The sequence below is a fragment of the Nansenia antarctica genome (assembly GCF_963989245.1).
Source record: "Nansenia antarctica genome assembly, chromosome: 15".
Taxonomy (NCBI): Eukaryota; Metazoa; Chordata; class Actinopteri; order Argentiniformes; family Microstomatidae; genus Nansenia; species Nansenia antarctica.
In genome coordinates, this window is record NC_137685.1 from 30020121 (window position 1) to 30164299 (window position 144179).

The window sequence follows — 144179 nt, forward strand, 5'->3', positions numbered from 1 at the left end:
TATGAATAATCTCTGTTTAAGATCTGTATATCACAAGTTGTTGCTTACAATGTAAGATTGAGGAAATTGAGCAATGTCTGTCTGACCCGTCTGTGTCTAACCCACAGATTAGTGATGATCAGGATCTGAAGGTGCGTCTGGGTGCCAGTCAGGAGGAGTGTGAGAGACTCTCAGAGGAGCTCAAGGAAGCCCTCATATCCCTGGACACACTGAGCAGGTAACAGGTCTTTTCTGGTTCCTGCTGCGAACCAACTTTTCAGGCTCCGGAACAATTGAGTTTCGGTCTGAACGTGCCGGCCGGTTCCAGACTTGGTTCTTTGCCGGTGTGAACGCCCTATCAGTGATCTGGTTTCATCTGCCCCCCTCAGCAAGTACGCCAAGGAGTATTCAAAGCAGAAGACCAAACTAAAGCAAGTCAAGCAGACGTTTGTGCAGGAGACAGAGTGGCGCACTGACAAAATCAAGGACCTGGAGAGAGAGTTGGCCCTCGCCTTGGCCTCATTAGAAAAGGTAAAGACCATGTCTCACTCACACACACACACACACACACACACACACACACACACACAAACTAATCCCCATCTACCAATAAGCGGTTGGATACAACCGTTCCATTTACCTTAGTGACTGAACACTCAACTTGGAAAGAGAAGGGGGGGGGGGAGAGGATGCTGGTTTAACTCAGAACATCTCACTGTTTTCTCCAGGAGAGAGATATGGTCTTGACTGTGTGTGAGGCGAACAAGGAACTGCAAGAAGACAAGAGGGGCCTTCTCCAGCAGGTGATTAACGAGGAGGAGAAAACCTACGACAGTGTGTTGGCAGCTAAACTCTCTCGACAAAGGTACTGAACCCCTCAATAACCCTCTACATAACACTGAACCCCTCAATAACCCTCCACATAACACTGAACCCCTCAATAATCTCTCTCTCTCTCACTCTCTCTCTCTCTCTCTCTCTCTCTCTCTCTCTCTCTCTCTCTCTCTCTCTCTCTCTCTCTCTCTCTCTCTCTCTCTCTCCAGTAAGTCTGTGAATATAACCGTTCCATTTGCCTTAGTGACTTAATGATTTCTATTGGTTCATTCCCTAGGGGGGATTACCTGGAGGAGGAAAGCAGCCAGCAACATCACCGAATAATGACAATGTCCAATCAGATCGTAGCGCTGAAACGCACTCTGCGGGATCTCCACCCAATGTGCAGGCCTGAGGTATTAAATACATAGTAATATGTCGTCACACACACACACACACACACACACACACACACACACACACACACACAGGAACTAATCCCCATCTACCAATAAGCCCATGGATAAAACTGTTCCATTTTCCTTAGTGACTGAACATGGAAACCATGCTGGTTTAACTCAGGACATCTCACTGTTTTCTCCAGGAGGGTGATATGATCTTGACTGTGTGTGAGGCGAACAAGGAACTGCAAGAAGACAAGAGGGGCCTTCTCCAGCAGCTGATTAACGAGGAGGGTGATACGGCCATGGCTGTGTGACTGTGTGAGGAGAACAAGCACCTCCAACCCATCTGCTCCTAGTCCGGGAGCCATGGGGTTGAACCCATTTAGGAGATTTCATGCAAATAAAATATATTTTATTAAATTTGCTTTCTCCAATGTTTACTCATGAAGGGGGTCATGTATTATGTATTTTGTAGGTACTATTCATTAATTTGGAAGACTATTTATTTATTTTTTAAGGCAGTGGCTTGGTCGAGGACTTGCTGGAACGGTGCATCCACATTGCCAAAGGCTGATAGTTCGTACCCAGCTTTAAGGACTTTGATGACAGAGCCTTTTCCCAACACTACGGTGTCGCATCTCGATATGGCATGGGCTGATGAAAGGTTCTTGACAATTTCTGAATGCTTGGCCAGTGTCGACTTGATGTCCACTGTTGCCCTTTCCTTGCGGGGGGATTCCATGATGAGTGGTACATCCAGGCCTGCCTGAAGGTGAAGGTGAAGAAGGAGGACAAACACGTCTGTGTCGTCAGAAACCACAGAGATTTGATGGGCTTCTCCAGCTCACATCAGGACTTGTTGGACAATGATGGTAACAGATTCTTCCTGCTGATCTTCTTGATCATAGCGGTTCCTTCTTTCTTCCATCTTGATCTCCATGGGGCAAGAAGAAGCTGACACCATCATTGTCCAACAAGTCCTGATGTGTGCTGGAGAAGCCCATCAAATCTCACACACACACACACACACACGCGCACACACACACTTTGACTCTCAGTATCGCCCCTCCCCCCCCCCCACACACACACACCCTGGGATACTATGGCAAGGACAATGACAACAGTATGATGGCTGCACATCCCTGACTAACGTGATCACTGTACTGTATGTTGCCATTGCACATATCTCTTGATTTCGCTTCTTTTATACTTCTGCTACTTAGATACAGTACATAAACTACCACAATGTACAAGCTACCTAACTGTACATAGCTCATAACTGTATATAGCTCATAACTGTATATACCTCTAAACTAAATTGATGTTTACAATACTACCTCTGCACATACTGTATATTGCATAGTTATCTATCACTATCATTCTTGTTTTATATACTGTATATCATGTTCTTATATCACTATTTGCACTTTTGGTTGGATGCTAAACTGCATTTTGTTGTATAATGCTTGTACTCTGATATGACAATAAAGTTGAGTCTAATCTAATCTCAGCGGAGGTTCTGCTCTAGTTAGATGCCCACAAAGCAATTGATTGGATTGAGTATGAGCAGCTTTTCGCAGAGGTTCACTTTTGGACCTACACTTTTCGTTCTTGGACAAGGCTCTTATGTGCTACACCCCAGGCCTCGGTCTGTACCAATAGGATTATTTCTCATTATTTCCCTAGATGTAGAGGGACTAGGCAAAGCTGTCTGCTGAGCCCTCTCCTGTTTGACCTCGCCTTCGAGCCACTTGCGGTTGCCATAAGGGGTGCCGGGGACCTCATGGGTTAGGCGAGGTCAAACCCACAAACTATCTCATACTTTATCTGTCTGACCCTAGCAGCAATGTAGGCCTGTTTCAAACAGTGCCTAGTTTGCAAAGTCCTTTTTTAAGGAGCTAGTTGAGTCCATATCTGCCTTTATCTAGAATAAGACTATCCCTCAGATAAGGAAGGCATATGTGGCTAATATTCATAAATTCATATATTAGGTCTATGTGTCATATGGGGGGGTGGAATGGTGAGGGCTGAAATGACTTAGAAATATAGTAAATAGGGGGGACATAACAAATGTTATTTGCAGGGGGACCAGACAACCCTCCCAAGAACTGTAGGCTATATACTTGTAAAACAACACACAAACATCACTATATTATTATAAGTTACCTTTAATTAATACAATCAATTCTTTCAAATTGAAGCGCCTAATTAAGGTCACCATTCTTTTGTACTCTTCTAACTTAGTAGAACACAGTACACACAGTGGTCTCTTTTTTCTTATTATAATAATAATAATAATATTATACTTTATTGATCCCTGAGGGGAAATTATCTTTTTGCGCCCTCGCCCCTGTTAAGCGCCTTGCTCAAGGGTACAACTGCAGTGGTGGTAGGATACCTTAGATATGATTCCAGCGACCTTGCTGGCCGACCTCTGACCTCTAGGCAACCTGCTGCCCATAATGAGGCAAATTGCACTTCTTTGATTGGGCAAGAGCAGAAACGTTTGATTCATATGAAGTCATGGCAATTCTCAGGCAATGACGAAGGTGTTCATTTGTCACAAGGGTCGTATCAGCCACATGCAAGTCAAACGTTTGGTTCCCACACAAACAAGCACGACTAAATGTCTCCTCCAAACCCATCTACAGGTCCACAGCGTCCAGAAAACAGCAAAGCCTTCTCGAGGTCAGATTTCAGACATTTCATGGCATTAAGCTCAGAGTGCAGCAGGGTCTAGGCCAGCCAGGAAGCATCTGGATGTGTCTAGATCAGAATGATGCAGATCCTTTTTTGCTATCCAGGATCAGATCTAACAGATTTCAAGTAGTATTGGGGAAATCAGACAGCTCAATCTGATCCTGGATAGCAAAATAGAATCCGGATCATTCTGATCCAGATTAAAACATTTTGAAATACCGGGCCCTGGACATGCCTCAATCACCAAGTTAGACAAGTTTAACAGTAGTCCACAGCACAGACCTCCAAGCTCTAGTTAGCATTTCCCTAATCCTACCCTAAGCTTCTGTGAGTAATAGTATTGAGACTTTTTAACAGGCTCCCACTTAAGAGATAAGGTTGTTTTTAAAAGGTGTGGGCAGTAAATCCTCCTGGGGGAATAAGTAGTAGTAATAAATCATCGTGTTGACATTCTTTGGAGAGTAGTTATGGATGGACCCTGCCATGTAAAAACGACAAAAAAAATAGTTTGTATTGGTTTTGTAGCTTTATTAATTGAATTCAATATTTAATGCATTCATTTAATTGGGGGGGAAATTTCATTAGGACACACAAAAAATGTGTTGCTCAGCAGTGGATTTCATAGACCTACCTCAGGCTCAGACTACATGTACACATGACTAGACTGAACAACCTCGGATTTACCAAATGTGAGTCTGTGACAGGTGAGCACAAAGAAGAGGGCGAAGGCTACCCACCATGTAGAACCATTCAGATGATGCAGTCTGGTTGAAACAACACTCTACTTCATGCACACTATTGACCATTCTGAAAGAACTGTTTACACAAGGCCGAGTGAGTTCTGACATGCCTAATATTAGGTCATATTCTCCTATCAAACGCTATAACCCAGCCCTGCCATTCGTAAAAACCCTGTTTCTTTCGGAATGGTTACTATTCTGATTCTGAAGCGTTTACATGAAGGTTGTTTCATTCAGTGGTATTCAGACTACTACTATTCGGACGATTAACAGAATATCAGGCTGTATGTAAATGTTAGCTACTGATTCAAAGCCGTAGATGACTAGAGAGACGCAAGGTCCCATTCACCCTCTGTCACTCTGTCACTCTGTCACTCTGTCACTCTGTCACTCTCTCTCTCTGTCACTCTCTCTCTGTTACTCGGAGCTTGTCATATTGTTTCTCTGCCCAGAGCAGGCGCGTCACGTGTATATCCCTGCGGTAGCCGATGGCGTTATCCCAGCAGTACTCTGGGGACAACACCCTGCTGGGTTTACGGAGCCACAGGTACTTGTTGAGGTGACTCTCGTCCTGCCACAGTGCCTCCACCTGGTTCTCCTTGTCCTCCATGATGTTCCGGTAGCACGTCTCCGTCAGACGCTTCACGCTCTGCCATGACCCCCCGAACACGGCAGCGTGGTAGTAGAAGTCCCCCGTCTCCATGAAAGCCCTGGACTTGGGGTTGCGGTCGTAGGTGAACATGGTCTGCGGCCGGCGGTAGTAGTAGGCGTGGAGCGTGGCCACGGACTCTGAATGAATGAATGAATGAATGAATGAATGAATGAATGGTCTTTGTCATTTATATAGTACAGGTACCATACAACGAAATTTGGGAGGGGGGGGCTCCCCTGGTGCTAGGAAAAAAATTACTAAAAACAAGAAGGGAAAAAGAGCTGGTTTACATACATAAGGCTATATACACTATACTATAAACACTGTGCTGTACTCTATGCTATGCTATAAATATCCTAACTTTTCCTATCTCTGAACCTTGTACCCAAGGGTTGTCATATTGCACATAGTATTGTTGCACATTCATTTAAAGTGTCGCAGTTTGCAGGTTTGAAATGTTCACAGTTGTGTTTCAGTATTGCACTTGATTACCTCCCAGAGCTTCCGAACCGAAGCGGTCCGCAAACACCTGGTCCACGTCGAAGCAGAAGACGTAGCGGCTGGAGTGGCGGATGTGAGACTCGACGGCCTCGGCGATGCTCTTCATGCGCATCATGGAGATGTCCTGCCAGCTGGAGTGTCTTTTGACCCTCACGATCACCAGACTACGTCCGGGAGCGAGCTGGATGGCGGGCACCTTCTCGGGAAGGTCAGTGAAGACGTAATAGGTCACCGGTAAGGCCACCATGAAGTGACGCTCGGCAGAGAGAAGGAAGTCCTCCAGGTAAGCGTCTAGATACCTTGGATGGGAATGAGAAGAGAGAGAAATTATTATTTAATTTTTTTAAATCCACTTCGCTTTCTTAATTCCTTCAGACATTGATCAGAGTCAGGCTGGGGGATGTTAAATCACAATGGACTGTTCTTGTATATAACGTTTTCAGATTGTCTTTTCTTTTTCTATTGTCACTTCATTTTGTTGTTGTTGTTTTGATGTGAGCTGCTCTAACGCCTTAATTTCCCCTCGGGGCTCAATAAAGTACTTATCTATGTATAACACACAGAGAGAAACACACCTGCCAACAGCAAACACAGTGAGTGCTACAGTTGACTGGTTCCTACGGTGCTGCTGGTCGTAGTGACGTGGGTCGAACATCCCGTCCCACATGATAGGAGCCCCCCAGTCAGTACATGTCTGAACGTCACTTCTGGAGCTGGCAGGACAGACAGACAGACAGATGGGACAGTTTGTATTGTGCATCTACTAGGGTTGCAAAATTCCTGTTCGGGAAGTTCGGGATACTTTCTGTTAAGTTAAACAGTTTCCAAAAACAACAGGTGTTGTTTTTGATAATTGAAGGTTTGACACAGAGACCAAAGAGAAATTGTATAGAACTCAATAATAAATGTATATTCTGTTTATAGTGTGTGTGTGTGTGTGTGTGTGTGTGTGTGTGTGTGTGTGTGTGTGTGTGTGTGTGTGTGTGTGTGTGTGTGTGTGTGTGTGTGGGGGGGGGGGGGGTAAGATAAGTAAAAAAAAAAAAAAAAAACAGGACAGACACTTATTTTGTTTGGTGTAATAGTGTGAGTTTTTCATGTGTACTGTTTTGCAATAAATAATTGATAAAAAAAGTAATATATATTCATCTAACCATTTTTCAACTTGATTGCTAAATTGCTAAAGGGTGTCGCTGGGCATGTCTTTTGTGCTGCAGGTTTTGAGACAGTACTATAGCCTACATACCTGTACCTCAACGCACAACCACTGATCCTTATTAACTGACACTTATACACGTATGTATTCCAAGCAGGTTTAATAAGGATCGACAGTAGTCAAACAATAGAGTGAACTTAACTCATTACCATGTCTATTGATACAGTAAGAGATAGACAGTGGATGAGCTGTGTGCAGGCACAATAAACTGAAAAGGCAAAAATTAGGCTTCAAGTTTGTTCAAACTTTGCATATTGTCATGCCACTAATGCTCAATAATATTAAAAATGACATACCAAAAGTCAAGGGAGGCATCTATACTGTTCCCCAGCCTCAGCCTCTCTCCAGGGGCTAAATGGCATTTGTTCATGGGGATGTACCCCTCGAAATACCTGCAACACAACAAAAGTTAAGCGAAAGTTGTTGTTTTTAAAGCTTAAGCTTTAAACCCATGTTTAGCGTGTGCTTTGTCCCCTAAACAAGTTGTTATTCTATTTATTATTTGTTTTAATTGATTTTCATCTATGCTGTTGTATTTCTTAGTTCTTGCCATATTTATTTGTTCTTGTTTAAATGCTTCAAATGTAAAGCACTTTCAGCTGCATTTTATGTGGTGCTATACAACAAGTGTATTATTATTATTATTATTATTATTATTATTATTATTATTATTACTACCATCATCATCTTAATCTACCATGCCAAAATAAATAAGACAAATTCCCAAAAGATCTATCACTTTCCAGTTGCAATTAATGTATAGACTGAAAATGTGTGTTTATATGCTTTACTACATCTATAACTAGGAAAACATAGAGAAGATGAGTTGTGTTGAAGTTGACGATGTTGGGGACATGCTGACCTGACAGATGCAGGGGTGAAGTAGGCTAAGAAGATCAACATAGGGACGCAGTAAGTAAATGTTACAACAACATGCTTTGCCTTGTAAAAGTGTCTGATGGAGAAGACAAAATAAATTCATTAAGAAAGTGAAATGACGAATCACATCTTCTATGTGTCATGATCACTGTGATCATCATAGGCCTATAATGTACATATACTGTATGTCATAAGATTTCCTGTTATAGTATGTTTCTCCCATTGCTTCGATGCTAATGTCAGATCAACTTTTAAAACTCTTTACACAAAACTGAGTAACATAAAAAAAAAGTTTTCAACTGAATGTAAACAAAATGATGAGCTTTATATTTATGTAACCTACACAGTTTTGTGTAAACAGTTTTGGGGCGGCTTTGGCTCAGGAGGTAGAGTAGAGTCTAATGATCGCAAGGTCTGCGATTCAGCGGTTCGATCCCGACTGGCCACGTGTCGAGGTGTCCTTGGGCAAGATACTGAACAGCAAATTGCTCCCAATGAGCAGGCCGGCCCCTTGCATGGTAGCTTGCAGCCAGTGGTGTGTGAATGTGTGTGTGAATGGGTGAATGAGAGGCCGTTGTAAAGCGCTTTGGAATAAGGTGATAAGCACAGTCCATATGTAATGTGTAGTAGTGTAGTGTAGTGTGGCAAAGCTTAGAAAGATGTCAGTCTTCCAGTAACAATGTCTTGATGTTTATCATTGAAGTTAATAATATAGAAAGGAGTGTAATGTCTATCATGGGAGTGGAAGGAGTGGAATGTCAAAGTTGTTGAGCAAAGTGTGTTGTAGTGCTTTACCTGTGGGCTGTATTCAGTCAACTGAACAATGTATTGTAGTAACAATTTTCAGTTCAGTGTTGAGAATTGTGAAGGTTTAGCACATACAGTAGGTATATCTGATATTAGTATAAAAGCAATCAGGGCAAAAAAACTAACACAGGCACATAAAACATGGAAACATGATTATAGATAAGCAAACCAGGGTGTTTTTCTCTCCAATAATACAGCTTGTCATGTATTATTCCAAAGTTAAATCCAAGATGACTTCAAATGGAACTAACACTAAACTCAAGCGCGCACTACCATACAGTTTCACACATGGCTGAGTTTGATTGGTGTCTATTAGAAATATTCTCCCACAGCGTCCTGAGAGACACACACAACTTGGTTTGACTTAACCCCATTTAAACAGACCTTAGACTCTCGAATATAAAATGATTTCTAATTCATTCATAATAATTCAGAATAATTGTAATAATACCTCATTGTTTTCAATATCTTGATAGTGAACTTTTGTCTTCGAGTGAAACGAGGATGCTGAGAAAAATACAATGAATACGTTGAGGTTATTCCCTGAAGCAGCAAAGAGTCACACTTTAATTGATAATTCGGTTGGCAATGTAATAGCATAACAATGATAATGGAATTAATAATACATGTTTTCACTTTTGGGAATAACTTTACATTGACATTTTCCATTTTTGACATTTAGCAGAGGCTTTTATCCAAAGCGACTTACAACAAATATAATGAGTAATGAGAAACAGGCCTAGGCCTACTATATAGGCATTGTTGCATGCATTTTTCATACACTATTTCAATATTATGTAAATAAAAGGCTCTTTTTTTTGGGAGGTACAAAACAATTGAAAATGTGATCATGAGTTTGAAGGGTGTCGTGTAGATTTCAAATTCATCAAAACTGATTTTGAAGAGTAGCTATATGCCAAACCGGAGAGCATGTATTGAACAAAAACAACAATAAAAGCCTCTATGCGATATTAAAGTTATTACATACTTTTGTTATGGTTCAATTGCTTACCCAGGTGTAGAAGGAAACCCTGATGAAACCAAATGAAATCGTTATCCAATTAGAACTTCATATCATGAAGATTTAATAGACTGAACAACCTCGGATTTACCAAAGGTGAGTCTGTGACAGGTGAGCACAAAGAAGAGGGCGAAGGCTACCCACCATGGACAAAGGTCAACATGGTCAAATGATGCAGTCTGGTTGAAACAACACTACTTCATGCACAATATTGACCATTCTGAAAGAACTGTTTACACAAGGCCGAGTGAGTTCTGACATGCCTAATATTAGGTCATATTCTTCTATCAAACGCTATAACCCAGCCCTGCCATTCGTAAAAACCCTGTTTCATTCGGAATGGTTACTATTCTGATTCTGAAGCGTTTACATGAAGGTTGTTTCATTCAGTGTATTCAGACTACTACTATTTGGACGATTAACAGAATATCAGGCTGTATGTAAACGTTAGCTACTGATTCAAAGCCGTAGATGACTAGAGCGACACAAGGTCCCGTTCACCCTCTCTCTCTCTGTCACTCTGTCACTCTGTCACTCGTAGGGTGTCATATTGTTTCTCTGCCCAGAGCAGGCGCGTCACGTGTATGTCACTGCGGTAGCCGATGGCGTTATCCCAGCAGTACTCTGGGGACAACACCCTGCTGGGTTTACAGAGCCACAGGTACTTGTTGAGGTGACTCTCGTCCTGCCACAGTGCCTCCACCTGGTTCTCCTTGTCCTCCATGATGTTCCGGTAGCACGTCTCTGTCAGACGCTTCACGCTCTGCCATGACCCCCCGAACACGGCAGCGTGGTAGTAGAAGTCCCCCGTCTCCATGAAAGCCCTGGACTTGGGGTTGCGGTCGTAGGTGAACATGGTCTGCGGCCGGCGGTAGTAGTAGGCGTGGAGCGTGGCCACGGACTCTGAATGAATGAATGAATGAATAAATGAATGAATGAATGGTCTTTGTCATTGATACAGTACAGGTACCATACAACGAAATTTGGGAGGGGGGGGCTCCCCTGGTGCTAGGAAAAAAAAAAGAAAAAAAAAAGAAGGGAAAAGAGCTGGTTTACATAAATAAAGGCTATGTACACTATCCACTATACTATACTACTATACTATACAAATAAAACACTGTGCTGTACTCTATGCTATGCTATAAATATCCTAACATTTCCTATCTCTGAACCTTATGTACCCAAGGGTTGTCATATTGCACATGGTATTATTGCACATTCATTTAAAGTGTCGCAGTTTGCAGGTTTGAAATGTTCACAGTTGTGTTTCAGTATTGCACTTATGATTACCTCCCAGAGCTTCCGAACCGAAGCGGTCCGCGAACACCTGGTCCACGTCGAAGCAGAAGACGTAGCGGCTGGAGTGGCGGATGTGAGACTCGACGGCCTCGGCGATGCTCTTCATGCGCATCATGGAGATGTCCTGCCAGCTGGAGTGTCTTTTGACCCTCACGATCACCAGACTACGTCCGGGAGCGAGCTGGATGGCGGGCACCTTCTCGGGAAGGTCAGTGAAGACGTAATAGGTCACCGGTAAGGCCACCATGAAGTGACGCTCGGCAGAGAGAAGGAAGTCCTCCAGGTAAGCGTCTAGATACCTTGGATGGGAATGAGAAGAGAGAGAAATTATTTTTTTATTTTTTTAAATCCACTTCGCTTTCTTAATTCCTTCAGACATTGATCAGAGTCAGGCTGGGGGATGTTAAATCACAATGGACTGTTCTTGTATATAACGTTTTCAGATTGTCTTTTCTTTTTCTATTGTCACTTCATTTTGTTGTTGTTGTTTTGATGTGAGCTGCTCTAACGCCTTAATTTCCCCTCGGGGCTCAATAAAGTACTTATCTATGTATAACACACAGAGAGAAACACACCTGCCAACAGCAAACACAGTGAGTGCTACAGTTGACTGGTTCCTACGGTGCTGCTGGTCGTAGTGACGTGGGTCGAACATCCCGTCCCACATGATAGGAGCCCCCCAGTCAGTACATGTCTGAACGTCACTTCTGGGGCTGGCAGGACAGACAGACAGACAGATGGGACAGTTTGTATTGTGCATCTACTAGGGTTGCAAAATTCCTGTTCGGGAAGTTCGGGATACTTTCTGTTAAGTTAAACAGTTTCCAAAAACAACAGGTGTTGTTTTTGATAATTGAAGGTTTGACACAGAGACCAAAGAGAAATTGTATAGAACTCAATAATAAATGTATATTCTGTTTATAGTGTGTGTGTGTGTGTGTGTGTGTGTGTGTGTGTGTGTGTGTGTGTGTGTGTGTGTGTGTGTGTGTGTGTGTGTGTGTGTGTGTGTGTGTGTGTGGGGGGGGGGGGGGTAAGATAAGTAAAAAAAAAAACAGGACAGACACTTATTTTGTTTGGTGTAATAGTGTGAGTTTTTCATGTGTACTGTTTTGCAATAAATAATTGATAAAAAAAATTAATATATATTCATCTAACCATTTTTCAACTTGATTGCTAAATTGCTAAAGGGTGTCGCTGGGCATTTGTTTTGTGCTGCAGGTTTTGAGACAGTACTATAGCCTACATACCTGTACCTCAACGCACAACGACTGATCCTTATTAACTGACACTTATATACGTATGTATTCCAAGCAGGTTTAATAAGGATCGACAGTAGTCAATCAATAGAGTGAACTTAACCCATTACCATGTCTATTGATACAGTAAGAGAGAGACAGTGGATGAGCTGTGTGCAGGCACAATAAACTGAAAAGGCAAAAATTAGGCTTCAAGTTTGTTCAAACTTTGCATATTGTCATGCCACTAATGCTCAATAATATTAAAAATGACATACCAAAAGTCAAGAGAGGCATCTATACTGTTCCCCAGCCTCAGCCTCTCTCCAGGGGCTAAATGGCATTTGTTCATGGGGATGTACCCCTCGAAATACCTGCAACACAACAAAAGTTAAGCGAAAGTTGTTGTTTTTAAAGCTTAAGCTTTAAACCCATGTTTGGCGTGTGCTTAGTCCCCTAAACAAGTTTTTATTCTATTTATTATTTGTTTTAATTGATTTTCATCTATGCTGTTGTATTTCTTAGTTCTTGCCATATTTATTTGTTCTTGTTTAAATGCTTCAAATGTAAAGCACTTTCAGCTGCATTTTATGTGGTGCTATACAAAAAGTGTATTATTATTATTATTATTATTATTATTACTACCATCATCATCTTAATCTACTATGCCAAAATAAATAAGACAAATTCCCAAAAGATCTATCACTTTCCAGTTGCAATTAATGTATAGACTGAAAATGTGTGTTTATATGCTTTACTACATCTATAACTATGAAAACATAGAGAAGATGAGTTGTGTTGAAGTTGACGATGTTGGGGACATGCTGACCTGACAGATGCAGGGGTGAAGTAGGCTAAGAAGATCAACATAGGGACGCAGTAAGTAAATGTTACAACAACATGCTTTGCCTTGTAAAAGTGTCTGATGGAGAAGACAAAATAAATTCATTAAGAAAGTGAAATGACGAATCACATCTTCTATGTGTCATGATCACTGTGATCATCATAGGCCTATAATGTACATATACTGTATGTCATAAGATTTCCTGTTATAGTATGTTTCTCCCATTGCTTCGATGCTAATGTCAGATCAACTTTTAAAACTCTTTACACAAAACTGAGTAACATAAAAAAAAAGTTTTCAACTGAATGTAAACAAAATGATGAGCTTTATATTTATGTAACCTACACAGTTTTGTGTAAACAGTTTTGGGGCGGCTTTGGCTCAGGAGGTAGAGTAGAGTCTAATGATCGCAAGGTCTGCGATTCAGCGGTTCGATCCCGACTGGCCACGTGTCGAGGTGTCCTTGGGCAAGATACTGAACAGCAAATTGCTCCCAATGAGCAGGCCGGCCCCTTGCATGGTAGCTTGCAGCCAGTGGTGTGTGAATGTGTGTGTGAATGGGTGAATGAGAGGCCGTTGTAAAGCGCTTTGGAATAAGGTGATAAGCACAGTCCATATGTAATGTGTAGTAGTGTAGTGTAGTGTGGCAAAGCTTAGAAAGATGTCAGTCTTCCAGTAACAATGTCTTGATGTTTATCATTGAAGTTAATAATATAGAAAGGAGTGTAATGTCTATCATGGGAGTGGAAGGAGTGGAATGTCAAAGTTGTTGAGCAAAGTGTGTTGTAGTGCTTTACCTGTGGGCTGTATTCAGTCAACTGAACAATGTATTATAGTAACAATTTTCAGTTCAGTGTTGAGAATTGTGAAGGTTTAGCACATACAGTAGGTATATCTGATATTAGTATTAAAGCAATCAGGGCAAAAAAACTAACACAGGCACATAAAACATGGAAACATGATTATAGATAAGCAAACCAGGGTGTTTTTCTCTCCAATAATACAGCTTGTCATGTATTATTCCCAAGTTAAATCCAAGATGACTTCAAATGGAACTAACACTAAACTCAAGTGCGCACTTCCATACAGTTTCACACATGGCTGAGTTTGATTGGTGTCTATTAGAAATATTCTCCCACAGCGTCCTGAGAGACACACACAACTTGGTTTGACTTAACCCCATTTAAACAGACCTTAGACTCTTGAATATAAAATGATTTCTAATTCATTCATAATAATTCAGAATAATTGTAATAATACCTCATTGTTTTCAATATCTTGATAGTGAACTTTTGTCTTCGAGTGAAACGAGGATGCTGAGAAAAATACAATGAATACGTTGAGGTTAATTCCCTGAAGCAGCAAAGCGTCACACTTTAATTGATAATTCGGTTGGCAATGTAATAGCATAACAATGATAATGGAATTAATAATACATGTTTTCACTTTTGGGAATAACTTTACATTGACATTTTCCATTTTTGACATTTAGCAGAGGCTTTTATCCAAAGCGACTTACAACAAATATAATGAGTAATGAGAAACAGGCCTAGGCCTACTATATAGGCATTGTTGCATGCATTTTTCATACACTATTTCAATATTATGTAAATAAAAGGCTCTTTTTTTTTGGGAGGTACAAAACAATTGAAAATGTGATCATGAGTTTGAAGGGTGTCGTGTAGATTTCAAATTCATCAAAACTGATTTTGAAGAGTAGCTATATGCCAAACCGGAGAGCATGTATTGAACAAAAACAACAATAAAAGCCTCTATGCGATATTAAAGTTATTACATACTTTTGTTATGATTCAATTGCTTACCCAGGTGTAGAAGGAAACCCTGATGAAACCAAATGAAATCGTTATCCAATTAGAACTTCATATCATGAAGATTTAATAGACTGAACAACCTCGGATTTACCAAAGGTGAGTCTGTGACAGGTGAGCACAAAGAAGAGGGCGAAGGCTACCCACCATGGACAAAGGTCAACATGGTCAAATGATGCAGTCTGGTTGAAACAACACTACTTCATGCACAATATTGACCATTCTGAAAGAACTGTTTACACAAGGCCGAGTGAGTTCTGACATGCCTAATATTAGGTCATATTCTTCTATCAAACGCTATAACCCAGCCCTGCCATTCGTAAAAACCCTGTTTCATTCGGAATGGTTACTATTCTGATTCTGAAGCGTTTACATGAAGGTTGTTTCATTCAGTGTATTCAGACTACTACTATTTGGACGATTAACAGAATATCAGGCTGTATGTAAACGTTAGCTACTGATTCAAAGCCGTAGATGACTAGAGCGACACAAGGTCCCGTTCACCCTCTCTCTCTCTGTCACTCTGTCACTCTGTCACTCGTAGGGTGTCATATTGTTTCTCTGCCCAGAGCAGGCGCGTCACGTGTATGTCACTGCGGTAGCCGATGGCGTTATCCCAGCAGTACTCTGGGGACAACACCCTGCTGGGTTTACGGAGCCACAGGTACTTGTTGAGGTGACTCTCGTCCTGCCACAGTGCCTCCACCTGGTTCTCCTTGTCCTCCATGATGTTCCGGTAGCACGTCTCCGTCAGACGCTTCACGCTCTGCCATGACCCCCCGAACACGGCAGCGTGGTAGTAGAAGTCCCCCGTCTCCATGAAAGCCCTGGACTTGGGGTTGCGGTCGTAGGTGAACATGGTCTGCGGCCGGCGGTAGTAGTAGGCGTGGAGCGTGGCCACGGACTCTGAATGAATGAATGAATGAATGAATGGTCTTTGTCATTTATATAGTACAGGTACCATACAACGAAATTTGGGAGGGGGGGGCTCCCCTGGTGCTAGGAAAAAAATTACTAAAAACAAGAAGGGAAAAAGAGCTGGTTTACATAAATAAGGCTATATACACTATACTATAAACACTGTGCTGTACTCTATGCTATGCTATAAATATCCTAACTTTTCCTATCTCTGAACCTTATGTACCCAAGGGTTGTCATATTGCACATAGTATTGTTGCACATTCATTTAAAGTGTCGCAGTTTGCAGGTTTGAAATGTTCACAGTTGTGTTTCAGTATTGCACTTGATTACCTCCCAGAGCTTCCGAACCGAAGCGGTCCGCAAACACCTGGTCCACGTCGAAGCAGAAGACGTAGCGGCTGGAGTGGCGGATGTGAGACTCGACGGCCTCGGCGATGCTCTTCATGCGCATCATGGAGATGTCCTGCCAGCTGGAGTGTCTTTTGACCCTCACGATCACCAGACTACGTCCGGGAGCGAGCTGGATGGCGGGCACCTTCTCGGGAAGGTCAGTGAAGACGTAATAGGTCACCGGTAAGGCCACCATGAAGTGACGCTCGGCAGAGAGAAGGAAGTCCTCCAGGTAAGCGTCTAGATACCTTGGATGGGAATGAGAAGAGAGAGAAATTATTTTTTTATTTTTTTAAATCCACTTCGCTTTCTTAATTCCTTCAGACATTGATCAGAGTCAGGCTGGGGGATGTTAAATCACAATGGACTATTCTTGTATATAAAGTTTTCAGATTTAAAAAATAAATAAAAATCTATTGTCACTTCATTTTGTTGTTGTTGTTTTGATGTGAGCTGCTCTAACGCCTTAATTTCCCCTCGGGGCTCAATAAAGTACTTATCTATGTATAACACACAGAGAGAAACACACCTGCCAACAGCAAACACAGTGAGTGCTACAGTTGACTGGTTCCTACGGTGCTGCTGGTCGTAGTGACGTGGGTCGAACATCCCGTCCCACATGATAGGAGCCCCCCAGTCAGTACATGTCTGAACGTCCCTTCTGGAGCTGGCAGGACAGACAGACAGACAGATGGGACAGTTTGTATTGTGCATCTACTAGGGTTGCAAAATTCCTGTTCGGGAAGTTCGGGATACTTTCTGTTAAGTTAAACAGTTTCCAAAAACAACAGGTGTTGTTTTTGATAATTGAAGGTTTGACACAGAGACCAAAGAGAAATTGTATAGAACTCAATAATAAATGTATATTCTGTTTATAGTGTGTGTGTGTGTGTGTGTGTGTGTGTGTGTGTGTGTGTGTGTGTGTGTGTGTGTGTGTGTGTGTGTGTGCGTGTGTGTGTGTGTGGGGGGGGGGGGTAAGATAAGTAAAAAAAAAACAAAAAACAGGACAGACACTTATTTTGTTTGGTGTAATAGTGTGAGTTTTTCATGTGTACTGTTTTGCAATAAATAATTGATAAAAAAAATTAATATATATTCATCTAACCATTTTTCAACTTGATTGCTAAATTGCTAAAGGGTGTCGCTGGGCATTTGTTTAGTGCTGCAGGTTTTGAGACAGTACTATAGCCTACATACCTGTACCTCAACGCACAACCACTGATCCTTATTAACTGACACTTATATACGTATGTATTCCAAGCAGGTTTAATAAGGATCGACAGTAGTCAAACAATAGAGTGAACTTAACCCATTACCATGTCTATTGATACAGTAAGAGAGAGACAGTGGATGAGCTGTGTGCAGGCACAATAAACTGAAAAGGCAAAAATTAGGCTTCAAGTTTGTTCAAACTTTGCATATTGTCATGCCACTAATGCTCAATAATATTAAAAAATGACATACCAAAAGTCAAGGGAGGCATCTATACTGTTCCCCAGCCTCAGCCTCTCTCCAGGGGCTAAATGGCATTTGTTCATGGGGATGTACCCCTCGAAATACCTGCAACACAACAAAAGTTAAGCGAAAGTTGTTGTTTTTAAAGCTTAAGCTTTAAACCCATGTTTAGCGTGTGCTTAGTCCCCTAAACAAGTTTTTATTTTATTTATTATTTGTTTTAATTGATTTTCATCTATGCTGTTGTATTTCTTAGTTCTTGCCATATTTATTTGTTCTTGTTTAAATGCTTCAAATGTAAAGCACTTTCAGCTGCATTTTATGTGGTGCTATACAACAAGTGTATTATTATTATTATTATTATTATTATTATTATTATTATTATTATTACTACCATCATCATCTTAATCTACCATGCCAAAATAAATAAGACAAATTCCCAAAAGATCTATCACTTTCCAGTTGCAATTAATGTATAGACTGAAAATGTGTGTTTATATGCTTTACTAAGTCTATAACTATGAAAACATAGAGAAGATGAGTTGTGTTGAAGTTGACGATGTTGGGGACATGCTGACCTGACAGATGCAGGGGTGAAGTAGGCTAAGAAGATCACCATAGGGACACAGTAAGCAAATGTTACAACAACATGCTTTGCCTTGTAAATGTGTCTGATGGAGAAGACAAAATAAATACATTAAGAAAGTGAAATGACGAATCACATCTTCTATGGCAATACATGTCATGATCACTGTATCATAGGCCTATAATGTACATATACTGTATGTCATAAGATGTCCTGTTATAGTATGTTTCTCCCATTGCTTTGATGCTAATGTCAGATCAACTTTTAAAACTCTTTACACAAAACTGAGTAACATAAAAAAAAAGGTCTTCAACTGAATGTAAACAAAATGATGAGCTTTATATTTATGTAACCTACACAGTTTTGTGTAAACAGTTTTGGGGCGGCTTTGGCTCAGGAGGTAGAGCCGGCGTCTAATGATCGCAAGGTCTGCGATTCAGCGGTTCGATCCCGACTGGCCACGTGTCGAGGTGTCCTTGGGCAAGACACTGAACAGCAATTTGCTCCCAATGAGCAGGCCGGCCCCTTGCATGATAGCTTGCAGCCAGTGGTGTGCGAATGTGTGTGTGACTGGGTGAATGAGAGGCCGTTGTAAAGTGCTTTGGAATAAGGTGATAAGCACAGTCCATATGTAATGTGTAGTAGTGTAGTGTAGTGTAGTGTAGTGTGCCAAAGCTTAGAAAGATGTCAGTCTTCCAGTAACAATGTCTTTATGTTTATCATTGAAGTTAATAATGAAACCTTAAGGCAGCGGTTCCCAAACTTTTTCAATCAGGCCCCCCTTGGGTAATTGGAAATATTTTCGAGCCCCCCCTAACCCGGTCCCCACCTAGATTGATATAATTAATTGTATAAAGTTGTACAAACATTACATTTTCTCTTCTAATAATAACAAGACACATATATCCAACTATAGTTTTATATTTTATTATGGGTTGAAAAGGAACATAAGTGCTTGGCAAATGATCCTGTGCCACTGAAATATTCAACATATCAACATTAACTAATTTCTACTGCATCACTATTCTTACTCTACACATTCCTATCACAATTACGATCAATGACTGTGTGCTTGCTTTGCCTTGCAAATCTTCTCAAAGCGGGGTTGTTGTTTTGAGACTGCCACTCTCAGTTCATTCTCAATGTTCAACTTCGACCTGTATTTGCTTTTGATAGCAGCAACAGCAGAAAAGCCTATCTCACACAGGTACGATGTTGCAAAAGGCAGCAGTATTCCACAGTTTTTTATTTTTATTTTTATTTTATCTATTTTTTCTGCGCCCCCCCTGCAGTACCCCCGCGCCCCACCAGGGGGGCGCGCCCCACAGTTTGGGAAACGCTGCTTTAAGGTATAGAAAGGAGTGGAATGTCTATCAGCCTAAGTTGTCGAGCAAAGTGTGTTGTAGTGCTTTACCTGTGGGCTGTATTCAGTCAACTGAACAATGTATTGTAGTAACAATTTTCAGTTCAGTGTTGAGAATTGTGAAGGTTTAGCACATACAGTAGGTATATCTGATATTAGTATAAAAGCAATCAGGGCAAAACAACTAACCCAGGCACATAAAACATGGAAACATGATTATAGATAAGCAAACCAGGGTGTTTTTCTCTCCAATAATACAGTTTGCCATGTATTATTCCAAAGTTAAATCCAAAATGACTTCAAATGGAACTAACACTAAACTCAAGTGCGCACTTCCATACAGTTTGACAAATGGCTGAGTTTGATTGGTGTCTATTAGAAATATTCTCCCACAGCATCCTGGGAGACACACACAACTTGGTTTGACTTAACCCCATTTAAACAGACCTCAGACTCTTGAATATAAAATGATTTCTAATTCATTCATAATAGTTCCGAATAATTGTAATAATACCTCATTGTTTTCAATATCTTGATAGTGAACTTTTGTCTTCGAGTGAAACGAGGATGCTGAGAAAAATACAATGAATACGTTGAGGTTATTCCCTGAAGCAGCAAAGCGTCACACTTTAATTGATAATTCGGTTGGCAATGTAATAGCATAACAATGATAATGGAATTAATAATACATATTTTCACTTTTGGGAATAATTTTACATTGACATTTTTGACATTTAGCAGAGGCTTTTATCCAAAGCGACTTACAACAAATATAATGAGTAATGAGAAACAGGCGTAGGCCTACTATATAGGCATTGTTGCATGCATTTTTCATACACTATTTCAATATTATGTAAATAAAAGGCTCTTTTTTTTTTTAGGTACAAAACAATTGAAAAAGTGATCATGAGTTTGAAGGGTGTCATGTAGATTTCAAATTCATCGAAACTGATTTCGAAGAGTAGCTATATGCCAAACCGGAAAGCATGTATTGAACAAAAACAACAATAAAAGCCTCTATGCGATATTAACGTTATTAAATACTTTTGTTATGGTTCAATTGCTTACCCAGGTGTAGAAGGAAACCCTGATGAAACCAAATGAAATCGTTATCCAATTAGAACTTCATATCATGAAGATTTAATATAGCCCACTAGAACTTTATACGATTATTTAATATAGGCTAGCCCACATTGTAATACGAATTACAAATATATATCATCCACCCAAATTAAGAGAGAAGAAAAGAGGATCATCCCCACGCCCTGTCCCCAACAAATGACAATTAATTAATTAATTGATGTCTGTTGGTGTCAGATTATTGAAATAACCTCAGGACAGGGACCACTTAACCAATTAAGCAATGAATTGGCTAATTCCAAATAGGCCTAGAAGACTAGTTGTGAAGAGAATACACTGCATTCTCTTCACAAGTAGTCTTCAATATGTAACATCATTTTGATTGTGTACATAGCCTTTATTGATGTAAACCAGCTCCTTACCTTCTTGTGATTTTATGCATCTATGCTTTTTCTAAAATGTGTTTCTTTTTCCTTTCCTAAACACCAGGGGAGCCTCCCCTCCTAAATTTCGTTGTTTGGTACCTGTACTGTAGCAATGACAAATAAAGTCTATCTATCTATCAGTATTACAATATGTATTTATTTTAAAATCTATTGATCACGTGTTAATTGGGATGTATTCATTGTCACGCAAGGGGAAGCTCACCCGCCCCAGAGTGGTATATTAGAAATTCGAATATATTAGACATTTTAATATACCACTCTGACCTGCCCCGCATCATCCTCAAAGGAAATGTTCTCAAATAGAAACAGTTCCTATATATTATATAATATAATTGGGTTACCCAAAATATCTTGCGATGCGAGCAAAAGTCAGGCATTGAGGTGATAAAATATTAGATGCCTGGAACTTTTACAGACAGTAGATATCAAGGGGTGGAAACCCCCTTGAAATGAGTAACTCACATTAAACAATCAAACACACATTAAACCAATAGTCACACCTTGCTTGGGTTAGGTTTCCGGTTGCACGTGACAATGAATACATCACAATTAATATATTACACTATTGTTTTGGAACATATTCGTCAAGACAAAAACAGGTAAAACTATGAGAATATTTTCATTCTTTTATTTGTTTTGCTCATCTTTACACAAAGTCCATTCTCTCTGGGAGTCTTGACTGTGTGCAATGCCAAGTCAACATGGATGTAGGTGTCATGGTCCCACAATGCCAAACAAAGGAAACAAGGGGTTTGTAATAATAGCTAGACCTATATAATCATTTACTATAGAAAAAGAGGTTAACAGTTAATATAGTTTATTTACAGTATATTCCATGCTATGAAATAAAAATGTACTGAGTACAGAGAAGCATCAATATGGAACAAATAAAATATGATGATAAACATACAATGATAATAAAGTTAAGGCTTAAAATGCGTATTAAAAAAGAACAAAATGTTAATCATTAATATTTAGACATGAGACCAAAAAATGATTACAAGACATAAGTAGGCTGTTTGTACATACAGATATCAATACAAATTTTAATTGGACAATTCCCTAAACATGAATGAATTCATTTCCAAGTTAAAGTATCTGAGGGCGTCGGACATGACTGGAAAGGAAGAAAGAAAATAAGTTGTTGGCATAGTTCCACAAGTGTCAACCAATGAAAGTACACAAAGACCAGCAGGTGTTAGATTCCATTTCAGTCAGAGATGACTCTAATCTACTCACTGGTCGTTTAGCTCAGAGAACAGAAGGTTGTACGACACAGATAGACATACATAGTGTAACTAAACAGAAAGGGAGAAAGGAGGCAACACTTCCTGCACTGTTGTTCTTAGCATAGATTGGTTGGTTTCATAGTGTAAACCAATGAAAGTACACAAAGACCAGCAAGCATCACATGGTATGTGGTGTATTGTTTGTCAACAAAATACATCAGATGCCACACCATACTGTATCTATTAGTGAGCGACAGGGGGAAAGTCAACTGTAACCCTCTATGAGGAGACTCCCATAGCCTTAGAACCAGGGGAGGCTGGTGGAGGTAGAAATCGGAGGACAGGCTCATTGTGATGCATGTGTTTGATACGATTCCTCATTCCGTTCCATGCAGCCAAGTCCTCCGATTTCTACCTCCACCAGCCTCCCCTGCTTCTAACCTACGTCAGTAACGCACGTGCACATTTGAGGCAACTCTGTTACACACAGGCCGAGCTCACAGAACAGGACACTCTTAAGGATGAACGTGGATGAGATGTATGTTGTATAATGTAACAATAACGGAGGAATCCATAAGTCATACTGGGATGAACATACAATGGAATGTCTTTGAAGATTCCACCTCCTTTAGAGTTAACTGGAATGGCTAACACCTAGTTTTGTCAGCTCCGTTATGGACTTATTTTGTTGTGCTAAGATTCTTCAATACATGGCAGTGCTTATCAGTGAGCCCAAATACTTGACTAATTACTAATATTTAGATTCTACAAATACCAGCATTGGATTCAATTTTGGCACTCTTAAGGATTGCCTTGAGCAATGTCCTTTGTAATACAACGGACAAAACAATAATACAACACAAACACTAAAACAAAGGTATTGACCCGACCGTTGGAAGTGTTTTTGTGTGCAGTAATTATCTAAGACAAAAAGACTCAAATGTGATTAAGCTTACATGGAAACATTTTGTTTTTAAGTACCAAAATGCTGCAAACATTGACATAAAGATTGTGTGGCACAAAAATGCTTGAATATACATGAATTTAGGCATTCATCTTTATAGTCACTGGTGAGTTGACCTAGCCAAAAGGAAGACAATGTTTCTAATGCAAATACAATTTTGTAAAGAGTAAAGAGACGATATAAAAAAAAGCAAGTTAGAGTGGTCCTTTAATGCTTTATAACACCTATGGTTAACTTTTTTTTTTAGCTGCCTGGAGCAATGCCTTTATTGTCTTCATAGACTAAAAACCTTTTATGGCCAATACTACGAGGCCTGAAAGTGCTGTAAAATCATCTTTGGATTTCCCAAACAACGTTCTCCGATAATACCATCTAGTTGATAGGGAGGATCAAAAGGAAATACTTTTTTTTTTCTTTTTTCTTTTTAAAGAGTCTACCTCCTGATAAAGGTACGAATACAGTCTGGCACATTTTTGGAACCCATAGAGGGAGAAAAAAACAAAACAAATAAACAAACAAATAAACAAACAAAAGCAAGGTATCTGGGATTGATTACGCTAAAGTGGGGGGTTAACCTCACTGGGTCTCCCCTGAGTGGGGTGGGGGTGGGGGGGTCAGGGATCGTGGGTCAGGGTGGAAGTGCTCAGATGAGGGAGATCCGTATGGGGATGTTGGGAGACTCTGTCCTCTGCGGAGAGTGATGATGGGTCACCAGGTGCTCCACCACTGTGTGTTTAGACATGTGCTTCATTAGGTAGGTCTCCTGAGAGAGAGAGAGAGAGAGAGAGAGAGAGAGAGAGAGAGAGAGAGAGAGAGAGAGAGAGAGAGAGTGAGAGAGTGAGAGAGAGAGAGAGAGAGAGTGAGAGAGAGAGAGAGATTTAATCAATAGCAAGCATCATTCATAGGGTTTGTGGAAGCAAATGCACGAATATAAATCACTTTAATTTGCGTATCTAATCATGTGTATTTTACTTCCACGTTAACACACATATTTGTATTGATCCAAAATGGATCATACCTCACTAACTACTATGTGATTCCTTACATCAGTTATGTTCACTAACCATGTGACCTGGCCATGTCTAAAGTCAGCTGTATGTTATGTTGACTTAACTACCTGCTGTAGCTCATGGAGCAGAGAGCCTCTTGTCTGTGGTCGGGGGAATGTCTTTTTTCTTTTTAGCCATTTAGCTGACGCTTCTATACAAAGCGACTTACATTGCAGTGAGTGCATACATTTTTCAGTATATATGGTCCCAGAGAGAATCGAACCCCCAATCTAAGCATTGTTAGCGCCATGCTCTACCAACTGAGCCACAGAGGCTCAGAGTGATGTTAGGGACACGACAAACCAATAGTGAGTGAGTCAGGACTCACACCTGTCATTTGGTCCGATTCAGACTGGTCCGATTCATAATATGTTACAATGTTGCACTTGGACCTGGTCCGATTCATAATATGTTACAATGTTGCACTTGGACCTGGTTCGGTTCGTGTTCACACTGCAATCTTGACAGAGCAAACGATCTTCAGGTCTGCTGTGGTTCTGTATACGCCCTCAACACCACGCGCTTGCTAACAGTTTTGTGAATTTGCAGTGTGCCAATCAACTTTTGTTGATTCTCTATTCTCATTTTCTGTTCAAACAAAACAACATTATCATGACCAGGTTATCACAGAGTTTACCATCAGTGTCTAATGTTCACATGCTTTGTTAATGAGACGGATTATACAGCTACATCATGAGCGTAAACTCCTCGCAAGTCGATTTATCTTAACGTGAGGGCATGGTGAAATAGCATTTTTGGTATTTTTAACGGAATCTAGGATCCGATATGATTGATTGTCACACAGGGATGAGCAATGAAAGTATTGTCAATCATTATTAATCATGAAATGTCTTTTGGAGTCAGATATAACGGAATGTTAAGTTGTGTAAGTTGGTCATGTGACCACTTGTATGAGCATGTCCATGACTGTTAAATGAATTAACTGAAATAATCATTGGGAATAAATGTATGTTTTATGTTTGACCTGTCATCTATTTTCAGTGTTTTATTTTCATATTATATAGTGTGTTTGACAAGTTAATTGTGTAAAGTTTCGTCAGTACAGGGTACAGCAATTGAGTTTCAGTTTGTGGGTAACGTGCGTTCTCACTGCAAACAAATCGCTCCGTGGAACGATAGCAAGCTGACTGAGACCACCCTCTCTGACTGAGACCACCCTCTCTAGGCAGACTCGGTCTGGTAGATTTTTTTCTCCGGAATAGGGTGCAATTACTGTGTTCACATATGCCCAAACAAACCCAATTAGGGGGGAAACGCTCCCTGATTAGGACCAACGAGCTAGGTGTGAATCCACCTTCAAATTAAGGAGTTTGAAATGAAAATGTTCACATTTTATACAGGGATTTATTTCTATAAATATAATTATTATATTATTTATAGATTTATTTCCATGCCCACTGCAATTTTGAACTGACTGCTCCCAGGCTGTAATTGATGTGTACAGTATACGCAATACTGTATGTGTCCTGGGATACTGGGATGTCGGGTTGGGCACTTGAGCAAAATGTCCAACAATGATCAATGATTCATTGTTTAAAAAACAAACAATAAATATTGCAGGCCGGGTGTGTAAGTGGGGTAGCACACTAAGGGGCATGCCGTATCATCGCAGGGTCCCCGGTTCGATTCCGGCCGTCGACATATCCTGCATGTCATCCCTCCTCTCTCTCACCCATCCTTCCTGTCAAATCTCTACTGTCTCTATCCCAATAAAGCAGAAATGCTTTAAAATAAAGCAGAAATGCTCTAAAAACATATATAAAAAAGCCCAAAGAAAAACAGTAAATATTGTATAGTATTGTGCCATTGCCTTTGAATCCCTAGCTGCGGTACTTACTGAGGTGTAGGCTCTGCCACACATGTACTTACTGAGGTGTAGGCTCTGCCACACATGCTGCAGCAGTAGGCCTTGGCGTTCTTGATGGCGTGGACAGACATGTGGATCTGCAGTGAGGCGGAGTCGGAGTACGCACGGTAGCAGTTGGGACACTTGTAAGGCTTGTCTTTGTTGTGCTGCCTCTGGTGAGACTGAGGGAGGGGGGGACAGACAGACAGAGGGGGGGACAGACAGACAGAGGGGGGGACAGACAGACAGAGGGGGGGACAGACAGACAGAGGGGAGGACAGACAGATCGGGTTACACAGTGATTGACACTGGACCTCTTGTCAAACAAGCATATCGACTGAGTCCAATTCCTTGTGATTTTTTTTAATTATGGGAAAACATGTTTGGGGAATAACTACAAATATTAAAAAAGGTCCCCTTCAGTTCTTACCTGCAGATTAGAGAGTTGTGTGAAAGCCTTTTCACACCCTGGATGGGCACATTTATAGGGCCGGTCACCAGTGTGAATTCTGCAAGAGATATGATGGGAGGGGAGATTAAAAGAGGCGTCATAACCAAAGACTTTTAACATCAGTGTGAATTGTGTCAAAGCATCCGGGCAAGGTACTCTGAAAACAACATTCACTTGAACATTTTCAGTTGAACACCAGTTAAGACGCCACTACTTTACAGGGAACCTAATCAAATGAAAGCTGGACCTGGTGTGTTGCTGCAGGTGGGAGAGCTGGCGGAAGGACTTCTCGCAGTAGGAGCAGTGATAAGGTTTGGTGCCCAGGTGTATGCGGAGGTGCTGGGCCAGGTAGGAAGCGTTGGCGAAGGACTTGGAGCAGTGGGGACACTTGTGTGGCTTGGCCTCTGTGTGCGACTTGGAGTGGAGTTGCATATCCGACTTGGAGAAGAACGTCAGCGGGCACGATTTACATCTGTGTAGACATAGACGCACGCACACGCGCACACGCACACACACACACACACGCAGACAGACACACACACTCATACACACACACAGACACACACACACACACACACACACACACAAAGAGAGACAGACAGACACACACAGACACACACACACACACACACAGAGAGAGAGAGACAGAAAGATAGACAAACACACGCACACCCAAACAAAGGAGAAATCCCCAACGTTAATAAGCACCATGCAGTTGGACTTTGAGCTAGAATGTAAACAACACAGAGCAGTGTTCAAAAAAAGGTTCTGCAAATAAGGCGCGGCCCCACCTGTAACACTTGCCCTCTTTGGGAGTCATGGTGATGCAGTCGTTTCCCGAGGCTAAGATGGGATAGGGCACCACCAGCAGAGGGGCGGAGCCGTTCTCTGCTTTGATCTTCTTCCTCCCTCGTTCCATCTTGGGAGGCGGCCCCAGCAGCCCGGCCAGGCCCCCGTTGATTTTGATTTGCTCCATCCCCGGGCCGCAGGCCAATCCTGCGATGACGTGGGGGGAGAGGGCCCCGCCCAGCCGGCTCTGGTTGCTGGAGGTGGGTGTGGTCGGAGTGACGGCGTCTGAGGCATTGTGGTTTCCTACCCGGGAGGAAAGGGCCAAACCTGATTGGCCCAGGGGGAAGAGGGAAGTGAGTGAGAAACTAAAGGAGAAGGAGGCAGTGAAACCAAAGCCCTGAGGACGTCCATATCACAGTTATGTGATGAGTCACCCTCATGATGGGGGAACGTAGAACTAATCAACCCTTCAGATCCAGGTTGTGATCACATGACTCATCATGCAGCTGATTGCCCCTATGGGGTCAGGCTGGGGCTTGGTTGTTAACACTAGAACAGCCGTGCCTTTTTACCTACTAAAAGAGTCGCCTCGGGGCGCCCCTCTAATGCTAACCTGCTATTTACACACAACGACCACTAGTTGGCCGCTTGTAAATTAGCCTGCTTCCTCCACAGAAAAACTGCAAAATAGCTTCATACTAGCTTATCCTGAAATGGTAAGGATACTGGGTGGTAGAACGCACATATCTAGGAAAAGTCATGAAAGGAGGGTCCTGAAATCTGATCGAGTGCAAAGATATAATACTTTTTTTTACTCACAGTTGATTTTTTTATACTCGCTGATTAAGTGTTAAGTATTCAGGAACAATAGAAATGAGGAGGAGCACTACAGAAAACAGTTGACTAGGCCCTCTCCTCTCCTGGACTATAAGCCAGTAAGGTTAGCTTGGATGGGCTATGGAAAGTCCTACTGCCCACCGGGCTGCACAAGGGAGGCTGGTGGAGGTAGAAATCGGAGGACGGGCTCACTGTAATGCATGGAACGGAATGGGGAACGGCATCACACGTTTGCTACATTCCTCATTCCCTTCCCGTGCGATTAAAATGAGCCCGTCCTCCGATTTCTACCTCCACCAGGCACCCCTGGTGCTGTATCATAAACTCATGTGATTACCTGACAGGTGGTTTGTTCTATTGGGTTGGTCTATGATTTGACGCAAATGCCAGTCTTCCCACAATCCTCTAGCTTTAATAGCCGTCTTATCATCCAGATTCAAGTTTACATCACCAAGAATACGCCCTGTTAGAGATGTGCAGAAAATTCACGTTATACGAGCAATGCTTTTTTACCACAGAAGCAGTAACAGGAGACAGTCATGACACTCCTGGCAGTCACATGTCCTCCCTCCATCCAAACAGGAAGGCAACAGATAATAATCAATAACTTTGTTTAATTGTTAAGTCGCTTTGGATAAAAAGTGGCAAAAATACAGTATCCCATTGACAAACACACGATGGCTTTTGGGTGAATTTCGTGCACATCACTAAATGTGTGGTGTGAGTGGTGATCAACGTATGGGGGAGGGGGAGGGGGGGGGGGCGCACCTGCGACTGAGCTGGAGGCTGGGCGGGCGTGCAGGGCGATGTCGGGCTGAGACTGGCCGTGGTTGTGGAGGCCCGGAGGCATCTGCTGGACTTTGTGAACGGACATCCCGTGTTGGCCACCTTCTGTCTGTGTGGGAGGAACCAGCAAGGGCTGTTGGGAGGGGACTGTGGTAGGGGGCAGGTGGTGTGGTGGTCTGATCTTCTCTGCCATCAGCTGCTCCTTGATCTTATTGATCAATACGAGGTTATCCAGCTGAGACGAGATATCCAGTGACAAGAAAACAGTCGTGAGTCTCGGTGTCGGTATGGGTTTGGGTAGTATACTTCATCTCTGCTAATCTGGAGCCCTCTGGAGGACTCAGTGGGTAAATGACTGAACTTTATTTTTTTTTACTGAAGTACACAAATGGCATGTCCTGTCTAGGCAAATCTATGGAAATGTTACATACATAGAAAACTGTTTGATTAGCAAATGAACTCTCATTGCTCATGGGTCATCATGAGAGAATGTAAATTATTCCCTAACAAAGTAGTACTAGCATCATCATCATCATCATCATCCTACTCCTCCCCAGCTCTACATTGACCATGCTGTGGTTGACAGTGACGGGGTAGACTAGAGACTCACCTGACCAGGCATGGTGGGCGGCGGAGGCCAGAAATAGGGATTATTGAAGCGAGGTTCAGCCATCCTGGAAGAGACAAACCAGGGACACGGATGAGGTTGGAGTTCAAACTCGGCACACTTTCCACTGATTACACAGACAATAGCAGCAGCACCAGCAGCAGCGGTGGTAATGGGTGGTATATGTTTATGCTTTGTGGTGAATACCTCAGTGAAATGTCTACAGAAATTAAGAAAACTAATGACTGGAACCACCACCGCCTACGTGTTTCTAAGGACGAGTGGATATCCTCCAGCCTAATGATTCTGTTGAACATCTTAACTGTTTCAAACTCTCCTCTTCCACTTTCCTCTTCACATCCCAGAAGAAAGTTTGTTTACACACGCTCCGTAGCTAAGATTAGATCTTCTCCTCCTCGCACCCATCTGACTCACAACTTCGACAGAATTTGCCCACCAGACAGACAAGAGAGTTTTTTGTTGAGTAGCTGTGGACTCAAGTCAGCGAGAAATGATCATCAAAGACACAAACTTGTGAGTCACACGCAAGTCTCAGTGGGGATGGAAATACCCATGAGGCCTTGTTTCTCCTCCGCTGTCAGCTCGTCCTCACTATCTCCCTACGCTAACGCACGATGGCCATTTCCTCAAAGACACACACTCCCTCTCTCATATGATAGCTACAAGCTTGTTAAAGACCACTTGGAAAAACACTCTTGGAGAAAAAAGAAATATGAAAGTGAAGATGTCTCCTCCTGTCTGTGTCAACCCCAGGATGGCATCAGGTAGGCTCATGGGATTCAACCAGTGGAGGCGGAAACCGGAGGATGTGCTCATTGGAGCCTAATGCATGGAATGGAATGAGGAATGGTATCACACACACAAACACACACACACACACACACACACACACACACGCACACACACACACGTTTGATACCATTCCTCATTCCATGCATTACAATCAACATGAACTAGACAAGATGATGACAGGTCAGTGATTTGAAATGTATCTGAAATGTAATGACAACCAGCATGACAACCAGCATGATCACCAGCATGATCACCAGCAAACAATATATGGGAGGCCCCTGAACCGATACAGGTTGCATAGATTTGATTTGTTAATGATCGCAAAAAATGCATACATTAAAACCAATAAACATAGCTTCAAGAGCTTTATTAGAATGGAATGTTGCAGGAGCTAAGATGTTTTAAAAGCAGAATAGAGAGACCAGGAGGGAGAGACCAGCAGAAGTATAAAACGTGGGACGATTTAGAAAAGAATCACACTGATGGTGGAGGCATTTGAAAAATGCCTGGTATCTTGATCGCCTACAGTGTGTCAATATTTTCATAGCAAACAATAACCCGTATCCCTTCACCCTGATAGCTGATTTACTTCCATTGACAAGGAGATCTGCCTTTGGACGGTTTGGAAACCAAGATCTCAGTCTATGAGTCCAGGATTCCCACAGGTAAAAAGCTAACGTAAGTGTTTGGGGCATTGCTGGCCAGGGTCCCAAGCGTGTTGTTGCATGGTCATAGTCTGCGATGTGTAGACGTCTTTCTTTCCATAGCCCTCTCTCTCATTTTCAAGCCTTGTGAATTTCTTTATATGACATTTTGCTTTGCGTGCTTTGGCACGGCTCGCCATTCTGAAGTCTGTTTGACTTAGCAGCACCATAACACAGCCCATTCGCTGCAGCCAAGAGAAACAAAAGTGATATGTCCAGGCCTATGAACCTAAACCCCACAAAATATTTCCCTAATGATGCAGACGGGTGTCGATTTCACTTCCTGGAGGCTCTCCTGGGCCGTGGCTTGAATAGCCAGAGAGTTGATTATCTCAACAATAAGGCATCTCAGTCCCTGTAGTTTGCTTCTAACATTGTGTAACAGTAAATAACCTTTCTCAGCTTTTTGGCCACAAGGGGAATATTGACACACTGTATCTTAAAGTGAGTCCTCATAAATAGACATGGGTTTGATTTCCATAGATTAAGTGCAGTGCCTTATGGGGGGTCCTTCCCTGCCACTCAGGCTGTCAGAGTGCCTATTGAATGGCAGTAGCACCCCCCCCCCCCGCCCTTCAATCCAGTTTAAAGTGCTTTCAGAGTATTGCAATACAATCATTATAATGCTCAGACTGTCAAGCAAATCCAGGTTTCTCCACAATGAGCATCATTGTCATGTGATCAGACTGTACAAACTCAGTCTAGGTTCAATCTATGCCATGTCTCCACCAAAACAATCTATGTTTCCACCAAAACAGAATTGGTCATTGTTAGCCTACTGCATGTATTTCACCTGAAGATTACAGAAGATAGTATATACATAATACATAATACATGTTCAATGTAGAAAATCATTTCAATTAATGACACAATGATTTTACTTATCATAGTCTGAATTGGATTGTGATATTAGAGGTAAATACAGTAATAAATAAATGAATAGCCTACTGTACATTAAGTTGTCAGCCCAAATATGAAGACTGCATCTTTTGGGATGGAAACGTCTGTCAGCTACATAAATTGTAAAATTTTACAGCAAATTGCTACATTGTTTCATTTACAAACTGCTACATTGTAGCACTACGTATCTTCACAGCTGTTGAGCAACCAACCAACCAACCAACCAACCACCCACCAACCAACCAACCACCCAACCACCCAACCAACCATCCAACCAACCAACCATCCAACCAACCAACCATCCATCCAACCAACCACCCCACCCAACCATCCATCCAACCATCCAACCAACCATCCATCCAACCATCCATCCAACCAACCATCCAACCATCCATCCAACCATCCAACCATCCATCCAACCAACCATCCAACCATCCAACCAACCATCCATCCAACCAACCATCCATCCAACCATCCATCCAACCAACCACCCAACCACCCAACCAACCACCCAACCACCCAACCAACCACCCACCCAACCAACCACCCCAACCACCCAACCAACCCAACCAACCACCCAACCAACCAACCAACCACCCAACCAACCATCCACCCAACCAACCAACCACCCAACCACCAACCCAACCAACCACCCAACCACCAACCCAACCAACCAACCACCCAACCAACCAACCACCCACCCACCCAACCAACCACCCACCCACCCAACCAACCAACCACCCAACCACCAACAACCCAACCAACCAACCACCCAACCAACCAACCAACCAACCACCCAACCAACCACCCACCCACCCAACCAACCAACCACCCAACCACCAACCCAACCAACCAACCACCCAACCCAACCAACCAACCACCCACCCAACTAACCAACCAACCAACCGACCACCCGACCGACGGACCGACCGACCGACCGACCGACCGACCAACCAACCACCCAACCAACCACCCAACCGACCAACCGACCACCCGACCGACCGACCGACCGACCAACCAACCCACCAACCAACCACCCAACCAACCAACCAACCAACCAACCACCCAACCGACCAACCGACCAACCGACCACCCGACCAACCAACCACCCAACCAACCAACCAACCAACCAACCACCCAACCGACCAACCGACCAACCAACCAACCAACCAACCAACCAACCACCCAACCGACCAACCGACCAACCGACCACCCGACCGACCGACCACCCAACCAACCAACCACCCAACCAACCAACCAACCAACCAACCACCCAACCGACCAACCGACCAACCGACCACCCGACCGACCGACCGACCGACCAACCAACCAACCAACCAACCACCCAACCACCCAACCACCCAACCACCCAACCAACCACCCCAACCACCCAACCACCCAACCAACCACCCCAACCACCCAACCACCCAACCACCCAACCACCCAACCAACCAACCACCCAACCAACCACGGCTGTTGTGTCTTACACTGACCGGCACATTATGTCCAACTCAAAGATAGTGTTTCCCATTCAACGTGTAGCTCATTTAATGTACAGCACACAACTGTTCTCTCTTACCAATGAGCGGCACATGTGTCAAACACTGACACGATGAGAACACAATAACCCCCCCTAACATGTTTACAAGTCCCAGTGTAAACACGGCCTGACAGATCACACGAGGGAGGCTCCACACTTCCACAACTAAAAACAAAAGTTTAGGCCACTTACATACCCAGCCATCACCTTGTCTTGAGATGTCTTAAGATGTCTCGAGACAAGGTGATGGCTGGGTATGTAACTTTTCCCTTAATTCTAACAGGATGTCTGTGTTTATTTCCAAATAAAATTACTTAAAAGAGACCAAACGAGGAGCATCTCTGGGTGAACAGAGGCGACCCCCCCCCCCCCCCCGGAGCCTGCAGCTCCACAGCCTCTCCCACATTCTCAGACAGTTTTATTAAAAAATTTCAGACAAAAGGAAAACAAAAATGGCAGCCCTGTCTTATTTTTATAAGGGACAGGACGCCATATTCTGCAGATCCCAAATGTACAGTCCTAAATTCGGCCGATTTACAGTCCTAATTCAGATCCATGCAGATAGGACATCCGTTTATTTGCATTAAAGTGTACAGAATGATTGTTTACTGTCTTAGATGTGCAGGTTTGAATAGCCCGGCTAAGAGGGGAAAAAACCAGACACTTCCTACAGCGATCATGCCTGGCAAAGCATCGCGTTATGGAAACTGATTTCCCGGGAATCAAAATCGCACATTTTTATTCCCGGGAAAATGACTGCATGGATTTCGTGTCTCATATGATATGGCGGGAGATCGTGTTAACGCAAATGCACAAACACGTTTGTCTGTTTCACACATGCACACAGCTATAGTCTGTTTTTTTTTCTATTTGAACTTTTTCGCGACTCTAAAAATGATGGAGAGATAACTGTCTTTAGAATAAAACATCAGATTAACATGTTTACAACGCCACACAGAAGTCAAATGAAGGATCGTATACAGACCTGGACACCTCGATGGTAGATGTTTATATATTTTATAATAAAAGGTTAAGATGTTCTTTCTTGCTTGTCTCCCAGTCGAGTTCAGACCTTCCGGGTCACCTACTGTTCACTTCTGGGTGTTGCACGCCGAGGAATAGCGATCTGGTACTTCCAAGATTATTTTTATTTTATTTTTTTACTAATATACAGTTTTGTTTTTTTGCACAATTTGGGGAAGAAACGGCACACATGTCATGATAACCATGGCTGATAATTCTAAATAATTTTAAAGAGTTTCATTCTTACAAGAGAATTGAGATGAATTGTGAAAACTGGTTTTGTAATGGATAACAGTATCTGTTACATCAAACGATATTATTATTACTGGATCCAGCCAACCAATGATTAGGCTTGTTTTCCCCACCCATGAAGGATCACAGATTGACTGTAATGATATTTTGCTTCGTAACGCTGGACATGAGCACACCATCACATAAACAGGTAGGAGTGTGTGTGTGTGTGTGTGTGTGTGTGTGTGTGTGTGTGTGTGTGTGTGTGTGTGTGTGTGTGTGTGTGTGTGTGTGTGTGTGTCAGTGGCGGCTGGTGATACAAATGTTGGGTGGGGCACAGGTTATGGGGGCATGCTCCACGGGGAAGAATATCAACTTTAAAATCTGGATTTACAGTCGATTTTAGCATGAGAATATATACGTATATCATTTAATTATTTTTATATATAACTTATTAAAGGGCAAACTGCAAACACAACAAAAAATATAATGCACAACAACTGACAAATCAACTGGAATAGTCTTTGTTAGCAGAGTAGACCTAATGTTAACAGAATGGACGTATACCCTTTGTCTATCTGTGCAGAGGTCAGGTGAATAATTCTAGCAGTACTGTCCAGACAGTTGTCTTGTTTAGCCATTCAACTAGGCATTATTTATTCAATGGAGAAAGACATGGAACACAATGCAATTGTGATAATAAATGTGTTCTTTGTTACTTCTTTAATTAAATTAAAGTGTACCTTTCTATTATCATACAATGTTTCCTTGAACATGTAAACTCTATAATCATACAGTTGTCTTTCTATTAGTTGTCTCTGTCATACTGAGCTGTTTGTTATCATCCTGAACTATCTCTGTTGCTCATCTCACATCAGTTCTGTCTCTATTGCTCTCCTCTCCTGTTGTCTGTCTCTCTGTTGCTCTCCTCTCCTGTTGTCTGTCTCTCTGTTGCTCTCCTCTCCTGTTGTCTGTCTCTCTGTTGCTCTCCTCTCCTGTTGTCTGTCTCTCTGTTGCTCTCCTCTCCTGTTGTCTATCTCTCTGTTGCTCTCCTCTCCTGTTGTCTGTCTCTCTGTTGCTCTCCTCTCCTGTTGTCTGTCTCTCTGTTGCTCTCCTCTCCTGTTGTCTGTCTCTCTGTTGCTCTCCTCTCCTGTTGTCTGTCTCTCTGTTGCTCTCCTCTCCTGTTGTCTGTCTCTCTATTGCTCTCATCTCCTGTTGTCTGTCTCTCTGTTGCTCTCCTCTCCTGTTGTCTGTCTCTCTGTTGCTTTCCTCTCATCTCCTGTTGTCTGTCTCTCTGTTGCTCTCCTCTCCTATTGTCTGTCTCTCTGTTGCTTTCCTCTCCGCTCCTGTTGTCTGTCTCTCTGTTGCTCTCCTCTCCTGTTGTCTGTCTCTCTGTTGCTCTCCTCTCCTGTTGTCTGTCTCTCTGTTGCTTTCCTCTCCTGTTGTCTGTCTCTCTGTTGCTCTCCTCTCCTGTTGTCTGTCTCTCTGTTGCTCTCCTCTCCTGTTGTCTGTCTCTCTGTTGCTCTCCTCTCCTGTTGTCTGTCTCTCTGTTGCTCTCCTCTCCTGTTGTCTGTCTCTCTGTTGCTCTCCTCTCCTGTTGTCTGTCCGAATATCGGTTGTTAAGTCGCGACGTGTTTCCGGGTCCAAAGTTGGCTGAGGCGCTGTCTTCGAAATGCCGCAATAATAATCATAATTAATTATATTTATATAGCGCTTTTCCGAGGCTCAAATACCCTGACAATATGGGGAAAACGGGAAAGTGCTGTGTCCCTTGTTGTATGAATAGATCCGAGTCTAAAAAACTATTAAACTGTCATTCTACCGCTGTAGTACACTGGTATTCTGGTGCGGAGAATTTCTGGTTTGGACTCGGAAATTGCAAAACGTCACGTTTGACGTCAGACTTAACCGGATATTCAGGGCTCTCAAGTCTCACGCAATTTTTTATTTTTACTACCCCTAGTGGTAGTGGCCCTAAGCTGCAGCCTAGGTAAGCCTATAATCTGTGCATGCTCGGGGCGCATTTTTTGCGCCCCGACCGAGAAATAGGAGACAGCCAATTGGAGCGCTGCTACAGCTCACGTGTAAGCCAAAAGTATTTGGCCTGCCATAGACTGCCATTCGGCCGGCACCCCGACTCCTCCCCTATTTTCACAGTGAATTTTACACACACACACACACAGATAAAATGTTTATTGTATTGGAGGATTTTTAATGAATGCTGATAGGCGCCGACAGAATATCAGCCGCATTTTATGAATAAACAATGTTTATTTTAAAAAATCTTTTACAAGTAGCAACTAGGAAGTGGGGCTGCGTTGGAAGGTGGGGGCGGCGCCCTAGCGCCCTCTATTGGCCAGCCGCCACTGGGTGTGTGTGTGTGTGTGTGTGTGTGTGTGTGTGTGTGTGTTTGTGTGTGGTGGTGGTGGTGTGTGTGTGTGTGTGTGTGTGTGTGTGTGTGTGTGCGTGTGAGTATCAGTCGAGGCAGAGGACAGGCAGCACAGGTTCATTGTAATGCATTGAATGGAATGAAGAAATACCAGTTCTCATCTCATGGCATGCTGCTCACAATGAGCCTCTCCTGGTATGTACACAGTATGTAAGAATCTCCCGTTTGTCTCCTGTTTTTCAGGTGCACTTTAAAGAACCTCTCGTTCTACCATATCTCAGAGGTGTTCTATTGGATTCAGATCCGGTGACTGCTGGGAAGGCCACTCAAGAACACTGAAACTCATTGTCATGTTAATGAAACCAGTTTAGAAGATGGGTAGATCTCATGGTCAGCAACAATGCTTAAATAGGCTGTGGCATTCAAGCAATGATTGATTGATATACAAAAAACATTCTTCACACCATTACACCACCAGAATGAATGAGAAGGTGTTTGATGTTTAATTATGTATATGTACTGTACGTGTATGTGTATGTATGTATGTATGTATGTATGTATGTATGTAGGCATGTGATAAGTTTATCCTTTATACATTGAGTAAAGAAATTATAGTGTTTGAAATACAGTACAGTATATATATTTTTTTCTCATCCTATCAAACTTGTCTTGCTCAAGACATGATGACATCTAAACAACATGTTCAATCTAATCCTCTCAGGGAGAGACATCCAGAGAGACTTAAGGTAAGCTAGCTATAAGGTAAGCTCGCTATAATTTGTCCTGTGCACTGTTCAGCAGGAGAGGGCAGCATGTACAAGACCAGATAACTACTGTTATTATCTCAACCATTACTGCTGCTACTTACACTACACACTACTGTTGTCACTGTTTTATTGTACTATATTATATTGTATTTTTGATATCATTGATTGTTGTTGACTGCATGTAAGATCCCAAAGCGTTTCGCTATATCAATTACGGCTGTTTCTAAACCAAATATATTCAAGTACATTCATCGATAAAAGACATGGAAAAGGGAAGAAAGTCAGCTGGCACAATTTACAGCTGTGTAAACATGTACAGACACAGACGCATACACACACACACACACACACACACACACACACACACACGCACACACACACACACACACACACACACACACACACACACACACACACAGACAGACAGGCTGAACAAGTCAGACTGGTTTTCCTATGATCTGTGCAAACACTGCCACTCCTTCCTAACGAACATGCTCACACTTTTACAGCCCAGGTGAGGGTGAAGTGGGGGGGGAGAGGGCATGGCCTTGTCCCCCGGGGGAGGGGCGAGTGGAGGTGGAGAGGCAGAGGATGAGAGCTGTTGCCTCACATTGGATTCCTGTCCTGGAGAGGTTCCTGTGTGCACAGGTAAGGTGCTAACTCAAACAACTATCTGGTTTTAAACTCACACCTTGATTGAATCGTGTACTGTAACCTTGATGCAGCTACATTAGCCTACTCTGTCATATAGTTGGGTTGGAATGTATGTGCGTAGACCTTTTAGACATGGGCACCTTTCTTTTGTTATCAGGGTTTCAGTATACTGGAGAGTTCTAACTTTCAGTTTGCATAATGACTGGAACTGTTTTGCAAACAGGTCACATGTAGATATGAGGGAGCGTGTGTGTGTGTTGGTGTGTGTGCGCACGCTTATATGTGTGTGTGTACAAGAGCTCTAGTAGAAATGCCCTGTGGGAGAAGTGTAGTAAATTATAAAAAAGAACATAGGTGATGAACTGAATGCTTGAATAGACCACTAATATACTCTATATCTCTAACAAGTGTGAGGAAAATACACTTTGACCTCGTTCTGTAGCTATTGATATTTCAGTGAATACTGTGATGTCTGATTAGGCCGTGGTCCAGTGCTAAGGTCCACGGATAGATATTGATCTGGCAACACCATAGTAGGACAGTAACATAATAGTGTTATGTGTTCTCAAATGTGGTTAATAATATATTAGGGGAAAGATTGTACTTTTCATGAAGTGTGGTTGGTGTGAGTTGAATTCCAGACATTCCAGTGTTCTGTCTCTCTCAGGTTGAGGTAAATAGATGCTAGATTAAAGGTATAAATATATCAATATACAACCATTTTTGTCTGAAACAAGCATTGTTCCACTGACCACGGATGGGGGGATGTTACCTCTCGACTTAGCTGAAAAGTTCAGATTGCAAGGTGTATGACACATACTTGACACGACACAACCAGTTTCACCTCTTTAGGGGGGGTCTTTGAATTCTAACGAATATTACACAAGCCCCTGAAAAAAAAATAAAAAAAAAATAAAAAAAATGGCCAATTATAGGTACAATCAATACATGTATTTCTCAGGGATGAAACTACACTTCTATAAAAGAACAATGTAGGAATACTTAATCTAACTACAGAGGCCATTTCAGAACAATCTGACCAGGGTCTGGTCTTACGGCTTTGTTGACTTGACATGGACCCTGACCCCTGATGCAGTGATGTGTAGCGGCCCTCTGTTTGTGTTGTTGTGTGTCGTCTCAGCCATGGAGGGTGTGTTGATGGGAGCGGCGCTGGTGTTTGTGTGCAAGCTGGCCTGCAGCGTGTTCCTCCTGCCGACCGTCTCCGCCTCTCTCGGTCCCGTCAGCTTCTGCTGCAGCTGCCTGCTGCTTCTCACTGACCTCCTGATCACAAGTAGGTGTCCGTCTGTCCGTCTGTCCGTCTCCACCCCGACGGTTACCAGGGGGAGGCTGGTGGAGGTAGAACAAGGGGGGGAGGGACGGGGCTCATTGTAATGCATGGAACAGAAGGAGGAATGGTAGCGTTCCATTGTTGTTCCATGCATTACAATGAGCCCTGTCCTCCGATGTCCACCTCCATCGGCCTCCCCTGACTGTTATGTCATGTTAGGATATGTACTAAAGCCATATGCCTAGAGAAAAAAAGACCAAATTCCAACAATTGACCGATAAGTTGATTTCATGGTAATGTATGAGATCCATGATGACCATACATACAGTATGACCCTCCCCCCCTCCCCCACCACCCATATGTCCCCCCCCATCTCTCTAACAAGGTTTGACTCCCGGTTGTTTCTCGCTCCCCCAGTTTTCCTCGTGGTCTTCTGGGTCGCCGAGCCCTGGCTCCCTCCGTTGGCCGCGTCCAGTGATGTCATCGCCCTGCGCTTCCTGCTCTTCCTCGGCCAGACCTACGGGGCGGTGCTGGTGATGACCGTGCCGCTGGTCGCCGTGGAGACCGCCGTGAGGCTGCGCTGGCCCCTGGTCGGCGACGGCCGCGGGGGGGCGGCGCGGGACAGAGAAGGTGACGGAGGCGGGGATCTGGAACACGTCTCTTGCTCCCCCGTGTGCCCCCCCGTGTGGAACAAGTCTCCTGCTCCCCCGTGCGCTGTGGTGATGATGATGGTGGGGGTGGAGGGGGGGGCAGGGGATAGCAGGGGCAAAGACACACAGAGAGAAGGAGGAGGAGGAGAGGGGGAGGACCGTAGCGAGGGTCTGTCCCACGGCCTGGGCTTCCTCTGCTGTCTGCTGGTGTGGGTCTTCTCCGGCTTCCACGGGCTGTGGAGCTGGAGGCTGGAGGAGGCGTGGACGGAGGATTGTCTGGAGCTGACGGACCGCTCTCTGATCCTCTGCCTCCCCAGCATGCTCGACGCCCCCCTGCCTAGCCTGAGTTACCCCTGCTGGGCCCTGATCTCCCTGGTCCTCCTGCCTGTCCTGTCCGCGGCCTGGGCCCTGCTCAGGCGACGACAGCAGCTAGCCCAGACGGCCCACACCACCCGGACAGACACCACCTACCCGACCACAAGCACCACGCACCTGTGGAAACGCGCCACCGACACGCGACCGCTGATCCAACTACTGCACCCCTTCGAGCCTCCGTCGTCCAAGCCCCAGGTGAACCCTGGGATCACGTCAGCGGCGATGTCACCCACGCCGCCCATGCCCCCCCCGCCCCCGCAGTCTGTTGACCCAGAGACAACACGGAGCAGATGCTGCGTTCACGGCGCATGTCCCGGGAACGACCCGTCACAGCTGTCGCCGTGTCACCATGGCGACCGCGTCCCCCTCGTTTCCCCAGAGTGTTGGTTCGTAGCGGTGGCGGACAGCGGAGGACTACAGGAAGACAAAGGCACAGAGAGAGACAGAGGAGCCACGGTGGAACAACACACACACTCTGGTGGTGTCAGCAGCAGACAGTCGGCGGGGGAGGAGGAGCGGGGGCGGGGGGGGGAGTGGGGCTTTCCCAGCCTGGGGGGCGGCATTACAGTACGTGTAATGACAGTACATGTAATGACAGGATGTATGTGTGTGTTCTCCCTCTGCGCGCTGCCTCTCAGTCTCAGCGTGAACATTCTGCTGATCAGGAGCATAGAGTCACTGTTGGAGTGGAGTATCTATCCCCTGGTATCTCCTCTGGCCCCGTAAGATAAGATTCAGATGCAGAGATCGGGGGGTGGCCTAAGTCAACGTCAACGTACTCTTAAGTACTCAGGGGTGAGATACTGTAACAAACGAGCCTGACAGAGATATGGTTAGGTTACTGAGGTGTGTGTGGGTCGGGGCTGTGGTGGGAGGAATTCGTGCAGAGCTTGGAGGTGTGTGGGTTGGGGCTGGTGTGGTGGGAGGGATTTGAATTGTTAAGCCATGGGGATGGGATCATCTGATTAATGTTGCGTGTCACTAGACAGCTGGTCTGTCTTGTCAATAGAGGTCCGGTACGGTCAATGGTGGAGAACTCTCACTCACTCTTAGCCGACTGATCATTCAGGTAGACACAGAGAGAGTAATCTTTGGAAAGCCACTTGGAGATTTGCTTGGGGAGGCAGGTTGAGGCTCGCTAACAAAGACAATAGACAAAGACGTACAAGCTAATCACGAGTTGGCTAACCACTCGAGCGTTCATTCAGCCAGATACAACATTAAGAGGGCTCTCATAAAGATAGTTATCGGATAGATATGCGAGTATCTTTATGACACAGCATATAAAGCAAGTGGACATGTATACTAAAACGCTTGCTCTCTCAGCTCAGTGGTTTTAAGAGTTACTGAGAAGGAATCTTGATTCGGCTTGGGTCACTGCGAGCTGTAACACATTCCAGGTATTGAAACACCAGGGGAGGCCACGGAGGTAGGAATCGGAGGACAGGCTCATTGTAATGCATGGAATGGAATTAAGAACGGTAACAAACGGTGTGGAATGGTGCGTTTGATCCTATTCCTTGTTCCGTGCCATGCATTACAACGAGCCCGTCCTCCGATGTCTACCTCCGCCAGCCTCCCCCTATGAAACACACACAAACAGCGTGTTCATACAGGCGCCTAGACGATCATGTACAAACAATCCTCAAATGCCTTACGTCGCTGACACATTATTAATTAATCCAATCATTAAAGTTGACATCCAGGTGAGGAGACACTGATACATGTATGTTACACCACTCGACCACCAGAGGGCGCCCTAGAGCTACAACAACCGCAGGCGGAACGCATAATATGAGACCGTTGCGCTCCTAGGTGATGTATATCGCGTATCTTCTATACATTGAAACAGGAGACGGATGAGGGGATTCCTTCAACAAAGGAGGAGAGATGGAGGATGGAGAGATCGGGTCCCCCCTCTCTCTGAGATAGCCAGAGGGTAGACACACCCAGTGTGCGAATTAAATCACGGTGTGCGGGGGAGCCCAGGGATTAAAGCAAAAAAAAAACAAAAACAATATCTCCTGACGGAAAAAAAAATTCAGGCCAGATCGGGGCCGGTGGCTTTCCGTGCGCAAAGCGCGCGTGCGATTTTCCGTTCTACGTTCTAATGCTTTGACTTTTCTTTCGAAAAATGTGAATACATTTCCGCGTTGTCGAAAATCAATGACACATCGCTAGTCAACTAACACGGCTTGTTTTATGAGCCTGCTAACAATGTAAAGTAGTGTTGTAGTTAACTAGGTAGCAGTCCAATCCATTACGTTGCAGTATTTTGGCTTGACTAGCAAGTTTGTGTTGTGATTCTCAACAACGTTGAAACGTAGTTTCACCCTTTTCCATATTTTTGAATAATAAATGTGTGGACTGACGATGTAGCGCAGCCTAACTTATTCTAATAATTATTTAACATAGTTTTATTGTGATAATTATTCCCCCCTCCTCCCAGACTTACAAGGTCACATTATTATTGGATTGGTTGTTTGCGTGCCGGGTGAAGTTAGCTAAACATTTAACCTGCTAGCAAGAGAAACATCATGTCACTCTCCAAAGGTCTAAAGAGGAAAGTTGACGGTGGAAACAGGGCATTTAGGAATGGACAGTGAACTATGCGTTCATCCTACCTGGTTTCATCAATGCAAAGCCGTTGTGAGACTCACATTTTCCGTGCTCACAATGAATGTTCCCTTCCACCTATACATGCGAGTCGTCCTTTTCATCAATGAATGTGATAAAGACGCACTGACTAGAGGAATCGATTGGTGCATAAAATCCTTGAGAACTGACGGATTAAAGTGACGTCCATAATAATAATAAATAATAATAATACATTAGACTTATAGCGCTTTTCTAGACACTCAAAGACGTCCATATCACCAGATAGCCAACAAATAGTTTTAATTTTTTTGCGCCGATTTAGTTGTCAATGTTTTTCATAAAATTAAACTGCATTTGCTTTGTTACTGTTCACATGTGTGGTGCAGTCACATTCACATAGCCTATAAGTAAACATTAAGTTTGAATTATTTACTGAGCTGGCGTTACTTTTTTTAAACCACACACCGCATGTCGGCTATTTCAGCAGCACGCACCATGTCCACCTACTTATCACTATGAGGGGTTCAGCGTCAGTGCACCCCGCTCTGTTACCTTCGCATAGTTGTAGCCAATAAAGGCCTATATGTAGGCTATATAGGCTATTATATATCATTTATATACCTAATACCAACATCAAAATAGATTGTATGCCTCTACAAATCATATTACACCAGGTAAAATCCGTCACAACTTGGAATAAATCCATCGCAATTTGGAATATTTTAGAGCTCCCCCAAAATTTCACAAACCATGTTTCCAGGGGAGCTCATGTCACCACTAGGGGAGCTATAGCTCCCCGAGCTCCCCCTTATTTCGCACCCTGGACACACCGCTGCTGCAGACCTGCGTCTTTCCTGCCAAAGTATTCAGACCTGTACAGACAGATACTGTACTTCCACTGTGCAACAGTGACTCAACCCAGGACACAGGATGACTCAGCCCTGAACAAGCTGAGCTTACTGCACAAGGTGCCATTGCATAATGTTGAAGTTGGAGATTGGACTTATTGGTGCATGTGTATGAGTTCATAAAGGAACCACTGCTTTCTGGATTGGTGTCCAGTAGGCCCTACTGTTACCGTACCTATATGTATGTTTACATTTACATTTACACTTTTGGCATTTAGCAGACGCCTTATTCCAAAGCGACTTACAATCAATTACATTTGAATGCTTAAGCATGTGAATCATCAGTCCACCATTCGTGGCAGGAAGAGTCATCTAGCTCAGGCCCGGGGCCATTGATAGAAGGAGAAACCTTCTTCTACCACCTTCTTCTAAATGTATGTACCATTGCCGTGTACCCCTGTGTTTGTGTGTGTGTGTGTGTGTGTGTGTGCATGTGCATGTGCATGTGCGATACTCACAAACTGTTAAGAGCCGAGGACATGATGAAATCCAGAGGAAATGTCTGCCGCAGGGAGGTTTAATTTAATCAATGATTCAATAAAGTTCTGTTAACAGCTGTTTAAAAGACTATCATCATTGACTGTCAATGGTCACTGAGTATCACACATGTTTGATACCATTCCCCATTCTGTTCCATGCATTAAGAGCCGGTCCTCCGATGTCTACCTCCACCAGCCTCTCCTGATAGGTATCACAAGACATTTGCATGCTGTGAGGTGTTAGAGGTCATCTGACGAATATCGTTTTTTTCGGTCTCAACATTTGCATGATCTCCTAACCCTAAACAAAGGTGATATCACTGTACACCAAACAGCTGGGGGGATGGGGGGTATTGCATACTTCACCTACAAGCGGTTTATTCTCAACACTGGCTCTCCAATGACCCCCCTTCAGGGCAAAATGAGTCATGTAGAAAACAACTTCCACACAACCATCACTACTGCATCAAACGTGCCTTGCGGAGGTCGGGCTACTGTTACAATGAGCAAAATGCTCTCCAGACTGGGTCTATGTTCAAACCACGTGTCCCCTTTGAGTCTGGTTCCTCTCAAGGCTTCTTTCTCCCAGGGAGTTTTTCCTTGCCACTGCGTTGTCTATTTCTCTTCTCTCTAGGGAGTTGTTTTTCTTATCTTATTTTTGGGGTCTATGGTTTGGTGTTTATTGTTTGTGTTGTTTTGTTTTTTGTTGTGAAGCACTTTGTGACACTGTGTCTCTGTAAAACAGCTATACATATACATTTGATTAATTGCCTTAATTGTAGATGACACTTACACACATGCTTGACACCATTCCACATTCCGTTCCGTGCATTACAATGAGCCCGTCCTCCGATTTCCACCTCCACCAGCCTCCCCTGAGCCTCCCCCTCCACCAGCCTCCCCTGTCTCACAAGAATGTGGCCTTGTGGCAAAGAGCTCTTTTCAAAACGTAATGGACAATTTCTCCTGAGGTGAAATCATCTCGATTACAGGAGTGTCAGTGAGAGAAAAGTACACTGTCGATAACGAGGGAAAGTTTCACCGAGACCACCATCGTGTCCTGGGGGGGCCGCTAACCGCTATGAACAAAAGGCCCAGTGTTCATCTCCACACCCCCCGCGCTCTGAGAGGTAGTCATGATGCAACTAGAATCACTCGGCCTGAAATTAGCATTAATAATGCAGCACCAGACAATGTCACACGTGCACACAGGAGAGTCGGTCTCTGAGCAACAGCGCGTCCATCTCCGATGTCCCTAACCTCTGTCTCCCCCCTGCTTCAGATCTCCACATTATTCAATGGTTTCATGAAAAATTAATGATAAATCGATTCTCTGCTTCTTTATAGAGCATCCTCCTCCTCCCCTCCCACCTCTGCAGCCCCCCCCACCCACCACCACCACCTCCGACCCCCCCCGGTAAAAACGAGCAGACCACTGAGTGAGAGGAGTCCTCATCCCAGGCAGTTGCCTCCCCTGTAGTGAGTGTGTATTGTGCTCATGCAGACAGTGTGATCCATCACAGTGGCTGTTCTCTGCTTGGTATTCATGGCGTTCAGAGACGCCTCAGCCAGGAGGCAGCAGGCTACCAGAGAGCAGAGGGAGGAGCAGCCTGCACCCCGGCCTCTGCATGGCTGGAACAGAGACAGGGTCCACAGAGGCTGGGAGCTGCCCTCCTCTCCACTGGACTGCACCAGGGGAGGCTGGCGGAGGTGTGACACGGGAGGACGGGGATGTAATTGTGATTGTAATGCATGGAACGGAATGAGGGATGGTGTCTAAGACACGTGTGCTGCATATGTGCTTGAAGCAGAGGAGGCTCTGGAGGAGGTAGACACCGGAGGACGGGCCTCCATGTTATACATGGAACGGAATGAGGGGATGTCATTGCCATGTGTTTGATACCATTCCTCATTCCGTTCCATGTATTATAATGAGCCAATCCTCCGATTGTTCAACCTCCACCAGCCTCCCCTGATGTGTATCCATGCACACTGTTATTTGTCTGGTAGGGCTAGGTTTCTACTCTCATGTTCTGCCATGCTGTACGGAAGGGGAAGATAGATACCCTATCCACCACCCACACTGAGGCGTGTTACTGGACATGCTTGAACACCTCAGGGGAGGTGTAAAGGTTGTGCATCGGAGGACGGGGCTTGTCAGAATGTCAGGTAGTCTCATGGGATTCAACCAGCGGAAGCAGGTGGTGGTGGAGGTAGGAATCAAGGAACGGAATACGTGTTTGACACCATTCCTCATTCCGTCCCGTGCATTACAATGAGCCCGTCCTCCCATTGCCACCTCCACCAGCCTCCCCCTAGTGAACACGCATACTGTAACAGGCAATGTAACAGGCAATCGTCGTCGGTACGTGTCATTGTTGAATTTCACAAAAGGTCAAGAATCGTCACACACATCTCGACAGATACAATGGTTTTACCGGTCTTTTATTGTACGTTAACACATTTTTTCCGTGAGCCTCTAGCAGCGAGAACACACCAGAGGGCGCTCACACAATGACGTGCGCTCAGCGGTCATCATCCAAACACACAATCATCATCATTATAATCAATAAAAGTGATATAATCATCGTCGTCGTCATCGTCATCACCACCGCCACCATAACAAGTAACCCACCACCACCCCACAATAATAATAATAATAATAAGAGAGCAGTGTTGCTTCAGACAGACCCCACAGAGGCCCATGTGTCCTAGCAACATACTCACAACACACCAACACAGGAGGGCACTGCCCTGACTCTTTAAGATGGACAACACAGACGACACACACACACACACACACACACATATACACAACGGCCGAGGGGAGGCGGGGCTATCGAGGTAAAGGTGACGTCTTTCTCGCTGTTTTTTTCTCTCAGGCACGCGCCCAGCTCGCTTATGCATGAACACACGCTTGCTAGCATGCTCACTCATGCACGAATGAACACGCGCGCACACACACACACACACACACACACACGCACACACACACACGCACACACACGACTTGGCTAAGGAACAGGGGGTTGTCATTACAGAGTCTGAAGGACAAGGGGGCTCACAAGAGCACTCTAGGCACAAGGGGCGAAGGAGCCGACACACAGCCGAGCCTCAGAGAACGTCGGCGGACCGCGTGTTTAGATTACAGCAGAGGCCTGTATGGATGCCAACAGCAACAACGGGCAGTAGAACAATGCGAGTATAGTCAACATCCCTTTCCTCTGCCGTGAAGCCTCCCCGCATCTGGTCTTCATCACGCAGACAGACTGTTATTATTATTCAAACAAAGAAAAAAAACATTTGGTGTCCATAGCATCGCCGTTTTCCAACAACATTTTGAATGAAAGAGACAATTGATTCATTTCAAAAACATTCTAGACTTAAAGACCCCCCCCCCTCCAGTCAAAGTCGGACATTTTAAGCGGAAATGTATTTTTCGTAGAGTCATGCCGCTTAAGTTTCTAGTGGTCTCTGTCCCTATTGGCCGCCAGTAAGCCGGCAGATTACTGGCTATGATTGGTTGGTTGGTTCATCCTGATGGACCAGAGAGCCCTAAGACATGGTTACGATGACGCATCCTGGGAGGAAGCAGGGAGGTGGAAGAAGCAGGAATGTTCTTGAGTGCAGAAAACACAAAGTGATATAAACAAGCACAGGTAGAGAGAGAGAGAGAGAGAGAGAGAGAGAGAGAGAGAGAGAGAGAGAGAGAGAGAGAGAGAGAAGAGAGAGAGAGAGAGAGAGAGAGAGAGAGAGAGAGAGAGAGAGAGAGAGAGAAAGAGAGAGAGAGAGAGAGGGAGAGAGGAGATCGAACATGCTGGAGGTTTAGAGAAGAGTGCAGAAACCACCAGACCATGAAGGGAGAGATGGAGAGAGGGAGAGATGGAGGTGAAGACAGTGGAGGGAGAGATCCAGTTGAGGCTTGACCTGTGATATGTACAACAGGCAACAGGGTCCCCCATTCCCATAGCAGCATCCCATACAGGCTGTACACCACCCCCCAAACACCCTCGCACGCACGCACGCACGCACACACACCCCTCCCAACACCTTCACACACACCCCCTCGCAACACACACACACCGCAGGAATCAGGGGATGTGTCACACACGCACACCACAGGGGATGTGTAGAGAGAGAGAGAGGGGGGGGGGGGGGGGGCAGAGAGGGAAAGCTGTGAGGACAGAAATGAGGAGTGACAATCACAAACCCACCCTCTCCACCCCTCCAGTCAGTCACCCTGTGAACAACATGACCCTGCGTGGACAACGGGGCTGCCATCTTAAATTATTATGTACATCGGCCATTTTATCAAGAGCTCGGAATGACGATGGAGAGAGAGAGAGAGAGAGAGAGGGACACATGGTGGTGACCTGAGGAGTGGGTGTGTGTGGAACTGCGACATCATTTTCCATCAGTAAAGGGTGCGCAGAGGGGGCGGTGGACGGCCGCCACGTTAGACAGTTTTGACGAGCGCGCGCGCACACACACACACACACACACACACACACACACACACACAGCTGAACTGCCGCCAGAGAAAGAAATGGAGCGTAGAAGTGTGTGTGTGTGTGTGTGTGTGTGTGTGTGTGTGTGTGTGTGTGTGTGTGTGTGTGTTTTGTCAGACGCTTTCTTCCACAAACAAGAGCGAGCGAAGCCAAGAAGAACAACAGGGGGGTGACCAGTCTGAAAGGTCTGGCTGCTGGGGCCAGACAGGGGGGGGTCTCAGTCAGGGGCCTCGTAAGGAGGGGGGGGGCCCTGGGCCTGTGCAAGGTGAGCCTGGGACCGTGGACGTCCAGCAGAACAGAACCGTGGTTCGGTCTGATAACCGGATCAGTCTGGGAGGGACAGTCACAGCATAGGGATGACATCACAACGCCTTGGTGGGATTTATTGTACATCAACATCATCATCATCGTCGCCGAGTAGGGTCTTAAGAGGGCCCCTGGGTTGAGGCCCTCCCCACTCACGACCTGACGCTCCTCCACAGCATCAGAGAGGTTAAAGGTCAAACCGTCCCTGTCGTCCCGGGTGAAAGCGGTGAGTCTCTCACAGGTGGAGAAGAGAAGAGCAGCGACACACACACACACACACACACACACACACACACACACGCACGCTTTTACATCCGACTTATACCCAACAAATCATTTTAACACTCGCTGTCTAAACTCTTTTTTTCCCATCTCCATTTTCCTCCATTTCCTTAAAAAAAAAAAAAAACATAGTTTAGCCTTTTAGAGAATCTTCTATCCATCATCTCACGAATCATCCCTCCTCAGGTGGTGGAGGTGGTGGTACGTCACCTCCCCCCCTCCCCCCCGTCCACGCGGGTTCGGGGCCGCTCTTAAAGGCGCACGGTGTTGATCCTCAGCGGCTGGACGTTCTTGCCGTTGGCGTGGCTCTGGCCCGGGCTGAAGTACGGGTGCAGCTTGGCGGGGAACACCTTCTCCCGGTAGGTGTACAGCCAGGACATGTCGTCGGCGTTGTAGAACACCAGCAGGCCCTTGGGATAGTCCAGGTACACGCCCACCTTCTCCAGCTTGCTCTTGACGTTCAGCCGGGTCCAGGGCTCCGTGCAGGCGCTGTACTGGCTGCCGTCGTGCATGACGATGCACCAGAACCCCCGGCTGGGCTGGATCTGGATGCTGCCCTTGCGGCTGACCGTCTCGTTGGCCACGCCTATCATCCACTGGGTCTTCTCCGACACCATCACCTCCCAGTAGTGGACGCCGCCGCCGAAGCCCTCCGCCCCCAGGACCGACACCTCCACGTCGAAGCGGCGCGGCGAGTCCTGCAGGGGCTGGGGGTGGAGGTTGCCGTAGGCCACGATGGTGCAGTCGTCCGAGAGGATGAGTCTCTGGTGGGCGGTGATGGGGTCGAGGGTCAGGGCCGCAGGGACTGGAGGGGTCGGGGGGGGGGGAAGAGGGGGAGGGAGGGAGGGAGAAGAAGAAGAAGAACACACTTAGCATCTATGTGACACCACGGATAAAACCTGAAATGGGAAGGTGTACCGTCATCCATAGAGCAGGTAAATGATGGAATGCAGCTCACTAACATGCTCTATCATATATATATGTTGATAATGTAAATTGTGATTTTTGTGATTTTGTCTGGATATGAAATATAGGGATTTTTATTGATCTATTTCAATGTTGTGTTTTGTTGTATTAAAATGTATTATTATTGTATTGTATTATAATGTATTATTATTGTATTGTATTATATTGTAATTGATATAGAGATCTTTCTTGGTCACGTGGCCGGAAATTATATATTGATGACTCAGAGAGAAGGTTGAATCGTAATCATTGTATTAGGCAGATCTGGGTTGCATTCCCATGTACAGATGTTTCCAAGGCAGCATGCTCTGTTAAGTCCAAGCTTCAAGCATGGCTACGACATGGCTGGTGCCGAGCCTGGCTGTGGCATAAAGAGATGCCAAGCCAAGTACTGATGTTTGTTACAGCTTATATACAGTTCTCAGAGAGGGAAATAGCTTTACCTCGTAACTTACAATAGTGACATTAGTTCCCATACATGGCTATTCTGTGTTCATGCTGTTCTGTCTTGCTGACCACTGCAGTGAGGCTCCTATGTCCTTAGAGTTAAACTGGTCTCACTGTTACTTGATATGGTATATGCATGCTCCTAAAAATGTTGTTTACTACTGAGAGTGGGCACACATAAAATATGTTTAAGGTTAAACAATGAGTATTGCAATATTTGATAGGCACACAACATTTTGCATAGTCACACAAAAACGCATCATATCAGCTCACTCTTTTTTTACCCCATGATGTAAGATTAATTTGACTGGTAAATTATTTCTATTGAAAAACATGTGGAGTTCTTAACAAAGTCAATGAATGACCACATCAGAAATAAATTAGGCATCGGTTCCATCATACAAAGTACATTATATGTCAATATAACAATGTCTGGAAGTAGATCTTCAATCAAAGGTACGGCCTTGTGTTTCTGGTAACAAGGAGTGCTATTTGATTCTTTGATGGTCATCAGTCTTGCACGTGTTCTTGCCTCTGTTCACAGCGTTAATAGGTTTTATTAACTTATTAGACAATTTTAGCATTATCATTACACTACACCCCTCCTTTTCTTGACTTAAGTCTATAAAATCTTAGGCTCTCCATCAATGGATTGTGGAATTAACCTGCTCAGAAACAGTTGGAAACAAAAATACAGATGTTAAGCATAAGTTTGTTAATTGGGTTATCTGGACTGTTGTTCCCGTCCCATAGAATTCCTAGAAGAAAGTTTGTAAGTTCATGCTGTTGAATTCAGCTGTTTACTGCTGATGACACTGTTAGTTGCGTGCGTCAGTACAATTGAACAATTACGACTACATAAAAGTATGTGTAAGTCTCTCTTGTCATCATCATGTCTCTGTCCTAAATCATAAGAATTAACATTTCCATTGTTTGTCACATTGAAATGTCATTAGTTTGTCTCATTTCTCTTGTTTCATCCCGCAATAGCTTCCTTCAGCATCTGCAACATTCTCTCCCCACTTCTGCAATGGTTAATATAGACCAGATCTTAACAGCATCTCGGTCTCTGAGTCCTTCGCTCAATGTCTCTTGATTTCCTTGATTCTGTCAGGAAATAGAATTGACAGGCATTGTCAGAATACATTCCAGGTCTTTCTTGCTGAATTGTGTTTTCTCCATCAGAATTGTCCTCCTTTGATGTTTCATAGTCTTAGAGTCTTAATGCGTATTTCTCTGTTCACTAAATCAATCAAAATGTTATATGTCTGCTGAATCAACACAGATTTGCATGATAATTTCAATATGAGACACATTTGTCTATTTGTTGTATGTTGTAGCTCTGTGTGTGTGTGTGTGTGTGTGTGTGTGTGTGTGTGTTTGGTTACAGGAGCAGTCTCCGTTCTATTAATAGCCTAGGGTCAGAGTTTTAACACTCTCGCCCTGTTGTGAAGCTTGGTTCAGAAATATGGTTGTTATTCATTTCATTCTTAATGATAACATTCTGCATGCCATACATAGTAGTTTGCTTCCCATGATGTTAATAGACATGCGGTTTTAGTAATCAATTATGTTGATTGAAACTTCTCTTAGAGTCTTTTAAATATTATGGCCAAATCTTTTCAAACTTAGTTTTCCTCAAAGTGCTGTGCTTTCAATCACGTATTTAAGGTCTTGTCCCTAGCTTCATACACAATAAATATATTTCTGTACCTTACAGATAAACATAATAGACTTCTGCTTTGTTCCTTACAAAGTTCAGAATCTCAATAAATCCTAACTCTCAGTGTTTTGACCACCGTCTTTGACTATACAGCGCCTTCTATTCAAACTATAATTATTTTAATTTAGTACTTTCCAATATCAATACATCTCCTTTTTGAAAAAATTGAGATTCGTACTAGAACAGCAATTCAGGTTAAAGCAAATTATCATATTGTGCCTTACCTGTTTCGCTGAATCTAGCATCCTGTTCGTTAGAAGCCATTTGATATAGAGATCTTTCTTGGTCACGTGGCCGGAAATTATATATTGATGACTCAGAGAGAAGGTTGAATCGTAATCATTGTATTAGGCAGATCTGGGTTGCATTCCCATGTACAGATGTTTCCAAGGCAGCATGCTCTGTTAAGTCCAAGCTTCAAGCATGGCTACGACATGGCTGGTGCCGAGCCTGGCTGTGGCATAAAGAGATGCCAAGCCAAGTACTGATGTTTGTTACAGCTTATATACAGTTCTCAGAGAGGGAAATAGCTTTACCTCGTAACTTACAATAGTGACATTAGTTCCCATACATGGCTATTCTGTGTTCATGCTGTTCTGTCTTGCTGACCACTGCAGTGAGGCTCCTATGTCCTTAGAGTTAAACTGGTCTCACTGTTACTTGATATGGTATATGCATGCTCCTAAAATTGTTGTTTACTACTGAGAGTGGGCACACATAAAATATGTTTAAGGTTAAACAATGAGTATTGCAATATTTGATAGGCACACAACATTTTGCATAGTCACACAAAAACGCATCATATCAGTAATGTATTGAGTGGACCCCACTAATAGTAGCCATTGGTTAATGGCTAATGGGGATCCAAATAAACAAACAAACAAACAAACTTGGCATGGAGGGACATGGAGGGACTGGCTAGACCTGGAGGATGTCGACAATTAAGAGACGACAGCCGCCCGGAGCATGAATGTATTGGCAGATACTGCACGTGAGGTTGTGGTTAAACACTGTTTACCAAGGGAGAGAAACACATACATACTACTGTTATGAGGGAAACCCGTTTAGACACAGGCTCTAAAACTGCAGTGTCATTGGCTGTGGCCCATTCCTCACTATCACCGTTGTGCTGGGAGTTTTATGCTGAGGCAGTCAAAACATCCAAGCAACCCATCCCATCCAGTGAACTGGAGAAGGGGGGGGGGGTGTGGGGTGAAGTGCAGAAATGGATTTTGAAAATGTTATTGTTGTAAAAGTGATTCAACGGGACAGCTGGGTGGGTAACCAAGGAGACACTTCTGTATAGGAGGGAGGTCGCGGCTGACGTTTGCATCTTGTCCGTGTGTCAGTACCGCTTCTGCGGGTTTTTATAGAAGAAGGGTGACACACCGAGAGGCTGAACAAGCTTGTTAGGAAAGCTGATTCTGTCCTCTGTGGTGTCACCCTGGACACAGTGGAGGAGGTGGCCAATAGGAGGCTGTCACCATGGACACAGTGGAGGAGGTGGCCAATAGGAGGATGAGGACCAAACTCCTGGCCATCATGGACAATCCCTCCCATCCCCTACATGACACTGTGGCAGAGCAGAGAAGCTCCTTTAGCAACAGGCTATTACAACCACGCTGCACTAAGGAGCGCTATAGGAGATATTTTCGGCCTGCCGCAATAAGACTTTGATAAAAATATAATATTAACTCCTCCGGCTGGCTTGATCGGGGTGATCAGAGTCAGGCTGGGGGACGTTCAATCATACTGGACTGTTGTTTCTAATGTTTCAGATTACTATTTTATTTTATTATTCTATCGTCATTTTATTTTGTTGTTGTTGTTGTTGTTTGTGACGTGAGCTGCTGTAATGCCTTCATTTCCCCTCTGGGATCAATAAAGTACCTATCTATCTATCTATCTATCTATCTATCTATCTACAGGGTTCCCACACCTTCTGAAACATCAAATGATCTTTCTATCTATATGGTGCATTCATGGCCAACTTGGAAACTCCCACCTGTGATCTCGGACCTCCGAGTTCGGAACATTCAAGTGATTTGAGGTTGAAAACTCCAAACGACATGAACGGCCCGCAGGTGTGGGCTAACGTTAGGCAGATATAAGCATAACAACTTTCCGTTTTGCAACTCTGCAAAACGCTAAAAAAACGCATCTCATGAATCTCATGAAACAGCTTAGAAAAAAACCACATTGTTGTCCTTTTTTCACTTCACTTAGTGTAAGCTCCTATAAACCTGGCCATGCTCTCGGTTTACATGACGTCAAAGGACTACAGGTCGGAAGCTCAAGGGCGTTCCCAGACGTGTTTCCCACTCCCAAATGGAATGGATTTTTCCCCACTCTGAGCTTGTATTCCAGAGTTTCCAACTCGCCGACCCCGTTAGCTACAGATGGGTGGGCTCGTTCTGCTCGACCAATCACAGGAGAGGGTCATGTCGTGAGGGTTAATCGGGATGACTGACGACTAATAATCATGTCTCGTGAAGTCGTACTCTAGCCGTGTTGACATGAAACAATCCCGATTAGAGAGAAGAGTACTACCAGCCATGAGGGATGACTGAAGCTTCCCATCATAGAATCACTTTGTTTGTCGTCGTAAAACCTGATCGAAAGAACAACAGGAGATTTAGGCTACAGTCTCTATTCAAAGTGTCCTCCACGGTTTGGTATAGTGAGCTCTGGGTGCAATGTCATGCAAAGCTATGCAAATATAGTACTGTAGAGAGAGAGAGAGAGAGAGAGAGAGAGAGAGAGAGGCAGAGAGAGAGAGAGAGAGGCAGAGAGAGAGGGAGAGACAGAGAGAGAGAGAGAGAGAGAGAGAGGGAGACGGAGAAGGAGAGAAGCAGAGGGAGAGGGCAAGGGAAAGGGTGAGAGGGAGAGGGCAAGGGAAGAGAGAGAGAGAGGGGGAGACAGAGGGAGAGGGAAAGAAGCAGAAGCAGAGGGAGAGGGCAAGGGAAAAGGGCGGGGGGGTGAGAAAGAGAGAAAGAGGGAGAGTAGTGTAATTATAGACATGGGAGGAACATGGCCCCGGTCTGGCCCGATGCCGACAGGAGGCGGCGAGCTCCGTGCAATTATGTGGGTTAGAGCAGGGAGAGAGGAAGGGAGGGAGGGAGAGAGGAAGGGAGGGAGAGAGGAAGGGAGGGAGGGAGTCTCATAGCAGCTCTCCTCCAAGCAGGCCTGTTCAACCACTAAACACCACTGGCTTCAGTCATGGTGGAAAAACTCAGACAGAACAATGCAGCCTTGTTCTCCTCTCGCCTCTCCATACCGAGAGAGCAGGTTGAAAATAGAACAAGGGAGGAATCTGCCCAGGCCGGACCTTCCTCAGTGTTGATGTGTCTGATGTAAACAGCAGGCTTGGCTCCTGGCCAGCAGGGCAGGACGATGTCTTCATACCGCTCCACAATGTCATTGCCCAAATGCTTTGTTCTAATTAATCCATTCAGAAGGTCGTAGTCACTCACACACACAGATATGGCACGCAGGGACAGGCGCACACGCGAGCGCACACGCACACACACACACACACACACACAGACACACACGCACGCACACAGACACGCACGCACGCGCGCGCACAGTCGCACACGCGGACACACAGGTCGGAGAACACTAATGAAAAGGGCAGTGGGTTCAGAGAGAAGAAGAAGAGGTAGACTACTATTAATCCTCCCCAAACTATCACATAGAGAGAGAGAGGGATGATGGGAGGAATGTCTTTGTGCTGTCACTGTAGCAGCCGCCAGTGATGGATCTCAACCAATTGTTCTATTTGGCGAGCAGTCAAGGAGCCGCCCGGCCTTCTCCCACGAGGAGAGGGAGGCCAAAATGGGAGAATTGATTTGAAGGAGTGAAATATTCCTTGGTGCATTATTTTAAATTAACCCCCCTCTCACAGTGAGTGATGGCCATGGGCTGATGGAGGAGAGGGGAGGAGAGGAGGAGTGGAGAGGAGGAGAGAGGAGAGTTCTCTGTCAGCTGGACAGACACAGAAGGGCACCTCAGTCCTCCAGCTTCAGGCCTGCGTTACTAAACTCAGAAACATCCCATCCACAAACCTCACATTGTATATTTTCTCACGGCTAAATGATTCCGTCTCTGAATAAAAGTATCAAAAATGATCATGCTTGTGATCGTCCCTTTTCACTACATTCCACCCCAAACTGTTGCGTGTCATGACTTCACGAGGAGCTGTCTGCGATTGGCATGTGTCAGTCCACCAAAGAGTCCAGTTCAGTCAGGACAGGTCAAGTTCATTCAATTCAGTTGAATCGTTTATTTAATGAGACGTAGGTCGTATATTGGAGTTTTGGTGTAATTGGATGGCTCTGCCCTGTATAGTAACCTGCCTGGAATTTAAACAACTATTACATACGGGGATGGGTGCTGGGGACAGACGACAACCACACAAATCATCCTCTCATAGCCGGCGCAGCCTTGTCACACTGTTGCTATGGAGGAGTGTAAGCCTGGCGGGCGTTAAGCCTCTGTCCCTTGAACATGTGATGTTTTGGCGTACGGGTGAACCAGCTGGCGTGCCACCTGATGGACAGCTGCGCCGTTCTACTTAGAGAAACCCTGCCTGGACTAACCTCGTCTCCCCAGGCTACAGCAGAATAACAACCACTCAAACCTGGCCTTAGAGGGAGCTCATTTACGGAGGAAAGTATTTGTTAGCATTTGATTTTCAGGTAATCACACAGATGCGAGGAACGTGTGTGTGTGTGTGTGTGTGTGAGTTGGGGGGGGATTGGATCAATGCGAGGTAAAGTCAATGGCAACGCGTTGTCCGTTTTCGACGCACTTTTTTATTGCTTAATAATGAAGGCCGAGTTGGACGCGTTGGTCCACCGGTCTGTCTGGGAACGAAGGCGATGTTTTAAACTGACGCTGTGCTTCGTTCGGTGTGAGTCAGTGGGTGTAAATGGTCGGTGACGCAGGTTGCATTACCTGGTGAAATGTCCTGAAATAGAGACTTCCATATCGTGTACTGCAGCGGGCCCATGTACTTGGAGGTGGGGAAGTCTTCGTACGTCAGGTTGGTCTCGTGGATCTTCCCTTTGATCCTGCAAGGGGAGAGAGAAAAGACCATCCCTGTCACTGTCAATCATTGACCGTCTGACTCTGCTTTTCATTCCGCTCCACACTCAGTTACTCTGCTTTCGAGTAAACCGATCTCTCGTTGTCCTCCGTTTCAAAGTCATCCTGCTGTTCAACCAAGCAACTCCGCATTCCTCTGGTCGCCTATGGCCCCGAGCTGTACAGCAGGAGAGATTAGGATCAGGACGTGGGGTCGGGCTCTAATGCGAGTAAACCATCTATTATACTGCGTCAGCCCCCCGCATGAACCGTTCCCGTCACTCCCACGCGTGACCTTGAGTTCAGGGTGGCGGTGGAGCGGAGGTGGGCCGCCACTCTCTTTGAACTGCGTCACAACCTAAACTAAAAGACGAGCTTAGAATCTGTCTGACAACAGTGGAGCGTTGAGCTGTGTGATGAGAATGAAAAAAGGCATTGAAATGAACAAAGAACAGCTCCATTCAACAGACTGCGATGACAGATAGCCTCACTGTGTACAGTATTTCTACGGCAAAGTATTTTCCTGGCAAAGTCATGAAAGAAAAACAACAACAACAACCCTGTCAAGCCTGTTTTCCTGAAGAGTTTTGTCTGCCACCTCTACACTTCCTGGAACGCTTTGTAACATCATCTGAAGCCAAACTTATGTGTACAGCGTCGGTTTGTTGCTTCAGTCAAAGCCCTCTGGGGGATATCTGCTGTGAGAACACGTCGAGATGCAGCGTACCTGGGCCACTTCATCAGTCTTTTCTCAAATGTTAGAAGGGATTAAACACTTACAATTAAATCCCCCCCGAGCCCCCCTCCTTCCTCCTTCCCAGACGTCAACACTACCTAACGAGGTCTGTACACCTCCTGAACATCCACCCTGATAAACAACCTGAACACCTACCCTGATAAACAACCTGAACACCTACCCTGATAAACAACCTGAACATCCACCCTGATAAACAACCTGAACATCTACCCTGATAAACAACCTGAACATCCACCCTGATAAACAACCTGAACATCTACCCTGATAAACAACCTGAACATCCACCCTGATAAACAACCTGTTCAAAGTCTTGTTAGCTCAGCTCTGTACTTCCTCCGAGCCAGTACCTTAACCAGTATCCTTCATAACCAGTACCCTTCATAACCAGTACCCTAACCAGTACCCTTCATAACCAGTACCCTTCATAACCAGTATCCTTCATAACCAGTATCATAACCAGTATCCTTCATAACCAGTACCCTTCATAACCAGTATCATAACCAGTACCCTTCATAACCAGTATCATAACCAGTATCCTTCATAACCAGTACCCTTCATAACCAGTATCCTTCATAACCAGTATCCTTCATAACCAGTATCCTTCATAACCAGTACCCTTCATAACCAGTACCCTTCATAACCAGTATCCTTCATAACCAGTATCATAACCAGTACCCTTCATAACCAGTACCCCTAACCAGTATCCTTCATAACCAGTATCCTAACCAGTATGCTTCATAACCAGTATCCTTCATAACCAGTACCCTTCATAACCAGTACCCCTAACCAGTATCCTTCATAACCAGTATCCTAACCAGTATGCTTCATAACCAGTATCCTTCATAACCAGTATCCTTCATAACCAGTATCCTAATCAGAACACTAACCAACATCTTAACCAGTATCTTAACCAGTACCCTAACCAGAACACTAACCAACGTCTGAACCAGTACCCCTAACCAGTATCCTAAGAAATGGGTCACACTACGTTACGAGGTGTTGTGTATATATCAGGGGGTATACATAACAATAAACCTCAGTGCGCCGTCTTACGAATGTTTGGGACTGGGGTAGAGAGCTGATCCCAGAGCGGATGTAGCGAGCACTGAGTAAGCGAGGCACCTCTCGGAGGTCAGGGCCACGCCCTCCAGGAAGTCGTGGCGTCCCGTCTCGTCGAGCCGCTCCTGGAGGATCTGGATGCCCTCCTTGACGTCGCGCAGCTGCTGGCTGTAGCGCTGGATCTTGTGCTCGATGTCGGAGAGCGTGCGCGCCGTGTCCGTCTCCAGCTCCTCCAGCATGCTCTTCTGGCGCTCGCGGAGGAAACGCTGCAGCCGCTCGAAGGCCTCGCCGATGGTGGCGCGGAGACCTTTAGCGGACGTCTGGAACAGGGGGGTGGGGGGGGAGATGCAAGGGGGAGAGGGGAGGAGAGAGATCTTGTTTAGTTTAGGTTCGAGGGAAGCGCCAAGCTTTGGAAGCACTGGAACGGGAGGGAGGAGAGAGAGTTTGTTTACTTAGGTTAGAGGAGAACGCTGAGCACTGAGTTTAGGTTTTTATTGCACTCCGTCAAAACAAAACTGTGACCGTACCTTCTCACTTACCGAGAGTCTCCCAACTCTGTTAGTGCCGAGGGTGAGTGAAAGCTAAAATCAACCACATTGTCGACGTTCTAGAGTTGCCAAGGGTGACTCACCAAAAAAAGCATACATTCTTATGCTTCATTTCAGGAGTGTTGTTGCTAGGTAAATACCACATAGAGCAATCACCTCAGCTTGCTTACTTGTGTTTTTTGTCAAGTGTGATGTTGGTGTACCTTGTCTCAGCCACGTGTTCTTAGAATATTGAAATGTTTTATTTTAATTAATGACGTTACTTTTCAGGATGCCATGTTGCAACTGGCCGGGGACTTCAGCTGAAAATTAGACGACTAGGCCTTTTTTTACTGTATTTTATATGGTTCATGTATTTGGACTGTCCTCGATATAATAAACTAATAAACTAAACTAAACACTGGGTGGTGGGTGTTCCGGGGAACTCGTTGGCAGTTGGTGAGTTAAGCAGAATGTCAGTCAGTATAGTCTAGAATGTCAGTCAGTATAGTCTAGAATCTCAGTCAGTATACTCTGGCTTCAGCATCACTTAATTGGACGAGAGTCAACATCCCCGGGGATTACAACGTGTTTTAATCACTCACTTCCCTGTTATGTAAACGTTCCATTCATCGATTTAAGTTGGATGTTAACATCTGGTTGACACGGTAAAAGGCACGGAGAAAAAGAAAAAAAGAAAAAGAGAGACAACAAATCCCTTCTGTGGTGTTGACGCGTGATTTGAAACCCGACAGCCAGCGGCGTGATCGATGCGAACGTCAACATTTCTCTTTGTCTCGTAAGACTTTGAAGTGTGACACGGTGTAAAGCCCCATCATAGGGCTGGATTGTACAGTAGGCAGCGGTATGGAGGCCTTAGAGGACTGTCACGGTCCTGCTGTTGTCATGGTGGCGGGGGGGTGGGCTCAGGTAAGACAGGGAGGGAGATGGTTATGGGACTCAGTTGGTAGAGCACGGCACTAACGAGGCTTAAGTTCGGGGTTCGATTCCCACTGGGAGGGGCACATATACTGCAAAAAAAAAGAAAGAAAAAAAGTATGCACTCACTGCAATGTACGTCGCTTTGGAGAAAAAGCGTCAGCTAAATTGATTGATTGATTGATTGAAAACCTTTATTGTCCCCAATGGGGAAATTTTGTTGTCAAACAGCTCAGTTAGGGCAGAAAACATTCAGTACAGAAAACAGAAAAACATTCAATAAAATACATAAAACAGTGCAGGCTCAATAAGTAAAAAGTTCCAAAAGTTCCATCTCCAGGTCTCCCCCACCCTGCAGGGCCTGGTTGTAGAGTCGGAGTGCAGCTGGAATAAAGGACTGTCCAAATCTTTTTGTACTTTGACGGGGGAGAACAAATCTGTGGCTGAACTTGCTCCTCATCCCTGCCAGCTCGCAGTACATCGGGTGGGAGGGATTGGCCAGCATGGCCGCCAGTTTTTTCCCCATCCTCTGTTCTGCCACCACCTCTAGGCTGTCCAGCCCGGTCCCCACCACAGAGCTGGCCTTCTTCACCAGTTTGTTTAGCTTCGCAGCATCCCTGGCACAGATGTTTCCACCCCAGCAGGCCACGGCGAAGAACAGAACGCTGGCAACCACCGACTGATAAAACATTTGCAGCAGCTTGTTGCAGACACCGAAAGACCTCAGCCTTCTCAGGAAAAACAGTCTGCTCTGCCCTTTCCTGAGAAGAGCCTCGGTGTTGTCAGTCCAGTCCAGTTTGTTATTAATTTGTACTCCCAGGTACCTGTAGGAGTCCACCCTCTCGACTTCCACCCCCTTGATGGTGATGGGGGCTGGGGTCCTTCTCTTCCTCCTAAAATCCACCACCAACTCCTTTGTTTTGCTGGTGTTAAGCAAATGGCGTATATATGTTACGGTACATGTGGGAATGCGGTACATGTGGGAAAACTAGAGTTAGGGTTAGGTGCTACGGTGCTAGGGTTAAGGTTAGGGTTAGGGTTAGGGGTAGGCATGCCAGCATGTACCAAGTCGACGTAGCACCTAACCATAACCCGAGTTTTCCCACATGTACCGTATTCCCACATGTACCGTAACATATATATATATATATATATATATATATATATATATTATAAATATAAATAAATCCTGATTTCATGGTGGTGGTGGTGCTCTTGTAAGACAGGGAAGGGAGATGGTTATTAAGCCTGATGTCATGGTGGTGGAGGGAGATGGTTATTAAGCCTGATCGTGTGGGGTCGTCTGAGCGCAGTGTGTTCTGGGTGTGAAGGCAGTGATTAGTGAGGGCCGGAGGCAGGCAGATACAGGGATGTTATTACAGGCGGAGAGCCGGGCTGTTGATGTGGGTGGAGAGCCGCAGAAAAGAAGAAAAGGAAAAAAAAACGGGTGAGAATTGATATTCATACTTGTGGCGGTGGGAAATGGGAAGGAGACGGACATCAGAGAAAATAAACCACCTCCGAGATAACAGCTGGAGATTCAGAGAGAGAGAGAGAGAGAGACAGAGAGAGAGAGGGAGAGAAAGAGAGAGAGAGAGAGAAGAGAGGCAACAAAGGAGACGGTAGATCTAAAAAGGCTCTCAGAATACCAAGAGAACTGCCGAGTGTGTTCAAAGGAAACATCATCTCTGTATATACTGTTCTAAACCTCTCTCTCTCTCACTCTCTCTCACTCTCACTCTCACTCTCTCTATTCCTCCTCATCATCTCTGTATATACCGTATTTTCCGGACTATAAGTCGTGGTTTTTTTCATACTTTGGCTGGTCCTGCGACTTATAGTCAGGTGCGACTTATATATCAATAATTCATAATCTCTGACTGACATGAACTGACATACGGTAATCTCTGACTGACATGAACCAAGGAGTAACTTCCGCTAGCGCCTCATACACGATAGAATAGCCATTATACTTGACAATGTGGACATTAAACACGACAATGTGGACATTAAACATGATGTTATGGACCTTATACACAATGTTATGGACGTTAGAAACGATATTAAAGTCATTTATTCCTTCCAGAGGCTGTTTAACGTTGCAATGTTGTACCCGCGAGTAGCATTTTGCTACTTCCGGTAGCGCTTCATACGCGATAGAATAGCCATTATACTCGACAATGTGGACATTAAACACGACAATGTGGACATTAAACATGATGTTATGGACCTTATACACAATGTTATGGACGTTAGAAACGATATTAAAGTCATTTATTCCTTCCAGAGGCTGTTTAACGTTGCAATGTTGTACCCGCGAGTAGCATTTTGCTACTTCCGGTAGCGCTTCATACGCGATAGAATAGCCATTATACTCGACAATGTGGACATTAAACACGACAATGTGGACATTAAACATGATGTTATGGACCTTATACACAATGTTATGGACGTTAGAAACGATATTAAAGTCATTTATTACCTTTTAGAGGCTGTTCAAAGTTTCATTTTCCCTCCGCGACGCCATGTTGTTAGCCCCGCGCTAGCTAGCGGACTTTACACTCGATAATACAAGTATTCCTTAACCTTTCAGAAGAAGTTTCAACGTGAATTATGTCCTTCCTGGGCTTACAAATCCTCTCATGTCTCTTCACAGTGCCAGACTAGAGTCAAGCTCAACAGGGTCTTCTTTCCCCGCTGATTCCGCCAAGCCCGTTCACTTGAACCATGCGACTTATAGTCCAGTGCGACTTATATGTGGTTTTTTCCTCTTCATGGCCCATTTTTGGCCTGCTGCGACTTATACTCGGGTGCGACTTATAGTCCGGAAAATACGGTACTGTTCTAAACCTCTCTCTCTCTCACTCTCACTCTCACTCTCACTCTCTCTATTCCTCCTCATCATCTCTGTATACTGTACTAAACCTCTCTCTCTCTCACTCTCACTCTCACTCCTCATCATCTCTGTATACTGTTCTAAACCTCTCTCTCTCTCACTCTCACTCTCTCACTATTCCTCCTCATCATCTCTGTATACTGTTCTAAACCTCTCTCTCTCTCTCTCACTCTCACTCTCACTCACTCTCACTCTCTCTATTCCTCCTCATCATCTCTGTATACTGTTCTAAACCTCTCTCTCTCTCTCTCTCTCTCTCTCTCTCTCTCTCTCTCTCTCTCTCTCTCTCTCTCTCTCTCTCTCTCTCTCTCTCTCTCTCTCTCTCTCTCTCTCTCTCTCTCTCTCTCTCTCTCTCTCTCTCTCTCTCTCTCTCTCTCTCTCTCTCTCTCTCTCTCTCTCTCTCTCTCTCTCTCTCTCTCCTCATCATCAGGGGGGGGGGGGACACAGACCGGGAGTAAAGCCTAATCTGGGTTTTATTAACTCCTGCCTCCGATCGATCCGTCTCCATCAAAACAGCGTGGCTCTGCTCGGCTGTTAGCTTGGGCTCTGATCTTCCTCCAGAAAAAATCCAAGGGCAGATAGAGATTCTCTCTGTGCCAGTGGGAGCTTTAAGCCTATTAACATCATTTATCTCCTCCGCAGGCGTGGGATTTCTGTTATTAAGGTGGGCGGCTGGGCTCGGCGCCGCGCTGCGTGCACCTCACCTGGTGACAGCGCAGGGAGAAGAGGCCTGATGAGATGAGTGCTGCGGCGAGCACGGATGTGGCAGCCGGGGACACTGGGACATCATGACAGCAGGGTGGGTTATTTAAAGCCCTCAGAGGAGGGAGGGGGGAGGGGGGGGGGAAGAGAGAAAGAGAGAGAAAGAGAGAGATGGGAATGGAGAGATAGAGAGATAGGAGAGAGCGAGAAAGAGAGAATGTGTGTGTTTGTGTGTGAGTGTGTGTATGTGTGTGTGTGTGGGGGGGGGTGTCGGTCTGTGTGCGTGTCTGTGTGTGTGTATGTGTGTGTGTATGTGTGTCGGTGTGTGTGTGTAAGTGTGTGTGTAAGTGTGTGTGTGTGTGTGTCGGTGTGTGTGTGTGTGTGTGTTTATAGCCCTCAGAGAGAAGGGGGAGAGGGAGATGGAGAGAGAAAGTGAGGGAAAAAAAGAGAGATGTGGAAGAGAGAGAGAGAGAGAGAGAGAGAGAGAGAGAGAGAGAGAGAGAGAGAGAGAGAGAGAGAGAGAAGAGAGAGAGAAAGAATCAGCAGCATGTGCTTATCAGCAGACCTCCCCGGGGTCGGCTCTTCAGACATGGACAGGCCCGCGGCTCACAACAGAGCAGCAACCAATTAAAAACAATTAACTCACAACCTGCAGTCTGAGGGGACACTTGGAGTCATAACAGTACAAACCAGGCAGGAAGGCAGGCAGCCTCACACCAGGAAAGGCTGGTGGAGGTAGAAAATGGAGGACAGGCTCATAGGGCTCATAGTCATGGACGCATGTATTTGATACAATTTTTCATTCTCCATTCCATGCGGTACAATGAGACTAGGATTTCTACCAGCATCATCATTTACCCCTCCATGGTTCTGGTAGGATAACAGGTTCAACCCAAGGGGTTCTCAGAGAGAGGAGAGGATCCAAGGTGTTTACAAGAGGGACACGTCGTTTTAGAATTAAATGGATGCATGGGTTCTTTAGACAGATACCTTATTTGGTTTGGGTTTGACAGTAAAGCTAGTTAGTGAGGTCGCGCACGCGCACACACACACACACTCACACTCACACTCACACTCACACTCACACACTCACTCACTCACTCACTCACTCACTCACTCACTCACTCACTCACTCACTCACTCACTCACTCACTCACTCACTCACTCACTCACTCACTCACTCACTCACTCACACTCACACTCACACTCACTCACTCACTCACTCACTCACTCACTCACTCACTCACTCACTCACTCACACTCACACACACACACACACACACACACACACACACACACACACACACACACAAAGAAACAAGAGAGAGAGATATTTCATTGTTGTCAAAGTGGCCTTAAATGCATCAGAGCAGATAGATCCATTTAGTCACACAAACGTGCCCCTCTTCCAGGCAGCAGCCAGGCACTTCTCACTACGGTGGCCAGGATGGGCCAGTAGTCTATCTGGGGTGGCATAGAAATCACTAACACAGGTGCATCTAAAAATATATTGTGGAAAAGTTCATTATTTTCCGTAACTTAATTCAAAAAGTGACTCTTTTATATATTCTATATTGATTACACAAAGTGAAATATTTCAAGCCTTTTTTGTTTTAATGTTGATGATTACGGCTTACAGCTCATGAAAATCAAAAATCCAGTATCTCGAAATGTTATTAAGAATATTACATAAGACCAATAGGATTTATAAAACAGAAATGTTGACCTTCTGAAAAGTATGTTAATTTATGCACTCAATACTTGGTCTGGGCTCCTTTTGCACAAATGACTGCATCAATGCGGCGTGGCATGGAGGCAACCAGCCTGTGGCCCTGCTGAAGTGTTAGAGAAGCCCAGGTTGCTTTGATAGCGGCCTTCAGCTCGTCCAGTTCGAGCAACTAGATAAAAGGGGCTATTTTACGCACAGTGCCTATAGTACTTTTTCCGCATTTTGTTTTCGTTTGGGTTATAGACTCCGTTTAAAATGGATTAAATCCTCCCCCAAATGGTCATCACAATGCAAATGTATTAAACATTGAAACACAGAAATACCTCATGTGCTTAAGTATTCATACCCTTTGCTATGATACTCTTAAAATGAGCTAAAAAGCCAAAATGTCATTAACAAATCACTCAATACGTTGAAATGAGTCCATCTTAATGCATGGATAATAGTTTATGCAATTTTGTAATTAATATCTTTGTTTTTATAGGGTCTCTTCATGTAGGAGAGCTCTTAAAGCACATGTTGGTCCCTGCTATTTAAACATTTGATCTACTATACAACCTACTTATTCATTTTCTGCTGTTTCATCATCTCTCGCATGTGTCGTGGTTACATAGTCCTCGTCTCCGCTGTTTGCGGCATCGCTTCAGTTTAGTGAGTTCACTGGTTGGTAGCTTGTCAGATGTGACAAACAAAACTTAGGTGGAGCTCTCAACTGATTGCTTTAGCTAGCTCGTTAACTGAACACACCAGAGAGCGTAGTGTAATTGAGTGGTCTTTTTGCAAAGATCACTACTTCTGTACTCCGTGGCTGATCGCGCGCTCCACAACACTGCACAGCCCACACCGGAGAGCCAAAAAACGAATAAAATCGAATAGCAGGAGGCAGGGGTAGATGACCAGGAGGGCAGCAGAAAACAATGATAACTCCCGCTCAGACTTCCACAAGAAACACAACCACAAACCTCTGGGTGTCAGAAACGCATAGTGTTGATAGTTTGAGTAGAGGCCAGGATGACGATGGGGATGGCACCAGGACCAGACAGGGATTGTGTTCTGGCGCCTCTGTCTCAGGGAAAGTCCTGCGGTGCAGAACCGGAGCGGACAGCCAGAGCCTGGCCCGGTGGACGGCGGGTGGGTAAACAGGGGGGTGGGGGGTTGGCGATGCACTCCACCAGTGATAAATATCGCTGCCGGCAGACAGCCTCTCTGTCAGTGAGCGCCTCCTTCTAGCTCCGAGTTGCTATGGGCCAGAGGGGAGACGCGGGGGGGGGCGTCTGGCAGAGGGGAGGCGGGGGGGAGGCAGAGGGAAAGCTGCTGTATTGACTGGCTTCTCTCGCTCGGCTGATTTAAACAAGGTGTCAAGATTAACGAGCTGCTCAATAAACCAATTTGCTTGTTGAGATTTCACTGTCAGTCTAGGAGAGTCTGGGGTGGGGGAAGACAGAAGGAGAGAGAGATGGAGGGAGGAAGGAAGGAAGGAAGGAAGGGGGAGAGAGAGGCAGCAAACAGTGGGTAGTCTGGCCAGTCTGAACATTGAAATGTTCTTGTTAAGGAGAGTAGAGGGTGACAGTACCTTGGCCTCAGTGGGTATTAATGAGTATAGTGTGGGAGTACCTTGGTCTCACTGAGTATTAGTGGCATGGACCCTGAGGAACACTATTCCCCATAGTTGCCTGAGCTCTTCCACCAGTACCGTGGTCTCTGAGTATTAATGCGTATTAGTGAGTATAGTGTGCCAGTACCTTGGTCTCAGTGAGTATTAGTGAGTATAGTGGGCCAGTACCTTGGTCTCAGTCAGTATTAGTGAGTATAGTGTGTCAGTACCTTGGTCTCAGTCAGTATTAGTGAGTATAGTGGGCCAGTACCTTGGTCTCAGTGAGTATTAGTGAGTATAGTGACAGTACCTTGGTCTCAGTCAGTATTAGTGAGTATAGTGTGACAGTACCTTGGTCTCAGTCAGTATTAGTGAGTATAGTGGGCCAGTACCTTGGTCTCAGTCAGTATTAGTGAGTATAGTGTGTCAGTACCTTGGTCTCAGTCAGTATTAGTGAGTATAGTGTGTCAGTACCTTGGTCTCAGTGAGTATTAGTGAGTATAGTGTGTCAGTACCTTGGTCTCAGTGAGTATTAGTGAGTATAGTGTGTCAGTACCTTGGTCTCAGTCAGTATTAGTGAGTATAGTGTGTCAGTACCTTGGTCTCAGTCAGTATTAGTGAGTATAGTGTGACAGTACCTTGGTCTCAGTCAGTGTTAGTGAGTATAGTGTGTCAGTACCTTGGTCTCAGTCAGTGTTAGTGAGTATAGTGTGTCAGTACCTTGGTCTCAGTCAGTATTAGTGAGTATAGTGTGTCAGTACCTTGGTCTCAGTGAGTATAGTGTGTCAGTACCTTGGTCTCAGTGAGTATAGTGTGTCAGTACCTTGGTCTCAGTCAGTATTAGTGAGTATAGTGTGTCAGTACCTTGGTCTCAGTGAGTATTAGTGAGTATAGTGTGACAGTACCTTGGTCTCAGTCAGTATTAGTGAGTATAGTGTGTCAGTACCTTGGTCTCAGTGAGTATTAGTGAGTATAGTGTGACAGTACCTTGGTCTCAGTCAGTATTAGTGAGTATAGTGTGTCAGTACCTTGGTCTCAGTCAGTATTAGTGAGTATAGTGGGCCAGTACCTTGGTCTCAGTCAGTATTAGTGAGTATAGTGTGTCAGTACCTTGGTCTCAGTCAGTATTAGTGAGTATAGTGTGACAGTACCTTGGTCTCAGTCAGTATTAGTGAGTATAGTGTGTCAGTACCTTGGTCTCAGTGAGTATTAGTGAGTATAGTGTGATAGTACCTTGGTCTCAGTCAGTATTAGTGAGTATAGTGTGTCAGTACCTTGGTCTCAGTCAGTATTAGTGAGTATAGTGGGTCAGTACCTTGGTCTCAGTCAGTATTAGTGAGTATAGTGTGTCAGTACCTTGGTCTCAGTCAGTATTAGTGAGTATAGTGTGCCAGTACCTTGGTCTCAGTCAGTATTAGTGAGTATAGTGTGTCAGTACCTTGGTCTCAGTCAGTATTAGTGAGTATAGTGTGTCAGTACCTTGGTCTCAGTCAGTATTAGTGAGTATAGTGTGTCAGTACCTTGGTCTCAGTCAGTATTAGTGAGTATAGTGTGTCAGTACCTTGGTCTCAGTCAGTATTAGTGAGTATAGTGTGTCAGTACCTTGGTCTCAGTCAGTATTAGTGAGTATAGTGTGTCAGTACCTTGGTCTCAGTCAGTATTAGTGAGTATAGTGTGCCAGTACCTTGGTCTCAGTCAGTATTAGTGAGTATAGTGTGTCAGTACCTTGGTCTCAGTCAGTATTAGTGAGTATAGTGGGCCAGTACCTTGGTCTCAGTGAGTATAGTGTGTCAGTACCTTGGTCTCAGTCAGTATTAGTGAGTATAGTGTGTCAGTACCTTGGTCTCAGTCAGTATTAGTGAGTATAGTGTGTCAGTACCTTGGTCTCAGTGAGTATTAGTGAGTATAGTGTGTCAGTACCTTGGTCTCAGTCAGTATTAGTGAGTATAGTGTGTCAGTACCTTGGTCTCAGTGAGTATTAGTGAGTATAGTGTGTCAGTACCTTGGTCTCAGTCAGTATTAGTGAGTATAGTGTGTCAGTACCTTGGTCTCAGTCAGTATTAGTGAGTATAGTGTGTCAGTACCTTGGTCTCAGTCAGTATTAGTGAGTATAGTGTGTCAGTACCTTGGTCTCAGTCAGTATTAGTGAGTATAGTGTGTCAGTACCTTGGTCTCAGTCAGTATTAGTGAGTATAGTGTGTCAGTACCTTGGTCTCAGTCAGTATTAGTGAGTATAGTGTGTCAGTACCTTGGTCTCAGTCAGTATTAGTGAGTATAGTGTGTCAGTACCTTGGTCTCAGTCAGTATTAGTGAGTATAGTGTGTCAGTACCTTGGTCTCAGTCAGTATTAGTGAGTATAGTGTGTCAGTACCTTGGTCTCAGTCAGTATTAGTGAGTATAGTGTGTCAGTACCTTGGTCTCAGTCAGTATTAGTGAGTATAGTGTGTCAGTACCTTGGTCTCAGTCAGTATTAGTGAGTATAGTGTGTCAGTACCTTGGTCTCAGTCAGTATTAGTGAGTATAGTGTGTCAGTACCTTGGTCTCAGTCAGTATTAGTGAGTATAGTGTGTCAGTACCTTGGTCTCAGTCAGTATTAGTGAGTATAGTGTGTCAGTACCTTGGTCTCAGTGAGTATTAGTGAGTATAGTGTGTCAGTACCTTGGTCTCAGTCAGTATTAGTGAGTATAGTGTGTCAGTACCTTGGTCTCAGTCAGTATTAGTGAGTATAGTGTGTCAGTACCTTGGTCTCAGTCAGTATTAGTGAGTATAGGGTGTCAGTACCTTGGTCTCAGTCAGTATTAGTGAGTATAGTGTGTCAGTACCTTGGTCTCAGTCAGTATTAGTGAGTATAGTGGGTCAGTACCTTGGTCTCAGTCAGTATTAGTGAGTATAGTGTGTCAGTACCTTGGTCTCAGTCAGTATTAGTGAGTATAGTGTGTCAGTACCTTGGTCTCAGTCAGTATTAGTGAGTATAGTGTGCCAGTACCTTGGTCTCAGTCAGTATTAGTGAGTATAGTGTGTCAGTACCTTGGTCTCAGTCAGTATTAGTGAGTATAGTGTGTCAGTACCTTGGTCTCAGTCAGTATTAGTGAGTATAGTGTGTCAGTACCTTGGTCTCAGTCAGTATTAGTGAGTATAGTGTGTCAGTACCTTGGTCTCAGTCAGTATTAGTGAGTATAGTGTGTCAGTACCTTGGTCTCAGTCAGTATTAGTGAGTATAGTGTGTCAGTACCTTGGTCTCAGTCAGTATTAGTGAGTATAGTGTGCCAGTACCTTGGTCTCAGTCAGTATTAGTGAGTATAGTGTGTCAGTACCTTGGTCTCAGTCAGTATTAGTGAGTATAGTGGGCCAGTACCTTGGTCTCAGTCAGTATTAGTGAGTATAGTGTGTCAGTACCTTGGTCTCAGTGAGTATTAGTGAGTATAGTGTGTCAGTACCTTGGTCTCAGTCAGTATTAGTGAGTATAGTGTGTCAGTACCTTGGTCTCAGTCAGTATTAGTGAGTATAGTGTGTCAGTACCTTGGTCTCAGTCAGTATTAGTGAGTATAGTGTGTCAGTACCTTGGTCTCAGTCAGTATTAGTGAGTATAGTGTGTCAGTACCTTGGTCTCAGTCAGTATTAGTGAGTATAGTGGGTCAGTACCTTGGTCTCAGTCAGTATTAGTGAGTATAGTGTGTCAGTACCTTGGTCTCAGTCAGTATTAGTGAGTATAGTGTGTCAGTACCTTGGTCTCAGTCAGTATTAGTGAGTATAGTGTGCCAGTACCTTGGTCTCAGTCAGTATTAGTGAGTATAGTGTGTCAGTACCTTGGTCTCAGTCAGTATTAGTGAGTATAGTGTGTCAGTACCTTGGTCTCAGTCAGTATTAGTGAGTATAGTGTGTCAGTACCTTGGTCTCAGTCAGTATTAGTGAGTATAGTGTGTCAGTACCTTGGTCTCAGTCAGTATTAGTGAGTATAGTGTGTCAGTACCTTGGTCTCAGTCAGTATTAGTGAGTATAGTGTGTCAGTACCTTGGTCTCAGTCAGTATTAGTGAGTATAGTGTGCCAGTACCTTGGTCTCAGTCAGTATTAGTGAGTATAGTGTGTCAGTACCTTGGTCTCAGTCAGTATTAGTGAGTATAGTGGGCCAGTACCTTGGTCTCAGTGAGTATAGTGTGTCAGTACCTTGGTCTCAGTCAGTATTAGTGAGTATAGTGTGTCAGTACCTTGGTCTCAGTGAGTATTAGTGAGTATAGTGTGTCAGTACCTTGGTCTCAGTCAGTATTAGTGAGTATAGTGTGTCAGTACCTTGGTCTCAGTGAGTATTAGTGAGTATAGTGTGTCAGTACCTTGGTCTCAGTCAGTATTAGTGAGTATAGTGTGTCAGTACCTTGGTCTCAGTCAGTATTAGTGAGTATAGTGTGTCAGTACCTTGGTCTCAGTCAGTATTAGTGAGTATAGTGTGTCAGTACCTTGGTCTCAGTCAGTATTAGTGAGTATAGTGTGTCAGTACCTTGGTCTCAGTCAGTATTAGTGAGTATAGTGTGTCAGTACCTTGGTCTCAGTCAGTATTAGTGAGTATAGTGTGTCAGTACCTTGGTCTCAGTCAGTATTAGTGAGTATAGTGTGTCAGTACCTTGGTCTCAGTCAGTATTAGTGAGTATAGTGTGTCAGTACCTTGGTCTCAGTCAGTATTAGTGAGTATAGTGTGTCAGTACCTTGGTCTCAGTCAGTATTAGTGAGTATAGTGTGTCAGTACCTTGGTCTCAGTCAGTATTAGTGAGTATAGTGTGTCAGTACCTTGGTCTCAGTCAGTATTAGTGAGTATAGTGTGTCAGTACCTTGGTCTCAGTCAGTATTAGTGAGTATAGTGTGTCAGTACCTTGGTCTCAGTCAGTATTAGTGAGTATAGTGTGTCAGTACCTTGGTCTCAGTCAGTATTAGTGAGTATAGTGTGTCAGTACCTTGGTCTCAGTCAGTATTAGTGAGTATAGTGTGTCAGTACCTTGGTCTCAGTCAGTATTAGTGAGTATAGTGTGTCAGTACCTTGGTCTCAGTCAGTATTAGTGAGTATAGTGTGACAGTACCTTGGTCTCAGTCAGTATTAGTGAGTATAGTGTGTCAGTACCTTGGTCTCAGTCAGTATTAGTGAGTATAGTGTGTCAGTACCTTGGTCTCAGTCAGTATTAGTGAGTATAGTGTGTCAGTACCTTGGTCTCAGTCAGTATTAGTGAGTATAGTGTGTCAGTACCTTGGTCTCAGTCAGTATTAGTGAGTATAGTGTGTCAGTACCTTGGTCTCAGTCAGTATTAGTGAGTATAGTGTGTCAGTACCTTGGTCTCAGTCAGTATTAGTGAGTATAGTGTGTCAGTACCTTGGTCTCAGTCAGTTGTCTCTGCAGCAGCTGTAGAGCCTCTGTGTGGCCTTTCTCACTGTCCTGCAGCGTGGCCAGCTGCTCCTTCATCTCCCTCTGCAACACAACACAAACACACACAGTGTCACACACACACACACACACACACAGTGTCACACACACACACACAGTGTCACACACACACACACACACACAGTGTCACACACAGACACACAGTGTCAAACACACACACACAGTGTCACACACACACACACACAGCATATCACACACACACACACACACACAGCATATCACACACACACACACACACACAGCATATCACACACACACAAACACAGCGTATCACACACACACACACAGCATATCACACACACAGCGTATCACACACACACACACACACACACACAGCATATCACACACACACACACACAGCATATCACACACACACACACACACAGCGTATCACACACACACAAACACAGCATATCACACACACACAAACACAGCGTATCACACACACACAAACACAGCGTATCACACACACACACACACACACAGCATATCACACACACACACACACACAGCATATCACACACACACACACACACAGCGTATCACACACACACACACACAGCGTATCACACACACACACACAGCATATCACACACACACAGCATATCACACACACACACAAACACAGCATATCACACACACACACACAGCATATCACACACACACAAACACAGCATATCACACACACAAACACAGCATATCACACACACACACAAACACAGCATATCACACACACACACACACACACAGCGTATCACACACACACACACACACACAGCATATCACACACACACAAACACAGCATATCACACACACACACACAAACACAGCGTATCACACACACACACAAACACAGCATATCACACACACACAAACACAGCATATCACACACACACAAACACAGCATATCACACACACACAAACACAGCGTATCACACACACACACACAAACACAGCATATCACACACACACAAACACAGCATATCACACACACACAAACACAGCATATCACACACACACAAACACAGCATATCACACACACACAAACAGCGTATCACACACACACACAAACACAGCGTATCACACACACACAAACACAGCGTATCACACACACACACACACACACACACACACAGCATAACACACACACACACACACACACACACACACACACACACACACCTCATTGTTCCTAATTCACCATCACTAATGAATTAACAATATAATAGGCCATGTAATCACACAAGGTGCTCATGATCGAATCCATTTCCCTCCACATCAAATCAAACTCGACAAATTACGTTTCGATTCGGTCCATTGATTTATTAGGGCTTACTAAAAGTCGGATTCTGACCTACGCAAGCACCTTTTCTCCCACTTGTTGCTAGGGAAAACTACCGGTTCGTCTCAAGGTCGTCCTTGACTCCCAGCACCACCAAGGGAGGTTCAGGTATCTCAGACAGACAGACAGACATCTTCTCCTGCTAAACGCCCTTTATGACTTATTGATTAAGGAGGGCTATATTAGCATAGTATAGCTGTGCTGTGGTCATGGCTGAGGTGGTCCTGCCAGGCAGGGCAGGTGTAAACCATGGCCATGTCAGGTCGAGAAGAGGAAATGGAGCGCGCGGGGGGGGGGGGGGGGGGGATTCGCGCGTCAGAGAGACAGTGGGTTCCTATCAGAGAAACTGGGACTCCTCTCACCCCCCCCGCATCTCAGCCACCTCCTCAGAGCGTCAGGCAGTCTCAGGCAGGAAGAAGACGCCGGCCAGAGGAGCCACCTGCTGTGTCCCAAACAGCAGCATGGAGCCACACACACGTCACACACACACACGTCACACGGTCCCCTGAGCCACGCCTACACTGCTGACACACTGTGACCACAATATAGATAGGTAGGTAGACAGAGAGACAGATAGATAGACAGATATAGATGGATGGATATACGGATCAACAGATGGATAGATAGATAACATCTTAATTTTCCCTCGGGGATCAATAAAGTAAGTGACTACAGATAGATGGACGGATGGATAGATAATTAGATAGATACTTTATTGATCCCGAGGGGGAAATTGAGATGTTACAGCAGATGATGACTATAGATGTTTCACTTACTTTAGACAAAATGTACATGTTGTAAGTCGCTTTGGATAAAGGCGTCTGTTTAAATGTTTAAAGTGTAAATGTAACACCTATGAAGGTCACTTTTAAAACACAGCGATCCACTTGGACAACACCGCCACACGACACTCCCGTAGAGAAAGTCAACAAAACACTCTAGCTGCTTGGGACTAGCTTGGAAACTGCTCTCAAGTGACCAGTTTAAAGTAGGCATACAATTCAGAACATTCAGTTCATCAATGGCAGTTCTGCCCATGGCAGAAAAACAGGCATGGCCACTGCACTTACTGAGGTTTATTTGGTGCTAAGACAAGCCATTTGTCCTTGGCTACAATGAGCTAAAAACATCGGAGAAAGACGAATGTGGGTGTTTGTTTTAACAGGGCTTTTTAACAGACTCCTCAAGGACACGGCGACTAGAGAAAACATTCCCCATTACTCAGGCGGAACGTGACGTTACATTTGAATGATAAGAGAGACTGCAGCAGCGGGTCAGTGGACTCTGTCTCCCTGCCAAGCAGCACGTGTCTGCTACTGGAGGTCAAGGCCCACCCTCTCAGCCTGAGGACCAATCAAGGGCCTCTCTCACAGCCAGAGGACCAATCAAGGGCCTCTCTCACAGCCAGAGGACCAATCAAGGGCCTCTCTCACATCGTAAGAACCAATCAAGGGCCTCTCTCACATCGTAAGAACCAATCAAGGGCCTCTCTCACATCGTGAGAACCAATCAAGGGCTGTTCTCACAGCCAGAGGACCAATAAAGGGCCTCTCTCACATCGTAAGAACCAATAAAGGGCTGTCCTCACAGCCAGAGGACCAAATCAAGGGCCTCTCGTATGCAACAATAGGCTGTAGCCTGGTGTGTTTCTCACTCACAAAAAACATCAAAATAGTACAGAGAGAGAAGGAGAAACAGAGAGAGAGAGTGTCTGTGTGTGCGTGTAGGTATGTGTGTGTAGGTATGTGTGTGTGTGTGTGTGTGTGTGTGTGTGTGTGTAGGTGTGTGTGTGTGTGTGTGTGTAGGTATGTGTGTGTGTGTGTGTGTGTGTGTGTGTGTGTAGCTTTGCGTGCGTGCGTCTGTCTGGCCGCTCTGTGGAGGTGGCCCTCTCCCCTGTCCATCTCAGCTGGCCGAGCGAGTCTGACATGACATTTCCCCAGGATGCATCACAGCAGGGAACGGGGTCACGGCTGGTCGCTTGTAAATCTAAAACTCATTTCACCCCCGCCTCCCCCTCCTCTCACGTTAGCTGCTGCAGGGTACGTCTTTAAAAAAGTTTGATCGCTGCCACACATTTCTTAAACACGCACAGGGGCTTTAAATTCCCAGCGTTTCCTCCCGGCTGAAGGCTTTATTAAACGCAGCAGCTTGACTGCGAGGGGCCCGGGGTTGATACGCCAAATAGTGCTGAGCCGAGCCAAACGTACCTTACACCTCAGAATACTCTGGAGCTTCATTTTTTGACTGTGGTTATTATTGTTATTTATTGTAATAGTTTTGAGAAAACTGTAATTATTCAATCTGAGTTCTACATTTTCTGATCGACATTTTTTTGTATATAAAAGTCTGAAAATGCATGTCAATATCATGAAAAAAACATTAGACACGGTGTTCAAAAACTCCTGTTGGATTATTTCCCTTACTGCATCTATTACAAATATCACGTTAAAAGGTGGCTGACTTTTCCCCAATTTGCACATTACAAACTGAGGCCCAAAGAGGGTTATTGGCTTCAAACTGTCTGCTCTGCATTGATGAAGGCTGAGAACCAAACAGCAGCACTGGGTTGCGGCATGAATAATGAAAAGCTCACAAGACGTGGAGGATCTGTGGGGCTACACACACACACGCTCTGGATCTGCTCTCATTCACTGTGAAGAATGGTTTGGTACTGATCGCTTCATTCACATTCACTAAAGCAAAGACAAAAGACCAACCAAAAAAAACTCAGACAAAAGTAAGCTGCCTAAAGGCTTCCAAGAGAGGCAAATAGCATGTTGATGTACTGTTAGTAGGCGGGTGTGCGTGGAGATGAATCATGGGTGAAAAGATGAAAAACGCGCTGTTCACCACCTGTGAATTCACCATTCCGTTTGATCTACTGTACCACGCTAGGAACACTTCACATTCAGGATATTTTCTATTTCGGGGGATCTGTCTAAAGTTGAGGTTTATTGAATCAGCCATAGTGTTACCAAATAGACTCAGCGTCCGTCTCTTTGATCTTTTGATCTTTCCACACGCAAACCCCCGAAACAAGAACCTACATGAACTCAACACTCTGAAAGTGCTTTTTTACAGGGACACTTACCTATAACCTTGCTCAAGCGGGGGTCGTAATTCTGTCTGGTCATGAAACAGGTTAAATACGCTGCCGTGAGCTGAGCAGTGAGCACGTGGTGGACAGTGTGGTATAACGCTCTACTTTTACAGCCCTTTATGGAGTTCAATCTCAGCGAACCGAGGGAGGAAGACACTGTCTAGGCCTGAACCCGCCTCCGCCATGAGTCATTCGGTTATTATCTTCTATCTTCCTTCCTGGAAAGAAAAACTCACACTTTGTTTGTCTTCCGTCTTCGTTTGTTTGTACACAGCAGGAGAGGACAGCGAGTGTGTGTCAGACTGAGCGTTATTGATTTCTGCGCCGCTCAACCCGATAAAGGGAATTCAAAGACTTTGGCGCGCCTCGGAGAAAGAGTCCATCTATTAATACGACAGCAATAAGGCCGTCGTAAGCCTTGGAAAAGGAAGAAAGCCTTAATAAAAGCCTCTTCTCAAGAAGGAAGTTCAGTTCGTTGTGTACTGGTGGCCGTCGCTAGACGGCTTCACTTTCGACACCAGACTTTCAATAGAGCGTGAACAATGGCGGTAGCGGTGGCGGAGGAAGAGGAGGAGGAGAAAGGAAAGGGAGGGGAAGAGAAAAACAACACTGGTCAGTCAGTGGAACAAGGTCAAATAGCCAGTGGCCTCTGGTCTGCTGACGTACAGAACTTCTCTCCCCAGACACGGCGCAGTACAGTGTGCAGGCTAACTCAGGGTACCTCAGGGGAGGTAATAGCCTTGCACAGCAGACCTGTCTCAGGCAGCAGAGTGCCCTGTGACCACCAATGACGCAGTAGCAGCTAGCTAGCTAGCTCAGATGTCTATTGTTTTATTCTATTATTATATTGTCACTTTATTTTGTTGTTGTTTGTGATGTGAGCTGCTGTAAAGCCTACATTTTCTGCCTGCCTGCCTGCCTGCCTGCCGATCTATCTACCTACCTACCTATCTATCTATCTATCTAACTGCTGCAAATCCCAACAGGAGTCCACATTACCTGAGCTAGCTAGGTAGCTAGTGGGCTAGCCATGTCTTTGAGGAGTATAACCCTTTCCACTGCTCTGAGTGACATAGGAGACACTGCCTCTGACCCTGACGTAGAATAAAGCTGACAAGGATGTTATATAGTAGCTAGCTAGGAAAGAACCATTAGAGAGAGGGGGAGAGAGGGAAGAACAAACTATTACATGAGGGACGGACCATTACATTACTATCCGTTTCAGAATGAGACAGTCCCATTACTGTTCTCTTGTGGTATGAACTTTTGTACTCAATATAACAGAATTAATGTTTTGGGATTTCTTCCACCCCCGACTCATTATTCTTAGAAACAGCCAGGCACTTAAAGGACGGCCCTGGAATGTTGTATTGTAACCGAGGAGACAAAAAAAACGTTGTAGCAAGCCAGATTATTCGTAGATCATATTGCATGGGGCGCTTTCATATTTATGACTGCCTTGTAACACTAAACCCAAAGAATGGAAAACATTTGTGCCTGGTAGAGAATAGTGGCCAAATAATGGCGTTTCATTAACTGTGGGGGACCTCAGCAGGGGGTCTATCCAACTATGCCAACCTATGCCAGCTCCTCCCCTGGGTGTCTGTTAGCTTGGCCTAATTCCCTCTCAATGCCCTCAGGGCAAACTGCAATGGTGCAGCTCATAAACAAAAACAGCAGCAGCAACAAGAACAATAACAACAACAACAGTCTCCACTCATACAGAAGTGCTGTGTCAAGCTGATTTTTCTTCTCTTTTTTGGTATTTATTCCGCCACACTTCTCTGGGAGACAGACAAACAGTACTCAAGCTGTGCCTCAGCTCCCTGCCACCCTGTAGTTTCCCCTGACATCAGCAGAGCTGCAGCCTCTCTGGGGAGGACCCAGGGCACAGAGGCAGGCAGGGAGGGAGACAGGGAGGCAGGGAGGGAGGGAGGGAGACAGGGAGGCAGGGAGGGAGGGAGGGAGGCAGGCAGGGAGGCAGGGAGACAGGGAGGCAGGGAGGGAGACAGGGAGGCAGGGAGGCAGGGAGGGAGGGAGGGAGGGAGGCAGGGAGACAGGGAGTCAGGCAGGGAGGGAGACAGGGAGGCAGGCAGGGAGGGAGTCAGGGAGACAGGGAGACAGGCAGGGAGGGAGACAGGGAGGCAGGCAGGGAGGGAGTCAGGGAGACAGGGAGACAGGGAGGCAGGGAGAGAGGGAGACAGGGAGGCAGGGAGACAGGGAGGCAGGGAGACAGGGAGGGAGACAGGGAGGGAGACAGGGAGGGAGGGAGGGAGACAGGGAGGCAGGGAGGGAGACAGGGAGACAGGGAGGCAGGGAGACAGGGAGGCAGGGAGACAGGGAGGCAGGGAGACAGGGAGGCAGGGAGACAGGGAGGCAGGGAGACAGGGAGGCAGGCAGGGAGACAGGGAGGCAGGCAGGCAGGGAGGCAGGCAGGGAGACAGGGAGGCAGGCAGGCAGGGAGGCAGGCAGGGAGGCAGGGAGACAGGGAGACAGGGAGGCAGGCAGGGAGACAGGGAGAGGCAGGGAGGCAGGGAGACAGGGAGGCAGGCAGGGAGGCAGGGAGACAGGGAGACAGGGAGGCAGGGAGACAGGGAGACAGAGAGGCAGGGAGACAGAGAGACAGGGAGACAGAGAGACAGAGAGACAGGGAGACAGGGAGGCAGGGAGACAGGGAGACAGGGAGACAGAGAGGCAGGGAGACAGAGAGACAGGGAGACAGAGAGACAGGGAGACAGAGAGACAGGGAGACAGAGAGGCAGGGAGACAGGGAGACAGGGAGACAGAGAGGCAGGGAGACAGGGAGACAGAGAGGCAGGGAGACAGGGAGACAGAGAGACAGGGAGGCAGGGAGACAGTGAGACAGGGAGGCAGACAGGCAGGGAGGGGGACACGCAGTGTGTGTGCATGTGTGCACGCATGAACAGGCCTGGATAGACAGACAGTATAACAGTGACCAGACTGAGCCTCCCTCCTCCCTCAGACCTCCTCCAGAGGTAACGGCCATCAGTCAGATGAGCGATTGGAGAGATTCCAGCCCAGCGCCTGCCTGGCTGTAGCTGAGGAGTGACCACTGTGGCCCGGCTGGCTGGCTGGCTGGCTGGCTGGCTGGCTGGCTGGCTGGCTGGCTGGCTGTGCCCAGTACCCAGGATTATCTGGCCCTAACGAGATTACCACCAGACAATGTCCAAAACAAGCAGCCCGCTGGAAAACGAACCAAAGTGCATTTGCACATACACACACACACACACACACACACACACACACACACACAGACTCTCTGTGTTCCTCTCACTGTGTGTGTGTGTGTGTGTGTGTGTGTGTGTGTGTGTGTGTGTGTGTGTGTGTGTGAGAGAATGAGTATGTTTCTCACGCGCACACGCACAAAGTGAATGAGAGAAAAAGAGAGAGTCTGTATAGTATGTGCAAATTCACTTTGATTCACTTTGTCTGTTGGTAATCTTGCACAAGCACAGGCACTATACACACACACACACACACACGCTGAGATGATGTACATTGGTATAAGGAGAGGGGAAGAAGAGACTGAAGCGGTGGCGCCGTCTCTCTCCAGTGGTTGGAATGTAGGCCAAGTCATGTAAATGATAAATGTTCCCAGGCCTGCTCCACTTCCTAGCGTGGGGTGATAAGGACATAGAAAAACATGCAAATCCACTCCGTCTAACTACAAGAAAAACACCTATAGGGGATTCAGGCCGAGGTTTCCAATCCTTAAATACCGCCTCGTGTTTGTCTTTAATTGCTGGCGGAGGACTACTCCTTCACCCAGAGAGAAGGGCGTTGAAGAGGCTGTCTGGTAATGAGAGCAGAGCACAGACACACGGCCGGGGCCGGGGCCAGTTTTAAAGACATCTATTAGCGAAGGCTTACAGGAAATCACTGCTCTCAAAGCTGAGGTTTGTTCATTAGCAGGGTTCGCAGGCCCTGGCTGGGGATGGGGGCGGGAGGGGGGTTAGGAGGTGGAGCCCCTCCACCTCCTAACCACCAGGGGGGGGGGGCAGTACGGGACAAGAGGGAGGACAGGTCTTCTTTGCAGAGGAGCGGAGACCTCCTGGGGGTTTGGCCAAGGTGAACGGCCTCCTGGGCCTGCGGCCTGGGCAGAGAGATGTTCCATGCAGACAGACAGACAGCCAGACAGACAGCCCTGTCAATGAATCACCTGCCCTTCTCTCAGCAACTGACTGGGCCGACAGACAGGCTGCAACAACTAGACCGTGACAGATGGGTCTAAACACACACACACACATACACACACAAAACAAAAAACAGACACACACACACACACACACAAACATAACACGAGCATGCACACACACAGGCAGACACACCCACAGGCAGACACACACACACAGGCAGACACACACACACAGGCAGACACACACACAGGCAGACACACACACAGGCAGACACACCGACAGGCAGACACACACGCACACAGGCAGACACACACACAGGCAGACACACACACACAGGCAGACACACACACACAGGCAGACACACACACAGGCAGACACACACACAGGCAGACACACACACAGGCAGACGCACACAGGCAGACACACACACAGGCAGACACACACACACACACACACACACACACACACACACACAGACACACCCACAGGCAGACACACACACAGGCAGACACACACACACACAGGCAGAGAGAGACACACACAGGCAAACACACACAGGCAGACACACAGGCAGACACTAGGGCTGCACGATTAATCGATTTTAAATCGAAATCGCGATTTGAGATGGTGCGATTAGCAAATCGCAAAGCCTGCGATTTGGGATACATTATACAGCGCGTCGGATTCAACGTCAATGAACGCACACACCCAACAACAACACTGCACGTGAAACGCCCAGGTGTGAATCTGTGAAGACGTTTCAGTAGCTAGCAACATTCATGGTGTGGATAAATGGCTTCAGCAGAGCCAGAAGCAACGATTTAGTCCCGAAGAAAAACAGCACTTCTGTTGTACTTGGAAGTATTTCGGGTTTAGGACGACAGATGTGCAACAAAAGCAGGTGTTGCGCACAACCTGTCGTGGAACAATCGCTACATCCAGAGGCAACACCGCAAACCTGTATCAGCACTTGAAAAAGTATCACAGGCAGCTCTATGACGAGTGTACGGTCAGAAACGGAGAGTTAAGAGAAAGTCCCGTAGCCCGGTCTAACGTTAAGCAAACTAGAGTTTTAGAGTCGTTTGCGGCTGTTACGCCGTATGAAAAGGCACCGTGAAATAACCAATTCCATCACGCATTACCTCGCTAAAGACGTGGTGTCTATTAACACTGTGAGCAACGAAGGGTTTAAAAAACTAATCCAAACGCTGGATAAAAGATAATGTGATTCCATCCCGCGCGTACGGAGCTGAAAAATGTGGAGTACTATGCAACAACAACCGATCTGCGGTCGAGCCGTGCACTTGCATACATTACGACGAGTTGAAGAGCTTTATCTATTTCAATGTTTACAGAAAGGACCTATTCTTTTTTACTGGACATTTTTATTATGACTTTATTTAACTTGATTGCAGTATGTGCAATATTTAGATGCTGCTCCTGAGCCATAATTAAATAACCTTGTTTGTAGAAAGGTCCTATTTTATTTTCATATTGGAATTGTTCAATTTTTTTGACACTTGAGAGAAACAAAATGGCAGCTGTTTAAAAAACCCATACATAAATATGTTGTTCCAATTCATATATTTTAAGTTCTCATCCTTGCATTAGAACAGTTTGATGGCATTAGAGCAGTTAACAGTTTGATGGTATCATGTGGTAATGCTCTCTGAAATTAGCCCATGATAGAAGGTGATAGACAGATTCATCCAATCACCTGCCAAGTATTTTTGAAAGTACCTGCCCTTTTCCAAACAGCTTCCAATGAAGCTTTCCTAGATGGTTGTGTGAAACAAACCACCTGAGTCAGGTTAGTAATGCTCCATCACATGTTTTAATCTGAAGCTTGATTTTAAAGCAACCCAACTTTAAAGCAACCCAATGTACGTTTAGTTCTTTCACTCGTAGCTCGGGCTGTGGGGGTGCTAGAGGAGGGAGCCTCTAAGTCCCCTGAAGACGTACAAACAAACTGCACGTTGATACGACCTTCCTGCCGGAGATATGGCCACACTTTACAAAAACTTCCTTTGGGTCGCTTTAAAAAATAATAATCGCAAATTAAATCGCAATCGCAATATCTGTCCAAATAATCGCAATTAGATTTTTTCCCCCAAATCGTGCAGCCCTAGCAGACACACACACAGGCAGACACACACACAGGCAGACACACACAGACACACACACACACACACACACACACACAGGCAGACACACACACAGGCAGACACACACACACAGGCAGACACACACACAGGCAGGCAGACACACACACAGGCAGACACACACACACAGGCAGACACACACACAGGCAGACACACACACAGGCAGACACACACACAGGCAGACACACACACAGGCAGACACACACAGGCAGACACACACACAGGCAGACACACACACAGGCAGACACACACACAGATCTGAGACAAGGAGTGGGCAATACATCATCACTGGTGCAGAAAAACAACGGTACAGAACATGGCGCAAATTAGCTTTGTGCTTCTGACGTTCCATAATAACAATAATACTACCCTAACAAATCAGTAGCGCCCATAAATCACATTTCTAATTATTTTCAAAGAGAGGGTCATTAGTAATACTGACTCGTGGGGCTGTATTTGTGCAGGTTTGTTCCCACGACGACCCAGGCAAAAAACAATGAGTTCCTTAGTTCCTTAGGGGACAAAGACAACGTTTTCCAGAGGGCTTTGTGTCGCCCTTGAGGCAGTGACTTCACTGATGACACCGACTATAAAGAATTCCGACCCTCAGATATCCTTACCCACTTTCTGTTTTTACGATCAGGCCATCAACCTCTGATAGTCAGCATGTTGTTCACGTCAAACGAGGCAGTGTGTTCGAGTCGGGGGAGGCTGGTGGAGAAATCTGAGGATGGGCTCGTCAGTGTCCACCGATTTCTAGCAGTTTGATTACCGTTCCTCGTTCCACTCCACGCATTAACAAAGAGCCCGTCCTCTGATTTCTACCTCAAGTAGCCTCCCCTGGAGTGAGTGTGTGTGAAGCGTGCTACACGCAGGGTTAACAAACATATCTGCCCTCCGGCTCCTCCTCTCCTCCTCCTTGGCTGGGCTGCTGGACGCAGCTGTACACTGTGACGCCACGTGTTTATCTGTGGCTTCTTCATATTCATCGCTTGCCAGCATTTCTACTTTATCTGACCCACTAAATATGTGTGTGTGTGTGTGTGTGCGTGCGTATGGACTCATGCACAAACAAACACAGTCACATTTTCCCAACCTAAATCTAAACTACCCTGTAGTTGCCTGTCAATCAATGCCATGGCCATGTGTAGTGATACTCTGTTAGGACTCTGTTAGGACTGTCAGGACTCTGTTAGAAGACTCTGTTAGGACTCTGTTAGGATTCTGTTAGGACTCTGTTAGGACTCTGTTAGGACTCTGTTAGGACTCTGTCAGGACCCTGTTAGGACTCTGTTAGAAGACTCTGTTAGAAGACTCTGTTAGAAGACTCTGTTAGAAGACTCTGTTAGAAGACTCTGTTAGGACTCTGTCAGGACTTGTTAGAACTCTGTTAGAAGACTCTGTTAGGACTCTGTTAGAAGACCCTGTTAGAAGACTCTGTTAGGACTCTGTTAGAAGACTCTGTTAGGACTCTGTCAGGACTCTGTTAGAACTCTGTTAGAAGACTTAGTTAGAAGACTCTGTTAGGACTCTGTTAGAACTCTGTTAGGACTCTGTCAGGACTCTGTTAGAACTCTGTTAGAAGACTCTGTTAGGACTCTGTTGGAACTCTGTTAGAAGACTCTGTTAGAAGACTCTGTTAGAAGACTCTGTTAGGACTCTGTTAGAAGACTCTGTTAGGACTCTGTTAGGACTCTGTTAGGACTCTGTTAGGACTCTGTCAGGACCCTGTTAGGACTCTGTTAGAAGACTCTGTTAGAAGACTCTGTTAGAAGACTCTGTTAGAAGACTCTGTTAGAAGACTCTGTTAGGACTCTGTCAGGACTCTGTTAGAACTCTGTTAGAACTCTGTTAGAAGACTCTGTTAGAAGACTCTGTTAGAAGACTCTGTTAGGACTCTGTTAGAACTCTGTTAGAAGACACTGTTAGAAGACACTGTTAGGACTCTGTTAGAAGACGCTGTTAGGACTCTGTTAGGACTCTGTTAGGACTCTGTCAGGACTCTGTCAGGACTCTTGTCAGGACTCTGTTAGGACTCTGTTAGGACTCTGTTAGGACTCTGTTAGAAGACTCCTTTCTAGCTTGGAGGCTGGTGACAGTGAGTAGAAACACTTCAAAGCAGCCAAGCAGATTGCATTTGCTAGCCGCGGCCTGGGGCCAGACACACAGACCCTGCTGTAGCGGGGAGACCTCTGACTCGGACAGGGAGAGCGCCACCTGCGAGCAGAGCATGCTGGGAGGGGGGGACGGGGGACGGAGAGCTCAGTGGAGGAGACAGAGGAGACGCCACAGAGGCCTGTCTGACTGCAGTGATTGGCTAAACATGGTCCCAGAGGCCTGTAGGACTGCAGTGATAAAAACCGTCCTATGCAGATTCCAGACCCTCCACAGCCGACAGGAACAGGCTCCTCAGGACAACAAATATGGAAAGCCGTCACTTAACGGTCCCTCCTGAGACCTTTAGATCCGGTCTACCCCCCATGTATAGTTTCTCTACTGTAAATAAAGAAATAAAATAAAAACTTCGAGCATTATGACTACCAATGGCACCTGGCCCCGAGCATAGATGACTTTTTCTTGCAATGACTAATGGATAGATGATTCACTTACTTAGTCAAATGTACTTGCTGTAAGTCACTTAGCCAAAAATGTAAAAATGCAGACAGTAGCTGCTGTCAGACCGAGGTTGGCTCCAACCAGCGTTTCATTTGTTCAATCCGGAGGTGCCGGAACACAACGTGAGCGTGAGAGAGAGAGGAGTCGACCAGGGGGACAAACATTTCCTGGAATGCATGTAGAAATGAAATGTCCCTTGAAAACAAAAAACGTGGCCAAACAGCAGCCACCCGCCTGTCCACAGTGGCCTCATTTCAGCTCCTACCTTCACTCACAGAATTAAAAAAAAAAACATAATCTGAATCTGGGTGCAGGATCTGGGATGGAAAGTTGGTCTTTTGTACATGCATTTCATGCGATTCTACAACAACATTTTTAAGCAGCAGATCAGTTGATACCACGCCTCAACTCTGTCGAGTGTCAAGTTTGATTTAGTCGCAACAAGGACAGTATACAAGTGCTCAGGCTATGCCACAACGCCTTCGTTTGAGAAAGCTGATAAAGTAGCATATTATCTATTTAAAATGTGACCGAGTCCGACAAAATGCAATGTCGTGGATTCTAAACGGTGGACGTTTCTCACACCGAATAATAACGCGTCCTCTACGCTCCGTGCCAGATAGTGCTACTAATGTGTCAATGCTTCTTTGTCTCAAGTGAGGTCAAGGAATCGTGCATATAGGTGATTCGGATCTTGCAGTGATTTCTATAGTATCTCACTTGAAGTTGTATGTAAATGTTCCTTTGGTTTATTATATGGTAATTGTATTATAAAGTTACTCTTCCAATTAATGGGACAACTGAAAATATATTTTAAGTCAAGTAAAGTTGAAAGTAAAATGCATACTAGTTTAATATTCATAGCGTAACGACACTGCTGGCTGCACTGTAGCCTCAGCTGCTCCTTTCTAAACAGGACAGACATCAGTCTTCACTTCATCTTGTTTTAGCCACACCGTCTAAATTATAAACAAGGACTGTTTATTTTATGTGCCAGTTAAATTCTATATTTGGTTAAAACTTATTCCCTCTTGAAAAGGATTATTTGGAATTTATTCAAATGTTACTAGGCATACTTGCCTATTTTTCTAAAGAAGAACAGTTTATTTTAGATTTGTTTTTCCGAGTTATATCCTTAAAAGGAGTATTGTAACAACATGTTCAAATGTTATCAGGCAGACATTCTACATTCCGTGTTCAGAGACTCAAGAGATAATAAAACAGCTGCGTTGACGCTGCAAATCTGTGCAGGCCTACTGTTTTTTCCACACAGAATTGATCAGGAATCGATAAGGGAATGGCATGGGTTGTCAATAAAATCGTATAAATTCCCATCCCTAATCCTGCATCAATATGCTGCAGTGCAGTGGATCAGGCAGGCGTATCTGACATGGAGAGAGCAGAGTCAGTCAACACACAAGACTCACATCCAGCAAGTGTTTCATTATTTCGATGTGCCTCATTGAGCAAGCCCAGACTATATGGGCACTGTCGCACATGTGAAATTAACATTGTTAATGTTGTTTTTGATTCAATTATCTTTGATTAATTGGAGCTATTTTCCCGGATCCGTGCGAATAAGTCCCTCAAAGACTGAGGTCCCAGAATAGTATCAGGGCTCCGCCAACACTTCATGAACAAGATGAGGTTCGTCTACAGTAAAGAAGAGGAATCTGACACCATATCCCTAAACTGGGGTTAGAGAGAGAGAGAGATAGAGAGACAGAGACAGAGAGAGAGAGAGAGAGAGAGAGAGAGATAGAGAGAGAGAGAGAGAGAGAGAGACAGAGACAGAGACAGAGAGAGAGAGAGAGAGAGAGAGATAGAGAGAGATAGAGAGAGATAGAGAGAGAGAGAGAGAGAGAGAGAGAGAGAGAGAGAGAGAGAGAGAGAGCTGGAGAATGGGGGGACTTCCCTGCATCTGCATGTTATAGCTGTCTCCTGCCATCCCATTGCACCTGGACTGACTGTGCTGAGAGACAGACTGACTGAATCAGACGGTAAAGAGACAGACTGACTGAATCAGACGGTAAAGAGACAGACTGACTGAATCAGACGGTAAAGAGACAGACTGACTGAATCAGACGGTAAAGAGACAGACTGATTGAATCAGACGGTAAAGAGACAGACTGACTGAATCAGACGGTAAAGAGACAGACTGACTGAATCAGACGGTAAAGAGACAGACTGACTGAATCAGACGGTAAAGAGACAGACTGACTGAATCAGACGGTAAAGAGACAGACTGACTGAATCAGACGGTAAAGAGACAGACTGACTGAATCAGACGGTAAAGAGACAGACTGACTGAATCAGACGGTAAAGAGACAGCCTGTCTGAATCAGACGGTAAAGAGACAGCCTGTCTGAATCAGACGGTAAAGAGACAGACTGTCTGAATCAGACGGTAAAGAGACAGCCTGTCTGAATCAGACGGTAAAGAGACAGCCTGTCTGAATCAGACGGTAAAGAGACAGCCTGTCTGAATCAGACGGTAAAGAGACAGCCTGTCTGAATCAGACCGTAAAGAGACAGCCTGTCTGAATCAGACGGTAAAGAGACGGTAAAGAGACAGCCTGTCTGAATCAGACGGTAAAGAGACAGCCTGTCTGAATCAGACGGTAAAGAGACAGCCTGTCTGAATCAGACGGTAAAGAGACAGCCTGTCTGAATCAGACGGTAAAGAGACAGCCTGTCTGAATCAGACGGTAAAGAGACAGACTGACTGAATCAGACGGTAAAGAGACAGCCTGTCTGAATCAGACGGTAAAGAGACAGCCTGTCTGAATCAGACGGTAAAGAGACAGACTGACTGAATCAGACGGTAAAGAGACAGCCTGTCTGAATCAGACGGTAAAGAGACAGCCTGTCTGAATCAGACGGTAAAGAGACAGCCTGTCTGAATCAGACGGTAAAGAGACAGCCTGTCTGAATCAGACGGTAAGCTAAACCCTAACCCTAACACCACAATGAAAACATTAAAAAAGGGAGCAACATCTCCATCATGATTGGAGTGGAGGGGGAACCTTTGATTGGTGGGTTTGGACGGTGCTGGTGCATTTTGATTGGTGGGTCTGGATCGGAGGCTCAGTGATGCACAGCGGTACTGAGGAGGGACTGCTATCAACAGCACGTCTAATTAAATCATCCGGAGCTAATCAGGGACACAGGGAATTACAGGAGATTAGGGCCTGGACTAGCCATGGCCACTGAACAATGGCCCAGTAATCTGGGCTAATTCCCAAGATAATCAGCGGAGCATAGTTCAGTCTTCAAGGCCAGGCAGGGGGTCTGCCTTTGTCTCTCTCACACACACACGCACGCACACACACACACACACACACACACACACACACACACACACACACACACACACACACACACACACACACACACACACACACACACACACACACACACACACACACACACACACACACACACACACACACACACACACACACACACACACACACACACACACACACACACACACACACACACACACACACACACACACACACACACACACACACACACACACACACACACACACACACACACACACACACACACACACACACACACACACACACACACACACACACACACACACACACACACACACACACACACACACACACACACACACACACACACACACACACACACACACAGCTCAATACTAATTACATTGTGGCCATCCTCACCACAGAGTTCCCTCAAAAGGCCTAATGGTCCGCCACACCATTTGACCCATCCTACCAGACTCAGACATTTGAGATTTCATTCTATTCCATATCAACACTCACTTATGATCTAAAATAATAGGTCTGTGCAACAGATTCCCTGGCTGATCTGTACAGCAATGTCACTGGTGTGTGTGTGTGTGTGTGTGTGTGTATGTGTGTGTGTGTGTGTGTGTGTGTGTGTGTGTGTGTGTGAGACAGCGGCAGACCCCCTGCCTGGCCTTGAAGACTGACCACTCATGTGCCCTAGGGTCAGTGCTAGCCTGAGGCCTTACCGCACCTTCAGCTGGGGAGGTTTCAAACTGCCACTTCCATGGCCAGAGACGACCTATGACCTATCCTCCTGCTCAGTGATCCTCTCTCTCCCTTCACCTGCCAGACCAGTTCTCCTGCGCACGCCACAGCCACACACACAATACACACACGCACACACACACACACACACACACACACACACACACACACACACACGCCACAGCCACACACACACACACACGCCACAGCCACACACACAATACACACACACACACACACACACACACGCACACTGCACACAAACGCATGCCAGGGTTTCCGTTAGAAAAATTTGCCGTCGGACATCGTGTCCGGGAAGAATTCGATTTACCGGACAAACGTGATATATTCCGGTCATCATATTAAAATAAAATAAACATTTTTTTTTTCAAAATCATATTTTTTTTTTCTCCAAATCTAATATAGCTGTTTGTCGCGGTGATTACTGTTGTGTAGCGGCCTATATATGCCATTTAATGTCTATTTCTCATCCGATACGATTAGATGCGAGCTATATAATATATAATAATATAACATGATTTGACGCATGCGCGCTATGCCATGCGTCAAATCCAGCGCTGAACGGGTCCAGCGCTGAACGGGCGCCTCACTGGGAACTGAACAGACAGCATCGATCAATGAACGGACTCCACATTACGTTAACTGAAGTTTGTTAAATTGTTTGGGATTAATGTGAGTTTTCTATTTTCTCTTTACAGTTTTACCCTTTTTTTTTTAAATCAATAAAACAACGTCATTTCTATAAGTCTCGCTGGTTGGGAAGGCATTTCGTTTAGCTCGGGAGTATGACAATGGGAAGAACATAACTGTTTATTGAGAAACAATTGATAGGCAGTCTGGGATACGTATATAAAGAAATACCACAATGTCTAGATGTATAACATTTTATTGAACAGTAACAGTGCAAGCATGTAGGCTACGGGGAACAGGGATTTTGGTCAGTAGGTCCTTTGTACAGAGGGCGTTTCTCTCCGACAACGCGTTCCCAGGTACCATGGAAGTCATAGGTAGTCCAGCACACTGACAGAGAGACAGACAGACAGACAGACAGACAGACAGACAGACAGACAGCTTACTTCTACCCTTTTGAGTGGAATTACTCCTTTAATTAGCTGTTAGCCATCTCAAAGCCCCCTGAGCTGCTCGTCAACACTGAGAATAGACCACATTATAGAAACCAAAACACCGTTTTTTAAATCCACAGGGAATAACCGAGAGTGTAAGGAAAGGCACACCCAGCGCTGTCAGTGGTGGGGAGACTTGAAGTGGCTTTGCTTGATTTCCATCACAGATTCAAGGATTGAAACACTGATGAAAATAGGGAGTAATAGTGATGGGATTATTTTAGATTATTTTAGATTAGATTAGATTAGATTAGGTGAGATTCAACTTTATTGTCATTGCAGAGTACAAGTACCAGACAACAAAATGCAGTTTAGCATCTAACCAGAAGTGCAAATAGTGATATAAAAACAAACACTTAACTTTCGGGGAAACTGCTAAAATAAAATAAAATAAATAAATTAAAAAAGAAAGCGACTATTAGCACCGCCGAATGACAACAAACGTATGAGTAATGAGTAAAACAATGTCACTTTTATAGTATGTTGTTTAACTTGCCGTTCGGTCGCCATGGCTCTGGTGTGTGTAGCAGCTTCAGCTAGCTGGCTGGAAACTTCTAGGGGTGCGTTCGTAAACACGCTCTGAGAGCGCCGGGGCGCACGCTGGCTTCGATGTCACAGAGCGACCGAGTCGTTCGATTGGACGAGAGGCGTTCCGCGAGTGCTGATCGGATTTCCAGAGCGTGTTTACGAACGCACCCAGCCAGCTTTAGCGAATTGTATTCAAAGGGAATTATTTTCACCGGACAATATGTCCGACGACTTTTCAATTTGTCGGACTTCACCAAATTTGACCGGACAAAGACCGGTAATAGCCGGTTAACGGAAACCCAGACGCATGCACACACACAAATGCACAAACACACACACACACACGGGCCAGGGTGGGACTGCCACTGGGTTATATGACTACATCAATATCACGACTCATAACTAATCTTCAGATGTCAGAGCGACAGTGGGACCGTATCAACTTCCAGCGTCTGAAATGGATCCACTCTTGTTTAGGGAGATACTGAATCCTACCTGGCTTCAGTCCAGGGGAACAGAAAGAGTCAGATGAAAGAGAGGGACAGAAACAGAGGGATGTTTGCCAACAAGCCGGAGAGTGAGTGAGAGGGTCAGAGTCCAGTTCTGCAGGCAACCCCTCCCTGGTGTAATAAATACACATCTTAATGAACAAAAATGGTGGAAAGCCAGCAACCAGCTCCAAACACACCGTGTCATCTGACCCAGTATGAAAACACCTGCTGGTTTCTGTTGGGCTGGAGGCTACGAGCGCACCTTGTTACAGATAGGCAAACATGCAGTCAAATGAACACCCTTTGTTCTGAGGATGTTCTTGTCACATGGGCTATTCAAAGTTTCAAGTTTATTGTTACGTGCCGTTACGAAAACTCTGCTGCCAGGGTTCTCACACATCACGCCAGCGTCCCCCTCACATCTGGAGACATTATGGTCCTCCGGGCTTTGCTGACACACCGTTTGTTGTATATGTATATATATAAGGGATTCCCATGGGAACCTTACATAATGCACAACAGATGAAACCAGCGACAACACTCAACACTGTAAACTCAAGCTAGATGAAGTGGCCTCTAGTCAATCATGCAGCCTGTACTAGGTTTGGTTTTTATATGATGTGTAGTGTATAGACCTGGGTGAAAATGCACTTCAAACTATATCAACTTCAAATTAGCATGTGTGTGTGTGTGTGTGTGTTTGTGTGGACTCTCATGTGTACGGACTCTCATGGACCTTCATCAACATCAACAACAACAACACTGGACTGGTCTGAAACTCCAGGGAAAACTGGAATGTCTTCCCACAGCTGATCACTCTGTTTCCCACTCTTTTCTAAAAAACACTGCACTCGATGAGGACATTGTCATATTCACAACCAAGGCCAGATTACCAGATTAGTCCTTCCTACCAGACTCAACCTCTCTATTTGGTTTCCTTCCACTCAGGTTCCTCATTGCTTGCACCACACCACAGAACAGGTTACAGAAACACTATCACATATCTTGAATGGCTGTTATGTTTACAAAGGAATGTATATAGCACGTCATGACAGAATTGTGAGCCTTATAGTAAAGGACATCACTCCACTTCCCAGTCACAGTGAAAATGTATACACATGCTTGTGTCAATGCATCTATGTTCAATTTCTGTAATGACCAATGTCACTTTTCACAGTTGTCTGCTAACACACCAGATGTTATTGTTGTTGATGAAGAGTCCAGAGAGGTGTCTGTATTAGAGGTAGCGTGCACCTTTGATATAAGCCTAGAGGAAGCCTTCATGACTAAGGTCATGAAATACCAGCAGCTTGTAGATACCATCTCAGAGCTAGGCTATAGGTGTACGCTATTAGTCTTTATATTTGGCAGCCTTGGACATGTGCACAGATTGGTTGTCAGAGGACTACGTCTACTGGGAATGTCCAAGGGAGAAGCAAAAAGGCTCAGCAAGTATTGCTCTGTCTCTGCGATTATTGGCAGCCGCCATATATGGCGGAGACGGTGTTACTTGTACCCGTGAGTCTTGTCCTGTTGTATGTGAAAGACATTGTCCATGTCTGTTTGTGAATGCATCCCATCTGTGCCTTCAGTATTTGTGTCCCTGTATACTTGTCTCTATGTGGACATAAATAAATGATTAAAATGTGTGGGGGGGGGGGGGGTCTGCCCTTGAATACGCATGCAGAAGAACATAGACAGAACATAGACGTTCTGTGTCCTACTAAGTATCCAGAAAGGCTAAAACAGGATTAAATGGCTAATCAACAGCTAGGTGTTTTAACTCAGTCAAGTCCCCTTTAGTAAATGGGGTATACGTGGCAGGGCTGGGCTCAGCGACTGCACACACAGAGAGCCGAGCGGCTTCAATCGGTGGTAGCAGTAACAAGTGAAGTGTAAGCTATTCCATCTCTCTGTGTGAGGACATAACGCCTGTACTGGTGTAATAGAACATGACTGCTGTGCCTTTCCCCATGGCTCCCTTTACGCATGGACGCACCCTCTCCTGCAATGCCATCCTGACCACCCGGACCACCCGCCAAGTAGCCCAAGCTAGAAGAAGAAGAAGAAAAAGAAGAAAAAGAAGAAAAAGAAGAAAAAGAAGAAAAAAGGGTTCTGGGGCCTGGCTCTGGGAATCTTTCTCTCTCCCTCTCTCCCTCTCTCTCTCGCTCTCTCTCACGAGCTCTGACATTTAATAAAGCACATACTGGAATGAGGGAATGAGGAGAAGATTAGGAAGAGGATGGATGAGGAAAGAGAGAGAGAGAGAGTGAGTGAGTGGAAGGGAAAGTCAACGAGAGAGAGAGGAAGTAAATGAGAGAGAGAGAGGGAGGAAGTAAATGAGAGAGAGAGAGACAGACAGAGACAGAGACAACAAGGCAAAGTAAACGAGGGAAGATGGAGAGGAGAGGAGAGGAAGTAGACAGATAGAGCAGAGAGGGAGAGCTGGCTGAAGCAGAGTAGGGACAGGCCACAGGAGAGAGAGACGCGCTTGGTAGCCGCCAGACGCCCTTGAAACGGCCTGACTCATGACTGCAGCAATGGCCGTGGCCTGCTGAAAGGGCATCTCAGAGCCCAGAGCGTTCAGCCTCTTGACAGATAGAGAGAGACAGACAGCCCCCCCCCCCCTTTAAACCTCTGGAGGAACACTTCAAAAGGCCCTACCACCCACACCCCCACCCCCAACCCCCCCGCGCTGCTGCAAATACTACAACGTGTTACAGTGGAGCAGATATGAGAAACATGTTTAACACATTCTGACGCTTAACCTCCATGTTCTGGACCTGATAAGGAGGGAATAGCTCGGGACGGGGATGGGCTAATAGGATACGGCTGAGGCAGAGAGGAGGGAGGCTTGACTGACAGGCCGCGCATGAGTGGCGCGGTGATTGCTACGGTGACTATACCGCTGCAGCAGAACAGAGCTTAGCCGCTCGCTAACCGTATGAGACTGAAGCTGGTGCTGCGTACCAGAATTTGGGGCGAATGCCGGCTTTTCAATTCCAGAAAAATTTAAATTTACATATATTAATCAATTATATACGTATTTGATTAATGCCCCTGTTTTCAATTACTGAATGGGATTTTAATTTCGCTTCCAGAATTGAAGGAATTAAAAAGGAATTCGCCCCAACCCAGCTGCATGTACGCTACAACAGCCCTCACTCATACAACAGCCTCCACCCCCATAACAGCCCCCAGTCCTACAACAGCCCCCACCCCACCCCTAGACAGTCTCTAGCCCCCACCCCACCCCTAGACAGTCTCTAGTGCTCACCTCAGTTAGTCACTCCAACACACACACACACACACACACACACACACACATCACTCTCTGCATGGTTGTATTCCTCCTCTAGTCCGGTTGTATTCCACCTCTAGTCTAGTCTGGTTGTATTCCACCTCTAGTCTGGTTGTATTCCTCCTCTAGTCTAGTCTGGTTGTATTCCTCCTCTAGTCTAGTCTGATTGTATTCCTCCTCTAGTCTAGTCTGGTTGTATTCCTCCTCTAGTCTAGTCTGGTTGTATTCCACCTCTAGTCTGGTTGTATTCCACCTCTAGTCTAGTCTGGTTGTATTCCTCCTCTAGTCCGGTTGTATTCCACCTCTAGTCTAGTCTGGTTGTATTCCTCCTCTAGTCTAGTCTGGTTGTATTCCACCTCTAGTCTGGTTGTATTCCACCTCTAGTCTAGTCTGGTTGTATTCCTCCTCTAGTCTAGTCTGGTTGTATTCCACCTCTAGTCTAGTCTGGTTGTATTCCTCCTCTAGTCTAGTCTGGTTGTATTCCTCCTCTAGTCTGGTTGTATTCCTCCTCTAGTCTAGTCTGGTTGTATTCCACCTCTAGTCTAGTCTGGTTGTATTCCTCCTCTAGTCTAGTCTGGTTGTATTCCTCCTCTAGTCTGGTTGTATTCCTCCTCTAGTCTAGTCTGGTTGTATTCCTCCTCTAGTCTAGTCTGGTTGTATTCCACCTCTAGTCTAGTCTGGTTGTATTCCTCCTCTAGTCTAGTCTGGTTGTATTCCTCCTCTAGTCTAGTCTGGTTGTATTCCTCCTCTAGTCTAGTCTGGTTGTATTCCACCTCTAGTCTAGTCTGGTTGTATTCCACCTCTAGTCTGGTTGTATTCCACCTCTAGTCTAGTCTGGTTGTATTCCACCTCTAGTCTGGTTGTATTCCTCCTCTAGTCTAGTTGTATTCCTCCTCTAGTCTAGTCTGGTTGTATTCCTCCTCTAGTCTAGTCTGGTTGTATTCCACCTCTAGTCTGGTTGTATTCCTCCTCTAGTCTAGTTGTATTCCTCCTCTAGTCTAGCCTGGTTGTATTCCTCCTCTAGTCTAGTCTGGTTGTATTCCTCCTCTAGTCTAGTCTGGTTGTATTCCACCTCTAGTCTGGTTGTATTCCTCCTCTAGTCTAGTTGTATTCCTCCTCTAGTCTAGTCTGGTTGTATTCCTCCTCTAGTCTAGTCTGGTTGTATTCCACCTCTAGTCTGGTTGTATTCCTCCTCTAGTCTGGTTGTATTCCACCTCTAGTCTAGTCTGGTTGTATTCCACCTCTAGTCTGGTTGTATTCCACCTCTAGTCTGGTCTGGTTGTATTCCTCCTCTAGTCTGGTTGTATTCCTCCTCTAGTCTAGTCTGGTTGTATTCCTCCTCTAGTCTAGTCTGGTTGTATTCCTCCTCTAGTCTAGTCTGGTTGTATTCCTCCTCTAGTCTAGTCTGGTTGTATTCCACCTCTAGTCTAGTCTGGTTGTATTCCACCTCTAGTCTAGTCTGGTTGTATTCCTCCTCTAGTCTAGTCTGGTTGTATTCCTCCTCTAGTCTAGTCTGGTTGTATTCCTCCTCTAGTCTAGTCTGGTTGTATTCCTCCTCTAGTCTAGTCTGGTTGTATTCCTCCTCTAGTCTAGTCTGGTTGTATTCCACCTCTAGCCTGGTTGTATTCCTCCTCTAGTCTAGTCTGGTTGTATTCCTCCTCTAGTCTAGTCTGGTTGTATTCCTCCTCTAGTCTGGTTGTATTCCACCTCTAGTCTAGTCTGGTTGTATTCCTCCTCTAGTCTAGCCTGGTTGTATTCCTCCTCTAGTCTAGCCTGGTTGTATTCCTCCTCTAGTCTAGTCTGGTTGTATTCCACCTCTAGTCTAGTCTGGTTGTATTCCTCCTCTAGTCTAGTCTGGTTGTATTCCTCCTCTAGTCTAGTCTGGTTGTATTCCTCCTCTAGTCTGGTTGTATTCCTCCTCTAGTCTAGTCTGGTTGTATTCCTCCTCTAGTCTAGCCTGGTTGTATTCCTCCTCTAGTCTAGCCTGGTTGTATTCCTCCTCTAGTCTAGTCTGGTTGTATTCCTCCTCTAGTCTGGTTGTATTCCTCCTCTAGTCTAGTCTGGTTGTATTCCTCCTCTAGTCTAGCATGGTTGTATTCCTCCTCTAGTCTAGTCTGGTTGTATTCCTCCTCTAGTCTAGCCTGGTTGTATTCCACCTCTAGTCTAGTCTGGTTGTATTCCACCTCTAGTCTAGTCTGGTTGTATCCCTCCTCTAGTCTAGTCTGGTTGTATTCCTCCTCTAGTCTAGTCTGGTTGTATTCCTCCTCTAGTCTGGTTGTATTCCTCCTCTAGTCTAGTCTGGTTGTATTCCTCCTCTAGTCTAGTCTGGTTGTATTCCACCTCTAGTCTAGTCTGGTTGTATTCCTCCTCTAGTCTAGCCTGGTTGTATTCCACCTCTAGTCTAGTCTGGTTGTATTCCTCCTCTAGTCTAGTCTGGTTGTATTCCTCCTCTAGTCTAGTCTGGTTGTATTCCTCCTCTAGTCTGGTTGTATTCCACCTCTAGTCTAGTCTGGTTGTATTCCTCCTCTAGTCTAGTCTGGTTGTATTCCTCCTCTAGTCTAGTCTGGTTGTATTCCACCTCTAGTCTAGTCTGGTTGTATTCCTCCTCTAGTCTAGTCTGGTTGTATTCCTCCTCTAGTCTAGTCTGGTTGTATTCCTCCTCTAGTCTAGTCTGGTTGTATTCCACCTCTAGTCTGGTTGTATTCCTCCTCTAGTCTGGTTGTATTCATCCTCTAGCCTAGTCTGGTTGTATTCCTCCTCTAGTCTAGTCTGGTTGTATTCCTCCTCTAGTCTAGCCTGGTTGTATTCCTCCTCTAGTCTAGTCTGGTTGTATTCCTCCTCTAGTCTAGTCTGGTTGTATTCCACCTCTAGTCTAGTCTGGTTGTATTCCATCTCTAGTCTGGTTGTATTCCTCCTCTAGTCTAGTCTGGTTGTATTCCACCTCTAGTCTAGTCTGGTTGTATTCCTCCTCTAGCCTGGTTGTATTCCTCCTCTAGTCTAGTCTGGTTGTATTCCTCCTCTAGTCTAGTCTGGTTGTATTCCTCCTCTAGTCTAGTCTGGTTGTATTCCACCTCTAGTCTAGTCTGGTTGTATTCCTCCTCTAGTCTAGTCTGGTTGTATTCCACCTCTAGTCTGGTTGTATTCCTCCTCTAGTCTAGTCTGGTTGTATTCCACCTCTAGTCTGGTTGTATTCCTCCTCTAGTCTAGCCTGGTTGTATTCCACCTCTAGTCTAGTCTGGTTGTATTCCTCCTCTAGTCTAGCCTGGTTGTATTCCACCTCTAGTCTGGTTGTATTCCTCCTCTAGTCTAGTCTGGTTGTATTCCACCTCTAGTCTGGTCTGGTTGTATTCCTCCTCTAGTCTAGTCTGGTTGTATTCCTCCTCTAGTCTAGTCTGGTTGTATTCCACCTCTAGTCTGGTCTGGTTGTATTCCTCCTCTAGTTTAGTCTGGTTGTATTCCTCCTCTAGTCTAGCCTGGTTGTATTCCTCCTCTAGTCTAGTCTGGTTGTATTCCACCTCTAGTCTGGTTGTATTCCTCCTCTAGTCTAGTCTGGTTGTATTCCACCTCTAGTCTGGTCTGGTTGTATTCCTCCTCTAGTCTAGTCTGGTTGTATTTCTCCTCTAGTCTAGTCTGGTTGTATTCCACCTCTAGTCTGGTTGTATTCCACCTCTAGTCTAGTCTGGTTGTATTCCACCTCTAGTCTGGTTGTATTCCACCTCTAGTCTGGTTGTATTCCTCCTCTAGTCTAGTCTGGTTGTATTCCTCCTCTAGTCTACTGGTTGTATTCCTCCTCTAGTCTAGTCTGGTTGTATTCCACCTCTAGTCTAGTCTGGTTGTATTCCTCCTCTAGTCTAGTCTGGTTGTATTCCTCCTCTAGTCTAGTCTGGTTGTATTCCACCTCTAGTCTGGTTGTATTCCTCCTCTAGTCTAGTCTGGTTGTATTCCACCTCTAGTCTGGTTGTATTCCACCTCTAGTCTAGTCTGGTTGTATTCCTCCTCTAGTCTAGTCTGGTTGTATTCCTCCTCTAGTCTAGTCTGGTTGTATTCCTCCTCTAGTCTAGTCTGGTTGTATTCCACCTCTAGTCTAGTCTGGTTGTATTCCACCTCTAGTCTGGTTGTATTCCACCTCTAGTCTGGTTGTATTCCTCCTCTAGTCTAGTCTGGTTGTATTCCACCTCTAGTCTGGTTGTATTCCTCCTCTAGTCTAGTCTGGTTGTATTCCACCTCTAGTCTAGTCTGGTTGTATTCCTCCTCTAGTCTAGTCTGGTTGTATTCCTCCTCTAGTCTAGTCTGGTTGTATTCCACCTCTAGTCTAGTCTGGTTGTATTCCTCCTCTAGTCTAGCCTGGTTGTATTCCTCCTCTAGTCTAGTCTGGTTGTATTCCTCCTCTAGTCTAGTCTGGTTGTATTCCACCTCTAGTCTAGCCTGGTTGTATTCCACCTCTAGTCTGGTTGTATTCCTCCTCTAGTCTAGTCTGGTTGTATTCCACCTCTAGTCTAGTCTGGTTGTATTCCACCTCTAGTCTGGTTGTATTCCTCCTCTAGTCTAGTCTGGTTGTATTCCTCCTCTAGTCTAGTCTGGTTGTATTCCACCTCTAGTCTAGTCTGGTTGTATTCCACCTCTAGTCTAGTCTGGTTGTATTCCTCCTCTAGTCTAGTCTGGTTGTATTCCACCTCTAGTCTGGTTGTATTCCTCCTCTAGTCTAGCCTGGTTGTATTCCACCTCTAGTCTAGTCTGGTTGTATTCCACCTCTAGTCTAGTCTGTTTGTATTCCTCCTCTAGTCTAGTCTGGTTGTATTCCTCCTCTAGTCTAGTCTGGTTGTATTCCACCTCTAGTCTAGTCTGGTTGTATTCCTCCTCTAGTCTAGTCTGGTTGTATTCCTCCTCTAGTCTAGTCTGGTTGTATTCCACCTCTAGTCTAGTCTGGTTGTATTCCACCTCTAGTCTAGTCTGGTTGTATTCCTCCTCTAGTCTAGTCTGGTTGTATTCCTCCTCTAGTCAAGTCTAGTTGTATTCCTCCTCTAGTCTAGTCTGGTTGTATTCCTCCTCTAGTCTAGCCTGGTTGTATTCCACCTCTAGTCTAGTCTGGTTGTATTCCACCTCTAGTCTAGTCTGGTTGTATTCCACCTCTAGTCTAGTCTGGTTGTATTCCACCTCTAGTCTAGTCTGGTTGTATTCCTCCTCTAGTCTAGTCTGGTTGTATTCCTCCTCTAGTCTGGTTGTATTCCTCCTCTAGTCTAGTCTGGTTGTATTCCTCCTCTAGTCTAGCCTGGTTGTATTCCACCTCTAGTCTAGTCTGGTTGTATTCCACCTCTAGTCTAGCCTGGTTGTATTCCTCCTCTAGTCTAGCCTGGTTGTATTCCTCCTCTAGTCTAGTCTGGTTGTATTCCTCCTCTAGTCTAGTCTGGTTGTATTCCTCCTCTAGTCTAGCCTGGTTGTATTCCTCCTCTAGTCTAGTCTGGTTGTATTCCTCCTCTAGTCTAGTCTGGTTGTATTCCACCTCTAGTCTGGTTGTATTCCACCTCTAGTCTAGCCTGGTTGTATTCCTCCTCTAGTCTAGCCTGGTTGTATTCCTCCTCTAGTCTAGCCTGGTTGTATTCCTCCTCTAGTCTAGCCTGGTTGTATTCCACCTCTAGTCTAGTCTGGTTGTATTCCACCTCTAGTCTAGTCTGGTTGTATTCCACCTCTAGTCTAGCCTGGTTGTATTCCTTCTCTAGTCTAGTCTGGTTGTATTCCTCCTCTAGTCTAGACTGGTTGTATTCCACCTCTAGTCTAGTCTGGTTGTATTCCTCCTCTAGTCTAGTCTGGTTGTATTCCTCCTCTAGCCTGGTTGTATTCCTCCTCTAGTCTGGTTGTATTCCTCCTCTAGTCTAGTCTGGTTGTATTCCTCCTCTAGCCTGGTTGTATTCCTCCTCTAGTCTGGTTGTATTCCACCTCTAGTCTGGTTGTATTCCTCCTCTAGTCTAGTCTGGTTGTATTCCACCTCTAGTCTGGTTGTATTCCTCCTCTAGTCTAGCCTGGTTGTATTCCACCTCTAGTCTAGTCTGGTTGTATTCCTCCTCTAGTCTAGCCTGGTTGTATTCCTCCTCTAATCTAGCATGGTTGTATTCCTCCTCTAGTCTAGTCTGGTTGTATTCCTCCTCTAGTCTAGACTGGTTGTATTCCACCTCTAGTCTAGTCTGGTTGTATTCCTCCTCTAGTCTGGTTGTATTCCTCCTCTAGTCTAGTCTGGTTGTATTCCTCCTCTAGTCTAGTCTGGTTGTATTCCACCTCTAGTCTAGTCTGGTTGTATTCCACCTCTAGTCTAGTCTGGTTGTATTCCTCCTCTAGCCTGGTTGTATTCCTCCTCTAGTCTGGTTGTATTCCTCCTCTAGTCTAGTCTGGTTGTATTCCTCCTCTAGTCTGGTTGTATTCCACCTCTAGTCTGGTTGTATTCCTCCTCTAGTCTAGTCTGGTTGTATTCCACCTCTAGTCTAGTCTGGTTGTATTCCACCTCTAGTCTAGTCTGGTTGTATTCCTCCTCTAGTCTAGTCTGGTTGTATTCCTCCTCTAGTCTAGCCTGGTTGTATTCCTCCTCTAGTCTAGCCTGGTTGTATTCCTCCTCTAGTCTAGCATGGTTGTATTCCTCCTCTAGTCTAGTCTGGTTGTATTCCTCCTCTAGTCTGGTTGTATTCCTCCTCTAGTCTAGTCTGGTTGTATTCCTCCTCTAGTCTAGTCTGGTTGTATTCCACCTCTAGTCTAGTCTGGTTGTATTCCACCTCTAGTCTAGTCTGGTTGTATTCCACCTCTAGTCTAGTCTGGTTGTATTCCTCCTCTAGTCTAGTCTGGTTGTATTCCTCCTCTAGTCTAGTCTGGTTGTATTCCTCCTCTAGTCTAGTCTGGTTGTATTCCTCCTCTAGTCTAGCCTGGTTGTATTCCACCTTTAGTCTAGCCTGGTTGTATTCCTCCTCTAGTCTAGTCTGGTTGTATTCCACCTCTAGTCTGGTTGTACGTGGATGTCTAATGACAAATGCAGCAGAAAGACTCTGGGTCTCTGGGGCGTCTCACTGGAAGCCCATGCAGAGGCTCTGTAACCTCAGACGCTCCCTGTCACTGCAGCCCAGATCACTGCTAACTTACATCAGCCTCCAGACTAGACTTCCACTTTCATCCACCGTGGGACAAAGCATCATACAAATTCAGAATACATTCAAAGCATTGCTGGTCTGTGTGAATATTTACTCAGCATACACTTGTTTCACTAGTTGGGTTACCGTCTAGAGGGGACTATGTGTGTGTGTGTGTGTGTGTGTGTGTGTGTGTGTGTGTGTGTGTGTGTGTGTGTGTGTGTAAAGTATGACATGGACTTTGGCTTGGATGCTGCTTTCGGGAGGGCAGCCTCCAGTGTGGCCAGGGAGGTTGTGGGTAAAGGCTGGATTGGGGTTGTGGGACACGTTCCCATCTGGTGGGGCTAGCCCTCGGCGTGTTCTGAGGCCGTGCGTAACTTCACCCCCCGAAACTGCTCAACTCAATTATGGAGGAGGGTACAACTTACTGTAAAAGCACGAGAGGAACCAAAAATGAAACCGAAAGTCAGAAAACACAGGTGAGTAACACAGCATCCTCAAAGAGAAACAATTCCGTGTTAACACCGAGCACCTCAGATTCACCTCAGATACAAAGGCTTACCAGATACAAAGGCTTATGTCTCTGGATCGGCCCAGCTGTTCTCTTCATGTTACCCAATAGACCTGCACAGCTTCACGGTGTGAAAACCCAAACATCTAGGCCTAATTCTACCACTACCTGTTTCCAAATCGTATTTCTCTCGAGGACGAATGGATCCGTAGATCTTGGTACTGTTCATTTTCTGTTTGTGTCGACACAAGTGTTTCAGTGCAACTCAGGTGATGATGATGACTAAAGCCCAAACTGCTCAACTCCATATTATGTACCATGCAATTATACAAATATTACATGTCACAACATGTTAAGATCGTGGCGCGTTTACTACCTGTAACAGTAGGGTAGAACTTACCGGAAACATCATTTTCTGTTTCTGTGTCAATAACAGTGTTGCAGTGCTACTCTGGTGATGATGATGACTAATGCCAGAGGGAGCATGGGGATAAAGCCCTTCCTAATCAGAGTGCATTAGTTCCCTCGCAAATCTCTGCTCCCTGAAGCGAATCGCAGAGCTGCCAACAAATCCTCCACTATCCTACCTTAATATCCCTTACATTGAGAAACACACGCACATATGGTGTGTGTGTCTGTGAGAGAGAGAAAGAGAGAGAGAGAGAGAGAGAGAGAGAGGGAGAGAGAGAGAGGGAGAGGGAGAGGGAGAGGGAGAGGGAGAGGGAGGGAGAGGGAGAGGGAGAGGGAGAGGGAGAGGGAGAGGGAGAGGGAGAGGGAGAGAGAGAGGGAGAGAGAGAGAAAGAGAGTGTGTCGGCCTAAACGGCGTGACATGCGTGTGTGTCACTGGGCTGAAGTGGGAGGAGGAGGAGGAGGGGGATAACGAGGATGCATGAGTTGGCGCATTATAGATTTGACTGCAGCACGGATCCACCAGGGAGGAGGACGCACAGCTTTAGGCAGGAGGAGTAAAGCCCCTGTGACAACAGGAACAAGAGTGTGGGCCGGAGCGGGTCAAAGCAGAGGACTGACGAGCCGAGCTAAGGGGATTACACTGCCGGGCCGGCCCGCAGAGATTGGTTCTGCTTGGGGGGGGGACTACAAGGAACTGGGGACTACTGGGTGAACTGGGTAGTGGACACAGTGGCTAGTGAATTGGGCTGGTGATCAGAAGGTCATGAGTTCAAGTCCCACCTGGGAACATCACCGATAGTGTGCCGTCGAGTAAGGCACTTAGCCCGAAGATACTGCAGGGAGACTGTCCCTGTAATCTCTAATTGTAAGTCGCTTTGGATAAACGTGTCTGCTAGATGGTTAAAAATCTAAATGTAAAATGAGCGGCTCCTGGCCGCAGCTCACAGGCCGACAGGCCCGCCCTTGGCAACAGGCCTGGCCAACCAAAGTCCTCCATCGTCTGTGTCCAGCCCAGGCAAACAGACCGTATACACACACACAGACACACACGTCTGGTAACAACATAGCCTATGTGGCAACGTGAGGGTTCTGTCATCTTAAAGGATCCAATTATGACACTGAGATGATTACGCAATAGAATCTCGGAGGGTTGATGGGAAACATCAGGGTAATGACAAGGGGGACTTTCCACCACGTCTGCTCGGCCTCCTAAGGGGCGACAGCCACAGCTACAGGATGATCAAACGCTGCCCGCCGCAAACGGACAATTGGCCATTAAGCAGCAACATCCGTAATGGTCTTGTTTCTCAGGGAAAAAAACATTTGAAAAGCCATGTCGAAACAGGGGGGGGGCCGGAGAACTGGTAGTTAAGAGAAGTAAAGCCTGGTGCTTATTTTTTTTCTCCTCCTCTTCCTCCTCAGGGCCTGTTGCACAGAGTAGGCAGTGGCCTCTGACTAAGAAGAACCCTCTCAGAGAGCGGTGTGCGTCATTACCACAGAGTTAGACCTGTTCTTTCTAATCTAGGTCTCTCTCTCTTAGAGAAATGACAGCGAGAGGGTCAGCGAGAGAGTCTGTCTGAAAGGGGGGTAGAAGTGAGAGAGCATCAACATGCCCACCGGATGTCTCTTACAATTACATCCCACACAGCAACAACTTCTCCCCTCAGTCTCTCACTGAACAAACCAGATACTTTCAACCGAGACCTCCTACGTGTGACTCCAGTGACCTCTTGACTTTATACAGTTGAAACAGTACAACAGAGATGAACACTGTTCCACTTTGTTCACACTTCGGTACTTCCACTTATTGTCAGGACTTGTGTTTAAACTGACCTTTAATGCCCACAGGCAAAATCCATTGCGCAACGTTTTCGGTCCACAATTCAACTGCCTGCTTGAAAGCAGGAGGAAACAAAACCGAAACCGAAAGACAGGAAACGGTGAGTAACTCAGCAGACTCAAAGAGAAACAAATATTCCTCCTCTTCATTCCGTGTTAACACTGAGCCCCTCCGAATCACCTCAGATACAAAGGCTTACCATTGCTCTGGATCGGCCCAGCTGTTATCTTCAGATGTTAACCAACAGACCTACAGCTTGACAGGGTCCAAAACATCTTAGGCCTAATTCTACCACAACCTGTTTCCAAATCGTAGACATGGATAAATGGATCCACAGAGTGCCTCCTTACAGGAGAGGGCACGATGAAATCTGTTGTATGACAATGTTTGTTCCCTGCATGTTCGTCTTCCCCTTGAGTCCTGCAGATCTGGGCAGCCTCAAAACCTCCTGTCGGAATTGAAAACGCCACAGTGTTTTCCATTGAAAAGTGCACAGGGGAGAGAAAACAGACACTATAAACCAGGCCTATTCAATTAGCGGCCCACGGGCCGCATGCGGCCCAGACGCGACCCCCGATTGGCCCAGCCATAAAAGCAGAGAAAAACGTATTTCGCGAGTGTTCATACTGTAGCGAACGGAGACTTGGTAGTGTAACTCGCTCCATGCGGGAATCGAACCCCGATCTCCCGCATAACCGACGACCGCGCTAACCATTAGACCAAGAGAGTTAACTCCCTTGGTGGAGCTGTTAACGGGCCTCATACAGGATCGTTACAATACAATAGTAGCCTACAGAACGTGAATATAACACCAGGGCTCTCAAATATCACGCATTGGGCGTGGCAAGGTGTGACGTATGAGCGTGTGAACAGTCAACCCAATCAGGGCATTGTTTAATATAACGTTGCTAGACACACTTTAACAAACAATGCCCTGATTGGGTTGACTGTTGCTAGAGCGTTATATTCACGTTCTGTAGGCAGGCTAGCTAGAAGTCCGATATCAACTCCAAAAATGTCTTCGACTTTCTCCACCCTGAAACGCAAAATTGACGATGAAAACCGTCGGTTTAACTCTGCCTGGACTGAAAAATATGTGTTTATTTTACCACAAAGTCCAAATGCCAAACCGATGTGTTTAATATGCAATGAGTGCGTTGCGGTACTTAAAGATTACAATATTCGGAGGCACCACATCGAGAAACACCCGACTTTCCGGGCCAACTTTCCAGAGGGATCTCAGGAGAGGGCTGCAAAAGTGCAGAGTTTGATTGCATCCTACAATCGGAGCTGTACAACGATGGTACGGACATGCACAGCCCAAGAGAGAGGTACAGCAGCATCCCTTCGTGTTTCCTGGATCTTAGCAAAGAAGAAAAGGCCATTCACTGATTCTGAAACCATGAAAGACTGTATGCTGGCCGTCATAGATGAAGTGATAATTGACAGCAAAATTAAAACGAGTGTGTCATCTGCTATTAAAAACGTTCCCCTGTCAGACACTTCAAACATTCGCAGGGTTGAAATTCTTGCTACAGATGTGTTTGAAACACTGTTAAAAGAACTGAAGAAAGCTGATGTTATGTCTATAGCAGTAGACGAGTCCACAGACAGAACCGATATCGCACAATTGTGCATATATGTCCGTTTTTTTGACGGCAAATGCTTCCGAGAGGAATTGCTCGGTTTACTGCCGTTAGAAGGACACACAACTGGCGAGATAGTCTTTAAGAACATTTCAGAATTTTTCAAAGACAATGGTCTAGATATGAAGCGTGTGTGAATGCTTGTGACGGATGGGGCTCCATCCATGACAGGGAGAGTAAATTGTTTGACAGCACGCTGGTCCGCTGTTGCACCTCAGATAACATCCTTACACTGCATTGTGCATCAGACGGTGTTGTGCGCAAAACTCAGCGGGGAGCTTAAAACAACAATGGACAACGTGATGGCTACAATTAATTGTATTCGCTCCACTTCGAGCCTCCAACATCGCTTATTCCGCAAGCTGCTGTCAGAAATGTCTGCTGAGCACCACGACCTGCTTTTGCACAACGACGTCAGGTGGCTGTCCAAAGGCAAGGCACTGGAGCGTTTCTGTGATCTCAGAGAGGAGATTACAACTTTCCTCCGCAGCAGCAAGCAAACGAAGGCAGAAACACACTTGAATCGCATACTGGACGACAACTTCATGGCTGATGTCTGCTTTCTGAGCGACATGTTCAAACACCTGAATGACCTAAATGAGGGGCTACAAGGCAGAGACAAAACTGTGATTGATCTTGTGGAACAGACGCGCGCGTTTCAAATCAAACTGGACCTTTTCGCGGCCGACTTGTGCACCGGCAGAATGCTGCATTTTCCAACGCTCCGCAAATGCGTCTCATCCCCGGCACAAATCACAGATGTGATGAATGATTTCATTCCGAGGTTGAAAGAGAACTTTGCTGGTCGACTGGATGGGCTTGCTCTGCCCGCAGAGGTGATGGGCTTTGCCAGAGACCCGTTCACTGCTGCAATAGAAGGGGACTTATCCACCAGAGGAAAGGGAGTGGTGCCTTCCATCGACGAGGGGAAATTCGTACTTGAACTTGTTGACATGCAGTCATCCTTAACCATGGCACAGGAGCTTCGCACTAATGGACCTGCGAAGTTTTGGAGTGATGTCAACGTGCACCAGTTCCCTAACATTAAGAAAGTAGCAATCCATGTGCTCAGTATGTTTGGATCAACATACACCTGTGAAGCAAGCTTTTCACACATGAACACAATAAAAAGCAGCTCTCGTTGTTCCCTGACTAACAGTACCCTTCACCAATGCCTTCGGATTGCATTGACATCTTATGAGCCAAATGTCACTGCTCTTGTTCAGAATAAAAAATGTCACTTCTCACACTAAGAAAGTCAGCGGGGTAAGATTAGATTAGATTCAATGTTATTGTTTAACTGTAACTGTAACTTGTTTAATTGTGCACTCAAGGCATTGATGGTTATTTTCATTCAGTTAAAAACACTTTGTGATGTGCCTGGGTCAGCTATGACCAAAATGTTTATTTTACAAAAGGACTTTTTTTTTATTGGTATACTACTGTACACTTTTTTATGCACTTTGAGATGTGCATGGGTCAGTTGAGACCAAAATGTTGTTGTTTTACCTAGAAAGTGAAAAAAGTATTGCTATTAGGTTCTGTTCAATTACAGCTCTTTTATTGTGTTCAGTCAAGTCTTTTTGACGTGCCTGTGTCAGATGTTACCTAATTTAAAAGGAAAACTATAAATAAACTGCTTGTATTTCATTAGGCCTACATTCATTTGTGTTGGTTTGAAATGTGTCATTACCTGGTGCCTAGGCTACTGGCCGCTGAAAATGTCTGGCCCAGCAAAATGTCTTGGTTTTCAAATCTGGCCCAACTGAATTTGTAATTGAATACCCCTGCTATAAACAACCACCCCCCCCCCCCCCCCACCCCCCCCCGCCCAGCCCATCTGGTACTGATTAGCTTCTGGTTCTGGTTCTGCATTGAGACATGACACAGCGCTCCCCTTTTTCATACTTCTAGCAAAATCACTTTATCATCGTGAGGTACCGTTTTTAGACTTTAATGCTTGTAAGAGTTCTGGTTCCCATTCAATAAAACACGCCGATGCTGATGTGTATCTGGACTGAACCAGACAGAAGGACGTGAGAGATGGGGAATGGGTAAGCCTTTGATTCAGAGGTGTTCAGGAATGAAAAGGCGTTTTCTCTCATGGATTCAAAAAAGGTGCTGAATATCCACTCCAATAAATGAATGTTCAGAGCCTGAATACATTCTACTGTACAGATAATGTCTTGAGGACACAAAGGGGTTGATAAAGCTATTTGAAAGGACATAATGACATAAGTGGCTAGTCTTTTTCAATACCGTTCCTCATTCCATTTCATGCCATTACCATGAACCCGTCCTCCGATTTCTGCCTCCACCAGCCTCCCCTGGTACATTGACATGAATGGAATAAGTAGTAGCGTACATTTCCTGCTCTGAGAACAGTCCCATTCATATCGGTCAGCACTCCATTTAATACAAGGTTTCAAATCATATCCAGCACGTTTACGATACAATACGATAGATTTATTGGTCCATTTGGCCGAAATTCATGTAGTAAAGTCAGCATACAAATACCGTACACAAGATCACAAAATCACACTGGAAAGTAAGCCCATTCCCTGGCATAATGCCGTGCATCTAACCCATTCCCCATTCTGACCCATAACCCCGCTGTTCAACAGCCTGATGGCTGTAGGGAAGAAGCTGAGCCCTGCTCATGTTCTGAGTAGGAACCTGGTATGTTCTTCCAGGGGGGGAGCATGTCAAGCGAGCAAGGTTTTCCCTTAACAACTTACACTACAGTCCATACTGGGCCTAGTACTCAGTCACCTATGCCCACCTGACATCAGAACATGGCTTAATCCCATCATGTGTACGGCGGACCCGTCCCACATTACATTCCAACACCAGAGGCCTCTGACTAAGCAGAACCGTCAGGGAGCTGCAGACACGTTTACTACTTTACAGAAAGACAGTCTGACAGTCCTGGTCTGAACAGCAGTCAAGAGATTGTGATTAGAACCAGAACCAGAATCAGATGTATTGCCAAGGTTTTCACATACAAGGAATTTGCTTTGGTCTGGTGCTGCATAACGATACACAATAAAAAAAATATGACGCACTTTGAGATCATTCTTGTACAATGCATTATAAATGTAATTATAAATTATAAATGTAATAAATTATGATTATTATTAGTTATTATCATTATTATTAGCCTATTATTATTATTATTGTGTAAAACACTTCATAAAGCATAGCCAGACCTCCACAGCCCTAAGTGTGTCAACCGTCAGCAGTCAGCACCCAGATCTGGTCCTTATCAGGTCTCACACCCTGGTGTTGGTCAACCACGGTGTGAATCAAGTGCTCCAGTGTTGTGGCGGGGCTTACACGTGATAAGCAACATGCACTGGGTTCAATGCACTGTACAGCCTCTTTAGGCGGTAGCAGAAGTCTGGCCAGAGAGTGGGTCTGGGGAGAGAGGGTCTGGGGAGAGTGGGTCTGGGGAGAGAGGGTCTGGGGAGAGAGGGTCTGGGGAGAGAGGGTCTGAGCCTGGGGAGAGAGGGTCTGGGGAGAGTGGGTCTGGGCCTGGGGAGAGAGGGTCTGGGCCTGGGGAGAGAGGGTCTGGGGAGAGAGGGTCTGGGCCTGGGGAGAGAGGGTCTGGGCCTGGGGAGAGAGGGTCTGGGGAGAGAGGGCCTGGGGAGAGAGGGTCTGGGGAGAGAGGGTCTGAGCCTGGGGAGAGAGGGTCTGGGCCTGGGGAGAGAGGGTCTGGGGAGAGAGGGTCTGGGCCTGGGGAGAGAGGGTCTGGGGAGCGTGTGTCTGGGGAGCGTGGGTGTACTGCTATGCATACTGTAACAATAGATTCCAAAGAAAGAGAAGCGAGCAGGATTAGTGGCCGTGGCAGAGTTATGGGATTCGGGTCTCTGTGGGACTAATCTGAATGCAAAAAGAAGAAAGGCCAAGCATACCGACGTTTTTGTGTAAAAAAAAAAAGCCTTTTTGAAACATCAAAAGGAGAACATGTTTGAAGTGTTGTTGCTAATAGATCTATACATGCTGTTCCAGCACTAGACAAGAGAGGCTATTCAGAAACACTTTATGTGACGACTATTTATCAGGCCAATTCGTTGTCTTTGTGTGTCACAGATTTATGACAATTTGATTGTGGATTGCATCTTGGCCTAAATACTGAGTCGCTGAAAATGTCAGTGGAAACTATGGGGGAACATATTTCTAGTGCCTGAGTCACCATTAATAGAACACGACTCGGTATGTAACATCTCATGAGGTCTACTCAACTCAACTTTCCACAATGCCAGAAGGGCCTGCAAAGATTGTGTTTGAATTTGCAAATGAATGGTTGGTCCTCTGCCTTGAGGCAAAAAGTGTTTACTTGGTAAAAGAAGAAGAAGAAGAAACTTCTGACAATGAGTTCCCCAGATTTTTTCATGTTTAAAGCATGCTAGATCCCTCGACTAAAAAGAATACATTATACAGGTCCCTTTTGTTGAGTTAAAAGAGATTTTCAACCCTATTTCCATCTTATAGTTGTCTAGCACTAGTAGTACGCCACCCTAGAGAGTTTCTACCTGATGATATATTTAGATTATCTCTTCTGTTGGAATCGCCAACACTCAACAATACTCAATATAATGTCAAATGTGTCTGTTTTTGTTTCACATAAAATGTTATATTGTGTTCTAAACATACTTGATCAATCAGATTATTCTCTGAAAAAGCCGAGCTGCAATCTCTCACACTGTCGACATTAATCGGTCCGTTGGGTTGCCTCAGGCGCCCAATGCTATCAGAAACACACCAATACTTAAAAGTCAAAGTCAAGTTAAATAAAAGTGTGACACGCACATAGAAACTATTTGAGGTAGTTGACTACAGTATATCAATCCAAGTGCAAAATAACGATGAGTGGAACATACCTTTAATGTCAAGACTTTCTAACTGAAAAGGGTAAAATGATCCTTCTCCATCCAAACCAGGCTAAATCGACTACGTTCTCATTGTATGCTGTCAGTGTGCCCCCCCCCTCTTCCACCAGACTCCACCCTGTAATTACCTGTAACTGATGCCCAGCTCTAATACACCCGATGCAGCTAACTAGGCTACACAACGCAATCACACACATTTACACAACAACAATTGACGACGACGTTATAAAGCTGTAATAGAGGTGTACAGGAATAGTGCCGGGCTAGAACAAAAGTCTACACATACTGCTGCGGGCCTCTTAGGAGGACAGAGGTTACCCCCCCCCCCCCCCCTGCCCTGGTGTCTAGGAAAGGCGGGGATTGCCAACAAGGTGAGACTGACCTGTATCTCCTCATAGGCCTCGTCGATGGTGGTCACCTGATGCTGCTCGTGGAGCGCCGGCTCGTCACAGAAGAAGCACACCAGGCTCTTGTCGCTGAGGCAGAAGAGCTTGACCTTCTCATGGTCCTTGCAGGGGTAGGAGCTCCTCTGGGCGTTGAGGATGGCGTCCAGCGGGAAGGCGGAGTAGCGCTCCACGATGTTGGACAGCTTCAGGCTGGGCGAGAGGAGGGGGTCGGGGAAGGTCCTCCTGCACTCGGGGCAGTCCCGGGCCCCGCGGGGCTCCTGGCGGCTCCAGTGCTCCGTGATGCACTTGCGGCAGAAGTAGTGCTCGCATCCGAAGCTGACGGGGTCCTGGTAGATGCTCAGGCAGATGGAACACAGCAGCTCGTCCTTCAGACAGCAAGCCATTTGTGACAAACGCAGGGGTCGAGCTGCATCTAAGTGCGCAATGTTTGAATAGGCAGAGCGCACTCGGCGTACACTTTTTTCCAAGACAGTGAGACACTACCTCTCTCTGGTATAGAGCAGTTTCACCGTGGTGTGGTTTCTGGTTGGCAGATCATTCGATGACACCTGCTTCAGGGGTATTGGATCCTAGATCTTCTGTTGTTGGGAATAAAAATCCACAACATCAAAACACATAGGTCACCAGAAACCCACAAAAACGCAGCAAGCATCAACTCACCAACATGTATTCTAATTATGCAAAACAAAATGCGGGGATGCAATAGGCTATAGTGTTCATGAAGAGGAATAAGAGCACTGTTTTATTCTGCAACATGCCCTCATATCGCCCTCCTCCTCGAAATAAACATCTCAGCAAAGTGACTCTCACGTCATGATCTCTGTATTGTGCCTCCATGACCTCCCACTCTGGAGACTGGAGACTGCCAATCTAATGGCGTTTCAGCAGACACCTGTCACATGTCATGTAGTTGAACACAGAACCACAGATCAGTGTGTGTGTGTGTGTGTGTGTGTGTGTGTGTGTGTGTGTGTGTGTGTGTGTGTGTGTGTGTGTGTGTGTGTGTGTGTGTGTGTGTGTGTGTGTCGTACGGCATAACAAGTGCTGCATTTTGACCTGCTGCTGTCTTTTCCTCCTCACTGCCTTTGTGCTATAAGGTGACATGAGACTGAGAGACACCTTTATTTACTGTAAAAGTTGATATTATTACACGCATTAGTTTAGCCTGTCACTAAAGCTAAATGTTAACCAAACAGCTTGCCATCTAATTGCCTAAGCTAACACAGACCAGCTGGATGTGTAAACACCTCCAACACAGACCACGGCTGTGTTCGAAATGGCATACTAGCATACTTGCATACTAGCATACTCAATGAGTATATACTGCATACTGCTTACTAAATTCATAATAAGTATGCCAATGCCAGCCGACCGAAAATCCAATATACATTTCTCGCATACTCAAATGTCGCATACTCTACAGTGTGAACGCACTGCATACTCAAAATCTACTAAATCATATCTAGTATGAGCAGTATGCTAGTATGCCATTTCGAACACAGCCCACCTCCAATGCAAACACAAATGGGATGAACAGAACTGCCCTTCACGGGAACCGCTTTCACTTCAAAAACATCACGTTTTCACCGCCAGCCCGGGTGAATATACCTTCCCGAATATGTTCATAATAAGACATGGGCTCCACGTTGAAAAGAATGATTTCAGACCCAGGTTATAACCTCACTCACCCGTTTAGACAACAGCACCGACACCCGCAGCTCCTCCGTGCCCAATGAACGCTGCTGTCCGCGTCAGGAAGGAACGGAAAATGGACGAAACCAACTCTCCCACGGCGAACTGTGGGGGTGTTCGTATTCACTCAGACCCCAACTCAGTCGTCAGACCCCGGGGTCTTATTTATAACGAATGACACACATCGTGACGTTAGAATTATACGGTTCTATCTCCATTTTTGTCAAAATTGAGTTTTTTTTTACATAATCTGATCCATTAGGTGTTTATTAATGACTGTGTGCTGTTATTTTTAAAATGTTGACATTTTTGAGTTAGTAATTCATCAAATACAAAGGTTCCATCTCACAAAACATAATGGAATGTAAAAACGTTGACGCTCAATATCTCTGAACTGCACTAAACGGAGATAGAACCTTCTCATTCTAAACGGAGATAGAACCTTCTCATTCTAAACGGAGATAGAACCTTATCATTCTAAACGGAGATAGAACCTTCTCATTCTAAACGGAGATAGAACCTTATCATTCTAAACGGAGATAGAACCTTATCATTCTAAACTCACGACATGCTATCCTGTAGCAGTTAACGTGGTAAGCGTAAGGTTTGTATAAGTACACGAACGAGGAAAGTGCATTGAAAAGTGGAGTTCCCCTGTATACTAATGGACTCGCCCAGACTTGCTCAGTTTCCCCAGCTCGCGGCGCCCAGCTGATGGAGCGGCTCGTGCGGCAGGCAGCATTAAACACCACGAGCCCTGCAGAGATAAAGGTCCTGTCCCCCTGTCCCCTGCAGAGATAAAGGTCCTATGGACTGCACTTATATAGCGCCTTTATCCAAAGCGCTTTACAACGGCCTCTCATTCACCCATTCACACACACATTCACACACCAATGGCGGCAAGCTACCATGCAAGGCGCCGGCCCGCTCACTGGGAGCAATTTGGGGTTTAGTGTCTTGCCCAAGGACACTTTGACATGTGGCCAGCCGGGGCTCGAACCGCCGATCTGCCGACCTTACGATCATTAGACGGCGGCTCTACCTCCTGCGCCACAGTCGTCCTGTCCCCCTGTCCCCTGCAGAGATAAAGGTTCTGTCCCCCTGTACCCTGCAGAGATAAAGGTCCTGTCCCCCTGTCCCCCTGCAGAGATAAAGGTCCTGTCCCCCTGTCCCCCTGCAGAGATAAAGGTCCTGTCCCCCTGGACCCTGCAGAGATAAAGGTCCTGTCCCCCTGTCCCCTGCAGAGATAAAGGTCCTGTCCCCCTGCAGAGATAAAGGTCCTGTCCCCCTGTACCCTGCAGAGATGAAGGTCCTGTCCCCCTGCACCCTGCAGAGATGAAGGTCCTGTCCCCCTGGACTGATACCAGCAGGGGGGGAGACTTTGAAGACATCTTAAGATGTCTCAATGTGGACGTGGAGAACGTCTTAGGTTCCTCCTCTTGGGACATTCTCCTCTAACGGTGCTTTTCCACTACAGGGCCAGCCCGGGTCAGCCCGGTTTATTATCCTTTTTCCACTGCCAAAAGTACCCGTGCCATTTCTGGTATCCGGGCCAAACAAGAACTAATAATATATAGATTTTGAGAAGGAAACGAGGAGAGGACATGAAGAATCAATGATAGACGTTTGAGATGCTGCCACACAGTACACCTGCAACAAGTCACATCTATTCGAACATAAATATAGGCCATACATTATGTTATTTAATATATAATATTGACATTATGTTTGAACGATTTGAACAACCGAACGGAAGACATAATACCGCAACAGAACTCATTTCTTTCAACAATCAAGTAATTCAGTCTGCACTCGAATTTATATCTGGTCATATTTTTAAGAACGAATGTAAACGGTTTCTAGGTTATATGTGATGGGTTTCCTACTTGGTTCCTATGAGTACAATACCCTAATTTACAATTAACATGTGTGTGGGCTTTTATTTTGTATAAAAACAATAAAAAATGAATGCTGCTAACGGAACACGATGAGCTATTCATATTTTTTATTTTTTTTAAAGAGAAAGCAGAGGGGCCTTATGTAATCTCCTGTAGAACTGACTGAATATACAATTGGGAGAAAACATTAGCCACATAGCATTATTAAGTAATATTAAGTAAAGTATTCTTAGTAATATTTTACCTCAGGTCTCATTTTCACCAGTAGATGGCAATAGTATCATATGAAAATATTGATACCACTAGTTCACTGTAATCTACAGTACTATAGACATTCAAGGTCTTTTTTAGTTTTGAGGAAGTGTGAAATATATGTAAGATTTCTGCTGCAAATCCATTGCTTATTCTAAAGACGGACTGCACAGGATTGTAGTGAAAAAGCAGATGAACAGAGCATAGAAAAAAGAGGACAAACATATAAACTGCAATGTCAGCTATATGAAAGTTCATAACGTTTATTGACAGGTACTAGTATGATGTGACATTGACATATTTACAGTATCATACACACAATTCACATTCCAATTAATTCCTCAAATACTAGCGAAGTGGACTGGTGATCAGAAGGTCATTAGTTCAAATCCCACCTGGGAACACCACCACTAGTGTGCCCTTGAGTAAGGCACTTAGCCCTAAATTACTCCAGGGAGACTATCCCTGTAATCTCTAATTGTATGACGCTTTGCATAAAAACGTTTGCTAAATATAAAAAAAATGTAATGAATTGTTGGATAAAGGGGTGCTTTTGGTGGTTTGTGTTTTGTGTTTGGTTCAAGACAGGGTTTGTGTTCAATGTCTTTTGAACTGATGTAGTTCAGGCGAAGCGCCTTCACGCTAGAATGACGTAAGACAACACAGTTAAGCTTTCAGCATAGCGCAGATATGACAAATAATATATGAATATTATTCAAATATGAATATGCTGGTGGGGTTTCTCCTTCCCAAAACAATATAATATATACATTTTAAACAGAGACAAACATAAAAAAAAAAAAACGTCTAGTCTAGTGCTCCTCCACCTGCCTCACGCATAACATCCACTCTCCTGCACGGCCATCAGTGCTTCCTTGCCGCCCTCTTGCTGTGACAGGCAGACACCCTCTTCCTCCCTCCCTCGGGGGAGCTCACAGTCTGTCTGAGATGAGTCTGGGGGGGGGCTGCTTGAGGGATTGCTGTTGGGTGTGGCGGCACAGGACCCGTTCCCCAAGTGCAGAGGGTAGTTCAGAGTGATGTTGACATTCACTAAGGGGCTAGACGGTAGCGGACTACTAGGGCTAGTGGGCTGGGGCATGTTGGGCTGGGAGTGGGTAGACTGAGTCATGGAGGGCTGGGAGTGGGTAGACTGAGTCATGGAGGGCTGGGTGCTGGACTTGGAGTTGAAGGTCTGGGTGCTGGGCTGGGTGCTGGAGTTGGAGTTGAAGGTCTGGGTGCTGGGCTGGGTGCTGGACGTGGAGTTGAAGGTCTGGGTGCTGGGCTGGGTGCTGGTAGTCTGGAGGGTGGACTGGAGGCTTGTAGGCTGGGTGTTGTGCTGTTGGAGGGTGGACTGCAGAGACCCTATTGATATGCCGTCTAGGTGGCTGGAACTCCTGAACCCTGAGCAGGGCCTGGCATCACCGTCGGTCTCCAGCTGACTGGGATTGTTGCCGTCTCCATTCCCCAACATGCATTGCCGTTCCGGAGGGCTGGTTGTCAGTAACGTGTGTGTAGTAACCACTTCTACACCACCACAATCACCCTGAGAGGGGGGGGGGAGAGAGAAAAAAAATTCTTCCTTCTATCAATGGCCCCGGGCCTGAGCTGGATTACTCTTCCTGCTAGGACTGGTGGATTGATGATTCACTTGCTTAGCATTCAAATGTATTGATTGTAAGTCGCTTTGGAATAAGGCGTCTGCTAAATGCCAAAAATGCAAATGTAAATGAGACAGAGAGAGAGAGAGAGAGAGAGAGAGAGAGAGAGAGAGAGAGAGAGAGAGAGAGAGAGAGAGAGAGAGTGTCACAGTCTCATCATTAACACCAGCAGATGCCGAAGTGTGTGTGTGTGTGTATGTGTGTGTGTGTGTGTGTGTGTGTGTGTGTGTGTGTGTGTGTGTGTGTGTGTGTGTGTGCGTGTGTGTGTGTGTGTGTGCGTGCATTTGTGCAGAGAGAGAGAGAGAGGGATCAGGGATGTGTTACATTTTGCTGCTGCCTGTTTCTAACCATTGTAAAATAATGATCATAAACTTTACAGAGACACAAACTTACATTGATGACATTGACATTGATTGCCTCTTTTTCTGAATTTCCGTTTGCATCGGTTTTGGAATATCCAGGTCTGGACTCTAAGAAGGATGGAAGAGATTTTCTGAGATTATCATACTATAACTATATCTACTACAACATAGTAGCTAACGTAATAAGACTGTGTTGATAGTCAATCAGAGCTCGCAGGAAGATAATCTGCTTCTAAGTTTTCATTTCAGTGGTCCTGTAACAGATAGGAGATATGCATTGCCTGGACAAGGATGAAAGCAATGTCAGAAAGCAGGTCGGCACACACAAAGCATCTGCACCAATAGTTGTGTTTGTAATTAAATCAAATCAAATCAAATGTCATTGGTCACGTACTTCATTGAGCACGTACGTGCTCCTCGATCAACAAATCAACAATACAATATCATATAGTAATAAGACAAAATATAGAATATATGTTTGAAGGGTTGAATCTCTAATGCTTGGGGCGGTTAGGTGTTGTAGCACACTAGGCACATACTATAACATCCCTGGTTCAATTCCTGCCATCGACATATGTCATCCCCCCTCTCGCTCACCCATCCTTTCTGTCAATCTCTACTGTCTCTATCCCAATAAAACAGAAATGCCCTAAAATAAATAGAAATCTTTCATGTTTTACCTCTCTGATTGCACTTTTTCAGCCCGAGGACGGTAACGATGATCACCACCAACACACCTCCAACGGAACCTAGGACAACTGCTAGAGAAACACACAACAGAGGTACAGCCACCAGAACAGATAAGTGGGAGCGGGGGGAATGTACAAAATCATTAGAGGGGTCTTACAACTTCAACACATTGGCTCTTCAACTGCCCTATATTTACCTATAGGTATTATTCCAGATCCCTCAGTTGGAGCAGTAACCTTCCGTAGGGTTCCGCTGGTTGGAAGCTCAGAGCCTGGATCCTGTGGTGGTGATGGTGTGGTGTGTAGGTGCAGTGTTGTAGGTGCGAAAGGTGTGACCTTTTTAAAAGCTCCTGGCTTACACACAGTGTCTGAGGTAGCATTACCCAGACTCAGAACAGCCCCGCCCTGTGACACACAGCTGAGGAGAGGGAGGAAGGGATAGAGAGAGAGAGAGAGAGTCACAGTACCATCATTAACACCAGCAGATGCAGCCTAAATGTGTTTGTGTAGGGATGGGAATTGATAAGATGTTATTGACACCGATTCCTTAGGCAAAGAAACAATCTGCTAAGCCTGCCTGCATGACGCTAATATTGTTAGCATAGGATATTTACATAGCATGTGTTGCTCGCTTGGGAAGCAGAGGCACTCGTAGAGTGGTGCTTAGTGTAAAAAAACGTGGCAACGTTTAGCCTATGTTGCATCTAAAGATGTTTTAACTTATTGTTGGTGTTTCGACCCTTACTTGAAATGATGATTTTACAGATGTTACAAGTAGCAATGTTGTGAAATGAAGCCACGCTTTGGACCGTTTCTTCCTAGACTCCGCCATGACTCCTTGTCAGTTTCAGAGTTTGACATCATCATGAAGCACAAGTTTTTGCATATCTGCCAGCGCATGTACAAAACATGCTGTCGTCGATAAGAGGAATCGATAACCTTGGAGGCATACAATCCCGATGCATCAAACAATTTGGAACCGGTTCTCAAGTGGAACCAGTTCTTGATTCCCATGTGTGTGTGTGTGTGTGTGTGTGTGTGTGTGTGTGTGTGTGTGTATGTGTATATGTGTGTGTGTATGTGTATATGTGTGTGTGCGTGCATGCGTGTGTGCTCATATTCATGTGTGTGTGTGTGTGTGTGTGTGTGTGTGTGTGTGTGTGTGTGTGTGTGTACGTGTGTCACTCACTCTGTGTGGGGCTGGCAGAAGTCGGTGTAGGAGAGGCTGTCAGAGAAGGTTCCATCAGAGCAAGGTTTACATCGCACATCCGAGTCAGCTGTCCCTGAAACACAGAAACAAAACACATCTAACTCACTTCCGATCAATCAAGTCAGTGAGATAGTCTACTAGGACAGAATAAATGAATGTGTGATAAGAACATGTAAGACTGTCAAGCTGTCGTACCGTTTCTGGAAACCCCGTAACCAGGCTTGCATGCGGTGTATCTGCCACAGTCCAGGCAGTACGGGTCTTTAAATCCCAGGGTACAGTACCTCCCAGTCTGGCATACACACATGGACTTGGTGGTACTGGAACACACCTGGGCATACTCCAAACCTTTGTCTGCTCACACACACACATAAAATAGTCATTACAGATGTAGTCATGTGATCAAATCACGCACCGTCTTCACAACACACTGGGTCTATTACAGTTTATTGTGCATATTGAACATTGATCAGATTGGCAATGACAAATAACAAGAGACCAACAAATAAATACAGCAATGGTGCATTTTTTCATGACAACATGATGAACACAACAGGGGAGACTGGTGGATGTAGAAATCGGAGGACAGGCTCGTAGTATTGCATGGAGTGGCATTAGGGATGGTGTGTTTGATACTTTGATACCATTCCTCATGCCAGGCCATGCATTACAATGAGCCCCATCCCCCGATGTCTACCTCCACCGGCCTCCCCTGCCACACACTTAATGTAATATACATCCAGCCACTTACTCTCTTTACATTTAAGACATGATAAGCATTTATCATAGAAATGACTGTTCTGCATGTACTGGCCGCTGGGACATGCTTCACACACAGTGTCTGCAGTAGAGCTGCACGGGCTCTTTAGGCGTGTCCCTGTGAGGAAGGCACATCATTTGAGTATACGTACAGTACAGTGGAGGCTGGTGGAGGTAGAAATCAGAGGACAGGCTCATTGTAATGCATGGAACGGAATGAGGAATGTGTTTGATAGCATTCCTGATTCCATTCCTCATGTATTACAAAGAGGCCGTCCTATCTCTCCATTCTATCTCTCCATATTATCTCTCCATTCTATCTCTCCATTTTATCTCTCCATTCTATCTCTCCATTCCTCATGTATTACAAAGAGGCCGTCCTATCTCCCCCAGCCTCCACTGCCCTGTACATTCTTTCTTAGATTGCACCACTCTACTCTAACCAGGGGGAATCAACATTATGAGCAGTAGGTTATACAGTAGCAGTTCTATTATTTACATTTCATTTACATTTTTTAAATGTTTGGCATTGAGCAGAGGCCTTTATCCAAAGCTAATTACAACAAATACATTCGTCAAAGTAAGTGAAGTAATCTATCCATCAGTCATCGCAAGACAAAAGTGATCTATTCTCGGGCCAAGGGCCATTGGCAGTCATAATACTAGTACTACATAATAGTAATACTAACACTACATCATTATTGAGGGTCATCATCTCTTACCAGCAAGGCACTTCTTGCAGCACAGGTTAGATGTTCTTGAGAAAAAAGTTGCGTCGTCATGGCAGGTTCCATCTGAGTGTGGTGCGGATGGCTGGCTGCGCACCTACAGGGGGAGAGGAGGCCAATAGTGCATCTGATCAGAAGGAGAAATAGGTCACATGTACTGTCAGACAGCGACAGCCATCCAGTGTCTGCTACTGCTCTGAGTGGGCATACAGGAGAGGCCGGTGAGGTAGAGATTGGAGGACGTGCTCATTGTAATGCATGGAATGGAATCAACCCGTTCCATGCATTAAAATGAGCCCGTCCTCCGATTTCTACCTCCACCGGCCTCCCCCGCATGCCCACTCAGAGCGGTAGCAGACACTGTGTTTGGTGTGCTACTGTGAAGGCCACACCACTCACCATGTGAAGATTGCTCATACTGTACAATGAACTCATCCTCCAATTTCTACCTCCACCAGCCTCCCCTGGAGGGCTGTAGCTTACAGTACATGTGGCCGATTTCTCACCATGTAAATATTGTTCATACTGTTTGTTCCCCAACACAATTATCATTTGTTTATGACAAAATATACTAACACAAACCGTTTCCAATGCATCACATTGACATTTACATTTTTGGCACTTAGCAGACGTACAGCAGCAAATACATTTGCCTAAGTAAGTGATCTATCCATCAGTCATCGCAAGTAAAAGTCATCTATGCTCGGGCGGGCCAGAGGCCATTGGCAGTCAAAATGCTAGAAGAAGGAAGAATTAGGCTACATCTTGTTTTTCTTGCTTTTTCTTGTTTGATATGACTCATTGATACTGTATGGGGAACTGAGTTATTATGTACCGTCCCTGTGTTCAGATCTCATATCTTATGATATATACTATGGTCTCCTCCTAGGAAATGACAATATGAACACTGAACATTTGTGCTCTTACAGGAAGACAAAAGAAAATACAATTAAAAAAAACTTCCCCCATCTCTCTCAAGGCCTACATGACAGGAAGTGCCAGGAGGAGACATGAGAGAGAATCTTCCGAGAAGCCTGCCGAGATAAGCCATCCGCTGTCTGTGGTCCGACCAACAGAGATATGCCTCTGCCAAGGCCTGTGATGCCTCACTGAGGTTGGACGGTGCGTGCAAGGTCAAGGCTAGTCCTTGGCTGCATCCCAACACGATTACGAACACATACTCCAACACATGCTCTTTAATTGAAGCACATTGAGCTCAATGTAACCTTGCAAAAAGGCAAACACAAGTGTTAAACTCTATTAAAGGAATGTCTGATCTTATTGTATCCCTTCCTACCAGGCATACTAAGAACTTAAAACTGAGCTCTGCAAAAAAAGTGTTGCAAAGAAAATGTGTAGTAGGTACAAGTAAAATTGCGTCTGAAAGCCTTTAAACAGGTGCTTTGTGCAGTAGGTTTGACAGTGACTCAGCACACTGCAACACAGCAGCAATAGTACAAGTGCTTCTTTGAGAACAGCAACAAAAAAAAAACATAATCCAATTGGAGGTAGGCTAATCCTGAGGTCAGAGGAACTTTCTACATAGTGACTGTAGATTAATGGTGCATTGCAGTAGCATAGTATTACCGTGTGAAACATTCACACAAGACAGACGTGGTGCAAGACATGGTGAAAATCAGAGCTCTCCTTGTTTCGCAAATTAGTCTGTATCATAATGTCCCTTTTAAACCTGTACCAAACACACACGCACACACACACACACACACACACACACACACACACACACACACACACACACACACTCACACTCACACACACACACACACACACACACACACACACACACACACACACACACACACACACACACACACACACACACACACACACACACAAACTCATGATTCACGTTTATTAGCCAATTATCGCAAAGATCAGTGCATACACCTAATGACTTACACGCATATTTTATAAACACATTTTTAAATAAACAGATCGAGTTCAATAGAACATGTTATAATTCATTAAATACCCGCGTTTACTTCAGACGCATCTAAGGCGCGTTAAAATAAATCCATTAAAAGTTTTTAAGAAGTCCGCAGGTGCGCACTTACCTGGGTGGTCTGGACGCTCAGCGATAAGGCACAAATAAACCATTTGGACAGATTGAGCATTTTTCATCAGACCCTATTAGCGACAATGAGACCAACTCCATACTAAACCCCTTCTGTTCTGAAGCAGACGACATACCACCAACAAAAAAATCACTTCCTTGAATTGCTGAGTAGGCTTTCAGTAAACGGAGGGAGTTTTCGTTTCGCTTGTACAATTTCTTGTCATCGTATGATTGTGAAATCTGTTTTATGGGCAGAGATCTGTGCCACTAGAATCTGCATCTGAATTACTGACTTTGAATTTGAATTACTGACTTTGAATTTGAATTGCTCAATTTGAATACTTTTTTTTACTTTGAATCACATAATTTGAATTTGTATTCAATTCAGTTATTCAAGTTAAACAATACAAATTCAAATTATGTGATTCAAAGTAAAAAAAAATATTCAAATTGAGCAATTCAAATTCAAAGTCAGTAATTCAAATTCAAATGTGAAACAATACTATTGTGCAATATGACAACCCTAGTCGTCTATCTGTACAGTATAGTACAGTGGATAGTGTACATAGCCTTTATTTATGTAAACCAGCTCCTTCCCTTCTTGTGATTATTATTTTTATTTTTTCCCTTTCCTAACACCAGGGGAGCCACCCCTCCTAAATTTCGTTGTTTGGTACCTGTACTGTAGCAATGACAATAAAGTCCATTCATTCATTCATTCATTCATTCATTCATTCATTCATTCATAGTGGCACAGATCTCTGCCCATACTGTTTAGGCTACACATGAATGTAGGTAATAATACATAAAAAATGTGGCCTTCGAAGATTTGTATTCAGCTTTCCAGTTGGCTACACCTGCAAATGTGTTACTATTATGTTTACAATTTTAATCTCATGCAGTGCCAGCTATAACTTCATTATTAATGCACCAGGGAGATACAAAGAACAAAAAATAAACTTTTGTCAGAAATAGTCTCACCCCAGGAAGGAGCCAGGTGTGTGAGCTGTTGACTGGTTGCTGGCTGGTATCATATCTAAGGTTTCTACCACAGCCGTTGTGCCCTTGAGCAAGGCACTTAACCCCTATCTGCTCCAGCGGTGCCTGACATGGTCTCAGAGCCCAGAGTTTGGTTCTCCCTGGGGGTGTGCACTGTTGTTTTAGGGGTGGGGTGGGGGGGTCTGGGGATACCTGGGGATTCTTCTTCTTCTTCTCAGCATACATCAGTACTAAAGAAAAAAGCTTAAAATGCTGTTTGAGTTGTGCTCTCGTCCTGCTGTACAGCCACTTTCTATACATCAGGGGAGGCTGCTACAGGTGGAGGTCGGAGGACAGGCTCGTTGTCATTACAATGAGTCCATCCTCTGATTTCTACCTTTACTAGCATCCCCTGGTATGACTACTGTCTCTATAGCATATACCCTACAATACATGATCACAAGTCATGAGGCCTAAGGTCGCCTACTAATAACATACAGCAATATTATTGTTGTCTCATCTTATTTGAGTAACAGCATTTGCATGGGATTTTTTTTAAATGAAAGAAACCTAAAAATTCAACTGCAAGGTTTTGAATGAGTATTCAAATGTATGGTACGTCGACTCAAGAACACATAGTGACAGTCCCAGTGACAGAGCTGAACAAAATCGCTAACTGCATTAGGCAGTGTGTGGGATTTGTCACCAATTGGTGCCGCCCCCTGCAATAAGATGACATTCAAGAACTAAAACCCCTACCATGCTGTCATTTGTATAAATAGTTCACCAGGACAGCATGATAAGCTGTCTGAGCATCAATTGCAAAGACAGTCCTTGTATGACTTTTTTTTTAAACTTACTTACTTACTAATGTCAATGCCGCTGTAGACTGAAGACCCATCTGTTCAGGCTACACCTTAACTGTAGTCTCTCTACTGTCAAAATAAAGAAATAAATCGTCCTTCTTCTAGAGCTACTTCTATCGCTATGACTGGCCCCAGCATAGATGACTTATTCCTATGATTGACAGATAGATGATTCACTTACTTAGTCAAATGTATTTTAAAAAAGAACAAGAAAAAAAAGAAAGTGCTTTACAATGCAGTTTCACTGATACCAACACCTCAACTGTGTTATTGTCAAGGGACGCTGCGGTGGAGGTAGAAATCAGAGGACAGGCTCATTGTACACAGTATGAGCAATCTTCACATGGTGAGTGGTGTGGCGTTCACCGTATATAGCACACCAAGCACAATGTCTGCTACCGCTCTGAGTGGGCATGCGGGGGAGGCCGGGGGAGGTAGAAATAGGAGGACGGGCTCATTGTAACGCACATAATTCAACACGTGTTTGATATACCGTTCCTCCTGCATTACAATGAGCCCATCCTCCGGTTTCTACCTCCATCAGCCTCTCCTGGTAATGGTAATGTATATCTTGAAGTGTGCTTGTCTTTGCTGACTCTGCTGATACAGGTAGGCGGCGTGTATTATAATACCCAGGGTGGCTTTGACACTTTCACACCATCTAGCCACATGTTGACAGTCAATCGTGGATGGGAAACTCCACTTCTATTCATTGTATTGCAAGCCTTCAGCGGCCCATATTAGGTAGACCATGCACTGCTCTCTGGTGCACCCAGTCTCAGTGGTGGTGGTATGCATGCAGGCCACACACAGGAAGGAAAGCAATTGTGAGACTTCACATTTAACTCAGCTTGGCTGAGTCAGAACTGTAATATGCAATGAAGGGTTCACCACCACCGAAACACTCTTTAATTTAACCCTAACCCTAAATAAATAAATAAATAATTTGACAAATTCAAAAGTTTGTGTTCTTTTTAGTGTGATTGATTACGGTGACATTGGTTACATAATACAAAGCTGTCACCCTTTCATAACAAATATCTCTCAAGTTTCAACACCCATGAATGAACACTTTGTATGGATGATTTGGGAATCCCATGGGGGATGCATTTGACTGGAACACCATGCAATAATGATTCCCACAAGTGAGAATAACCTTTGGAGAACCCATAGCCAGTCTCGGCTCTCTTCCTCCCTCCTTCTATGTGTCATCTGCTGGCAGGCTGGGACAGAGTAGCTACACTCACCGCTGCTCTACTTCTGTGTACCCATCAGCCTCTATTGTTAGGAACACGCCTCCTCGTGTCCTCTCCTCTGTCCTCTGTCCTCCACTCACATCCTACTGAAAACACACTGGAGGAGAAGCTCTAGATTCCTCCCTTGGATATTCTATCATTTTGATATACACTGAACCAAAATATAAACACAACACTTTTGTTTTTGCTCCAATTTTTTCACGAGTTGAAATCAAAGACCTAAGACTTTTTCAATGTACACAAAAGGCCTATTTCTCTCAAGTTGTGTTCACAAATGTGTTTAAATCTGTGTTAGTGAGCACTTCTCCTTTGCAGAGAAAATCTAAACATGCGACATCTGTGGCATTGTGCTGTGTGATAAAACTGCACATTTTAGAGTGGCCTTTTATTGTGACCAGCCTAAGGCACATCTGTGCAATAATCATGCTGTCTAATCAGCATCTGGACATGCCACACCTGTCAGGTGGATGGATTATCTCAGCAAAGGAGAAGGGCTCACTAAGACAGATTTAAACAAATTTGAGTACACAGTTTGAGATAAATAGGCCTTTTGTGTACATAGAAAACGTCTTAGGTTTTCGATTTCAAGTCATGAAACATTGGAGCAACAATTGCGTTGTTGCGTTTATGTTGAGTTCTGTATGGAATGATATCAGATTTGGCTTTTTTTTTCCTCTGCTTTTTGTGTTGTTCCGATGCAAAAGAACAAACAACAAAATAAATAATGTGTGAATACCAAAGCATTTGTAATTGCAACAATTTTCTCGGAGAAGTGGTGCATTATCTGACAGAAGTGCAGGGGTGCCAATATTTATGTCCATGACTATAGGTAACTATGACCAGCATCTTCAACCACACAAAAACGCACTCTCACACACACACACACACGTGACCCACCTTATGAGCTTGGTGACACATTAAGAAACTGGTGAGACATAATGAAACATAACTATGTACTGTCATTGATGTTATGACGCCTGGCAAATGTCCTAGTGTAATAAAGGTTATTGTGCATAAAGGAAGCGGAAAGGTGGTCTGCTTCTGTTTTTGTGTGTAGTGTGTCCAAACAGCCTGTCTCAGCAGGTCCTGAGTGTACGTGATTGCAGTTTCCTGTGCATCATCAACCCTCTGACCAGGCGTTAAAACAGGAAGTTAAAAAACAGAAGCTGGATGTAATTAGGATGCAAGTGAACTGGAGAGATTCAACAAATACACGTCCTTGCTAAAAAAGAATTGCTACTGCAGGATACAAATGTTGCAACTTCCTCTGGATTATGGAGTAGATCAGAACATACTGCACACATATTACTGCAGTTATTTGGAATTCTACACACCCAAAAAGGCTCTTTTCCTGTTCTCATGTTAAACCATATGTGTTCCTTCTGCCCTCACTACAAAACCCACCACCATCATCATCACAAACCAAACAACCAGCAACATCCGTTATCACATGATAATGTTGAGTAATTATTCAGTGGTTTAGGCTACGGTACATTTCAACACTATAAATCAACAGTGACAATGTAATTTGATGGTATCTCACACAAGTCATACACAATATGTTACACGATTCTTTTCTTTATTTTTTTCCTGATTTTAAAACTAAGAAAACAAACAGGTGAACAGCTTTACAAACCACAGATTAGAATCAAATGTACACCACATTGTCATTTTAGTAGAAAAATAAAAGGACTGTTTACAAAATCAAAAGGCACAATAGCAAATCATATCAATGGATGATCATTTTAGCATCATTATCAAAATCCCACTCTGTAACTTTGGTTGCCAGGTCGACCCAACCACAGTGGTTAGATAAGAGTTGCTGGAGAAATGTTCTCACCCGCAAAAACCATCAAAGAAGCCATGTCATACTATGACATTGTGACATACTCTGTTTAATATAACTACCTCCCATACTAGTTTAATTCACCTAAACCTATAAATGATTTGTTTACAACGTCTCCAATGAAAACAGAAACCATAACATCAGAGTCAATGTCCTCGGATTGCTGATTGTAAAAAGATAACAATCGTATGTGATAACCACTGATCAGTAGTAAATCTGACAGACTTTGCACCTTTAAACATTTCTGTCTGGGGCTGCAAAATCATTATGTTAGTTATGTTGGCTTTACAGATAGCGGTTTTAAACAGGGAAGGTTGAGCCGGGTGGTTTTACTGTGCTGCTGGCGTATCAGTACACAGGGTAGGTTGAGCTGGGTGGTTTGCTGCTGGGGGCCGGGCGCTGAAATCGGTAGCGGGTCAAGCGGGACACGTTAAGCAGCTGGTCTGAACGCTGGCTGCCTGACACTCGAGACACAGAAACATCCTGAGGGGGAAATAAAACGGTAGAATAATGAACTAAATTCACGCACAAACACGATCTCAATCTCCTTCTCTGTGACGAGCATATGTTTGTAAGAAGAGATGGGAGAGCTTGCGACGCCTTACCAGCTGGTCCTTAGTGTGAGGTGCAGGGGGGAGGCCGGTAGGGGGCGCTGTTGTGTTGAGAGCGCTGCGTAGATCCAGGCTGCTGGGCTGGGACACACCGCCCTGGGCTCTGTTGGCCATGCCAGACAGACAGTGCTGTAGGGGGGGAAATTAAAAACCCATATATGGAGGTTCTAAAAATAAACAACCACGACAGGAATGTGGTGGGAACCAAGACAGCGGCGAACATAGACAGAGACTCTAGACTGCTGAGGGTTAGAACATAGACAGAGACTCTAGACTGCTGAGGGTTAGAACATAGACAGAGACTCTAGACTGCTGAGGGTTAGAACATAGACAGAGACTCTAGTAGAGACTGCTGAGGGTTAGAACATAGACAGAGACTCTAGTAGAGACTGCTGAGGGTTAGAACATAGACAGAGACTCTAGACTGCTGAGGGTTAGAACATAGACAGAGACTCTAGACTGCTGAGGGTTAGAACATAGACAGAGACTCTAGACTGCTGAGGGTTAGAACATAGACAGAGACTCTAGAGAGACTGCTGAGGGTTAGAACATAGACAGAGACTCTAGAGACTGCTGAAGGTTAGAACATAGACAGAGACTATAGAGCAGGGCCGGTCCTAGGCATTTAGGTGCCCTAGGCGAGAGTATGATTTGATGCCCCCCCCGCCACATTTTTTTTTTAGGGGCGCCACCACCACATTAAGCCACCAGTACTGCCTCATCACCACCCACACATTCAACAGTAAAAATATGGACAACAATGGTTTCAAGACAAAAATAGACAGTAGGCTGAGACATATTTTCATAGAGACATGAAATTCATAGAGACAAAATTATTGAAATGTAAACATTTGGCGCCCTAGGCGACCGCCTAGTTCGCCTATGCCAAGGACCGGCCCTGCTCTAGAGACTGCTGAACATAGACAGAGACTCTAGAGACTGCTGAGGGTTAGAATCCTTGTCGTGGGAAGCTGTGCGAAGTGTTTTGTTATTTACAAGCACAGGCCACACTCACCGAGGGCAAGCCCAGGCTGTCTGAGGGATCGAAGCTACACCTGCGATGGGCTTTGTACTGGTACGCCGGCAGGAGGGTGGATCGAGGGATGCTGACCCTGCGACCAAAAACACCAGAGAGCACAAAAGCATATTCTTGAAGACAAGACAAAGCATTAGCTGGGATGGTAGGGTAGCCTATCAATAAAAAAAACATCCACATTGGTTTAACATCGACTGTGCTGTATTTTGAGAGGATCAACAGGTTTCAAATACAACTGACAAGACATTAGAAGACAATCTCAGCCCAGTGCCTGGTGTGTCCATTACCTGATAAAGGCAGGTTCTGCCACAGTGTGCGGGTGTTTAGATTTGGGCATCTTACACACAGGACATGACTCCTGAGAGTCCAGGGGAGCAGGGAACAGACGGCTGTTAATCCTGTAACAGAACGTACCTGGAGAACCATGAGAACAGAAACAGGTCAGACAGGATAGTCTGTTACTCAGGGCTCATTCAGGAACCTTTTTAAATTACTTTTTAAAATTAATTAATTATTATAATTATGTATAGATTATTATTATATATTATTTATTTATTACATTTGCTTTACCATACATTAGTCTCTACTTGTTCTCTGCTTTTACTTTTTAACTCCCACGACTGTTAGACTTGTTATCATGTTTTGGTCGAGTTGTCGTGTCATTGGTTTTATATTGTATATTTGATGTTCCTGTAAAGCGCATTGTGGTGCATGTGTGTATGAACTGTGCTCTATAAAGAAAGTTTGATTTGACTTCTAACAATATACCTGCCTGCAAAAGCTAGTATGACTCGCACTGCACTGCACTTACACTGATGAGTGACCATGGTGTCCACTGTGTCTTCCTTGTCGACTGACAGTGGTTGCGGTGAGAAGGTCTCCTCGGCCAATCTGTGAAGAGGGAACATGAATAGTCATCAATGTGCTAGGAATTATGAGACTGGGAGACAGACAGAGAGAGAGAGAGAGAGAGAGAGAGAGAGAGAGAGAGAGAGAGAGAGAGAGAGAGAGAGAGAGAGAGAGAGAGGGTGGGGGAGGAGAGAGGGAGAGAAAAGGAGAGGAGAGAATTATCATCCATTTCAGTCAACACCCTTTTATTGACTGAACTGATGAACTGAACCTCCCTTGAGGAATATCAATACACAGCTCTGAATGTATTGGTGTAGGTCAGTTAAAGCGGTTTAGGTTAGTTGAAGCGGTTTAGGTTAGTTGAAGCGGTTTAGGGTTGAGGCACTCACCCTTCTTGTCGTCTGTGAACGCACTCGTCTCTGTTGACCTGTCTGAAGGTGCGGAGGTCGCTGAAGAACTCCTCGGAACGCTCCGTCATGGAGCTCTCCGCATCCAGGAGACCTGGGGGGGGGGGGGGGGGAGAGGGGGGGCGGCTCAACTCAGTATTTTGTTGTTGTTGTTGTTGTTTACATTTAGCAGACTTACAATTTAGAGATTACAGGGACAGTCTCCTTAGAGTAATTTAGGGGCTAAGTGCCTTACTCAAGGGCACACTAGTGGTGGTGTTCCCAGGTGGGATGTGAACTCATCTGATCAACAGTCCAACTTACTATCCCCTAGGCCAACAGACGTCATAACTCTACACAACTCACACAGAGTATTCCACTGGTGCCCAAAAGAACAGATTTCATAGCTCTGTACAGACATGTGGTTGGTGTAGAGGGCTGAATAAAGCTGTCCTGTCACTGTATAGAGAGGGGGGAGGGGGGAGAGCGAGAGAGCGAGACAGACATACAGATAGACAAGCAAACCGACAGAGAGGGAGAGAGAGAGAGAGATGTCTTTGGTGTACCTGCTATCCAGTCATAGCCCAGTAAGGGCTGCATGTGGTGTCTGAGGGGGGAGGGGGGAGAGCGAGAGAGCGAGACAGACAGACAGACAGACAAGCAAACCGACAGAGAGGGAGACAGAGAGAGAGATGTCTTTGGTGTACCTGCTATCCAGTCATAGCCCAGTAAGGGCTGCAGGTGGTGTCTGTCTGAGGCTGCCGTCTGCTCCTGTCCAGGGGAATGGAACGTGACCTTTCCCGCCTCCCTCTGCAAACACAAGTAGATGGCAAGAGTTAGATAAAATGAAGGCCAACTGCACTGCTCAGGTATTGCTGCTTGGTCACTGCTTGGTATAGCCATCCTTCTTTTTACACCAAACCCACCGTGAGTGTTTGTTACCAAAAAAGCTACATTTGTCTTTCATCTGACCTTAGAACACGGTTTCAGTCAAAGTTCCAGTAGCGTTTAGCATTTAGTGCTTATGTTTGTGGTGAAATGACAGGAAAGGATTTTTTCCAGGCATGCCTCCTAAATAGTTGTTGGCACGGAAGTGGCGTCTAATGGTAGTTTTAGAGACCCCAGGATGCTGCTCTCCTCTGTAATTCATCAACAGTGATCCATGGGGGTTTATTTGCCTCTCTTACCATCCTCCTCACTGTGTGTGTGGGCAAAATAAACTTGGGTCCTCTTCCAGGCAAGTTTGTAACAGTTCCAGTTGCTTTGAACTTTTTTAATATTGCCATACCGGTAGATATGGGCATTTTTGGGTGAGTAGCTATTTTTTTTATAGCCATTCCCCTCTGACTTAAGAAGCTCAACACACTTTTCCCTCATTTGATTTGTGTGTTTTCTTATCTTTCCATGTTGATATATGAATAAGGGAATACGGCCTCTGTGTCACTTGACATTTATACTCCAGTGAAACAGGAAGTCATGGATTACTGCTTGGAAGTTCCTAAACACTCATCAACTTAAAATATAAACGGAAAAAATGCTTCACATTTTTGTTCATAAAAATGTCTATGGTGCCAATATTGTGACCGTGTCGTTATTTCTATGCACATTTTCCAACTCCAAACCATATAAACTAGAATGCTTATTGGATTTAATCATACTGAGACATGACCACCTGACAATCATCATCAACAAACATTTTGTTGGGAATAGTAAACAGGGTTGCTAAAAATGCATGGAGAAGAAAAGGCGCAAATTAACTGCAAAAGACTTCAGAAGTATTAAACGTGAAGCTACTGAGAACCCATTATCCTCCAGTGCCACCATATTCCAGAACTGCAACCTACCTGGAGTGGTCCAGGAAGAAGTCTGCAGCATTCAAGAAGGCCATGATCTTTATGCAGGACAATGCTCCATCACATGCAAGTACTCCATTGCTTGGCTAGCCAGCAAAAGCCTCAAAGATGACTGAATAATGACCTGGCACACTTCCTCACTTGACTTAAATCCTATTGAGAACTTGTGGTCACTTCTTAAACACAGATTACAGGGAGCGGAGACAATACACCCCTTTGGAGAGCATTTGGAAGGCTGCGGTTGCTGCTTCAGCGAAAGTTGATCGTGAACAGATGGATAATGGATGGAACTCCATGGACGGAAGGCTAATGGCAGTTATTGAAAAGAAGGGTGGCTATATTGGTCACTGAATATTTTTTGAAATATTTGTTGCAGATCTGGGTTTTTTCTCTGAATAAATTTACTTGAGGTAGAGGTTGGATGTCTTTTCAGTGTGACAGTGTGACATTAAGCTAATTTTTGATTTTTGTATAACCCTTTTTACTCATCTTTACAAGGGGTGCCAATAATTGTGGAGGGCACTGTATGTGTTGAGGTGAGAACCAGTGGCACATTGCGCCACTTCGATGATGCAGCGCCATCTAGTGGCGAAGAAAAGGATAACCCACAAAGGGTCCAAAACAAAACATTTTTTTCTGGATATACTGTATAACATTGGAGGATGAAAGGTAGAAAGGTAGAGGACATGCTCATCGTAAATGCACAGAATGGAATAATGAACGGCTCCATGCATTACAATGAGCCTGTCCTCCGATGTCTACCTCCCCCAACCTCCCCCTGGTGTACAACCAATTGCCTGCTGAACCATTATTACCAAAGACCCTTAATACATCTCTATTTCTGTTATTTCTCACCCTTTCCCTGGGCCTTATGCTCTGTCTCTTAACGTCCATTGATCTGACATGGATTGCAGAACGGCTGTTGCCTCCGTCTCGAAGCTGTCGGCTGTACTCAGAGTGACCGGCCACAGCTTGGCCGTGTTCGTGTCTGGCTCCCGCAAGGGACGGTGTGGAGGTAGTACACACAGTGGCTGGTACAGGTATTCTGGCTTCATCTGAGGACACAGAATAATATTAGAACAACAACAACAACAACAACAACAACAACAACAACAACAACAGCTATAACAGGGTATACAGGAATCTTGAGGTTAATTTCAATACCTTTCTAAGACTCTAAGACCTTGTCAATATTTTTCCAGACCTCACCGCCACTTCGAGCTGTAACCGTTCACATCAGTGAACCTTTAACTTAACAGTTTTAGTTTGCAATAGACTAGACCACTATCATACAACACAATTTCCGGTTCATCTTTGTTTTTTAATAAAACTAATAAATTCACTAAAAGTTTTTAGGACTCAAACTCTTTGGACAGAGTCTAATTCAGAAAAATACCTACAAAATTCAAGACCTCATAAAATCGTGATAAGACTTTTTAATATTTAAGGATCTTGATTTTCCCAAAATGTATTTATCAACTTTTAATACTTTTCAAGACACCACGGATACCCTGTATAATGTATTAGATTTATAAAGCGTGTTTCATTATACAAGAATAATCTCAACTAGGAGGAAGGCTTGATTCCAATGAGAATCTTTTCATGTAATTGAGTCGCTCCATACATTCTTGCGTCAGCTTGCTTTAGTATACTATGCATACATGCATTTGCAGTCAGCTGGCTGTCCTACCTGCAGATCTTACAGGAGGTGTTGTGTGTATTTCAGTAGTAGTGGCCCCCCTCTCCTTGAAGTGCACCTGGGCAGGTCTGCTGAGGGCCGCCCTGGCAGAACCACGGTCCCCATCCACCAGGGTCACCACCGTGGCCTCTGCGTCCACCTCAGTCTGGGGCAACAGAGGGACCAGAGTATTTACCTGCAATGTAATGCCGTTTGCAGACACCTTGATTGCATGTCCTTGTGCTGTAGTGTTTGCATGATCAGCTCCCTCTGTGAAGCCTGTGGTGCCTGACACACTCTGCAGTCTCTCTGTCTGCTGTTTCAGCTGCAGCAACAGCTCTTTGTTGCGCCTGCGCAAGGCATCCAAATGTTCAGGCGAGGACATCATCAAAGCTAGCAGGCTAACCCACCCAGACACAAGCTAACAGGCTAACCCACCCAGACACAAGCTAACAGGCTAACCCACCCAGACACAAGCTAACAGGCTAACCCACCCAGACACAAGCTAACAGGCTAACCCACCCAGACACAAGCTAACAGGCTAACCCACTCAGACACAAGCTAACAGGCTAACCCACCCAGACACAAGCTAACAGGTTATTAGCTAGCTGGTTATAGCCATGGAATCGTTTATAACTGAATAGAGCAAGCAGCTAACTAACTGGCTAGCGACCATCCATGTGACATAGTGATTTAGCTTTGTTGACATACTTTGAAATCGCCCCTTGACTTTACCTCCATAACAACGCGTCACCTACAAGGCTTGTGATTGGCTACCGTGTTGACTACAGTTACCCATCATGCCTCGCGAGCTGTCTGAGAGTTCTTAAAGGGATAGACACATGATTCATAAAGCCCAGACAGATCTCTGTGAACAGGCCATCTATGTATGAAGATGGCTCAGTTTGACATCTAATATTGGTCAAAAAGTCTGAATTTCACAGTCAAATCGTGAGTTTAGAATGATACGGTTCTATCTCCGTTTAGAATGATAAGGTTCTATCTCCGTTTAGAATGATAAGGTTCTATCTCCGTTTAGGGCAGTTCAGAGATATTGAGCTTCAAAGTTTTTACATTCCATTATGTTCTGTGAGATGGAACCTTTGTATTTTATTAATTACTAACTCAAAAATGTCAACATTTTTAAAATAACACCACACAGGCATTAATAAACACCTAATGGATCAGATTATGTAAAACACTACATTTTGACAAAAATGAACCTTATAATTCTAACGTCACGAACTGTAGTTGAAGTGACACAACACCCATGTAGTTAAAGTGAGACAACACCAAAAATTCCATGATTTTAAAGCCTTTTGTAGACTAGCTAGGCCTAGGGAAACGCTTCCTCCCACTGATTCTCTACGCCAGGGACATACTGCACATTACAGCCTATAAATTATGACAACAGTTATTCAACGTCTGGCTGCATAATTGTGATTTTGGAAAAACAAGGTCAAAAAACAATGTGTCCCTATTATGCCGTTCTAAAAGGACAATCAGTGCTAGTAAAGGGCTGAGATGCCCGGTGAGTATTCATCTTGCCTGCATGTGGCCGGGGGAGATTATATATTAGTCTGTCTACAATTAAACCTGCCCATCCGCGGTGACACTAATCACGGCTCTGCAGGTGGCAGAGGGTCAGAGGAGCCGTAATGATATGCATGGTCCCCATGTCGCAGCGCCTCGAGCTCGCGCTCGGTATTCCGGTCACGGTTGGTTCGCATCGAGAGGTGTCCCAGCCAGTTCAGTGTGATTAGCTGACCACCAGTATTGTGGAGAGTTGCACCCCATTATCATTAAACGGTGCCAGTCATGAAGTCATATACTCCCTCCGTGTCCCGGTAATTACTCTCCCACTGTCGGACTCCAGGCAATTACTGCCTGCTGCCAGAATGTCTCATCGCTCATTAACCGCTGATAACGTACACCACAACAATAACAACAACAACAACAACAACAACAACAACAAAAAGAGTGGAATAACAGAAGGTTTGGAAACTAAGAGGATATGGGAGTAAAAAATTGAAATAATAACTAGCTCGTTTGTTGTTGTTTGATTATCACACAGGTACATAAACTGTCTATTAAGGGGAGGATGGCAGTGGACATGCATCAATGTACGTGTGGGACCATACATGAGAGCTTGTTTGGGGATTAGATAAAGGTGAGCCCGGATCATATCTCCAACACTATTCATTGCATACCCTGCAGAGGGCGATGTGTGACTTGTTAAAAACCCCACTGCAAGACCAAGGAGTTTTAAAGGGACACAATAAGTAATAAGTGTGATACTGTATATATCTGTCATATTTAAAATAGCTTTATGAAGGTAAGTTATATTGAGATAGACAGTTGAGTTGTGAATAATATCTTCCATTAGCATTAGCCAATTAGCCAGTTCAGTCCCCTGAGTTTACTGAAATGTACAGAGAATTCAGGGGGAGGCTGGTGGAGGCAGAAATCGGACACATGGGTTGGAATGAGATTCCATTTCATGCATAACAATGAGCCCGCCCGCCCGTCCTCTGATTTCTACCTCCACCAGCCTCCCCTGATAGAATCAAGCCACACATTACGGACAGCCATTGTTGATTTTTCACTCAGGGTGGAAAGGTGATGTGATTATTATCACCTCTACTGTCTGTCACCACTCAAATGTCTATCTGCCCTACCCTGTGAGGAGAGGAAGGCGATCGCAACATGGGAAATACATCTCACTCTATACACTGTATTCTGGCCGATCTGATTAAGTTTGCTACATTTCCTTCATTGCTCCTGCAATGTTGAAATCTATATTCATATCTCACATATTATGATCTCATTAGGGGTTTTACTCTGGGTCCTTGCCTCTGCAGGACCTCATGGTGTGGAGCTCTCTCTGTCCTTTCCTCTGACCTGAAGCTTCACTGTGGGTCTGTATGCTGTGTGCTGTGGGTCTGTATGCTGTGTGCAGAGGGTCTGTATGCTGTGTGCAGAGGGTCTGTATGCTGTGTGCAGAGGGTCTGTATGCTGTGTGCAGAGGGTCTGTATGCTGTGTGCAGAGGGTCTGTATGCTGTGTGCAGAGGGTCTGTATGCTGTGTGCAGAGGGACCAAATGTTTTACAGGATGTGCAAAGAAGAAGCAAAGCCCATGTAAATACAGCTCAAGTGTGTGTCAGTCCCATTGCGCGCTTTGCGGCATGGGCCCGCCCGTTCCTATTTCAGAACATTCAGTACCGTTCCTCTAAATCCATCCAGTAGTTGTCAAGAACTGAATTTTTTATTACCATTTAATTCCTCAGGATTGATGAGGTGTCAAGGGTGAGTGACACTTCAACAGCATTCTTGCATAAGAGCGGAGATAAACAGAGATTAGGATCCCTAATCTCGACACCTCATCATTTCTAAAATGTAACATATGACACGGGTTTCAACTCTCATTCTGAAAACAAACCCAAAGGGAGTTGACCTGTAGCGTGACAGTAACATTTCTTCCTAACTTTCCCATTGAAATAACGCTCTGATACGCAACACAGCACAGTCATGGCAAGTGGAAACGAGGGAGAGTGAGGGGCGGAGGGGTGATAAGATCAGATGGAGAGGGGATACTTGCCAGAGTAGGTGGCAGCGTGCTATTGAAGGGAGGGAGGTGGTCCAGCTGATAAAGGGACACAGAGGATCGATTGTTCCCGCCACGTAGCAGATAGCAGGGGGATGCCATTAAGATAAGGAGGATTAGACCTGGGACAGGCAAAGGCCTGTCCTCGCTGCCACAGCCTGAGGGACAGGCGGGGAGATCACAGCGGGCAGGGGAGACAGGAGCCAAGAGGACAGTTTGTCAGCTGTGCAGCACAGAGGCCTGCGACGCACAGAGGCAACAATAACAAGGAGACTTGAGGTTGTTTTCATTCCAAACAGTTAGAGTGTATCAGGCTTCAGAGGCTGGTGGAGGTAGAAATCGAAGGACGGGCTCAGTGTAATGCATGGAACGGTAATAAGGTACCAAACACACATTGTCCATTCCTTTCCATGCATTACAATGAGCCCGTCCTCCGATTTCTACCTCCACCAGCCTCCCCTGGTATCAGGTCAAGCCTGAGCTGGGAGAACACACCTACTGTGAGCGCCTTTGAGTTCCTTCTTTTTCACAAAGTCAAAATGGGTTCACAAATTGAAGGATGTTGAATGACCATACGGAGGGAATGCTTTATAAAGTGAACAGTATTTATTACAACAACATAACGGATCGTCAGGACATACACTAGAATGCTCTACATTCTCTATCTTTAGCTCGTAGCCATGACAACAAAATAGAATAGGGTTAAGATTAACAACAATGACATTTCAATGTCTATTCATTATATTTTACATTTACATTCAGGGCATTCAGCAGACGCCTTTGTCCAAAAGCGAATTACAACAATAAACAACTTAAGTCAAACTTTATTCAAATAAACAATTGATATGTTGCTGGAAGAATAGAAAATAATAAAGGCATGGCATCTCATTTAACTCAATGCACATTCTTTCAAATACAGTGTACAATAATAAAAAAAACTAATAAAAAAAAAACTCAGTATCATGTACTGTAATGAACAGTGAACATGTGGTGCTTAAAAGTCCACACAAAGCTCAACAAACTCTTTATATTTGGGGTTCGGCCTACTAGTGCGCCCTGAGCATGTATGGTCTGGGCTCCCACTGGTGTGTGTGGGCATCAGAGCTATGGGCATCTCGGTGCCTATGAGTTTCTCTGCAATGGGAGGGGGAGTGTCCTCTACAGCTGGACTGAAGTGCTGCCAGTCGGTGTCGTCGGACAACTCCGGAGGTGGCTCGGCTACAGGTAGGACACGTCTACGGTTCCTCCTGAACTCCCTGTTTTCAGACTGGATGAGGTAAGATCTTGGTTCCTTCCTACAGACCCCTTGTACCATGGCCCTTGCAGTTGTATCCTTGGGGGGGTCTGCATCCTGACCCCAGGACCCAGAGAGCTTTGGACTGTCTGGACATGAACACTTGAACACTTGATCTTTGCACTTCTTATATTTATATTATTTATGACTCTTGCACTATGATGTTGGTTTGCACTGTCTTGTCCTGTCTTGCACCTGTCCTGCTGTAAACCGTGCTCCACTGTCCCAAACCAAATTCCTAACATGTTTACATGTCATGACAACAAGTCTGATTCTGACTTGTTGTAGCTCAGCTTTTGGGAGAGTCTTTTCTTCTGGAGCTGGGCCTCGCGGGTTGTAGGCTCCAGTGGCTGTTTGCTGACTGGGTGTGGGTGGTACGTGTCTGCCTCGACATAAGTCTCTGTGCAGGTGAGTCTAGCTGTCCATCTAGAGGGAAGTTTCTCAGGTTCAGTAGGTTTAGAAACATGTCTGTTCCATCTCTTTTGGACTTTTCCATTAGCTACTTTGCACTACGGATTGCCCTCTCAGCGAAACCGTTGCTCTGTGGGAATTCTGGGCTGCCGGCGACGTGCTTGAAGTCCCACTGTGTGGCAAAGTATTTGAACTGCTGGCTGGTAGACTGTCTAGACTTGTCTGAGATGAGGATGTGTGGTGACCACGGACCGAGAAATGTCATTTCAGTTTTGTGATGACTGATGTTGACGTGATGTCCTTGAGTTGGTCGATCTCATACCAACCTGAATTTGAGTCCACAAGTACTTGCTAGTGCTTACCATTCCATTCCAGGATGTCTGTTGCCACTATAGACCACGGTAGGTCTGGAACTGGGTGTGTCAGGAGGATTGGGGTTTTGCTCTATTGTTTGAACGACCCTTTGGCGCCTCTTTTGGTGTATGTATGTATTTCTGTCTTTCTGGTTCTTTCTGCTGATGTGGTTTTGTGCTGTTACACACAGAGCATGACAGTGTTGCATTGTAAATGTCTTTGTTCATGGTGGGCCAGAATGTTATGCCTCGAACTCGTTTGGTTGACTCCTCACCTGGGTGTCCTCTGTGCACAATGTATGTGTACTCTCTCTGTAACGACTGAGGGATAGCTGTTTGGTGGCCTTTCATGATGATTCCCTCCTCAACAATGAGTTGTGTTGTGTTCTGTCGGAGACTGAAGACCCATCTCTTCAGGTTACACCTTAACTGCTCCTCCTGAGACATCTACTACCCCCCAGCACTGCGTCTCCTGAGATGCCCGCTTTTCCCCTTTACTGTGTCCCCTATGACTTCTTCTGCCCCCCTTGTACTGTTTCTCTGTTCTCCAGTGTCTATATATATAAAAATATATGTTTTTCCTTCTGAGACTGCCAATGGCCTCGGGCCTGAGCGAGATTACTCTTCCTGCTACGACTGGTGGATTGATGATTCACTTGCTTAGTCAAATGTATTGATTGTAAGTCGCTTTGGAATAAGGCGTCTGCTGAATGCCAAAATGTAATGTAAATGTCTTTCCATAGACATAGTCGTTGAATTTTGAACACGCAAACACAACTTCTAGGAGTTCCTTCTCTATTTGTGTGTAGCGTGTTTCAGTCTGTATCAGCGTTCGCGATGCATAGGCGGCAATTAGTCTGCCTTCCTGCAAGCATGCTGCTCCAAGTCTGTGTTGCGAAGCATCGCAGGTGAGTGTGACTGGTTGATCGACGTTGTAGTATGACAGGACACGTGGACATGCATTTCTTCAAAGTGTCCTATGCATCCTGGTGCTGCTTCAGCCAGCACCACATTGTGTCTTTGTGTGTGAGCTGTTTCAGTGGAGATGAAAGTTCACTGAAGTTTGGGATAAACAGATAATTGATCATGCCAAGGAAGCGCTGGAGTGCTGTGACGACGTCCTCAGGGGAATCGCTTTGGTGTTGGATGGATCTGCTTTTAGGCCGTCACTGGTGAACACATGACCGACCTCAGCCAGCTGGCATTTGCACTTGAGGGGGTTGAGTTTCAGATTCACCTGGCACGCGCGGTCGAGCACCTTCATCAGGTTTGCGTTGTGCTCTGCCTCCGACGATGATGTCGTCAACAGATGATGTCACAGGGGTATCCAGTGAATATCTGCTCATTGAGCGCTGGAACACCTCGCTGGCTGCGTTTCTTCTGAATGTAAAGATTGTACTAAAAGGTGTACTAAAAGTAGTTAGCAGTGATGACTTACTGTCCAAGGAGATTTGCCAGAAAGAGCACTTGGCAGCCAAGACTTGGAGCACTGTTGCGTTTGACATTTGTGATGCGCCCTCTTCAACAGTACGATGAGTGAGTTGATTTTCCTTTCCGTTTATCAAAACTTGTATAGTCCATTATGTCTATGTTTACTTCTGACACCATGCTGAATGACCATACGGAGGGAATGCTTTATAAAATGAACAATACAACAACATAATGGTGTAAGAGTCTCTAGGCACAGAGGGAGGTCGACACAGAGGAACGGTGCAGGAATGGCTTGATTTATTGGCTCACAGTAGCTCAGCACCCCGACTTGGGTGTGCTGGCGTATTTTCAGCAAACGTAAAGTCAACTAACTTTTCAACAATAATGACAGCGCTCAGCCAGCAGAGACAGCGCCTCCGCTCTGGTCTCTCTCTCACTCCCTTTTCGGGAATTGCTTAGCCCGCTGCTAGATGAATATCGGTCTCGGCAGGTTCTCTCCCCCGTGTTCACTGCCCCGGGGAAAAAAGCACACACAGGTTAAATAGACCAGTTGGATAACGAGTCTGATTACTGACACCTTTCCGTAACCAGACCGTCATCCATCCCCCATCAACAGCCTGGCTCCCTCTGCAGGCCAGAACACGCCATGCTCCCCACAAATGGATTGTCAGGACATACAGCTGTAACCTCAGGGCTGTTCG

General features: G+C 45.1%; 6 protein-coding genes across 6 annotated transcripts; all 6 read right to left on the bottom strand.

Moving 5' to 3' along the window:
- Window positions 1-5039: 5039 nt before the first annotated feature.
- Window positions 5040-7905, bottom strand: LOC308171311 (alpha-1,3-galactosyltransferase 2-like; the record flags this gene model as incomplete). The annotated part of the gene is made up of 5 exons (XM_080546144.1): window positions 5040-5425; window positions 5781-6088; window positions 6365-6502; window positions 7299-7394; window positions 7865-7905. 5 exons carry the CDS (start codon window positions 7903-7905, stop codon window positions 5040-5042), a joined length of 969 nt encoding a protein of 322 aa, XP_080402270.1.
- Window positions 7906-10232: 2327 nt separating this feature from the next.
- LOC308171313 (alpha-1,3-galactosyltransferase 2-like) lies at window positions 10233-13113 on the bottom strand (the record flags this gene model as incomplete). Its single annotated transcript, XM_080546146.1, has 5 exons — window positions 10233-10612; window positions 11000-11307; window positions 11584-11721; window positions 12522-12617; window positions 13073-13113. The coding sequence occupies 5 exons, from the start codon at window positions 13111-13113 to the stop codon at window positions 10233-10235; spliced, it is 963 nt and encodes a 320-aa protein (XP_080402272.1).
- Window positions 13114-15442: 2329 nt separating this feature from the next.
- On the bottom strand, window positions 15443-18301 carry LOC308171314 (alpha-1,3-galactosyltransferase 2-like; the record flags this gene model as incomplete). The annotated part of the gene is made up of 5 exons (XM_080546147.1): window positions 15443-15822; window positions 16168-16475; window positions 16757-16894; window positions 17692-17787; window positions 18261-18301. 5 exons carry the CDS (start codon window positions 18299-18301, stop codon window positions 15443-15445), a joined length of 963 nt encoding a protein of 320 aa, XP_080402273.1.
- Window positions 18302-22882: 4581 nt separating this feature from the next.
- znf362a (zinc finger protein 362a) lies at window positions 22883-34764 on the bottom strand. Its single transcript, XM_080546169.1, has 9 exons — window positions 34679-34764; window positions 29740-29803; window positions 29112-29364; window positions 28681-28806; window positions 27509-27833; window positions 26965-27189; window positions 26697-26775; window positions 26290-26448; window positions 22883-24113 (listed from the first exon to the last, which is right to left on the bottom strand). The coding sequence occupies exons 2-9, from the start codon at window positions 29800-29802 to the stop codon at window positions 23994-23996; spliced, it is 1350 nt and encodes a 449-aa protein (XP_080402295.1). The 5' UTR covers window position 29803; window positions 34679-34764; the 3' UTR covers window positions 22883-23993.
- Window positions 34765-50394: 15630 nt separating this feature from the next.
- trim62.1 (tripartite motif containing 62, tandem duplicate 1) lies at window positions 50395-115427 on the bottom strand. The gene is made up of 6 exons (XM_080545581.1): window positions 115390-115427; window positions 113677-114279; window positions 73933-74028; window positions 60255-60511; window positions 58247-58362; window positions 50395-50956 (listed from the first exon to the last, which is right to left on the bottom strand). The coding sequence occupies exons 2-6, from the start codon at window positions 114082-114084 to the stop codon at window positions 50403-50405; spliced, it is 1431 nt and encodes a 476-aa protein (XP_080401707.1). The 5' UTR covers window positions 114085-114279; window positions 115390-115427; the 3' UTR covers window positions 50395-50402.
- Window positions 115428-130320: 14893 nt separating this feature from the next.
- On the bottom strand, window positions 130321-134742 carry miip (migration and invasion inhibitory protein; the record flags this gene model as incomplete). The annotated part of the gene is made up of 8 exons (XM_080546148.1): window positions 130321-130455; window positions 130578-130712; window positions 131599-131695; window positions 131907-132033; window positions 132431-132510; window positions 132858-132969; window positions 133421-133461; window positions 134699-134742. The coding sequence occupies 8 exons, from the start codon at window positions 134740-134742 to the stop codon at window positions 130321-130323; spliced, it is 771 nt and encodes a 256-aa protein (XP_080402274.1).
- Window positions 134743-144179: the final 9437 nt, after the last annotated feature.

What these genes read in the sequence shown, in the direction of transcription:
- znf362a (XM_080546169.1), bottom strand. Translation starts at nt 29,802, where the DNA reads ATGGCTGAACCTCGCTTCAATAATCCCTATTTCTGGCCTCCGCCGCCC. An exon ending in AGCCTCCAGCTCAGTCGCAG is followed by an intron (nt 28,807 to 29,111) that starts GTGCGCCCCCCC and finishes CATCTCTAACAG; the next exon opens with GGCGTATTCTTGGTGATGTA. An exon ending in CACAACTCTCTAATCTGCAG is followed by an intron (nt 26,449 to 26,696) that starts GTAAGAACTGAA and finishes CCCCTCCCTCAG; the next exon opens with TCTCACCAGAGGCAGCACAA.
- trim62.1 (XM_080545581.1), bottom strand. Translation starts at nt 114,084, where the DNA reads ATGGCTTGCTGTCTGAAGGACGAGCTGCTGTGTTCCATCTGCCTGAGC. An exon ending in GACAACTGACTGAGACCAAG is followed by an intron (nt 60,512 to 73,932) that starts GTACTGACACAC and finishes CCCCTGTTCCAG; the next exon opens with ACGTCCGCTAAAGGTCTCCG. An exon ending in ATTTCAGGACATTTCACCAG is followed by an intron (nt 50,957 to 58,246) that starts GTAATGCAACCT and finishes CGACCCCTCCAG; the next exon opens with TCCCTGCGGCCCTGACCCTC.